Source organism: Colius striatus, chromosome 25 (genome assembly GCF_028858725.1).
Source record: "Colius striatus isolate bColStr4 chromosome 25, bColStr4.1.hap1, whole genome shotgun sequence".
NCBI classification, from domain to species: Eukaryota; Metazoa; Chordata; class Aves; order Coliiformes; family Coliidae; genus Colius; species Colius striatus.
In genome coordinates this window covers 385,853-506,521 of record NC_084783.1, presented here as the reverse complement: position 1 = coordinate 506,521, position 120,669 = coordinate 385,853, and the positions used below count along the sequence as shown (strand labels likewise).

At 55.8% G+C, this 120,669-nt stretch overlaps 5 protein-coding genes across 13 annotated transcripts; 1 reads left to right on the top strand and 4 right to left on the bottom strand.

Moving 5' to 3' along the window:
- Nucleotides 1–11,291: 11,291 nt before the first annotated feature.
- On the bottom strand, nucleotides 11,292–19,894 carry ACER1 (alkaline ceramidase 1). The gene is made up of 6 exons (XM_010203518.1): nucleotides 19,802–19,894; nucleotides 14,640–14,754; nucleotides 14,144–14,282; nucleotides 12,917–13,054; nucleotides 12,264–12,401; nucleotides 11,292–11,460 (listed from the first exon to the last, which is right to left on the bottom strand). Exons 1-6 carry the CDS (start codon nucleotides 19,892–19,894, stop codon nucleotides 11,292–11,294), a joined length of 792 nt encoding a protein of 263 aa, XP_010201820.1.
- Nucleotides 19,895–30,316: 10,422 nt separating this feature from the next.
- Nucleotides 30,317–36,253, top strand: LOC104551938 (acidic leucine-rich nuclear phosphoprotein 32 family member B). 4 transcript variants are annotated; one of them, XM_062015261.1, is made up of 7 exons: nucleotides 30,317–30,424; nucleotides 32,542–32,691; nucleotides 33,175–33,297; nucleotides 34,241–34,439; nucleotides 34,728–34,846; nucleotides 35,239–35,293; nucleotides 36,006–36,253. In XM_062015261.1, the coding sequence occupies exons 1-7, from the start codon at nucleotides 30,371–30,373 to the stop codon at nucleotides 36,092–36,094; spliced, it is 789 nt and encodes a 262-aa protein (XP_061871245.1). In that variant the 5' UTR covers nucleotides 30,317–30,370; the 3' UTR covers nucleotides 36,095–36,253. The 4 variants fall into 4 exon arrangements, with proteins under 4 accessions (XP_061871245.1, XP_061871243.1, XP_061871246.1 ...); XM_062015259.1 differs by having other exon boundaries at nucleotides 34,725–34,846; XM_062015262.1 differs by lacking the exon at nucleotides 30,317–30,424 and adding an exon at nucleotides 31,262–31,803 and having other exon boundaries at nucleotides 34,725–34,846.
- A 3,716-nt stretch (nucleotides 36,254–39,969) lies between these two features.
- On the bottom strand, nucleotides 39,970–45,606 carry LOC133627852 (zinc finger protein 414-like). Of its 3 annotated transcripts, none has more exons than XM_062015249.1 (9): nucleotides 45,542–45,606; nucleotides 42,970–43,085; nucleotides 42,705–42,797; nucleotides 42,514–42,621; nucleotides 42,200–42,305; nucleotides 41,564–42,084; nucleotides 41,187–41,237; nucleotides 40,454–40,606; nucleotides 39,970–40,361 (listed from the first exon to the last, which is right to left on the bottom strand). In XM_062015249.1, exons 2-9 carry the CDS (start codon nucleotides 43,037–43,039, stop codon nucleotides 40,285–40,287), a joined length of 1,179 nt encoding a protein of 392 aa, XP_061871233.1. In that variant the 5' UTR covers nucleotides 43,040–43,085; nucleotides 45,542–45,606; the 3' UTR covers nucleotides 39,970–40,284. The 3 variants fall into 3 exon arrangements, with proteins under 3 accessions (XP_061871233.1, XP_061871234.1, XP_061871235.1); XM_062015250.1 differs by lacking the exon at nucleotides 45,542–45,606 and adding an exon at nucleotides 45,451–45,510; XM_062015251.1 differs by lacking the exon at nucleotides 40,454–40,606.
- Nucleotides 45,607–47,686: 2,080 nt separating this feature from the next.
- MYO1F (myosin IF) lies at nucleotides 47,687–63,356 on the bottom strand. Of its 3 annotated transcripts, none has more exons than XM_062015206.1 (28): nucleotides 63,265–63,356; nucleotides 59,948–60,085; nucleotides 58,026–58,115; nucleotides 57,504–57,598; nucleotides 56,491–56,578; nucleotides 56,224–56,313; nucleotides 55,976–56,107; nucleotides 55,765–55,899; nucleotides 55,539–55,671; nucleotides 55,046–55,242; nucleotides 54,843–54,923; nucleotides 54,542–54,628; nucleotides 54,303–54,389; nucleotides 53,904–54,071; nucleotides 53,733–53,818; nucleotides 52,943–53,024; nucleotides 52,732–52,838; nucleotides 52,263–52,361; nucleotides 52,024–52,168; nucleotides 51,289–51,403; nucleotides 50,510–50,679; nucleotides 50,245–50,390; nucleotides 49,951–50,097; nucleotides 49,722–49,870; nucleotides 49,395–49,478; nucleotides 49,102–49,294; nucleotides 48,112–48,278; nucleotides 47,687–48,024 (listed from the first exon to the last, which is right to left on the bottom strand). In XM_062015206.1, exons 1-28 carry the CDS (start codon nucleotides 63,265–63,267, stop codon nucleotides 47,948–47,950), a joined length of 3,291 nt encoding a protein of 1,096 aa, XP_061871190.1. In that variant the 5' UTR covers nucleotides 63,268–63,356; the 3' UTR covers nucleotides 47,687–47,947. The 3 variants fall into 3 exon arrangements, with proteins under 3 accessions (XP_061871190.1, XP_061871192.1, XP_061871193.1); XM_062015208.1 differs by having other exon boundaries at nucleotides 55,765–55,872; XM_062015209.1 differs by lacking the exon at nucleotides 56,224–56,313.
- Nucleotides 63,357–64,317: 961 nt separating this feature from the next.
- Nucleotides 64,318–106,899, bottom strand: ADAMTS10 (ADAM metallopeptidase with thrombospondin type 1 motif 10). 2 transcript variants are annotated; one of them, XM_062014867.1, is made up of 25 exons: nucleotides 106,671–106,899; nucleotides 95,605–95,915; nucleotides 91,122–91,486; nucleotides 87,526–87,685; nucleotides 86,716–86,933; nucleotides 85,464–85,547; nucleotides 84,729–84,874; nucleotides 82,973–83,016; nucleotides 81,750–81,855; nucleotides 81,452–81,598; nucleotides 79,661–79,802; nucleotides 78,527–78,634; nucleotides 76,808–76,953; nucleotides 76,384–76,447; nucleotides 75,805–75,907; nucleotides 73,377–73,510; nucleotides 72,520–72,643; nucleotides 71,970–72,050; nucleotides 70,387–70,550; nucleotides 69,609–69,735; nucleotides 68,976–69,105; nucleotides 68,022–68,226; nucleotides 67,726–67,902; nucleotides 66,433–66,589; nucleotides 64,318–66,057 (listed from the first exon to the last, which is right to left on the bottom strand). In XM_062014867.1, the coding sequence occupies exons 2-25, from the start codon at nucleotides 95,690–95,692 to the stop codon at nucleotides 65,948–65,950; spliced, it is 3,330 nt and encodes a 1,109-aa protein (XP_061870851.1). In that variant the 5' UTR covers nucleotides 95,693–95,915; nucleotides 106,671–106,899; the 3' UTR covers nucleotides 64,318–65,947. The 2 variants fall into 2 exon arrangements, with proteins under 2 accessions (XP_061870851.1, XP_061870852.1); XM_062014868.1 differs by lacking the exon at nucleotides 71,970–72,050.
- Nucleotides 106,900–120,669: the final 13,770 nt, after the last annotated feature.

Genomic DNA, 120,669 nt, shown 5'->3' with positions numbered 1-120,669 from the left:
TTTCTCCCTCCCCCGCCTCCCTCTTTCTTCCCCTCAGCCTCCCTCTTTCTTCCCCTCAGCCTCCCTCTTTCTTCCCCTCAGCCTCCCTCTTTCTTCCCCTCAGCCTCCCACATTTTCTCTCCGTTACAGTTCCCCTCCTCGGCCTCCCTCGTTTTTCCCCTCATTCCTCTTTGTCCCTCACGTTTCCCCCCTCAGCCTCCCGCAGTCTCCCCCTCACGTTCCCGCCTTTCCCCGCTCCCGCCGCCTCCCGCACCCGCGGCCGCGCCGCGATGGAGGCTGAGGGGTGGTCGATGAGGGGGAAACAATCTCTCGTTTTCTGCGCTGTGGCGGAGGGTATTTGCAATGCAAATGGAGCCGGGGATTCCTTCAGTGCAGCGGTGGTTTATCAGCCGCAGGCTCAGCTGGGTGACGAGCCCGGAGGTCACTGTCCTGGCTGAGAAAGGAGCCGCTGGCTGCTGCGGAGGCCTCATTAAAACCCGCCCGCCCTTGCAAAACGGCTTGGTTGGGGTTGGTTGGGTGTTTTTTTCTCCCCTCTCAGTACCGCTGCTGACTCCGAGCCTGACATTTGCATCTGAAAAGTGGGTTTTGTTTACCTTTTCTTAAGAGCTCTAAATGACACGTTATTGCGCTCAATTTCTCGAGCCTTAAATTACCGCGGCCCGGCGTTACCAGCTCGAGCTGTGACTTTCGGAGCAGATTTTCCTTTTGAGGAGCCTGGCAGAATTTTTTCTTCTTCTTCTTCTTGCAACTTTCTTGTTTGTCACGATAGTTTGTTGATCTCTGTGAGGCAGCAGCAAAAAAACCCACCCCAGCGTGTTAGCCAATATGGCTGTGTGTTGCTTAGCTGATAGCCACAGGCAAGGATTAATCGGTTCCCAAATGGTTCTAAAGAGCCAGTTTACCTCATCAACCTGATAGAGGATATTAGTAAAGCAAAATGCTTAATCGCTTCAGTTAGCAACAACAACAACAACAACAAAAAAGAGCCTGATTTGGATTCTTTTAAGTGTCCCGGTTTTCATTTTCCATGTTTCTGTCTGATGCTGTCCCAAGAGACACGTCCTCGGACAGTCTCTTTTCTTCTCCCTCGAGACAGGGCCTCTTTCTTTGGGAGTTCTCAATTAATATCTTTAATTGTGGACATTATTCCCATACACATGACTCTTAGGTCTAGAGCTTTTATTTCCCACCTCCCAATTGTGGCTATTCACAGCCCTTGGTGGTTACATGCTCCCAGGCCTGAATCTTCTGGAAATGTCTCAGTCTTTCCAAAGTTTCACTCCACTCTTGCTCTGCTGAATCTCTTCGTTGTGTGTGAGATGTTGTGCAGACACACAAGACCCTGAACTTTTCCCATTCCTGAAAAATCATCTGGTTCTTGCTCTGAAACATCACTACAGTTTGCTTTGTGTTTTAATTCCCATCAAATACTCGTTTTTTTCCCCCCCCCATGCCTTTGCCCAGCCCAGGGTTAGGGGTTATTTTCATGCCCTCCCACTTCAGCACACCAGTATTGTACTTCTGCTGGTTTGAACAGAAGTCACTGCTCCAGCTTTCAGCTTCTCTGTGGCCTGGGATGGGACTGGAGCAAGAAAACCCCACCTCAGCATCTCAGTCCCATATGTGCCCATTAAACTATGCTGAAGGAGTTGAGGTGCCCCTTTCAGAGTAAGCACATGATTCTGTTGGCATCTCTTCCAGGCCAGCACCCCAGGGCTCTGTGCTGGGACAAGTGCTGTGAGAGGATTCACTGAAAATGTTCAAAAATACTCAGGGAGAGATATTCCCACATCCAGGCTTTGCTCCACAAGCAATTCCCAGTTTTGAACGATTTCCAGCCCAGGACTGATCAAGCTTACCCCCTGGTTTCTTTTCAAGCTCCAAAAAAGAGCATAAAACACAGCCAAAGGGGAGAAAATCTGCCAGGCTCTGTGGGAGCACGTGGAGAGTTTCAGGTGGAACTGGGTGGTGCTGGGGAAGGTGAAGCCAGCAGCCATCCAGACACCTCCAAACTTCTGATTTTGCAGGGAAGTCTCAAGCTAACGAGCTGTCAGCCGAGTGCCTTCGCACCCAAGGCAGCCAGGGGCTGAGCTCCTGTTTCTTTATATCTCTTCCAGCAACTTCTGGGTTTTGCAATAAGCGTCTGCAAATCCAATTAGCGTCTTTCTTTGTGGCACTGTATGCTGGCAGAGATCTGCTCTGTTGCTGCCATCTACAGTAGGGCCAGTGCCAATGGATAAGAAACAGACCCTATTTGCATATTCAAATATGCAAATGAAACACGCCAGATCTCCCTAATTTTTTCCCCTTTTTTGGTTTTTTATTTGGGCTTTTTATTTTTCTTTCTAGGGCCTTACTTCAAAGATCCTTGTCTTGGGCTGAGAGGTGTGTGTTTATTCTGGCTTGGCCCATGGTAAGGGACTATGCCAAGGGCTGGTTCTGTCCCCTGAGAGCTGGGAATGGTGGAGAATCAAATGGAAAAAAACCACTTGGCACTGCACTTGTCTCTGCCTCGGCCAGGTAAACCTAGAGATGGGTAAAACTTCCTCCTGCACAGGCTAATCTCATTGGGAAGGTACAATACACCCTTTCCTGTCTGTACACACCGTGGCTGCTTTACGGGACAAGCCTGGCTGTTCTTGGGGAGCGTGAGTGAAGAGAGAAATCCTAGTGCTTGGGTGGGAAAGGTCCTGTCACTTGTGAGTTGGTTCAATGCTCAGGCATCCACAGACGACATCTGCAAGTGTTCAAGGGCAGGTTGGGTGGCACTTGGATCGACCTAGTCTGGTTGAAGGTGTCCCTGCCCATGGCAAGGGGTTTGAAAGGAACCTTAAAAACCATTTCATTCCAACCCAAACCAGTCTATGATTCTATGAATCATATACAACATGACTGAGTGGAAAGACCCCTAAGTTCTCTCCTGGGTGTGTGTAAGGCACTTCCTTGCTTTCTCTTACCAGCTGCAAAATGATTATAGTGATTTTCACCTGCTTCCACGAAGCACATCCGATGAGAAAAGTCATCTGTGGTGTTTCCAAAATGAACATACCCACAGTGAGAATGAACAACTGATGATATTTGAGGTCATAAAGGGCAGATATGGTACTTTGCCATGTCATGTCCTTACATACAGCCTCAGGAAACATCCCGAACCTGAAGTCAAGAAAGGATTCGATTTCTCTGGCGGCACTGAGGAGAGCTGGCTGTTGGTTTGATTTGTGTGTGTCTGGCTCTGGCCTTTGTTGTGTTTAGTTGATGGCACAGGCTCGCTGTGGGGCTTGACTGTGCTGGCTGCCAGGGAGAAAACAGAACAGGTAGTGACAGAGACAAGCTGTGAGTGAGAAGGACTGAGTTAGCTCTGCAGCAACACTCTTCCCAGTGTTGCAGGGTTTGCTAATCAGCATTGGGATCCCTGCAGGGAAGAAGGCTTGTTCAAATCAGCTGTTAATCCCAGCAATATTTATTCTTCTAAAAGTGATTTTGCTTTGCCTGTTCTCTGCCTTATGTTCCTCCTCCAATTCCCTCCCCACACTACAGAATTCACAGCACATATTTAACGCTGGGGTACTGTACCAAAAGTCCAGATTGTTAATAGCTAAAATCTCTGATTGCCAAAAAGATACTCCTAGCAACTACTAGCTGCATCTGGGAAAAATTACAGACAGCTTGGAAATTCTTCAGTTCCCTTATTAATGAAGGACTTGGTAAGAAAAAAAAGCCCCAAACCCGTGCTGTAACACCGTTTAGCTGAACTAAGTTCTTTTGTGCCTGGGGAAAATCTAGATTATAGCGTGCTATAGCTACTGAGAAATGGAAAAGGCTTTTAATGTACAATAACCCTCTAAACCAGAAGGAAGAGGGGTAAATTTTCTTAGTAAGTGGAAACACAATGAGAATTTATTTTATTCTTCCTGTGTGTTTAGTGCTGGTGAAAGGAGCCAGATGAATAGTCACCAATACGTCATGTCCCTTGCAGATGCAACATGGGCAGCACAAGTGTCCTCAAAGTGCCCCACCAACGTGCTTCAATTCTGAATGAGAAGGACCAGCTTTCTGGTTGAGAAAGGAGTCTGTCTCTATTCAGTCCCTGACCCCTCTGCTGGAGGCTGTTAATGAAGGGGCCTCATTAACATCAAAGGTGAGGTTGGCATTATAATGTAGCTACTGGTCCACAGCAGGCTGAATTGACACCTATCAATTCCTTTCTCCTGGCTGTTGAGAGGCCCTCGGATGAAGGTACTCGAGAGGTCAGGTTTGGCCAAGTGATGTAACAGTCTGTGTCGTGCCAAACCCACCAGCCTGCTGGACCTGCCATGGAGAGCATTTCACAAGCCACATTTGCCAACCCTGAACACCAGCTACTGGCAGAAGTATGGGCTGGAGAAGATTGGCCCTAAGCACTTGATGTGCCTACTGGGGCAAACACAATGATGGTACAATTGGAGGGAGTGAGATTCACTATCAAAGTTTGTGTCTGCTTCTCATGGGGCTCCTTTTGGTTGATGCCATAGTCATTGAAAGGTGCTCATCTGCATGCTCAGAGCGAACCACCTTCTGATTAGTGATTGTCACCCTAAATGGGATAACATTTAGGCCATTGAAAAATACCAGATGAGGGTAAAAATAGCCTGAAAAATAGGACATGACAGGAGAAGTGATATCAGTAGGGGTGTCTGATCAGCACCAAAAACCCTGACCTGAATTGTTTTCTAGATTGAAGAGTCCAAAAAGCAGTTAGGAATTAACTGTCCCAAATACACTGCCTGAGCTATAACCTCTCCCAAGGCATTCCTAGTGTTGCAAGTTTCCTAGGGCTCTAATGTAGTGATCCAGTGGCTACACACACTTATGCTTGCCGTGTTTCTGAGCACCCTGAGCTCTGGCTCATATCGTGTGCTGCCTTTTGGGATTGGTGTTTCTGCAATTTCCAACCCCAATAAGTCATCTTGGTTTTCAGAGCAACGACCCTTTCCAACACCAGCAGACACCTATCCTGGATGTCCAGTCCTCTTTATGCTCAGAGCAGATTAAGAGACAGCCAAGAGCTGGTGAAGCAGCATTTCAGAGCCTGTAACATTCAAATTAGGATGGATTTCTGCTTTTTTAATCTATTCTGGGTCAGCTGCTCTCGTGACAGATTCCAGCAACACTGAGCTATTTTGCTGGAATGGTGTGAAAGGAGCTTTCACCTGTCTGCACTGCAACTGGAGGTGGGGTTGCCACATATGTAAATGTATGCAAACCACCTCTAATCTAGCTAGCTTAGGTACAGTAGTTCAGATAACCTCCCAGAGTGGAGTATGAGCTATTCAAACTTGCCCGTGACTCAGGGAATTTGGCTGGCCCTGCTGAAATTGATCCCAGTGAAACTTGAGTCGTTATCACTGATATCCCTGCCTGTGAGACAATAATCCACCTGATTGCAACAAAGTCATATCTTAGCAGCTTGGCCCATCTCAAACACCTTGGAGCTTGATTGTGTTGCATAAAGGGGGCAGTTTCAAGGTTGGATTCTATAAGTGACATACACATGTGATAAATCCCATTTCAGCCAACACAGGGAAAATGGAGAATTGTCTCTGCAGCTCTGCTGGGGAGTAACAAATCCTCTCCCTTTGTTACTCAAGCATGAAAATATGCCATGTAATACATGCTGGTGAGTGAGCCCTTTACACATACATTTTATATGCCATCAATATTTGAGACAGATGAAGAGCATAATCAATTTGGACACGTTTCGTGCCATTTTGCAATGCATTATGTAAACACTGCAGATGCAGGCCATGTTCTTCCATTGCCTGTGCATTTTTATATGCTTCAGAGTCTTCTCTCTTTTTTTTGGAAGTATATGCATGAAATGTGTCATGCAACATCTGACATCTGTGGAAAACATATCACTGCACCGTCTGGGCAGTGTGTAAGGTCGTTGTTGAACAGCTTGAAAGCAGCAATCATTTGCATATGGATATATAACTGTTTATATGATGCTGCCATCAGAGGGAAATAAGGAGTATGTCCCAGGTCCATGTGAGTCAGTGCTGTTGGACTTGTGATGAGTGAAGTTATGAGGACAAATAGCTGAAGTGTCTGATGCTTGAAAACCTTCATCCATTCCTCAGAACAGCTGAGAGAGTTGTGTGGAAGGTAAGGCACAGGAGAATAAAAGCATGGCTTTAGTGGCCCTTTGCTCTATAATGTCTTTACCATTAAGTGTCATCCTTGTTCAAGGCACTTCTCTGCTGGTACAGAGCAAATCCTATTCTCCCTTTGAAGCATCCATGTTGGTCTGGCCTGGCTGTCTGTGATGAGTAGAGTTAGTATGCACTGGGGATGGTCCAAATGGGGTCAAAGCCTGGCCTTAACCTGCGTGTGTGTCTTTCTGTAAGGATGGTGAACGGCACTCAGTGCTAGAGGAGTAAACCTTTAACTCTGATAGGATGATTCATGATGCAGAACAAATTCAACTTGTTGCTGGTTTTGCTCTGTTTCACAGATTTGGTTTTGATTTCTCTTGGCAGAGCCCTGGTGGATGTTAATACTTGGCACTAGCAGGACAGTAAACAGCGAAATCTCACGTATATGATGATATTTTATTGCATTTTCACATTACAGCTCTTCATTGATTAATCTTTAAATTGGTCCCAGAAAGCAGTTAGAGAAATATTGCAGTTTGCACTTTATTGGCATGACATGGCACTATTTCTGGCTCCAGCCCAGCAAAATATATTCTTAAGTGTAAGCGAGTGCCATTGATATCAATGGAATTATTCATATTCTTAAGATTAAACATATGCTTAAGCATTTTAGTGATCTGAGACAGCTGGTCTCTTATGGAAGGCCTATCCAAGTAAATGCAGCATTGATTGCAGATTGTGAATTGAATGTTGCTTTTGGTGAATTCTTCAGCATTGGAGATAAAGCTTTGCCTTTTGTTCAATATTTGTGGCAGTGGAACACAGTGTGTCATTTCAGAACAGCCCTGAGTCCTGAGCCCCTGAGCTGGGACTGAATGTTCATAGAAAGTGACTTAAAAACAAGTCCTAATTGAAACCATGTTTTGAGCTGGAATGTGAAGGCACAGAAAAATTAATCCTTCCATTTTAGGTATTTTGATAGCAGCCATTACTAGAGAATTGAAGTGATTTGACCACTTGGTCGGACAAACTGCTTGTTTTGCTTCTGAAGACAGCAGTGAGAGTGTTTTATTAAGAGAAACCAAATCACAGAGTTTTATAGAAACAGCTGAGGAGATCATTTGATCTTTTTGATTAAAAATCCCTCTTTCTTTTTTTGTCAGCTGCTTTGTTTGTCCATGTAATGGCCATGTTTCCCCTTCCTGAGCAGTGATTTTTACCTACATCTCCTCTATGGTCACTGGTCAAAACCAGCCCAGATTATGTGTGCAGCCACTGTGTGAGCTAAGACAAGAAAACACAGGCAGGGGACCTCAAGACCCTGACTGCTGCAAACACAGTGATGCAACACCCACTGAAAATACAGCTTCCTGAGGGCATTTGGTGACGTCCCTATGGCTAATTTTGTCTTATATGAGAAATGAATAGCAAGGATGGAGGTAAAATGGTTGGAAAAAATCACCAGAAACATCTTTCCTAGCAGCTGTGGGGTGGGTGTAGCAGGATTGCCACCCCCTGCATTGGAAATGCTGTGTCAAACCTCAAAAGGAACATTTTGAGTGGAAAGGACGAGACTCATAGAGGTAATAATTCTTGGGGCTTCTGTCTCTTTTCCTTCCTGGGTTTCTTAGCCTGTTGTGTTCATGGTTTCAAGCTTCTGATTGCAGGCTTAAGACATTAAAATGAAAAAACCCCAAAGGAGAATAAAATCCAATCTGAATCACTGTTGTTTTAACATGACTCCAGCAGAGGATCCTTTACATCAATCATAACGATTGCCAGGCAGGCCACAAAACCCCAGGACCTAGCAACATCTCTGCCAGGTTTCAAAACCCATTACTTCTCTTTGAGACAGTTAACAAATAAAGATCTTTTTGCAGTGAGGCAATTTCTTCTCCTGGCATTGCTAAGAGTGGGGACTGGTTTGTTATTAATTACTTTTGCATTATTTATACAGGTCCATGAATGTGCAATGTCCTGTACAGATAAATCACTCTGCCTGGAGAAGTTTCCAAGCCTGTGAGCCAAACCCTGCAGTATGGATCTGTAACAGCAGGAGGCAATTCAGTGCAGCAGCACAGGTAAGTGTTAATCCTGGATGCTGTAGGACTGGTGTGTTATCAGCATTATTATGATTTCACTTGTGTTGCAATTGCACCAAATAGACTCAACTGATGCCGTTGCTTCATAACCTCTTTCATCTGGCGTCAGTTGGAAGGAGCAGCCTCTGTCCTCTTCCTCATTCCTTCTCTTGCCTCTTTTCTTGTGGTTTAGGCAGCCACATGGGGAGTCAAATAAGGGACATGATCCTAGTTAAGGCTCATGTGGCAAAAGTAAGGAAAGGTTTGGTTCTGAACAGTCCTCTCACCCCCAGGAGTGTGGGTTTGTAGCTGTTCCTGCCCTGCCTGTGCTCCTGTGTTGCTCTGCTCAGCAAGTTGGCTGTGTACACCCTCAAGAGGCACTCACACAGCCAAGGGTCTCCGTGCAGAAGGTAACATCAGGACTCCTCACGGCCTGACGAAGTTGAGAAGGTGCCACACTGTTGCCTTTTGCCTTCTGAGGGCTCCCATTCAACATGCTGGTCATCCCTGCAGGACCCCTTTCAGCTCAAGGCAAAACTGCCCTGACTCATCCCTTTAACAGCCCCTCTCACTTTCATCAGCTCACTGGTGCAGGCTGAGCCCCACAAGCTGTGGCTCCCTGGCAGGAGGGACAGAGCATCCCCATCATCTCTGGGACCTTTTGGAGGTGTGATTCCAGCCTCACATAGCCCAGTGCAGCCCCAGGGACGCCTGGACCACAGCCACACACTAGTGGCAGGGCTGCTTTGCTTTCTCAGGCGACAGCCTTGCTCAGAGCAGGAGGCCCTGCCTCAGGCATTGCAGTCCTTTTAAAGCTGCTTTGTGGGTTTCTTTTCTTTTCCTTCTTTCTTCCCCCCCCTACTCCCTCCCCCCCCCAAAAAAGGTTCCCAGGGCTGGGGATTCAGCTTCTGGCTTCATCCAGAAATCCCTGAGGGTTTCAGATCCCCAAGAGGCCTCTCAATGTCTTGATCTGCTTGAATAGGCATTTTTAACGCGGCCCCGGCTGTCATCAGGCCCTGTTACAGTCACTCAACTGCAGCAACATTGTTCTCCAGGCAGCAGCTCCCGGGACACCTCCCTTATTACCATACTGCACGGGGGAATTTTGCCCTTGGGTTTCTGTCCCTGAGCATCTCACCGGCCCGAAGCAGCCAATTAGCCCTCCTGGCCCCTGCCCCAGCCTCCAGCCCTCCGTGGCTCTCAGCATCTCTGCCCGCGGGGCTGCTGGCGCCTGTCCATCTCCAGCAGTCCTGTCAGGAGGTGAAGGTGACCCCCTTTTCCTGTGCCAGGCTCCCTGGCAACCAGCCTTTTCTTTTCCAGCGGCCTCCTCCACCCCCTGACGAGGAGAGGGGCTGTGAAAGCCCCGCTGCACTTTTGAACTTGCTGCCGGCGCGCTCAGTGGCAGCGGCGGCCGAGGGGCTGAGCCCAGCGGGGACCCGGTGCAATTGCCCAGAAGTTATTAATAGCCTGGAGAAAGAATGTGCCTGGGGCTGGGGAAGGGCTGAGGCAGGGAGGGGGGAGAGCAAGAGGGAGCAAAATGGGGAGGGTCAGCAAAAGGGAGGTGATGAGGGGAGAGGCAAGAGTGATGGCATGCAGGAGAGACAAAGAGGCAAAGGGAGGAGGAGATGGGCACCTGCACAGGGGTCAAGGGCATATGAAGGCAGGAACTCCGAGATCCTTTTGTCCTACAGCTTGTGCAGGTGTCTCATCAGTGCCTATACTGGTGCAGAGGTGTCTGACCCAATTTCTGGGGCTAATGGGGAGGACAGAGGGACCAAGTTTGAGGGTTCAGTCCTTTCTTCAAGATGAAATATTGGGTCCATGAGCCAAATTTGCCATCTAGTGGCTCTGGGGACCATTGCAGAGGGACCCATGAGGCTGCAGCAGCCACGGCAGGGCCATGGCACAGGCCTGACCCCCTGCACAGCACCTTTTCCCTCAGAGGTTAAGGCAAAGTGCTTCTGCTTTTGCTTTCCTCACAGGGCCCCAAAAAGCCTGTGGGCTCTGGAGTGACATTATGTTGTTCTGGCTGCATTACAGTCACTCTGCCAGCCTCTTGGTGCTCTCCAGGGACAGTCCCCACCAGCTGTGCGAGGACCCAGAGCCATGACATGGTTGAGCCTGTCACCATGATGCAGCAAGGCTCAGACAACAGGACTATGGCCCGGGGCTGCCAGAGCAACAGGGTTTTTTTGCTGTTACACTGTGGAGAGCCCTTGGAAAGCATCACTTTATATCTGTGGCACAGCAGTGGTCTTTCTCTGAGTCTTTACATCTTTGTTCTTGCAAAGGTACCAAGATGTTTGTCTAATGTACTGTCTCCTTACCACTCTGTCTGCCACCAGCCAGCCCTTCCAGCAAGTGGAGCAGTCTCCAGGTTACATATGGCCATTGGAGACTGTCAGAGCTGAGGAGGAACAAGGGCCACTGTGAGGGAAGAAGGGGTAGAGCATGGGTTAGAGCACTGCAGGACCTGGGCCAGCAAAACTTCTTTTGGGCTGTCACCCAGGAGGATTTCTTTTCATCGACAGCTCTCCCTAGGTAGAGAGAGCTTTGGCCACCCTGTCTGGGGGAGTGACTGGCAGGTAACAGGGGATGTGGTGCAGTCAGGGGAAGGAGGCTCAATGCCAAGGCAGTGTCCATAGCTTTAATGCACAGCTCTCCTGAGCAAGACCACACGTATCAATAAATAAAATTAATAATAATAATTAGAGCAGCCCCAATAAACCCAGCAGTCAGCAATTTGGCTTCTGTGCTCTTCACTGTGCCCTTGTCAGCAAGGGGTGCTGCTGCTTGGCTAATGCAGAAGACACAGAAGCAGCACCATCCCCCTCCCCTTCTCACTGAGGGTCTGACAGAGGAGGAGATATTTGGTTCCCCAGACACCAGCCTGGGCAGAGTCTTCTAAGGCACTTGTGAGCTCCCACCCTGTTCATGGCTGGCATCACGAGGCCTCAGCTGCACCCTGCCCCATCTGCCATCCACACTGCCCCTGTGCAAGGAGCAGGCTCACAGCCGAGGTGTCCCCCATGCAGACACACGTGTGTGCATCAGGGATGCCTGAGGGCAACCAGCTCTAGCACTGCTTGTGGAGTTGCTCCAGGACAACATAAGGCACCACCACAGGCCAAGACTCGCTGGGCCAGTAGCTGAGCTTTGGCTTGAACGACGGCATCTCGTAGATGACGTAGAAGTACATGGTCAAGGGGAAGCAGTACAGGAGGGAGATGGCTATCAGCACATGCCTGGCAAGGAAACCAAAACAGGTATTTATTGGACAGGGGTAACTCCACCTGCTGCTCCTGCACCTGTACAGGTGTGTGGGTGCTGTTGTCACCATGAGGCTACAGCCAAGGGTAACAACAACAGCAGGCAAAGATCCCAACCCTGTGATACTCAGGGGCTGCAGGGAGTGGGAGTCCTGCAGGGTTTCTGCCTATAGGGAAATCCTATGAGAGCTCTGTGAACTGGGGCAGATAGGACAGGGTGATATAAGGGACTTAAGCCTCAAACCAACCCACTCATTCCACTGTGCCTGGCCTAGCCCAGCAATGCTGGGGATCTGTCCCAGTCACCCCAGGGATTAGTGAGGATGAATCTGAGAGAACGTGCTGTGTGCAGCACTTGCAGCCACACTTGGCCAGGCAGTGAAATGTCTTGCCCAAGCAAATCACTGTCTTTCAGTCTGGCTGTTAAAATAACTCCAAGAACATTGCAGTTCACGCAGCTTCCTGGCAGCAGATGCAGCCCTTTGAGAGCAATCTGCTTACCTGTAGGGACTTTCAGAACAATTTAACTTGCAAAACACCATTTGGCTGGTGTGGAGGAAGTAAAGGATATTAAGCAGTGATCAGGACAAATCCTTGGGCTGGGGCCAGGGTGAGGAGCAGCATCAATAGTGAGAGAGGAAAGGGAGAGAAGGCTGGGCAGGGATGCAGCTGCTCTCCGATCGAGTGTCATATCCCTGCTACCATTTTTCCCTAGCTGTGGCACTTCAGCCCCTGAAATGTTTGGGTTGGGGTTCCTGCCTCTACATTGGAGCCCTTACCAGAAGCTGTGTAAGTAGGGGAAGTTGATGGCTTGCCAGAACCCACAGAGCCACCTGTCACTTATCCAGCTGGTGATGGCCAGGACCCACCACATCACCATGACGGCAGCCATCCGGTGAACCTTCTTGTCGTTGCATCTGGAAGACACAGCAAGGGAGAGGAAACAAGGTGATGGTGTGAGTTTGAAAGAGAGCTGGTCCCTGTCTGCAAATACTAATGCAACTGGGCAAAAGAGCCAGTTTCATCAGATCACAAGAACTGGAGAAACGTGGCTGTGTAGAAAGGGTTTCTGACTGTCTGTCAGGCTGAGGATTATCCTGGGAGCCATCTTCTGTCTTTCTCCCCTGATCCTGGTGGGTTCTTCCAGCCCCACACTGGGTTCCAAATCCCCCACAAAAGGGAAAGAGCTGCAGAGATGGCAGCTGGGAAGGGGGAGAAGACACATTCCATGGATTGTCCCCACTCTGCGTGGCACTTGGGCCAGATGGCCTTGTATCCCACTGCCCACAGTCCTGCTTCATCCCTGATTGTCCAGCACATGGCTGATGGTGACTTGGTCTCGATTCACTGTTGTGCAGAGTTACTGCCATGTGTGAGCCTGCCAGAAGCATGCAATGGACCTACAGATAACTCCTCTCAGCCACCTCCTTACTTTTTCAGCTCACGCCGTGTCATGTACAGCAGGTGGAAGGCGATGCAGTTGAGCATATAGGCATTGAGGGCTGGTTTGATGAAGGACATCAATGTACAGATCACAGTGATGACACCACTCAACCAGTAGAATTGCTTCCTAAAGGGAGTAGGAAATGAGTGTCAGTGCCCCCAGGATTCACAATATGGAAGGCAACACTTCCAATCTCTTTGCACAAGGCTGCCCCTCAGCCTCTGCAGTAGTCCTGGCTGAGGGATCTCTTTACATCTGTGATTTGCCCAAAGTCTGCCAGTTAGTCCATGGCAGGGTGAGAAACACAGCCTGGAAGGGAGCTGGTGATGCCAGGGATGAGTGGCAAAGGCATCCAGAGCTTTGCAAAGGGAAGGGCTGCAAAACAGGAGTCCCAGCAGTGGCAGGCAGGGGCTTGAGCCCTGCAAACATGCAGATTTGGGATGACTGAACAACAATAGGGCTCAGAGGGGCCTTTGACATGCAAATCCCTTCCCAAGTCCCTTCCCCTCTCCCCCAGCCAAGTCTCCACAGTGAACTCCTGGTGACCTCCTCTCTGGCATGGAAGAGCAGACTTGGAGCAAACTTTTGCAAGGCTTCTATTTGGTCTCAGAGGGCTCCAGCAAGCCTGCCAGGATGGGACTATCCTCTGAGCAAAGCCTTGCTAGGTTCCTGTTCCTTGCTAGGAACCTGCTGACCCCTGTTCACCCAGTATCCCCATCCTTTCTGCCCAGCTCCTCCAGCCCCGCCAGCCCTCCTGCAAACAGCCTTTCGAATGTAGGGTGTTAACTTGGGTCAGCTTGTCCTACAAGAAACCCCACCAGCCTTCAGGGACAGCTCTCTCTGGCAGGGGATGCTGTAATGATTTGACAGCGTGGGTAACTGAATGTCAGTGCTCAGGAATATTTCATTTCCTAATTCATTCTGAACTGCTCCATGCAGTTTCCTCAGCAGCTTTCAAAGACAAACAGCTCTAGCTGACAGGAGCCCAGAGCCCAGCCCTTCCCCGTGGGAGGGTTTCTAACTCTTCCTCTGTCAGCACACACACCACTGAGTGATGTGCTGAGTCTGATCCCAAAGCAAGCCTCAGTAAGCTCAATGCTGGCTCTTTGCAGGGGAGTTGGCTGGGGCCTGAGGGGGCAGGTCACACACACCACACACATGTCAGTGTCCCAGCACTCCCATCAGAACCTGCAGCCCCACGTCTCTGAGTCCTACCTGGTCTTGATGAACCTGGGGAAGTAAATCTTTGGGTACAAAAAGGCATATGCTGCAGCCAGTGCCCAGAGGATGGAGAGCTCATCCAAAAGTTGTCCCACATAGCTCAGGGTCATGTGAAAGTACGTGGAAGAGATGCCTGCAAGGAGCAAGGACAGCTTGAGTCAGCAAAGCTCCGTCCTCACAGAAACCTGCCTGGCTTCGGCAGCTCTCGGGGCCATTCTTAAACACACGCTGTTCCTGAAGAGCAACACGTGGAGCTTGGTGCTAGTGGAGGCCTGAGTGAGTCAGTCCCCACAGCAGCACTGGGATTCACTGGGCTGGAAGCCTTGCATCCACAGCCAGCAGGAACCATCAGCTTCAAACGTGGCTGTTTTGTTTCCCACCCCACCTTGCCCCTGTGCTTGGGCTACTAAGAACCGGCCCCCAAAGGTCTCATGAATTAAGTCAGGTGCTCTGGCAACCTGCCTGGTCTTCTTACAACCTTGGCACCCACCTACACAGAAGAGCAGGCCAGAGAGTAAATACGAGGGCAGGGCATGCTGCTGACAGTACTGTCGGTTCAGGTAGAGCACGGTAGGAGAAAGGATAAAGAAGCTTATATTGCTGATCTGAAAAACAAGAGAAACATTCAGCTTATTGCATGATCTTGGGCAAGTCCCATCCTACCACGTGCCTCTGTCTCCATGTGTGAAGAGGATACTGATCTGTAGTGGAAAGCATTGTGTGGAAGCAGGTATTGCTCTTGGCACAGGGAGAGAAAAGAAGCATTTCTCAAGAAGGGAGGCTGGAACTGGAAGGACAGCTATTGCTGTGACAGCTGCAGACATCTGTGCTCTCCCTCCAGGCACCAGCAAGCCCAGGATAAGCTGGTGTGCTCCTTTTTGTGTGATGGTTTAGTTTCAGATACCCAGCGAGCTGCCAAAGATCTTCTCTTTGCAGCCATCTCCTGTCAACACAGACCTGCCAGAAACTCCCTGCATGGCTTCTGCCCCTTTCAGCCAGCAGACAGCCCCCTGCCAGGGGCTGGGTGGGGGTGAGAGGCTGGGCCACCACAGCAAACCAGTCAGGAAACCCATGATTTACTGGGAGAGGCTGTGGTGGAGAGCAGCAGGACAGGCAGGATGATGGTAGGTGGCAACAGTGTTGAGGTGACGTCCTGTAGTGTCATGTGCAAAGCCACCTGCCCTGGAGGGGGGGAGGTATTCTGCACACTAGTGATTACATGAAGTCATAAACCTCCTTTAAACATACAAATGGAAGCAGTGGGATTATTCTGCCCTGGTTTCCAACTCTGCAAAAAAATGCTGCATTGACAGACTTTGGTTTATCTGGGGAGGAAGAGAAGCTGCTGGGGCTGGGCCCTTTGCTGCTGCCCGGGCTGGTCGGAGGTGCTGGTGCTTCAGGGAACAGCAGATGCTGCTGGGCAAAATGTGGGAGCTGGGGAGGAGCAGCTGGTGCCCAAAGTCTGGCCCTGTCTGCTGCATCAGGCTCACTCCACCCTGCAGCTGCAGGGGAAAGAAGCTTGAAACAATCCTTACCCTCTGTGGGTTCTTGCTGTGACTTTCTCACCTGATTTTGCAGGCTCAGTTAAGGGGTCTCATGGGGAAACACATCCTCCCCAGGGAAAATCTTTTTTGTTCATGAAAGGTTGGGACCATGGTGCCACATTTCACCTGCCAAACAGCTCTTTGGGGTTTTGGAAGAGCAGAGCAGAGCCATCTGCTAAAATGCCATTTGCCAGGCCACCAGGGTGGCTTTAATCTTTTTGCTTTCATCTTCCAGCTAGATGCTGACCCAGACCCCCAGCCTGGAATCTGACCTCCCCAGCCAGAGTCTCACCCCTCAGCAGCCCTTACATCTGCCAGGTAAACTTCAAAATCAACACTTGGCTCCTGCTGTCCCATGGGATCTCAATTTATGGCACCAGGGCTGTAAATCACAGCGATGTTGTCATAGATGTGAAACACACCCTCTCATATTCCAGAGGGAAGCACAATTCACACTTCCCACCAGCTCTCTAGTCCTTCTGACACCTGGGGATTAATCTTGAGTTTCACTAAGGCTTTCATGCAACAAATTGATGCTCCTGTTAACAGCCATTCTCAGGCCAAGTGTATCAGTTTTCTATGGGTGCTTAGAGCCAAATCCAGACCTTTCCCTGTTCCAGCTGGGACAAGAGGAGTGCTGGTCCTGCTTGCACAGGTCCAACTGCTCAGAAATGGTCAGGAAACCAAATCACATGTCATGAGTAACAACTGTGCTGCCAACATTTCTTTTCCTGTGAGATGGTTTAAGAGGCTTTTGGAGGACAAGCAGGGAGAGCAAGAAGAGAGAAAACGCTTGCAGAGGAGGCAGCAGTGTGCGAGTGGCAGCATGCACAGCAGCAGGAGGAAACGTGGGAGGTTGGGGTTGCGTATGGAGAGGGCTCAGTCCCTGCTGCACTGCCACTAATGACATGATAGCGAAGTTATCACATCATTAATTCACTGTGAGGTGTGCAAGATCTGATATCAGAGGGGAGGGATCATCAGGGGAACCTTGCCAATAGAGGGGGGGAAAGATAAAGTGATTCCTTGCAAAGCAGCCAAACTCAGAACTTAGGGGAGAGCTGCTACAAAACTACATCTGTGGGGGACACAGAGTCTTCAGCACTTGTCAGATCCAAGCCCTGGATCCAAGTGCTGTCTTATATCCTCCCTCTAGGATGTGGCAAGCTCCATCTCCAGCGTGCTTAGGAGGGTTTTGCTCCCAGTACTCCCACTGGGAGGTATTTTCAGAGTCTCTGCTCGCACTGAGGCCCCGCAGCACAGCTCCTACTTATACTTAGCTGGGTCATGCTGGCCAGGAGGCACCAGCTCTCTCTGCCTGGGATGTCAGGGAGGTAAGAGAGTGGTGGTGGAGCCAGGGTGTGATTTGACCTGTGAGAGTGACTCAGCCCTGTGGTTTTCCTCTGTCTGAGCTCACAGTGATGCCCCACTTCCTAACAAGTGTGAGTTATTGCTCCAGCTGCCTAAGCCAAGCCTGCCTGTGCTGGCATTTTCTGATTTCCTAGGTGAAAAATGAGCCTGGGATCAGTGACATGACTCTGATCTTGGTGCATTAGCAGGATCATGGGAAAGGCCCCAGGGCTTGTGCAACTGAGCACTTTGCAGCCTAAGATAGAGGGAGAGACCTGCAGAGAACCTGTTTGCATCTCTATCCACGACAGGGTGAGAACAAGCCTCTGATAGGGATTGGGACAAGAGGTGTTGGCTTGCAGAGCTCTGCCTGGCTCTGTGAGCACAGCAACAGCAGCCAAGGCATGTGCTTACTCAAGGTCCTTACTCAAGGCAGATGTGTTCTGCAGTGAAGGGAGATTTCTGCAGGACTCACTCGAGTGCATTCATTCACCTAAAGCCCACACAGCCAAAGACAGAAGTGGATTCCTCAGAGGCTCTCCAGACCCCTATGGCAAGCTCCTAAAGCCAGACTTGTGTAGCAGAAGATGAGATTTTTGAGGCAGGAAAAGGCTGTTTGTCTGGTGTTTGCAGAGTGCAAGGCAAGGAGCTGCTCTACTCCTGCACTCCACTTTCTGGCGAGACAATGCAGCACTGTGTCTGGGGGGCTGGGGGTTCCTGAGCCCGTGCAAGGGACTGAGGCACAGGCCACAGCTCTGGCACTCTGAAATCAGCCCCTCTCTGAGCCTATGTAGGTAATTTGCCCTTGCAGATCGGTTTCTCTCCACCAATCGATGATGCTCTGGATGCTCAGCACTGTCAGAGCTCCCACTGCTCTGCCAGAGAGGCTGCAGAGGATGCAGAGGGCATTACCAGCATCCTGCATCAGTCATTGCAGGGAAGAGATGAGGGTAGAAAGACAAGTCCCTGAGTGATGATCTTCATGTAGCACAAAACTGTTCTCCTAGGAGCAGCCAGGAGACAATACATTTCTGGGTCACTGAGTCACTATAAATAGTCAGTGCTTTGCTGCTGAAGTGCATCCAATCACGAGCCACTGTGTATGATTAGGTACTTAAAGATACTGTTTACATGCTTTGCTCATACCCTTGGTGCTTATTTCTAATTAAAAAAGCATCCAACCCAAGAAGACCTGAGAGAGAGAGAGAGTGTGGCTGGCACAGGGCAATTCTAGCAGCACGTTGCTGCTGGTGGCACAACACTACCCTGCTTGAGCCTCGGGCACTGTTGGGAACAAGGTGCTGAAGAGGGTGTTCATTAGGAAGCCCTGCTGATTTAGTGGTGCAGCAGACCTGGGTAGGAGCTGGCTGGATTCCCAGCCAGGCTAAAACTCTGGCAAGCTGGTGCTGAAGTCAATATTGGTATCAGTGCTCGGGGAAGGCCAGTGAGATAAAGCCCATAAAGCCTGCAGCTGGGAGCAAGCAGCCTGAATGTGGGGAACAACTGAATGGAGGAGAGAAGAGAAGGACAGCCAGGCTGTTTGGATCACAGCTGGGACAGTGCCCTGCGTCCCTGAGGAGTCTGCAACATGCTGCCAGCCAGCAGGGATAGCTGGGGATCTCTGGTTCAGTTGCTGTCATCCCCTCTTTAGCACACATCACAAGGAGCCTGATCCTGCAAGAGAGCCCAGAGTATGAAGAGAACTCTCGTGGTGCTTGCTGTAAGGGGTGAGTGCCAGGCAATGCCAGCCAGCACAGGCAGGGTGAAGGGGTGATGCTCATATATGCTCCATTCCACTGGATGCCAGAGGGAAGCAGGATTTGGGCTGCACTGGCAGATCTTTACTTGTTAACTGTCTCAAAAGAGAAGCAGCTATTAACAGCCCCAGCACCCCTCCTCTGGGACCCTGGCTGAGCGGTTAGAGCTGGGGAGCTGCAGGACTTGGGGGGCAGGGGGGGAATTACTGTTATTATAGGCAATTATTGAAGAGCAGGAAATGCTTTAAAAAAAAGAGGAAGAGACATTTCCATGAGAACAAGAACTTCTGGTGTTAGACAGTAATTGCTAAAAGTTGTAAACAAGGCCTTTGGAAGGTTGTAAATCCACGTGCCGCACGCCCCTGCCAGCCTGTAATTGCACTGAGGTAGAAGGACGTGCTGCCAGAGCCTGGTCACCTACTGAATCCTCTGCAGACAGATCTGGGATGCTTCTAGCCATGCTTAAGCCAGAAGGCTACATTCGAGGGACTGGCATTGGATAGAGCCTGAATTCTAAAGGATGGTGTGAGGTGAAACTGGCTCATTCATCACCTTCCTCTGAGCTCTGGATTCCCAACCTGCCTGACAACGATTCATGCAAGTGCTGCCTCTCATTTTGCCACTCCTGTACTTTTAGCTGGAATATATGAGCCCTGTGTGGGACTTACCCCAGCTGGCAGGAGAGCTGCAGGACTGGTATAACAGGATCTCACAAATCTGGGCTAAGGAGCACTGCCAGAGTTTCTTTACTGGGAATTCAGCCCCACACGTGCCAGAAGTGCCCCTGACCCCAGCTGCTTTCACAAGCTCCTGGCTGTTGTAAGTGAGAAAAGCCCCACAATTTACCCAAAGCGCAGGAAAACAATTCCTATACCAGCACCCTCCAACAGCAAGAAGTTCAAAGGAGAGATCAGGAGGAGAGAAAACAAGGTTGTCACATCTTATCTCCCACAAGCAGCTCCCGCAGCCTCCCGCCAGCCCTCGGGCCGCGCCGCACTCACGGTGTTGTAGTACTCTGCGATGACTTTCGAGCGCTGAAAGTTGCTTTCACACCAGTCCACTTCAGCACTCTGGTAGGAAAAGATGCTTGGCATTGTTGGGCCACCTTTGCAGAAGGGAGAGGAGAAGGTTAGTTTTGCATATGGGGAAAGGAGGGGAATACATGCCTGCCCCTTGCACAGCCTGCTCAAGCACAGCATCCTTACCCTGCTATGAAAGACCCATCCTCTTCCCAGCACACCTCACACTGCAGAGTATTTCCTTCTCTCTCCTCACGAGGCAGGAGTTGACAAATCACCCTAGGAAACGTTCTGGAACTCTGGACCTGGGAACAGTTGCCACAGCCCCATCCATGGCACTAACACATCTCCTCAAGAGTCACTGCTGCCACACGATGCTTCTCCAGCTCAGCCCTGTCCCTGTCAGCCTGTCTTCTCCCTTCACTTTCTTGATGACTCAGATCTTTTTGCCAAGAAGGCTTCCCTGTACTCTGTGGGCTGGGAGCTACCTTTTGGGAGTGGACAACTCCACGGGGTTTATTGCTCATTGGCTCTGTTCTCCTTAGTTGTTTCTCAGCATCTTGCTGAGGGCTGGAGCTCACCTTGTGAGAGCTCAGCCCAGGAGCACCAGCACAGCCCCTGGGTATTACCAGAGTCCTGAGGACACAGAGCGAAGGCACTGGGAGGTGTCTCTTTGCTGGCAGTGATTTCACTTTGAATGCACTCCCATGCAAAACCTGTCTTGGTATCCCAGCAAAAGGCATCAGAGCTTCACACGTCGAGTGGCTTTCCCCTGCCAGCTCCCTCAGCCTGGCTTGCAGAAGCTGCAGGGATCCTGAAGTGGGATTCTAAAATGAAATCTAAACTTGTGGCAGTTTTTCCTGCCCATGCTAAAGACCTTCCCATCCTCAGCCTGAGGGTCGTTTCTCAGCCCTCTCTTATTTGTTTGCAAATGTTTTGATCAGGTTTCATATTCAACATGTTTTGTGTCAAATCCTTGAGGCTTCAGAGGTCTTTTAGGAGCTGATAGCTGGGTGCTGACCTCAGAGGTGTTTGGAAGCACCATCCAAACCCTGGCAGCTGGGTACTTGGTGCACAAGAGCCACAGAAGTTCCCTGGAGTTGTGCAACTGGGTGTAGCATTGAACTAACCCATCCGGCTGCGCTTCTCCAGCTCTGCAAAAGGAGCAGCTAGCAGGGTGACACCGAGCACTTCCAGGAGCACCTCTGAGCTCCCGAGGCACTGCTGGAAACCAGAGCTTCCTTTTCTCTGACTTTTGAGTCTAAGGCAGGGAAGCAAAGTTTGTCTTGCAACTGCTCATCAGTCGATCGTGCTCTTGTGGAGAAACAGCCAAGTCCCTTTTCACACCAACGTCGTCTGAGCAACAGCCCCGAGCTCAGCAGTTACTGTAGGTGTGCAGTGTGGGAAGCCACCACAGCTTCCTCTGCTTCTCTTCTCAAGAAGTTCAAAGGGAGAAAACACAGGAGTGTAACTCTAATGCAAACGAGCTCTTCTGTAACCTCCTGCTCCAACCAGATCAACTGACTTGTGGATAAACCTCCACTGTCCTTTTACAATTGCAAATGAATGATGCTCTCTCTCTCTCTCTCATCCAGGTTTGCTGGTTCCCCAGAGCAGGTGAGATCACAGCTACAGAAGAAAAATGAAGATAGATGGCAGGCAGATTGGTTTGAGGTCTGTCTCTTCGTGAGCTCGGGTTTCCACCTGCTTATTCCAACCACAGCGACTCTCCTGATCCCCGCTGCTCTGCATCACACTTTTGCAGTGAGGCAAATGGTTGCACAGGGGAAAAGAGCCCAGACCCAAGATGGTAAATCCCATCTCCCAGCTGAACAGATGTACCTGAGAGATGGTGAAGGGATGGAGGAGACAGGAGACAGAAGAAGGGAACAGAAGAATGGAAGCAACGACCAGAGTGCCTCTCGTCTCTCAGCCCAGCCTGGCTTACCTGTGTTCCCTTGGGATGGACCAGCACTGCTCGAGGCAAGGCGTGAGGAGCTCCGAGGGTTCCAGCAGAGCTGGAGCAGTAAGCTGCTGTGCCTCTGTGGCTCTGAAGGAGTGCCCACGGTGTGAGCTCAGCCGGGAGCAGGCGCCAGGAAATGCCCTCGCTCCGGCTCTATGGAACACGCCGGGATGAGGCACGAGCCACGCGCACCCTCCAGGCAAAGCTGCCAGCCCCTCCAAGGAAACATATTGGCTGGAGGGTTTATATCTGTGCACCCAAAATGGGCAGGGGCAGAGAGGGAGGGCAGAGGAGCGTGAGCTGGGAAGGTTGGAAGAGTGGGTAGAAATGCAGTCTGAAGTCATCAGCGTGCCCCTGGGCAGGTTCCCTGCGCACGCGCACACGGCCCAGCCCCAGCACGGGCCTTTTCTCTTTCCCAGGGCAGGGACTGATGCACACACACACCCCCCTGCACAGCTGCTTAAAAAACCCCACAGGCTTTCATCAAACAGCACAAGATGAGCTGATGCTGCCTCCTTCTCAGGGGTTATGTTTGAGCCACTTCTCAACTTTCCCCCAGCTACTGTGTTATTACCACACAAGCTTTGGGCAGCTTGCTGTGTTCTTTAGATAAGGAATGGGCTCAACAGGACACTTCTGGCTGACTGCTTTGTAGACATTTGCCTCCTCTATCCCATTCAGGAGATAAAGAATATTGGCAGTGATTAAACTGTTCCTCAAAATCACCATTTTTTGGAGTGGGGTGTGTGGAAAGTCATCTTTGGGAAGAGAAGGAATATGTTGCTTTCTTCAACTTAAAGGCTTATTATTTGGTCAGGTCTTCCCACTGGAGAGAGAGAGAGAATAGAGCATCCCAGGGCAGGGTCAGACCAGCATCAAAGTGTCCCTGTCCATATCCTCCTTGGAAAACAAGCATCAAACAGTAGGCTTTGCTGTGGCACTTGGGATTTGCCCTGGGGACTGGCTCTTTGGGAAGCTTAACCATTTACTCTCCTGCTTCTATGAAAAGGAGACCTGGTACAACACTCCCTAAAGCTGCCAAGGCTTCCCAAAGCCTCACAAATTCACATGCATTTTGAAATGAGAAGGAAATTAACCACTGAGGCAGCTGATATCACTACACACTGGAGCCTCTGTTACGGGTAATGTCTTTCTAGGACAGGCAATGCAGCTGGAAGGAGAAGCTTTGGAGCTGCCCACACCCCCTGTGTGTCTGCAACTGCAGTGTCCACACTGAGGAAGTTTGGGATGAACTTCCTCCTTATTGACTTCTAACTCCTGAATTGGTTGTGAGAGTAGGAGCCTGAGTTGGGGCGCTGAAAGGGGGTACCCACATTCCCAGGGGGCCTCGGTGACAAGCAAGTGGTGACTTTCCCATCCCACTGTGAAGGGAAGCAGATGAGGTGCAGTGGCAGCCAAGAAAGGTGGCAGAGGTGGATTTGAAAATCAGACAGACACATGATGTCTGGCCTATGTGAAGATCTCTGAAAAGAATGAGTTTTCCCACTCTAAGACCTCTGGCATCCTTGGTATGAGCAAGGCATCCAAGCATCACTGATATGTCCTGTGCCACACAAGGAATAAATAACTGCTGAGGATGTCACAGGTTGGCATGGTCCTTGATTCATTAATAAGTAGCATTTGGGTCATAAAGAGAGGCTGATTTCCTGGTGAGTCCTTCCCAGCTCCTCCTAATTGTTACATCCTCCTGCCTGTGGTCAAAAGGGCTTGGGATGAGGATGCTGAGGATGCTGATATGGGAATGGGCTGGGGAGATGGGAGTGCCCAGGAAGCAAAGATGTGAAGCTTTCTGTGCCTCTTGTGGGCGTTAGACAGAGACTCCCCTAAAATCCTCCCTGTAACTGAGACTCCTTTTTCTCAAATCTTCACCCAAAGTCCTCAGCTCCTTGCTGAGTCTTGCTGCCTCCTCTGCACATTTCTTCTAACTTGTGTCTCTTCTGCACCAGGATCTGACAGGAAACCTCATGGATGAGCTTTGTTCCACATCCCATCCCTTTAGTCACTCTCTTTCCACTCCCTGATGCCGTCTTGCAAGACCACACATCCCAGGCAGCGTCCCAGGCTTTGTGACACGGAACATGCTTTAATCTGGAGAGCCTTGTCCTGACTCCTCTGTCTCTCTGTCATCTCTTAGGCAGGCATTGAGGTCTGAGGGTACTCAGACAGCTGAGAGAGGCCGTGGAAGGGGCAGAGCTGAGCTTGCAGCCTCAGGGCCCACGTCCAAGCGTTTCATAGCTGTGCTCACAAACCGTGGTGAGGAAGCAGTTCTGCTGCTGCTGCCACGAAAACAGAGAAGTGAGGGCCCTGGCAGGCAAGTCTGGGAGAATGCAGTTGCTTAACTTGAGGCTGGTCCTACCTGCCTTCTTGTCCCATGGCCACTCAGATGGAGGCTTCCACCTGAACTGCTGATAAGGAGGGATTTTTCTTAAAGGGCCTATTTGGAGAAGCTGTGGCTCAGAGGCACGTGCCTTTATTTACTGCCTGGGCTGGTGTGGGGCTGGGACTGCTGGCAGAGGGGCCCTGACACACAGCCTGGGCAGGCAGCCTGAGGTGGGAGGACTGGCATCCCACATCCCTGCTGCTGTTTGCTCAGCCAGCGTGAGTCAGAGCCCTGGGGTGGAAGGAGAAGAACTGCCTCAGCTCCATTCTCACAGCCAGGTAGTTGGGAAGGGATGTCAGACGTTCTGGCTCACTGCTGCCCTGCTGCATCACCCTGCCCATGGCCAGGAAGGCCCTGAGGCAGCCTGGACAGGCACCGTCCTGCTGTGGGCTCCTTTGCTCTTTGCACCTGAGCTTAAGTTCCAGGGCTGCAATTTCATGCTTCCAGGTATAAAAAAACCCCACACAGGCAGGTGACCTGGGAGCCTTACTAAAGCTGAACAATTACATAATCCCTATCATTCATGGCTCCATGGGGCAGGAATCATGTCCTCTGCTTGCTTTGGAAGCTCTTTAGCAATTTGTGGTCTGGAAGAAATAATAACAGCAGCAGGAGCCACGCTGGAGCTGGATGTGCCTCACACAGCCAAATGAAAGCATTCATCTCCATTGCTGCTGTATAGCCCACTGGGAGCAATGTACCCACTCCTAGCCACGTCTGCAGAGCTGTACATGGCTGTATTTCATCTCACCAGGCAGGGCAGGGGCTGCAGGCAACCAAAAAGCATCAGCAGCAACAGCAAAGGCGGATTGCACCCCACACGAGGCGCGGCTTCCCAACCTCCAGCGGCTGAAACGTCTGCTCTTGACGACATGGTGTCCCCAGCCCTTGTGCAAGGCAGCCTGCAGCTCAGGAGCAGAGCACAAGCCTTGTCAGGCCCCAGAGAGCTGCTCTCAGGGTCCAAGAGAAGTTCCATCACTGTTGAGCAACCAGCCAGGGGCTCTGTTCTCATTCCTCCAGGCAGGATGCCGTACCAGTTAACCCAGAGTCTGTGCCAAAACCTTACCCAGACCAGTTAACCCGAGAGTCTTTGCCAACCTGACCACCCCTGTCCTTGTTTTGAAACGCAGACAGGTCTAAAACTAATGTGTTAATCCTTGGTAGGAACAGCAACAGCAGAGCTAATGAAGGGAAGTGCTCTCAGAGCTGTCATCTGTCATGTGCCCTTCTCAGGATCCGCTGCAGGGACCTGGGCTTGTGTAACTCAGCGGGAGCTGCTGGAGGTGCAGGGGCTAAGCAGAGACTTTACTCATTCCCCTCGTCTTGTAGAGGAAAACACGAGCTATTAAATCAGGCAATGAAAAGAATAATCACCTAATTGTTATGTAACAGCACAGCCAGGGCTCTGCCACTTCAGCTCAGGCCACAGACACAGCCAGAGCCGCCTCCAGCCCTGGGAGGTTTTGGGTTTTGGCTCTGAAATTAGCTCTGAGGTGTGAAATCGCTCCTGCCTGCCCCCAGCCCAGTCTGTCTGCCCTGGCCCATCTCCGAGGGCACTGGGGCACGGAGGGGCTGAGGTGTGGTGGCAGCTGGGCTGAGTGAGGCTGGAGTGAAGGACCCCAGTGCTTGGATCCTTGGGGAGATGTTTACCAGCCCAGCAGCACCCACCTGCCAGGCTTTCTGCCCACACCCTCTGCAGCGAGGGTTGCACAAGGGCTGGTGATGAAGGAGGAGGCTGCTCTGGGAACTCAGCCTCCAGGCCATCCTTGCCTATCTCCCCAGCACAACCTCAGTGTTGAGACTGGGAAACTGGGGTGGGAACTGATACAGAGCCATCCCACCTGCTTCTCCCTGTGGCACCCATGGGACTATTTCCCAAAGAACAGTTTCACGTCTGGTGCCTCCTTCTCCCTGATGCCTTTTGGGAGCTCCCAGACAACAACTCCTGTTTCAGGCCCTTCTGCCAAGTGCCTGGAGGGAGGCTAGTGGCATCCAAACCCTTCAGAGTCCCTCTGTCCTGCCTCAAATTAATGCAAAGCTGCCCTGTGGTCATTTGTGCCGTGGACATGGGTTGCAGGACTCAGCACTGGCTTTACCCTAAGGCAAGACCCCTTTGCACCACTGCACCCCAGGGACTCCAGCCACTCGCAGGAGCTTTGCTCCCACTCCACCATCACATGGGGCTGCCCCAGGACCCTTCGGGGCCGGGCTGCGGGCTCCGCTCCCCGCACAGCCGGGACGAGGCTCCCCTCTGCCGGCACCGGGCAGCTCTGCACCGGGAGAGCAGCGGCGCAGCGGCCCCGGCGCTTCGGCACGTCGGGCCCCGAAAGCTTGGGATCCCCGATTTCGACCCGTGAAACTAACGAAATTCGAGGGGATTTCTCCTAAAGGCTGCCCATGAGTTCACCGTTTGCATCCTGCACGGGGGGGGTCGCAGGGTGCACGTCGGCGGGTCTTTTTAGTCACCCAGACGATGCCCTATCGGCCAGTGCAACTGTCTGATCACATCTTCCAGCCAGGGGAGGTCACTCGGTATCCTCAAACCATCCCGAAGGCTGCAGCAAGTCGCCTTGGTGGAACAGCTCAGCCGTGCAGGGACCTTGGGGACCCCTCCTCGGGGGCTTGTGAACAGCTCAGCCATGCAGGGACCTTGGGGACCCCTTCTCAGAGGCTTGTGAACAGCTCAGCCATGCAGGGACCTTGGGGACCCTTCCTCGGGGGCTTGTGAGCAGCTCAGCCATGCAGGGACCTTGGGGACCCTTCCTCGGGGGCTTGTGAACAGCTCAGCCATGCAGGGACCTTGGGGACCCTTCCTCGGGGGCTTGTGAGCAGCTCAGCCATGCAGGGACCTTGGGGACCCCTCCTTGGGGGCTTGTGAGCAGCTCAGCCATGCAGGGACCTTGGGGACCCCTCCTCGGGGGCTTTTGAACAGCTCAGCCATGCAGGGACCTTGGGGACCCCTCCTTGGGGTCTTGTGAGCAGCTCAGCCGTGCAGGGACCTTGGGGACCCCTCCTCGGGGGCTTTTGAACAGCTCAGCCATGCAGGGACCTTGGGGACCCCTCCTTGGGGGCTTGTGCAGCTGCCCAGGGAGCTGCTGCAGCTGGTTTGAGCTACTCTTGCAGCTGATTTGAGGTACTCAGCAGTCTCCTGTGGCTGCATCCCAGTATGTCCCAGCAGGATCTGCATCCACCAGGAGATCTGAGGGAATCTTCTCTCCATTTTGGGGACAGGCATGGACAGTGTGATGAGAGGATGCTCGTGGTGCAGAGGGCAGTGAGGGCTTGTTTATACAGGTTTCCCTACAGGAGGCACTAGGCTGGGGAAGAGGCAGTTAAAGCAGTGCAAAACACAAGCAGATAATATTGTGGTGTATAATAGACACATAATATGTTATTCCAAGCAGCTGTGCTCCAGCTTGCATGAAAAGCTCCAGCCCTGGATTTCACTCCATGTCAGCATTTCCAAGCCAGCCTCCCAGTTGCTGCCACTTGCTCAGTAAATCACCAGCTTCACCTTAATCTGCCCAAACATAGAAAACCGAGCTGGGTTTAAATGCATCTACCAGACATCAAATACCAGACCCAGCTTTAAAATCAATTCCCTTCAATCAGAGCAGGGTTTGGCCTTTTAAGACAAACATCAAGCCGGGCTGCTGAAGGAGCGCAGCCAGGGAGGGGAGATAAAGCCACCCCGGGAAGAGGCAGGGGGAGAGGAGCATTGTTTTCTACAAAGAACAGGAAACGAGCCTCAGAGAGTACATGAAAGAGACCTTAAAACAAATGCAGATCAGCAAAGGGGGAACCTCTGCGCTCATCTCCCAGCTGCTCTGCCCAGGGAAGGGCTGAAACTGCTGCCGCAGCCAGTGGGGTGAGCGGGAGGGGGGAGAGCCGGGACCCCTCGGGGCCTGGGACCTGGCCCTTCCTTCTCTGGGAAGCCAAACAGAGCCCGGGGACATCCTGCAAAGGAGAGACCCGGCTACAGATGGACTCGAGGACCTTAAAGATCTTTTCCAGTGACTCTCTGACCCGCTTGCTCCTGTGCTCATGGGGATGTGATTAACGGGCCAGGGCAGTAAGAGGGTGCCAGGAGTGTCCCAGCCATGGGCTGCTTTCCCTGCTCCCTTAGAGCCCCCCACCACACACATCTCACCCTGCACAGCAGCTGCCCAGCTCCAGGCAGCCTGGGCACATCAGGCAGAGCTCCTTAAGGGCACCAGGAAAGAGGTGAATGGTGTTGATGCCTCAAAGGGAGCTCTCTGGCATGCAGATGGGCTGGAGAAACTGAGTGGTGGTCAGCAAGAGAGAGGGAGAGACCACAGAGATGCAAAAAATGCAGCAACATCAACATTAACAGCAGTTTCTCCTCATGGAGACGTCTCTTCTCTGTTGTTCTTTAGAAGCCACCCTGGTTGTGTCCCCTTTGGACCTCTCCCCTCTGTGCTGAATGTCACTGCTTCATTTGGATACTCCTAATGAAATAAGGCTCCTGTCAGAGCCAAGTGGCAGAAATGAGCTGCAATGTCCCAGAAAGCCATTTCCTGCCATACAAGGCAAGGCAGTGGCCTGCTGCCAGCAGGGACAACGAGGGACCCTGGGGCAGGTCCTGCCAGCCCCCATGTTCCTGTTTACTTGGAGCTTTGGTTGTCCATTGGAGAGATTTCTCTGGCTGGTTCTTTTAAGTCATCCTCCTCCTGCTGATCTCCCTGGAAGTTTTGGCACAGTGTCACCAGGAGGGAGCTGCCCAGGTTCCCTCCAGCATGTCCCACCCCTTCCACTGCACCCTCTAAGCAGCATCATGAGCCCACAGGCTGAGGCTGCCCTGCTGCCCCTCACCTCACCTCACCCAGCTCAGGACAGCAGCGTTTCCAGCTCAGCCCCAGCCAGGGCAAGCCACAGAGGAGGGAAAAACATCCCTGTCAGCCTGGGGGCAACAAGGGAGTTCAGCTGCTATCTCATCCTTCCCTTAGCAGGAAGCCTGAGCAACACCCTGCCTTTATCAGCTCCCCAGCTGCAGTGCTGCTGGCTGGAAGGAGACGTGGCATGGGGGTGGAGTGGTGCTGGGCTTGTGAAGGTGGTACTGGGCACAGAAATGTGGTGCCAGGGGTGGGAAAGCAGTGCTGGGGATGAGAATGTGGTGCTGGGCATGGGAATGTGGTGCTGGGGATGGGAACATGGTTCTGGGCACGGGAAGGTGATGCTGGGGATGGGAATGTGGTGCTGGGGATGGGAAGGAAGGTCATGCCAGGGGTGGGAATGCAGTGCCAGGGATAGGAACATGGTGCTGATTGTAGGAATATGGTATTGGTCATGGGGACGTGGTGCCAGGGATGGGAAGGTGGTTCTGGGCATGGGAAGGTGATGCTGGGGGTGCAAATGTGATGCTGGAGATGGGAAGGAAGGTCATGCCAGGAGTGGGAACATGGTGCTGGGCATAGGAAGGTGGTGCCAGGTATGGGAACAAGGTGCTGGTCGTAGGAACGTGGTGCTGGTGATGGGAACGTGGTGCCGGGGATGGGAAGGTGGTTCTGGACATGGGAAGGTGATGCTGGGGATGGGAAGGTGATGGTGGGGATGGGAAGGTGATGCTGGGGGTGCAAATGTGATGCTGGGGATGGGAAGGAAGGTCGTGCTAGGGGTGGGAATGAGGTGCCAGGGATGGGTGAGAACGTGGGATGGAGATGGGAAGGAAGGTCATGCCAGGGGTGGGAACATGGTGCTGGGCATAGGAACATGGTGCTGGGCATAGGAAGGTGGTGCTGGTCGTAGGAATGTGGTGCTGGGGATGGGAATCTGGTGCCGGGGATGGGAAGGAAGGTCATGCCAGGGGTGGGAACAAGGTGCTGGTCGTAGGAACGTGGTGCCGGGGATGGGAACATGTTTCTAGGCGCGGGGCCGTGTTTCTGGGCACGGGAAGGTGCTGCCGGGGTCGGGATTGTGCTGCCGGTGCGGCGGCGGGGAATGCCCGGCAGGGGGCGCGCTGTCGGGGCTGGGGGGGGGGGGTGTGGGGGGGTGTGTGCTGCGCGCGGCCGGCAGGGGGCGCGCTGTGGGCGCGCGCCGCCGCCTTTGTTGCCGTTGGCGCCTTCCTGTGCCCGGGCGGCGGCGGCGGCGGGAGCGCGCGCGGGGCGCGGGAGCGAGCGGCGGGAGCGGGAGCTCGAGGGCGGGCGGCGGCGGCGGCGGCGGCGGGAGGATGGAGATGAAGAAGCGGCTGACGCTGGAGCTGCGCAACAAGAAACCCAGCGAGGTAACGGCGGTGTCGGGGTGCAGGGGACGGGCTGGGACGGGGGACGTTTGGGGGGGGCAGAGCGAGCGGACCCGCACGTGGTGCGGCGGCGGCGGAGCGGCTGTGGCGGGGCAAGGGGAGAGCGAGCGAGCGCGGAGGTTGCGGCGCGGGCAGCGGGGGTGGTGCGGGCTGGGGGAGCGGCGGGGAGCGTCCGTCGGTCCGTCCGTGTGTCCGTGTGTCCCCCCCCAGCATGGCGGCGCGCACGTGCGCGGCGGGCCCGGCCCGGCCCGGGCTGAGGCGGCGGCGGCGGCTGGGCCCGGCTCGGCCCGCGGCGGGACGCGCTGTGCGGCGCGGGGAGAAGCGGCCGCACGGCGCCGGCTCCCGGCGCTCCGGAGCCGCCCAGCGAGGCCGGTGCGGCCCTGCGCAGCCATGGCGGCTCGGCCATGTTAGCGACCGCCCGGGCCCGCGCCGCCCGCCCCGCCGGGCCCGGGGCTCCCCGCAACCCCGGCCCGCGCTGTCGGAGCTCCGCCGCCGCCTCGGCACCGGAGGAGCCGGAGCCGCCGTCGCCCCTCGCCCCGCAGCCCCGGGGAAGGGGTTGAGGCGCAGCCCGGGCCGCGATTTGCCGTCGAGGGCCGCGGAGCTGGGCCGGCGGCCATCGGTGGGGCCCGGCCCGGCGTTTCGCGCCCTCCCGAAGCGTTTTGGCCTCGTCCTTCGGCTTCTCCTTATCAGCGGGCGCCCGGCAGCGAGATAGCCGGGGCTGTCAGCCGGGCCGGGCGCTGCTGGCGGGCTCGGGCCCGGCGCGGGGGCTGCGGGGGGCTGCGGGTGGGCTGAGGCTGGCAAAGGGCGCTGCGGGACGGGAACCGGCCGAGTGGGAGCCTCGGGGCTGGGCTGAGCCGCGGTGCGGGGCCTGGCCGCTCGCCTCCGCTTGTGCCGTGTCCCGGCAGGGCTACAGCAGCTCCGGGCAGGGTTAGGCCGTCACCCGCTGACGTTCAGGCTCTGCTCGGTGCCAGCACCAACAAAGCCGTGTCGGTGCCGGGCTGGCTTTGGCCACTTCACACCCACTGCGGTGACACAGCCTCGGTTCACTTGGAGGCTTTTGTAGGGGTGTGGAAGCAAATCAGCTGAGCTGCAAAACTCTTGGCTGAGCTTGTTTGCTGCTCGACTCAGAGCCCTGAGCAGCAATACTGACTCTGGGGTTTAAAGCATTAATTGTGCTGCCAAGGTGGCACTGCAGCTCCGCTGCCAGCAAGGCAAGGTGCCTTCAGAGTGAGTCCCTACCAGCTGGCTGCTCTGAGCCAGAGAGGTGAAACGAGGGCACTGTGAAGGAGGAATTTGGAGAGCATCACGAGCCTTCTGGCCAAGGCTGATCTCTGCATCTTGCTGGGAAGAATGTCGTTGGGGTAAAAGCGAGTTTTGGAAGTGGCCTGTGAGAGCTGGGGCTGGAGCACTGGCCTGTGCCTTGGGGGAGAGGGGGATGTTTGGGGAGGGGAGATGGTTCTGTGGTGGTGCTTCGTGGTCCTCGTGCCACAGAGGGGCTGATGTGGGGGTTGGACTCCTGGGTAGTGATGGCTTCTGTGTGTGTAGTCTGTGCTGGGCAGAAATATTAGGTGTCATCAGTGGTCCAGCAGTACAATCCTGAGTGTGAGCTCTCTGAGATGTGTCACCTCTGGGGACTCTCACAGGGAAACAAATCCTCTGGAGCCAGGTTTTCCAGCACCCCAGGGCCATGGGAGAGAAAGCTGAAGTGGACAAAACCAGATGACCTTGTTTGGCTCATGGTAGTGAAGCCTGAAGTGTGACTCTGAAAGCTTTTTGCTGCCCTGTGCTGGTTTTGCCGCAGCCTCACGGTTCAGTCCCTTCACGCTTCGTAGCAGAGAAGGTGAACCTTGGCCAGAGCACAGGGTGTGGGGTGGTGTGTGTTCCGTGGCTCGTGCCTCAGGGGTGAAGTCCTTCCTTCCCACCCTGAGGGATTCTCTCCTTGTGCCCTCACAGGAGTTATGTTTGGCTTTGAGATCTCATGTGTGTGTGTGAGGGAGGAGGATTTTCAGCCCCACGTGCTGCTGTGAAGTGTGGGTCCCTCAGCCCCACGGCAGCTTGAGAGGCTGGAGGTGACGGCTGCTGGGGGTCTGTGTTGGCAGGTGAAGGAGCTGGTGCTTGACAACTGCCGTTCAGATGATGGGAAGATCATTGGGCTCTCTTCAGACTTTGAGAACCTGGAGTTCCTCAGCATGATCAACGTGAGCTTGCTGTCTGTGTCCAACCTCCCCAAACTCAACAAACTCCGCAAGGTGAGTCAGAGCTCTCGTCCCACCTCCAGCACTCCTTGCTCTGAGGCTTCAGCTGCCCTGGCCTGCCCTTGGGGACGCTTGTTTTCCCTGTGTTTGCCAGGGAAAAAAGAGGCTATTTGATCTTTTTCCTCTGCCTACAGTCTGAGCAAGGAAGGTTTTGGTGTGCAGCAGAATGCTTCTGAGCTCATTATCTGTTTCACATCCTTTGTCTCTTGCTGTTCTGCTGCTGTCAGAAGCATCAGCAGCGTCAAGAGTTTGGGGTTTAGAGCATGTGCTCAGTGTCCTGGTCTATGGGGGTGGCTGGGAGTGCTCTGATACCATGGGAGAGGCCTTTCAGGTGAAAGCTTGAGCTGCTGCTCTGTGCTGTGCCCTAACAAACGGGGTCTGGAACTTGGGGTGCTCATCATCCGCTTTCAGGGCAATTCTGTTCCCTGTGTTGCAAGCCAAGACACTTTGTGACTCTGTGATATTCCCTCCTGACAGCTGGAGCTGAGTGATAACAGGGTTTCTGGTGGCCTTGAAGTTCTAGCAGAGAGAACTCCTAACCTGACACACTTGAATCTAAGTGGCAACAAGATCAAAGACATCAACACCCTGGAGCCCTTGGTGAGTGGAAAAGCTGTGCTGGAGCCTCAGGGCTGCCGTTTCCTTTGGGGAGTGTGGCTGTGCAGCACGAGTCCAACGTCTTGGTAACTGTTCCAACAGCACTTCGTGGTTCTGATGGGAACACATGAGTGGGTCCAGTTTGAGGCTGGGCTAATAGTTAATGGCTCCTCTGTCTGGAAAACCAGCAGCCAGTTGCTAAAAGAAGCGTGAGATTGGGCTGGATGAGTAAAACTGTGGATGCAAAGCTCAGTGTCCCAGCTGAGAAAGGAGCGTTAATGGGTCGGATGCAGTTGGAGGTAGGTGGCACCTGGGGTGTCATGGAGATGAGTTGCTTGGACACCACTGAGGGTGTCCATCAGTCCCAGAGGCTCTCTCAGGAGAGGACCCTGTCCCAGGACCCTCTCAGCCCAGGTGCTGTGGCAGCATTCATTGCAGAGGCTTCTGTTACAGCCCCAAGGAAAGGCTCTTGCTCTGGAGCAGAAAGTTGTGAGCTGGGGCATTTTCCTCAATAGCTTCTGATCCCTCCAGAAAGAGCTTGAAACTGTTTCACTCCTCCTTCCCCTGGCCTGGTGCTTGGTGGGACAGCCTGTGTGGGGCAGCTGCCCTGGCTGTGCCCAGTCTGCAGCTCTCCCTGTTTTGTGCCCTCTGGTGTTTTGGGCAGGATGAGCCCAGCTCAGTGGTTCCTCCCACTTCAGAAAGGAGTAAGATTTGCAAAGGGTTTCACAGGGAGCTGGCTTCAAGAAGGGGAAGCCAGGACAGAGGACTTGAAATCTTCTTTGCCTGCAGTTAGCAGGAGCAGTCGTTGCTCTGCATCTGAGGAGCACATGGTGCAAATAATGCATGCAGAGGCACTTTGTAGTAGCAAAGCAGCTGTCCCCTGATGGCTGCCTGATCTTCAGACAGCGTCAGCTTGTCAATAACCTGAACAAATTGATCTTTGCAGAAAAAGCTGCCAAACCTCCGCAGTCTGGATCTCTTCAACTGCGAGGTGACCATGCTCATCAACTACCGGGAGAGCGTGTTCACCCTCCTGCCCCAGCTCACCTACCTGGATGGCTTTGATGCTGATGACCAGGAAGCCCCTGACTCAGACCCTGAAGCAGATGGGGATGGAGTGGAAGATGAATATGAGAATGGGGAAGGTGAGGATTTTCTCCTCTTTGGGTTTGTTTTTTTGTCTTGATGGGGAACAACCTCTGTCCATGTTTCTAAGGAAATGGTGATTACAACTTGCCACCCAAGTCAGGGGTGTCTGGGGATCCCCCACTCCCTCCTTGGGCAGGCTGTGTGAGGAAGGAGCCCTGCTGCAGGTGGAGAGGGCTGGCTCCTGGCAGCCCTGGTGCAGGGGGTCCCTGCCTGTTGCTCACACAGCACTGGGAGCAGCCAATGCTCTGCAGACCTTCATACCTCCCTCTTCTTTCTGATAGAAGGTGAGGAAGAGGATGATAACGATGAGGAAGATGATTTGGATGAAGAAGTCATTGATGATGAAGATGATGAAGATGATGATCTGGAAGGAGAAGAGGAGGAGGATGGGGTAGATGATGAGGTGAGGCTTCCTGTCATCGGTACGATCTGCAGGATCATGTTGCTGGGTCTGCCAGTGCTTTTGCCACTTCATCTGGTGCCCCCTGTGACCAGCTGGCACCTGCCTCAGGGGGCAAATCCAAGGAGTTCTGCCCACACACCTTGTCCACAGAGTCTGCCAAGTTCAGGCTTATTTATTGCTCAGCCTGGTATTTCTTTGGCTTCAAGTGCTAAAGCCCTTAGTAGGGATGCAGGAAACCCCTTGGGAAGGGCAACTTGTCCCTGCTCAGCCTGTGCCTGGCAGCCTGAGGCTGGGGTGGGGGTGAGCAGAGGAGGAGGAGGAGGGGGATGTGGAAACACACCTTGCCCGTGAGATTGTGGTTCTTGCAACAAAGCATCTTGTTTTGACTCCAGGAGGAAGATGAGGAGGAAGAGGGTGAGGATGATGAAGAGGATGAAGCTGATGATGGTGAGTTGAATCCTAACAGACTCTGTGCTTGCAAAGCTGCCTCAACAGTCTCACACATTTGCTGCAGCCTGGCTTTCCCCTGGTGCTGAAGCTGTTGCTTGTCAGAGGGTCACACCCTGGGGATGGGGAAGCAGGTTTCAGTACTTCCCTGATCCCAACCAGACTGGGTAAATCTGCCCAAAGTGCCTAAAAAGCAGTTCCAAGTAGCTTGATCTGATGGGCTGTGCAGGAGCTGGGCTCCCATCACAGCAACTCATGGGAGCAGTGTGTGAGGAGCTGCTGCTGGAGACACCTTCCTGTCTTCTCTGAGCTGGAGGGAGGAGGGGAGGCTGGAGCTGAGCTGGGGTGCAGACCCCCTGGTGAGAGCAAACTGTTGTGTGAGCTGTTTTGTGGCTGATGTGACTTGGAGTGATGTTGGATGAGCTCTGTCAGAAGTAGCTGAATTCTGCAGCTGCTGCATTTTTGGGTGTGCTCAGCAGAACAAAGCCCATGAAATGTGAGATGCTTGGAGGGCACAGAAAATAGTTGATGGCTCATGTTAGCCCAGGTTTCTGCAAGTGCCACGAGGAGCTGGGTGGGTGTCACTCCATGCTGCTGCCAGCCTGCTCTGTGCTGGTTCCCCACAGGCTGTGGCTGACTCTGGAAGCCCCAGTTGAGCTGCTTGTCCCCTCCCAAGGCTGAGCAGAGCTTCACCCTTCCCCTCTCTTTGCAGACCTCCCACGAGGGGAAAAGAGAAAACGAAATCTAGAGGATGAAGGAGAGGAAGATCCAGAAGATGAAGAGGATGATGAGGATGACTGAGCCGAGCGAGCCAATCAGTTTTACAGACTCATGACTGTGCTTGTCTTAAACCTCCCCGTTGTGTCTATGTGAGACTGTCCATCCCCCACCATCCCACTCCTCTCCCTTCCCCTTTGTATGGCTGCAGCATCCACAATATATTTTTTTAAGATGGTAGAATACTGTAGGCATTCAGGGGAATCTTCCATACAAGGCTCACTTGCTCTCACAAGTATCTCATGACCAAAGGCTTTTTCCTCCGTGCTGTGCTTTGTGCAGCAGTTTGCAGAAAAAAACCCCAAGAAAACACACAAAAAAAGAAAAAAACAAACAAAAAAAGACAAAAAAAAAAGCCACCCCCTCATTTCCTCCTCCTTAGGGGCATCTTTGTGTCTGAATTCAGCCTTTGCCACACTGGACCCAGAGCTCCAGCTCCCCTCTGCCGCTGCCTGAGGGCTGAGGAGGGGGGGGGTGCTGTGCACTGCCCTCAGAGCTGCTGCTGTCTGGAGACACTCGAGCAGTGGGTGCAAAAGTAACCTGGTTCATCTCGAATGGCCTGGAAGGTGAAAGGTCACTGAGGTGTCTGTGATCACAAACCATGGTGATGGGATCTCTGGAGATGCTTGAAGAGACTTTTAGCGCTTGGGGTGTGTGTGGAGGGGGGGTGCCTGGGGTCTTGGGGAGGGGCTGTGGGGGGAGAGGGGTGGTTGCTTGCCAGACCTGGCACCTCTGATGATGCACCTTGCAGTAACCCTGCTCTTGCTTTCCTATTTTTATATAAACTGGAATATTCTTACCCAATAACCACCTGGTAACTTTCCCTTGGATGTCCAAGTAAGGCTGGTGTTGAGGGGCTTTTGCTGTGAGGAGGCTCCTCCTCACCCTGCAGCAGCCTGTGCCTTGGGGAAGGGATAGGAAAGGGCAGGGGCAGGGCTACTGCACTCCCCTCCCGCTGGGCTCTGTACAGAACACGTTCAGCCACTATCACTGTGATGCACCTAACTCGGCGTTCCCCAGGAGACCGTGTTAGCCTCTATATTCTCAGGGTCCTTCTGCTAGCCAGTCCCAGCTCTGGACAGTTGCCTTGGCTCTAGCCTGGCACACACATCCTCCTCCTCCTCCCTTTTCAGCATGAAGAGAAATGCATTGGTCAGAAACCCATCAGTCCCACTCGTGTTTGCGCTCTGCGGTGCCACGGCACGTGTGTGTGAGTGTGAGTGTGAGTGTGTGCTCACCCTGCAGGGGCTGAGAGGAGGAAGGGGCCACGCAGCCACCCCCCCACTCCCTGCCCCTGAGGCTTTCTGACCCTTTTGCCCAGCTTTGCTCTTGCCTGGATGTGTTCAGCTGGCACAGCCCATGGTCTCTGGGAAGAACTGGCTCCACGGTGGCACCCGAGTGGGTGGCTGCTGGGGCAGAGGTGGCTGCAGGGGTGGCTGCTGTCTGCTGTCCCCTCTGCTGCCAGGGCTGTCCCCTCTGCTGTCAGGGCTGCCCCCTCTGCTGCCAGGGCTGTCCCCTCTGCTGTCCCCTCTGCTGTCCCTTCCTGCTGTCAGGCTCTCCACGGGTGCAGAGGCACTGGCACTTTGTGGTGTTGCCTCGGTGTCTCTGGGTGATGTGTGAGCCCCCCGGGCTGGGGGTGGGTTCCTCCAGGAGCAGGGGGGGTGTGTGTGAGTGTCTCTGTGTGTTTGTGTGTTGCAGCACACCCGAGTTCCTGTTGCTTTTGTTCTGCTCTTTGCTGTTGGCTCTGGCCTTTGTACAGTAGCTGTAACCATTGGGATGAGAACTAGTCCTGTAAAGTGCAAACTGAGTAACTTATAAATGTTAAAGGAGTTTTTAAAAGAGATTTCAGAGCAGCAGTTTAATTTGTTTTCCCTGCATTTTTAGCAGACTGGATGGATTTTATATTAGCCTAGAACCTGTCAGGTTTCCCTTGGTCACCCTCGTCCCAGGAGTCAGGATTCCAGCCCTTTTGTATCTTTTGTTACAAAAATTTGGATAAAACTTTTAATAAAGACTTCCATTTTTAAAAACCCATTGCCATGAAGCTTTGCCTCTGCTGCTGCTGCTCTGGGAAGGGTTCAGCCTCCAGGAACACTCAGAGGGGAAGGTTTGGGGCACTTGAGCCTCTTTAGGCAGCAGGGGCTGTGGTGGGGCTCAGAGCCCCAGCCCGGGGGGATGCTCAGGAGTTGGCAGCTCAGCTCCTGAGGCTGGTTTGGGACAGGGGAGGGTGCCACAGAGCCTGATGCAGAGGAATGACCCCAGTGCAGCTGCAGGGGCCGGTGCAACCGCTGCTGTGCTGAGCTCTGCCTGTGAGGGGGCTGCAGCCACTCAGTGAGAGGCTGGGGAAGGGTCCTGCCCGGCTGGGTGGGCACTGGGCTGCCCTGGTAAGGGGAAAGGTGGGTGTTGAGGGTGGGCGGTGAGGAGGAGAAGGGGAGCCAAGCCATGCCCGATGTCACCGGGCTCAGCCGTGCTGGGGGGGGTCTGCAGGGGTCCCCTCACCTTGCTGGGGCTGCGTGGTCCTGCTCTGGCTCCTCACAACGAGCTCCATCAGGCCTCAGCTGCTGGAGGCTTCAGCTCAGGCTTCTCCTTCAGTGCACCCATCCTCCTGCTCTGGGCTGGGGTCGAGGAGGGGTCTGGGGGCAGCCCTGGGCCCTGCATGGATCAGGAGGCAGAGCAGCCCCAGCCCTCCCAAATCACTGCCCAGCCCTTGCCCCACAGCTAAGCCCCCTCCCCATGAGCAGGGACTGCAGCTGGGGGAGGGCACATCCAGCCCCCTCCTGAGCCCCCAGCCTGGGGCAGAGCTGTGGGGGGCTGCAGCTCTGTGCCTCCCCAGGCTGGGGATGCTGCAGGCAGGGGAGACAGAGCCCCACATTCAGCCCTGGATGTGTCTGGGAAAGGGGCAGCTCCACAACTGAGAGCTGGGACTGAGCTTGGGCTTAAACAATAACCCCCCCCCCACATACCCCAGGGTCTGTGTCCTGTTCTGGGGCAGAGGGCAGCAGCTTCCCCAGGGTGCAGAGCAGGAAAGGGGTAGGGGGGGGTTCCAGGGGATGCTTCAGCTCCTGCTCCAGCAGGTTCCCCTGGCTCAGGGGGCACAGGAAAGTGTTCAGGTGGGTTTGGAAACCTCCCAAGAAGGAGCCTCCACACCCTCCCTGGGCAGCCTGGGCCAGGGCTCCCTCACCCCAGCACCAAAGAAGCTTTTTGTGTCCCACTAGAACCTCCTCTGCTTCTGCTTGTCCCCATTACCTCGTGTCCTGGTACCAGAGACCACAGGAAAAGCTGCTGCCTCATTCTCCTGCCACCCACCTCTTAAATACTTGCAAGTGTTGATGAGTTTCCCCCTCCCAGCCTTCTCCAGGCTGACCAGCCCCAGGTCCCACAGCCTTTCCTCATCAGAGAGATGCTCCAGCCCCCTGATCACCAGGGAAAACTTTTCACCTGGCAGGGATGAGGCACCTGTGTGGGCAAAAAGCACAACCCAGGGAGTCCTGGGGTGAGAACATGGAGCTGCTCAGCTGCCACAGAGCCTGGGGGGACACAGGGGGTTGTGCAGCCCCCAGGGCTGGGGAGCAGGGCACGGATGAGCTTTTGGGGTGCAGCAGGGGCCCTGCCTGGTGCTGAGTGACCTCTGGCACCTCTGCAGTGGGGCTGGGGAGAGGCACAGACACCGGCTGGGTGCTGCAGGAGGAGGCTCAGACCCTCTCTGGTTTGGGTGCCCAGCCTGGGTGCTGGGATGCAGCTGCCAGAGGCTTCAACTCTGCTTCCCCTGAGCCCTTCGCGCTTTGGAATGTGGTGACACAGCCCCTGCCCCCCTCATCTGCCCCCTCCTTTGGGTGAGGGGGTGTCTTTAGGGGCAGCACCCCTCCCTCCCACCCACCCTGGGGACAGACAGACGCTGCTCCTGGATCATTCCCATTTATTATGTGACACCTTGTTCCAGAGAAGTCCCCAAACTCCTGAGCAACCTCCCCCAGAGCCCTGGGGCCGAAGCAACAAACCCTTCAGGGGAGGGAGCCGCAGGGTTCCAGGTGCTCCAGACTTTGCAAACACCAAAGAGAGGGCAGAAATCAAAGGGCAAAACATCCACCCTCCCCCTGCTCCCCTGTGCTGGGCCGGGGGGATGCTGCTGGGACCTGGGGAAGGGACCCCTGTCCCCGCGCTGCGCTGTGCCCCCCGTGCCCGGCGCAGGATGAGTCCCGCGGGCGCTGCGGCCGTCAGAGCTGCGAGTACAGCGAGTTCTCCATCTCCGGCGGCAGCTTGGCGTGGAAAGAGCCGAGACCCACCCCGAAATCTGCAGGGGGAGGGCGAAGAAGCGTCAGCGGCACAGCCAGCGAAGCCGCTGCCCCTGCGCGGGTGGCTGGGCTGGGGGCGCCGCGGCCGTACCCCCGTCCGCGCCCAGGCGGGCGGCGGCGCTCCTGCGATGCTCCTCCACGTGCAGCGTCATCTCCTGGCGCGAGGCGCTGCGGAACGGGCACTGCAGGCAGGAGTAGCGGCCCCGCGTGTGCTCCCACACGATGCGGCTGCCGGACGAGTGGCCTGCGAGGGACGCGGCGAGGAGGGAGGCAGCGGGCTCCGAGGGGGCCGTGCCCCGGAGCCCCCCTTGTGCTGCGGCCACGGCGCTGGGTGTGTGGGGCTCGGATGGGATGGGGTTATATGGGGTGGGGGTAAAGGAGCCCCCCAGCTCTCAGCTGGATATCCATGGAGGCCCCTTCCTGAGGCAGTGACCCCCCCAAGCACCGAGCTCCCTTTGCCTCTGTGTGTCCCTGGAGCAAAGGGCAGCAGCTTCCTGGGGTTGTGGCGATGGGGGGAGGTGAGGGCTGAGCCCAAGCAGCTCCTGCAGCTCCTTCTCCTGCTGCTTCTGCCCACAGGCACCAGAAGAACCAGGCTGGGCAGTTGCTGGGGGGCACAGTGGCCATCCCCCCACCATCTCTGAGCCAAGCCGGGCAGCATCCCCTCTGCACAGGGCTCCTGGATCCGAGGGAGCCCACCTTCCCTCTCTGCTCTCAGGGAGCATCACAGTGCCCCGGGGGGAGGCTTCTCCCATCCCCTGTGCCTCCACCCCCTCCCAACCCCTCCCCAGTGACAGCAGCCCCCAACCAGTAGGTGCCAAACTAACCTGGAGTCACTCCTGAGCCAAAGCATGGGAGGAGTGGGCTGACACTCACACCTGCGGAGGGAATCGAGGGGCAAGACAAGCATTAGGTGTTCCCCTGCCTGGGGTGGGGATGGCAGACGGGAGGGCCCAGGCCTCCACCTCACACCCCCAGCACGCCAGGAGCTGGCAGGATTTGGAGGCTTGTTTTTGGTGGCTGCTGGTGCTTCCTCCAACCAAACATCCCCTTCTGGCTGGGATGGCAGAGGGAGGGGGAGCAGCAGGGGCAGGGGGTGGGAGCAGAGGGGGCTCCTCGACTGTCGCGTTCCTCTGGTGAAAGGTGGGAGCACAACAAGGTTTCTTCCCCCCTCCCCACCCCAGGAGCAGCCCCCTGCGCTCACCTTGGCTCTTCTTCCACACGGCGTTGGAGCCGGGGGGCCCGTGCGCCGGCACCAGGGGCCGCAGGCGATGCTGCGGGGGCTGCGCCAGCCCGAACGGAGGCGGCTGCGCCAGGGGCAGGAACGGCCCCGGCACCGAGGAAGGGGCTGGCCCAGGGAAGCGGCTCAAGGACGACCCGAACAGGGGCGGCTCCAGCAGCGGGAAGGGGTGAGCGGCGGCCGGGGGCAGCAGGGGCAGAGGCTCCAGCGAGCCGGGCAGCTCGGGGAGGCCGGCGGGCAGCGCGCCGGGGGCAGCGTCCGAGCCGGGCGCTTCTCTCTCGGGGGCTCTGAGGACGCCGGGGAGCTGGGGCGGCCCCTCGGCCGCTTTGGCCGGGGGCTCTTGGTCCTGGGCAGAGCGAGCGGGCGGCGGCGGGGGCCTGTCGGGCCGGGCGGGCGGCGGGGGGCCGCTGGAGCTGTCGGAGCAGACGTGCAGGTGCTTGAAGAGGGAGCGGTGGGTCCGGAACCGCAGCATGCAGTTCTCACACCTGTGGGCACAGGCGGGAGGAGCAGAGTCAGAGCTGCCCCTGCCCCACACACACCCCTGCCCCGGCCCCCTGGGCCACGCGGAGCTGCGCCGCCAGGGCGCGGGCGGGGGCTCACTTGAAGTAGCGGTTTGGCTTGTAGTGAACCTTCATGTGGGTCATGAGGTCTTGCATGCTGGGGAAGGTCTCTGTGCAGCCCAGAGTGGGGCACTGGAAAGTTTTGCCTAGGCAAAGAAACGAGATTGAGCATCAGCCCAGCTGAGCTGCACCCCCTGAGCCGGGGCAGCCCCAGCCGTGCGGCTCCAGCACCTCCCACGGGTGCTGTTGAGCATCCCCCAGAGGCACAGGCACCAACCACGGCTGCTGCAGCCTCCAGCCTTGCTTTGCCACCTCCCAGGCAAAGGAAAGGCAGCCTGTGTGCCCTGGGCTTACCCTCGAGGGACTGCGTGGGTCTGTAGTGGACCTTCAGGTGGTCCATCAGCTCCTGCATGCTGGGGAAGGCCAGTTTGCAGCCGTAACTGGAGCACTGGTAATGCTTCCCTGGAAGGAGACGGACGTGTTGGCCTCATCCCTGCCCCGTGGTCATTGTCACCTCCCCGGGGCAGGGCTGGGGCTCAGCTCACCTGGGACAGCTCTGCGCTTCAGCGGCCGCTGCTCCTGGGCTGAGCTCCCTCCGCTCCCCGCCGGGCCCCCGGGCAGAGCTGCCTCACTGCAGCCTGTGGGGAGAGGGCAAAGCCTCAGCTCCTGCAAAACACCTCCCACTGTGCCCTCCCCCCTGCCCCCTACAAACAGTGGGGCCAGTGGGGTCTGGCTTGGAAGGAGCTGGAGATGCTGGAGCCATCCAGGGGCTTAGAGGCAGGAGGGGATTTGTTCTAGAAAAGGACTCACCTGCCCCCTCTCCTGCATATTTACCCCCCAGGGAGAAGGTGGGCACAGCCTCGTCCTTCTCTGTCTTCATGGCCTGGCTGGTGGTGGGCACAAGGTGAGGCACCTGACAGCGACTCCTGCACCGAGCACAAGGAGAGAGGTTAAAGCACCATCCCATCCCATCCCATCCCATCCCATCCCATCCCATCCCATCCCATCCCATCCCATCATATCCCATCCCATCCCATCCCATCCCATCATCATATCCCATCCCATCCCATCCTATCCCATCCCATCCCATCCCATCCCATCCCATCCCATCCCATCCCATCATCATATCCCATCCCATCCCATCCCATCCCATCCCATCCCATCCCATCCCATCATCATATCCCATCCCATCCCATCCCATCCCATCCCATCATATCCCATCCCATCCCATCCCATCCCATCCCATCCCATCCCATCCTGAGATGTGCTGGTGCAAACCCTGCCCTGCAAACCCGGATCCTGCAGCCCCCACAAACTCAGCATCACTTCTCATGGTGTTTCCCTGCTTCAGCTTCAGTCTCCCCAAAACCATCCTGGTGCTACCAAACCCCTTTGCTCTGGCCCCTGCTGTGAATGAGGACCCCACACAAAGCCTTTTGGGGGACTGATGGTGACGAGGGTGAGCAGCTACTGGTCACCCAGAGGAGGTTTTGGTGCTGGTTCAGCTACTAATTAACGCAGCTCATCTCCCTCTAACGAACCAGGGAGGTTACACATATCACCAAGCACAGGAGACTTCTACAAAACCCACCCCAGAAGCATAAAGGGGACAAAGAATCCTGTTTGAGCATCTCTGTGGTGACAGAGGCTTCCCAAAAACACGGCTCCTCAGTGCAGGAGACAGACAAAGGCTCCAAACAAGGGGCTCATGTGATCGCTCCGGCGGGGAGGGAGGGAGCAGGGGCTGTGACAGCAGCACTGGGAAGGCTGCTGCTGCCTCACAGGGTCACAGCACGGCTCCTAAACTAAAATGCACTGTAAAACTCTCCTGTTGCTTTAAGACATCCCAGGGAGCTCTGTGAGAGTTGTTGTTTGGGAGGGAGAAGATGCTCTGGCTGTCCCTGCCTCACAGCCACGAGCTTTGCGATGTCCACCCCCAACTTGGGGGTCCTAATCCCGCCTTGGGCTGGAGCAGAGCTGTTGCCTTGATGCTTTCGCCCTCTGCCTTGCTCTGAGGGCAAGCTCCCTGCTTTCCAACTTCAAAAATCCGCCTGTAGAGCCTCCCAGAGCCCAACCAAAGCTCACTGCAGCTGCTGGCAGCGTGGGCATCCCAGGGGTGAGCCGCTGGGCCACGTCCCCACCATGGACCCGGTGGCAGCTCAGCTGAGGCCCTTCAGTGCTTCCTTGGGAAGCATCTTTCAGCCTTTTCCCTGCAGAGCTGCCCTGCACAGCCTGGGGGTCCCTGTCAGCCCCCTGCTCCAAGCCATCAGTGACCTGGGTGGTGTGTGAAGGGGGAAGAGCCGTGCTGCCGTGTCACCACGTGCCCTCAGCATCTCAGTGCCCACCTTCACCTGCCTGCCTGTGGCTGGCTGGTCCAATGGGCTACATCAGCAGGAAAAACCTCCCCTTTCCTTTCAGGAGCCATGTGAGGAGGACAAACCTTCCTCCCTCCCTGAGCACACAGACCAAGCTGCTCCCTGAGTGGGCAGCTCTGGCCTGGGGTCAGGTTCCCAGCGTGGCTGAGGCACTGGCACTGGCACAAGCTCAGGCTCAGGCACAGGCACAGGCACTGGCATAAGGACAGGCACAGGCACTGGCATAAGGACAGGCTCAGGCACAGGCTCAGGCTCAGGCACAGGCTCAGGCTCAGGCACAGGCACAGGCTCAGGCTCAGGCACAGGCTCAGGCACAGGCTCAGGCTCAGGCACAGGCACAGGCTCAGGCTCAGGCACAGGCTCAGGCACAGGCTCAGGCACAGGCTCAGGCTCCCGCACAGGCTCAGGCTCAGGCACAGGCTCAGGCTCAGGCACAGGCTCAGGCACAGGCTCAGGCTCCCGCACAGGCTCAGGCTCCCGCACAGGCTCAGGCTCAGGCACAGGCACAGGCTCAGGCATAGGCTCAGGCACAGGCTCAGGCACAGGCTCAGGCTCCCGCACAGGCTCAGGCACAGGCTCAGGCTCAGGCTCAGGCTCAGGCACAGGCTCAGGCTCAGGCTCAGGCTCCCGCAGCCGCATCCCGCAGCCCCTGACAGCAACAAAGCATCTCCCACGTGTGTGGGAAGATGGAGAGACCCTGGGGACACCCCCGCTGGGCGCAGCCCCGGGATGCTCAGGGGAGCAAAACGACCCCCGCTGCTCCCCGGGTTCACACCCCCCCTTCCCCTTGCAAAGACCCCCGGGCTGACATCCCCGGTGGCCACCAGCCCCCCGCAGCCAGCATCCCCCTGCCCCGGGGCAGCACCTCCCACGGCCGCCGTTTGCCGCGGCTAATCGCCCTGGCTGACGAACACACCGTGTGCGCAGCCACCCAGCGGCGGCAGCACCCCGTCCCGCGGCTCCTCGCGCCCGCAGCCCGCTGCGCTCCGCTGGCCCCGCGCACGTACCGGGGCCGTGGCCGTGGGGGGCCGGCGCCGCCCGCATCAGCAGCTCCGCGGCCGCGGGGCCATCTTCTGCGCGGAGCTGTCGCGAGAGCGGCGCGGGCGGGGGCCGGGAGGGGGCGGTGCGGAAAGCAGAGCGGGGGCTGCGGGGGGGCCGGCTCCGCCCCGGTGTCCCCCCCCCCACGGATGGTTTGCCGAGGGGGGTTTGCTGCTTCTTGTCCTCGCCGCATCCCCGCCCTTCCCACCCGCGAGCGTCCCGGAGCCTGCGGCGGTTGGAGCATCCCCGGGCTTGGGGCAGCCTGAGACCCTCGGAGCAACCCCGGGGGGCTTGGGGCATGCTGAGACCCTCGGAGCAACCCCGGGGGGCTTGGGGCATCCTGAGACCCTCAGAGCAAGCTGGTGGTCTTGGAGCAGCCTGAGACCCTCAGAGCAACCCCGGGCTGGGAGCATCCTGAGACCCTCGGAGCAACCCCGGGGGGCTTGGGGCATCCTGAGACCCTCGGAGCAACCCCGGGGGGCTTGGGGCATCCTGAGACCCTCGGAGCAACCCCGGGGGCCTTGGGGCATCCTGAGACCCTCAGAGCAAGCTGGTGGTCTTGGAGCAGCCTGAGACCCTCAGAGCAACCCCGGGGGGCTTGGAGCATCCTGAGACCCTTGGAGCATCCTGAGACCCTCGGAGCAAACCAGGGGTCTTGGAGCATCTTGAGACCCTCAGAGCAAGCTGGGGGCCTTGGAGCATCCTGAGACCCTCAGAGCAACCCCGGGGGTCTTGGAGCATCCCCGGGCCTCGGAGCATCCTGAGACCCTTGGAGCAACCCCGGGGGGCTTAGGATGCTCCAAGGCCTGGAGATGCTCTGAGACTCTTGCAATATCCTGAGACCCTCGGAGCAAACTGGGGGTCTTGGAGCATCCTGAGACCCTTGGAGCATCCTGAGACCCTCGGAGCAAGCCGGGGGTCTTGGAACAAACTGAGACCTTGGAGCATCCCAAGGCCCTTGAAGCATCATCCCGGGGTCCTCAGAACCCCTTGAGGAGTTTCAGAAGCCCTTGGGGAGCCTTGGACCTCTTAGAGCATCCCAGGACTCTCTGATTTGGATCATCGGATCATTCCTTGGAGCACCCTGCACTCCTGTCACGGGTGGCCCTCAGAAGCAGCCCAAGCCCCTTCAAGCTTTCCAGGAGCTCTCAGAGTAACTGGAGCCCCTGTGAGCCCCCCCTGAGTGCCCGGGCCAGCCCAGCTCCAGCCTGCCAGCGGGGCTGAAGGGAACATCCCACTCCCACTGCACCCACCCCCGGGTGCTGCCCCCGGCCCGGCCCCGGGGGGCACGGGAGGTGCGGGAAGGAGTTTCCTAAATCCCCTGAGTTTCCAAAGCTTCCTTTTTCCCATTAAACCCCCGCAGAGGTTCCGCCTGCTCCTGCCCTCCCTCCCCCAGCCTGCAGCTCAAGAACCCCCGAAACCTTGTGATTTACAGCAAAAAAACATCACCCCGAGAAGCGCGGGGGGTATGAACCGCTCAGGCTGGGGGGGAGGAGGAGGAGGAGGAGGAGGGTGGGACGAAGGGCTGAGGCTGCCGTCACTTCCTCCGGAGGGAGAGGCGGGGACGAGCCCGACGTGGCTGCAGCGTCCGTCCGTGTCGAGCTGTAAAGCGCCCGGAGCGAGCCCGGAGCGTTGCGAGCCCCTGTTCCCAGCCCCCGCTCCAAACCCAGCTCCCCCGCTCCAAACCCAGCTCCCCCAGTCCCGTGTGCATCGCTGTGCAGGGGCTCAGGGCAGAGGGGAGCCCCTAAAGCCCGGACCCCTTGGTCCTTGGTGGCTGAGCCCACCCGTCCCTGCCCTGCAAACGGGGGGAGCCCAGCAGCCGTCTGACCAGCAGCACAAAAGCTCAGCGGTTCCTGGAGCTTCTGCTCCTCAGCACAGGAGCAGCGTTGGCAGCCTGGTGCTGCCCTGACCCGTCCCTGCTGCCCTGGCAGCTCGCAGCGCCGAGCCCAGCGCCCTGGGACGTGGAGACATCTGAGACAGGTTCCTGGGGGAGCTGGTTTCTGTATTCAGCATCTCCTGGAGGGCTCAGCATGGGGGTGATGGGTGTGATTCACATCCCAGTCTGCATGGGTGCAGGGGCAGTGAGAGCCACAGCTGAAACACAAACTCCAGGCTCCACTTTCGCTGACTATTTACCATCATTATTAACAATAATCCCATTTATCCCCCCGGATCATGGGGGCAGATCCACTCCCAAGGTAGGAACAAGCAGCAGAGAGCCAGTCCTTGCTGCAGAGGGGCCACCATCAAAAGCAGCCGCAGGGCTCAGGGGTTGGCACCGGCCAGGGGGGCTCGTGAGGAAGCGCTTGCTCCGTGCCCCCAGCCCCTTCAGCACGTCCTCAGGGGAGGTGGGAAGGTGGTGACCACCCCCTTCCTCAGATCTTCTGCACGTAGTTGCCAGGGAAAAGCCCCTCCCTGCCGTGCAAACGGCCCTTCCACCAGCCTGAGGTGTCTGAGAAGGTGAAAAAGAGCCAGGTCAGGCGTGGTGCTGGCGGCGGGCACAGCGGGACAAGCAGGGCAGGGAGGAACCCGACCCTACCCTCCAGCAGGATGTCAATGATGTCTCCCACGTTGAAGCTGAGCTCGTCCACGTCCTGCCCAATGTACTGGTAGAGGGCCTGGCAGCGTGGCACAGCCACCTTGGGCTGGGGCTTGGGCCGCCTGGCCGGGGGGGGCCGCTGGCTCAGGCTCCGGCGCCGCTGCATCCTGTGGCACAGAGGGATGGGGTCACACACCCCCTGCCCACCCTGTGCTCCCCACCAGCTCGGGGGGTGCAGCCCAAGTGGGGCTTTCCCAGTGCAGGGACTGGGGGGAACTGGGTGTGCAAGAGGCTGGGAGATGCTGTGCTGGCAGGGAGGGGAGAAGGGCTGGAGCAGGGTGGGCTCTTGCAGCCAAAGTGCTCAGAGCTGAAAGGAGCTGGCAAAGTGTGCTGGGGAGCAGCTGAGGGAATGGGGGTGTTTAGCCAAGAGAAAAGCAGTCTGAGGGGAGACAGGATTGCTCTCTACAGCTCCCTGACAGGAGGTTGTAAGAGGTGGGGGTCGGTCTCTTCTCCCCAGTAACGGGTGACAGGACAAGGAGAAATGGGCTCAGGTTGCACAAGGGGAGGTTGAGATTAGAGATGGGGAAGAGATTTTTCCCTGAGAGGGGTGTCAGCCCCTGTGCCAGGGAGCTGGGGGTCAGTCTGTTCTGTCTAGTAATGACTGATGGGACAAGAGAAAAGGGGCTGGAGTTGCCCCAGGGGAGGTTGAGGTTGGAGCTGAGGCAGAACTGTTTCCCTGAGAGGGGTGTCAGCCCCTGTGCCAGGCTGCCCAGGGAGCTGGGGGAGTGCCCAGCCCTGGAGGGATCCCAAAGCCCTGGAGCTGAGGTGCTGAGGGCTGTGGGTCAGTGCTGGGCTGGGCAGGGTGAGGGCAGGGCTGGGACTGCAGCAGTTTCAGGGGCTTTGCCAACCCAGAGCATCTCCCAGGGCTGGCAGCAGCGGGAGGGGAGGTTGGGGCAGGGAGGGGAACAGGGGTGCCAGGACAAGACCTACCCAGCCACCCCCTGGTCAGGCACGTTGAGGAAGTCCATGTTGTGCTGGGAGGGGGGCCGTGCCCTGGGCTGCCGCGCGGTGCCACGGGCAGGGGGGGCTGCGGCCGGGGGTCCCCGCGGCTGCTGCTGTGGCACCGGGTACGTGTCACGCTGGGGCCCGCGAGGGAACTGGGCTGCTCCGTTCCTGCAGGTGTCTGGAAGGGACCCCACGCTCAGCCTGCACCCCTGTTCCCATCCCCTGTCAGCTTGGCTCCAGGCTGGGAGCCCCCTCCCCGTGGGCACTGCCCTGCTCACCTCTGGGTGCGGGGGGAGCGTTTCGGGAGGGTGCCGGGTACCTGCTGCCGCCTCTGCTCTGCATCGCTCCCTTCTTCGTGGGCTCTGGGGGAGGGGGCACGAGCCCCTCGTTAGTTGATGGTCCTCAGACCCCCCACAGATTGTACCCAGTTGCCCTTTTCCCCCCAACCCCCTCCCGTGCTGCCACATCCCCTGGGCAGAAGCAGGTCCCTCCTGGGTGAACCTTCAGCCCCTCGGTGCCGGGGCACGTGCTGGCTCACCCCCACATTCCCAGCCCTGCAGCTGTGCCCCCTTCCCCCCTCCCCGCCCGGGTGCCCTGGCACTCACTGGCATTCCTGGGGAGCCCGTCCCCGATGCTGACTGTGAGGGTTTTGCCTCCAGCTTTGAGAGCAGCCGCATCCCCCTCTCCTCTGATGAAGGTGACGTTGCGGGTACCACCCCCGCCCCAGCCTTCCTTCTTCACCCGAAACTGTAGTCTAGGAGAGAGAGGAGGCCATGAGGCCACGGTGACAGCACCCTGTCCTGCTCTGTCACCCCTCCTGGCCCCCATCCTTACGTGTCCTTGAAGGAGAGGCGCAGCTTGGTGCGGGTGAGCTCCTCGTAGCGTTTGCACATCAGGCTGATCAGCTCCGTCTTGAAGATGGACTCCAAGAAATTGTCGGCATCGTTCTCGTGGAGGATGAAGAAATCATCCTGCCTGGTGCTGGGGGAGCAACCCCGGTGTGGGGGCATCAGTGTGGGGCAAGGCTGGTGTCAGATGGTGCTGGGGGGGGGAGCTGGGAAAGGTTGGTGGAGCTGGTGGGTGAAGCCAGCCTGCAGGGACCCGCTCGTGCAGAGCTGAGGGACGAACCTCAGCGAGATGCTGCTCACTGCCTGGAGCTCCACCTTCTTCTTGAGCACCTCCTTGATCTGCCCCTTCTCAGGACCTTTCTTCACCTTTTCCCTCCCGATCAGGTAGAAGTACTTGGGGGTGAGGATGAAGTCCCTCCTGATGGGCTGGCAAAGGGCAGAAGCAGGAGGGGTGAGGGTGTGTTTTCAGGGGAGGCACAAGCCCTGCACACACATCCCAGCCCAGGGCAGCCACCAGGAGCCACAGCTCGGCCCTGAGCACGTACCTTGAACCTCCGGTCGTACTTGGTGATGGAGTCGGCGAAGTCCACGCGCTCGCGCTTGGCCAGGAACTGCCGCAGCTCCGGCCGCTCCTCCAGCCCCAGGTAATCACCCACGAAGTTCCTGTTGATGCTGTTCCTCCTCCGCTCTTTGAAGTTGTAGAGGATGTTGGAGGCTGTGAGAGAGCGCAGAAGCAAGCTGGTCTCAGCCCTTGGTGTTTGGTCCTTAGCTCCTGCCCACCCAGTGCCTGCCCTCCCAAACTGGGAGCTGTGGGAGCTGTGACACGGCTCCTGGCAGCAAGAAGTGGGGCTTGTTTTATGCTACAGGAGGAATCCCAACTGCTTGAGCTTGGCTGGCTTTGAAACTCATCAGCTGCCTTCAGAAGAACCCCTTGGGCTGTGGGAGGGAGGGAGGGAAGTGCTTTCTGGGGTTTTTGCTGCCTTGGTTTCTCGCTGCACACTTGGGAGGGTGGGAAACACCCGTGGTGGGGTCAGGCCTTTCCCATCCCCCTGCAAGTGCTGACTCCTTCCCTTTGCAGGCACAGTGACACAGCATCAGGGTCTGCTTTCAGTCCTACAGCCCCTCCCAGGGCTGGGAACAGGAGCAAGAGATCCGTTCCCTGCTTTAGGAAGAGACCTCAGGCGTCCTGGTCCGCTCCCTCTCCACCCCCCATCCCTGTTAGTGCCTCAGGGAGGAGCTGGGCTGCTGCTCTGCTGCTGTCCCCACTGAAGGGCACCCTCAGGGGCTGTGGGGTGCCAGTGGCCCCGTCCCTGCCCGGCCTTACCCTCCTCCCGCAGCTGCTCGTACTTGCGCACGGCGACGTGCCGGCGCCAGGCCGTCTGGATCACCCGCGCAAAGGCGTCAAACTTGCGCTCCCGCATCTCCTCCAGCAGGAAAAGCTGCGAGGGACACGGGGTGCTGAGCACAGCCAGCCAGGGGCCCCTGGGCTGCAGCTGCACCTCGGCAGATCACAGCATCACAGAGCGCTGTGGGCTGGGAGAGCCCTGCAGAGCTGCTCCTGTCCTTGCTCCAGCAGCTTCCCCTGGCTCGGGGGGCACAGGAATGTGTCCAGGTGGGGTTGGAAACCTCCTGAGCAGGAGCCTCCACACCCTCCCTGGGCAGCCTGTGCTCACCTCAACCTGCTGCCCACACTATTCTCAATGCCCCCCAGGCTGCCATTGGCTCTTCCCCTCGAGGGCACGTTGCTGCTCATGGTCAGTTTATTATCACCCAGCACTGCCAGGTCTCTCTCTGCAGAGCTGCTCTCCAGCAGGTCTCCCCCAGCCTGTGCTGGTGCATTAGGTTGTTCCTCCCCAGCTGCAGGACTCTGCCCGTGCCCTCATTGAACCTCAGGAGGTTCCCAACTCTCAGCCTGTCCTGGCCTGAATCAGCCAGTCTCACACCAGCAGCCCAATCCCCCCTCCTCCAGCGCTGCCCCAAGCGATGCTCAGCTGAGTGAGGGGCTCAGCTGAGTGAGGGGCTCAGCTGAGTGAGTGAGGGGCAGAGCTCAGCCACCTACCGACTCGGGGTTCTTGACAAACACTTTGCTCCTCCCCATCTGATACTGGTCTGGCTCCATGTTGACAGAACGCAGCAAGTGCTGCACCCCTTGGCGCTCGTCCCCACGCCAGGACGGCCACGTCTCAGGGGTGAGGATGGCATAGCTGTGGAGAGAGGTGCCATGAGGCTGTGCCAGGCTGCAGGGACCCCCAGCCCCAGCCTGCCCCCCTCCCTCAGCCCCATCCCACGGCCACTCACCGCTGCAGGAACTTGTGGAAGAGGCGGCGATAGGCGAATCCCGCCCGGCGCACGCGGATGTTCTCCTTCAGCCCCAGGTACTCCACCTGGTGCTTCACCCTGCAGGGCCAGGGCATGAGCTCAGTGTGGGGTGGTGGATGCCAGGGTGGTGGGGGACCAGGGGGAAATAGCAGGTCAGTGGGGGATCAGAGTGGGATGACAGGTCAGAGAGGGGCCAGAGTGGGATGGTAGATCAGAGAGAGACCAAAGTAGCATGGCAGATCAATGAGGGACCAAAGTGGGATGGCAGGTCAGTAGGAGATGGCAGATCAGTGGGGGATGGCAGGTCCCTGTATCTGTGAGCAGCACAGAGGGACCAGCCCAGGGGTGCAGTTATAGGATAAAAGCCCATCCTGGCCACATCTCCCTGTCTGGTCCCATTCTGTGGTCTCTGTGGCCTCCCTGCTGCACCAGGAGGGGTCTCTGTTACCTGCTCTCCTCCCAGTCCCGGGGTTTCTTGGTCTCGTTGGGTTTGATGCAGCGGATGTAGTGTGGGGTGCACTTCATTAGCGTGTTCACCAGGTCGTTGGCCTGTCTCTGTTGCAAGGATCGACCTCTGTAGCATTAAAGGTGCTGGTGGGAGCCCATCACCCTGCCACTGCCCCAGAGGCACCCACTGTCCTGCAGCCTCTGGGATGTACCTTGATTTTGGAGCCTGCAGTGGTTGGTCGTCCCTTTTTGTCAGAATCCAACTTTTCTGGGAAAAGCATCCGGATGAAAGCGCTGAAAGGCAGGTGACAGCCCCTGGGTGAGAGCTGCTGGGCTCCTCAGGCTCAGCACCCACTGAGCTGGAACCAGCTCCTGCTCTGCTGGGAAATCCTGCACTGTGCCTGCCCCTGGGTCAAGCAGGATGGGTTCTGCTTGGTGAGCACCCCTCTACCTGGCCCTGCAGCCCCCTGGGTGCAGAGCAGGATGGGTGCTGTTGATTGAGCATCCCCCTGGGTGCACAGCAGGATGGGTGCTGGTGGGTGAGCATCCCTCCGCCCGGCTCTGCATCCCCCTGGGTGCACAGCAGGATGGGTGCTGGTGGGTGAGCACCCCTCTGGCCAGCTCTGCATCCCCCTGAGTGCAGAGCAGGATGGGTGCTGTTGATTGAGCATCCCTCTGGGTGCAGAGCAGGATGGGTGCTGTTGGTTGAGCATCCCTCCGCCCGGCTCTGCATCCCCCTGGGTGCAGAGCAGGATGGGTGCTGTTGGTTGAGCATCCCTCTGCCCAGCTCTGCATCCCCCTGGGTGCAGAGCAGGATGGGTGCTGTTGGTTGAGCATCCCTCTGGCCGGCTCTGCATCCCCCTGGGTGCAGAGCAGGATGCTGCCGGCGCTGTGCAGGATGCTGAGCGCCCTGCCCCGCGGCTCCGGCAGAGGCAGGAGCAGCAAAGCTTTGTGTGGGGATGCCGAAGGTGCCGCCCATTGCCCCGGCCCCGCCGCGCTCACTGTTGGCTGCTCTGCATCAGCTCGATCAGGTCCGTGAACAGCACGTCGCGGTTGCGCTCGCAGAAGCCGCTCACGTCGTAAGAGACCTGTGGACGGGCGGGGGGAGCTCAGTCCCGCCCCGCCGCGGCTGGGGCGTGGGGAGGGGGTCGCGGCGGTGAGGAGGGGCCGTACTTTGCCCGCATAGTGGTGGATGACGAAGCCCGAGCTCCAGCTGTTGAAGTGCTCGTGGGTGCCCACGGCCGCCTGCAGCTTCTGCAGCAGCGTCTGGTCCGCGCCGTCGCCGGTGGCGTGCATGGTGGCACACACATCATCCAGCACGCTCATGATCCCCGGCGGGTTCTGCGGGAGGGAGGGTGAAGCCGTGAGCGCCCCGTCTGCGGGCAGGGCCCGATCCTGCACCAGCTGTGCTCAGCACCCCTCCCCGTGCTGGTTCAAGCGGCTTCACGCTGGGCTGCAGCTGAGGGTGAGGATGCAGAGCTGTGGCTGTCTCCCAGAGATGCTCCTCAGCAGGACAGATCCTGCCACCCCTCCTCGACAGCACCCAGCCCAGTGGACAGGACCCCCACTCACCAGCTTGTTCTCTATCAGGTCACACACCACTTTGTTGTTGAAGTACTGGATCTGGGTCCACTTGATCCCCTCCTGCACATACTCCTCCTGGGGAAGAGCAGGGAGAGCTGGCTGGGTGCTCAACCCATGGGACGTGCTGCAGCCCCCCTGCTCCAGCCAAGGTGCTGGCACTGGCAGGGGACATGGTGCAGGAACTGGGGTGCAGCCCTGCAGCCTCCCCAGCCCAGCACCCCCTGTACCTGCTCTGCTTTCAGGGTCAGCTCTATGAAGATCTGCTGCAGCTTCTCGTTCACAAAGTTAATGCAGAATTGCTCAAAGCCATTTTTCTGCAAAAGGTGCCAGAGAAGATGGATCTGAGTTGGCTTCTGCTGCTCTCACCACACTGGGGGCACCTCGAACAGCAAAGCTTTTGGGTGCTGCTCCAGGGACCCTCCTCGGGGCCATTGACCGCTACCAGCTCCCCACTCCAGCCCTTCTCCTCGCCATGGGAGCAAGGAAAGGACATTCCTGAGCTGTTCTCCATGGCAAAGCAGCACATGCCTGGAATATTTCGAAGCCATAGATGTCCAGCACCCCGATGCTGTACTCCTCATACGGCTTCTGCATGGCCCGGTTGACAGACTGCAGGGAGAGACGTGCTGAGTCCCTGGGGGTGCAGGGCAGTGGGGCTGCTGCCCGTGGCAGTGGGTGCTGAGCAGCCCCCTCCATGCCCTGGCCCTGCCCTGCCCTGCCCAGCCACACACCTCCACCAGAAAGTCAAAGACACGTGCGTAGAGCCCCTTGGCCAGAGCATCCCGGGTGTAAGCCGCCTGCTCCACGTTGAGCGTGACGGTGATGGACTCGGAGCGGCCGCCCCACTTGCTGTCCATCTTCCTGCTCGTCACCTTCTCGTTGAGCCTCTCCTGGTCGATGCCCAGCAGGTAGGCAGGGAAAGCCAGGGCTGGGCAGAGTGGGGAGCAAATCAGGGCTGTGGGAGCCTGCAGCTGCTGCTGGATTCACCCCCAGCCCCACACAGCACACAGCAGGGCTGCAGCGTCTGGGGACGTGGGGTTCCCTCCTCCCTCTGCAGCCTTTGCTAACGACCCACCAGCCTCAGTTTCCCCATTGCACAACACAGGGGAGATGCTGACGCTGCCTCTCTCCTCTGCCAGGGCGTTTGTGCCACAGAGAGTTTGCCAAGGGGCTCTGCCTGCACCCCCACTTGCCCCCCTGCAGCAGGAGGAGGGGGCTACTCACAGTCAGCGTTCTCCACCCGAGCATAGTTGCCTTCCTCCCGAAAGCTGATGTTGCCCAGGTGAAGGATCCCTGCCACGATCTGCAGCACCAGCTGCTGGTCTCCTCCCCGGATGCCGATGACCTGCATGGCGTTCTGGGGATGTGGAGGGGGCACATCAGCGGCTTGGGAGGGAGAGGGATGTCCATTCAAAGCTGGCTTTGGGGGTTCCCCCTGCCAGGCACTCACCATGGTCTCGTGGAAGTCGCTGCGGTCGTCTGTGCCCTCCACTTGGTACGTGTCTGACTGGTTCAGGTAATAGTAATAGTCTGGGCTCATGATGCCCAGGTTCTGCCGCTGCTCTTGGGAAGCCCCTTCGATGAGCTGGCACAGAAACGGGAGCTGTGGCTCCCTCTGGCCCCTGTGCCACGGCAGCCCAGGCGGCTCTGTGCCCCTGTACCTGGTAGTAGACGTGGAAGTTCCTCTCACACTCGTTCTGGCTCACCACCCGCGACTTCTCCAGCAGGAAGTTGGAGATCTTCCCCCCGTCGGGTTCACCACCACGGCTGAACTGGATCTCAAAGTACTTGCCCTGTCCCAGCAGAGACGCTGCTCAGAGCCCTGACCGCGGCTGCTGGGACTCCCCAGAGCCTCCCTTCCTCCTCCTGCCTCTGGCACCGTCCCTCTGCCCCCTCCCTGCCGACTTACGAAGCGGCTGGAGTTGTTGTTGCGGACGGTTTTGGCATTGCCAAAGGCTTCCAGCAGCGGGTTGGACTGCAGGATGATGTCCTTCACGTGCTGGGGGCAGAGGAGGGACAGGGCAGAGTGGGGGAGGCTGCACTGCAGAGCAGGGCTTTGCTCTGAAGCTGGGGCTGCTCCATGTGTCCCCACCAGACTTGGGCAGTGGGGGGCTGAGGAGGTTGGGAGAGGTTGGGAGAGACATGTGGTGCAGCTGAGGGGGGGGATGAGACATACCTGCACTTTCTCCCCTCCTCCAGACACTTTGGAGATGTAGCCCATGATGTATTTCGCTGCCACCGTTTTCCCAGCCCCGCTTTCTCCACTGTGCAAATGTCAAAGCAGAGAGAGAGACGTGAAACTGCCCCATCAGAGCCACAGAATCCCTGAATGGAAGGGCCCTGCAGAGTTGCTCCAGCCCCAGCCCCTACTCCAGCAGCTTCCCCTGGCTCAGGGGGCACAGGAACGTGTCCAGCTGGGGTTGGGAACCTCCTGAGGAGCCTCCACACCCTCCCTGGGCAGCCTGGGCCAGGGCTCCCTCACCTCAGCACCAAAGGACTTTCTTCTTGTGTTTTAAGTGGAACTGTTCGTGTTCCAGCTTATGTCCATCACCCCTTGTCCTGCAACTTGAACCAACAGGAAAAAGTGTCCCCCCATCCCCCTGACACCCACCCTTTGGGTATTGCTCAGCACTGCTGAGGTGCCCCTGAGCTCAGGCTTCTCTTCTCCAGGCTGAGCAGCCCCAGGTCTCAGCCTTTCCTCCTCACACACATGTTCCATCCCGTCAGCATCTCGGTGTCCCTGCACTGGCCTCTCTGCAGCAGTTCCCTGTCCCTCTGGAGCTGGGGAGCCCAGAACTGGCCACAGGGCTCCAGGTGACGGTGGGTGTTGGTGGGTGCTGGGGGCTGTGGCTTCTCTGTACACAGAGCATGTGGCAGTGCTAATGCTGGGGCCAGAGCAAGGCTGGGGGAGGAGCTGCTCTGGAATGAGATGCTGGATTTCTTGTGTCTGGATTTTGTGTGGGAGGAGGGAGTCATGGGAGCCTCAGGAGGAAGTTTCTGGCCTTGCCCCACAGCCTGACCATTTCCCTTATGACACTCAGCCGGAAAGGGACCTTGCACAAGTCACAGCCCAGCACTCTGGGGTCCCTTCAGCCAGCCCCAGGTCCCAGCACAGCTTCAGCTGCACCTCACACTACCCAGAGGCTGCCAGGGTGGGGAGGGGCTGATGGGACCCCCCTGCTCCCCTACCTGATGATGACACACTGGTTCTCCCCATCGATCAGCATGTTGCGGAACATGTTGTCAGTCAGGGCGTAGATGTGGGGGGGATTCTCATACTGAGCCTATAAAGGGGGGGCAGACAAGGGCAGAAGTGCTGAGCATAGGGCAGGCACCAGCCCCCCACCCTCAGCCCCTCCACAAACGCCCCCAGCTCTGCCCGTGCTCCACACAGGGCAACGACACGCAGCAGGGATGGGGAATTAGTCTCTTGCCACAACCATGAGCTCATCAGCAGCGTGTCAGAGGCTTTTTTTGCACTCTCCCTTCTTCCTTGGGGCTGGATTTGACCATGTTTGGGTTGCTCTGGTGGGGTTCAGAGCCCAGTTCTCCAGGAACATGGATTTGCTCCAGAGTCTCGTTACTGACTCTGCATCAACGTGTTTGACAGCAGCCAAAGGGCTGGGGAGGGGCAGGATCCTCCTGGGACACCCCCACCCAGATGTTTTGCACCCAAAGAGCCTTTGGCCAAGCCCCCAGCAGCAGCCTCACCGCTCCCTGGTACAGCTCAATCTCCCTCTCTGTGAAGTAGGGCATCTGCTTGAAGGGGTTGACAGAGATGAGCACGGGCCCAATGTAGGTCTGAGCAGCAGGTTAAGGTCTGTGTGTCCTTCCCCACGTCCCCTTTCCTGCCCCAGAAGCAGCATCAGGGAGAGCAAAAGTGGTTTTGGGGGTCCCCTGCCTCACCCTGCAGGTGGGTTTTCCTCTTGGGTGCAGAACCTTTGTGCTCTCAGGGTGGCCCCACTGCTTTGCTCTCTCAGCCCCAGGGTGTCCCTCAGGCCCAGGGTGCAGCAGGAGCATCCTCAGCACTGCACATCCTCAGCTACTGGGCAGCTCCCCAGCCCCTGCCTGAGGATTGGCTCCAAAAGTGCCATTCCCAGCACTTCCCACAGCCTCCCAGAATTCACCTTCCACTCTCAGCTGCTCCATCTGTGGCTTTGCACCAGCAAACCATCCCCATCTCACAACCAGGGAAACTGAGGCACGGAGAGGAGAGAAACTGCCAGCTTCTGCCTTTCCCTGCCCACCCAGGCACTCCACCTCCCTCAGCCCCTGTCTGCAGCATCCCTGAGTCACCCTGGGCTGGGGAATGAAGGAGTGGGGCACTGCAGCTGGAGATGGCAGGATGGGGATGGAGCTGTGCCAGTGGGGTCACCCCGAGCCCTCAATGCCCTGGTTTTGCCTCACCTGGCAGTGGGGTGGGGGAAGAGCAGCTGGAAAGCGAGAGAGAGGGGCTGTTGTGGGAAATGCAGAAGCGTGGGGGGTTGAGTCACGGCCAGAGCAGGGGCTCTGCAGCAGCCCCGAGAAAAAGGAAGAAAGAGGGTGCATGAGGTAGCTCTTTCCTCTGAAAAAAAAAGAGAAACAACCAATAAAGCCAATCCCCCAAAGCCCCGGGGCTGCTGCAAGAGCCCGGGGCGCAGCATCGCCTTGTAAGGACAGAGCCGCATCTCCGGGGAAACCGCAGCCGCTGCCGGCGACAGGCGCAGCCCCCGCGGCCACCTCAGCCCATCCGTGCACCGACTGTGCCCTTCCCTCCCGACCTGGCACCCCCCGGCGCTGGGATGGGCTGGGATGGGGCTGGGATGAGCTGGGATGGGGCTGGGATGGGCTGTGCTGGGATGCAGGAGGTGCCCGTGTGATGATGCTGCAGCAGCATCCCCAAGCAGGAGCGGGGGGAGCAGCTGGAATCGTGGGCATGGGGACATCTCCTCACCCCCACTGCAGCTGCAGAGCCACCAAAGCCTTGTGCATGATGCTCAACACTCAGCTCTGAGATGGGAGCCAGCAGCTGCTGGGGGACGGCTCGGTGAGGGCAACACTGGGCATGGGGGGAGTTTTCACCCTGTGCTGGGTTCATGGTGTCCCCTGTGGGCTGACACCAGTGGGGAGTGAGTGGTGGCACCTCCTGCCCCTGGCTGCAGGAATGCTGCAGGTCCTGCCCCATCCAGGGTTTGCTGTGGGTGCAGAGCAGCCAGGATGTGCTGTGGGCACCAGTGGAGCTGGGCAACAGCAACAGGGGATGATGAACACTAAAGCCATTGATGTCTGGCCCCTTTGGCACAGGCAGGTGGGTCACCAGTGTGCAGGAGCACTGGGAGACAGTAGACAAGGGACTCCCCTCACCCTGCCCAGCCCAGCTCCAGGGCTTTGGGATCCCTCCAGGGCTGGGCACTCCCCCAGCTCCCTGGGCAGCCTGGCACAGGGGCTGACACCCCTCTCAGGGAAACAGTTCTGCCTCAGCTCCAGCCTCAACCTCCCCTGGGGCAACTCCAGCCCCTTTCCTTTTGTCCTGGCATTCATTCCTGGAGAGAAGCGACCACAAAGAGACCAAATCCCCCCATTCCACTGGGGCAGCCCCAGTTTGGAGCTTTGGAGCCCAGCCCTGCCCTGTGCTGCTGCCCTGGGAAGGATACAAAGATGTAATCATCCATAAAACGCTTCCTGAGGTTCTCCACAATGGCTTCCTCAGAGATCTTGGACAGCAGCACCATGTCGTCCACGCCGCTCTGCTTCACGTTGTGGCTCTGCCAGTGGAATCTCTCCTTGCTGCCCTGTGAGGAGATGCCCACAGCCACTGCCCCGGGGCCACCAGCCCCATGGCCCCAGCTGGGGCTTGTCCCATCCCTCTGGGAGTCTGGCTCCTGGCACCCTGCAGAGGTTCAGCCTCTCCCTGGGTAGCATCAGCCCTGCTTGTTATGGGGGTACCGAAGGACTAAGGAGCAGTTGCTGCACAGGCTGTGCTAATGAGGCAAAGGGGCAGCAGAATTAACCCAGGGCAAGGGTGGCAATTGCAGGTGGTGGCACTCTGCATGCTCTGTGCCCCTGCATCTCCTTTGCACCAGGGCAGAGGTGTGACTGTGCCCACCACACCAGTGACCGCCTGCTGCCACCCCCAGGTCACCCACCTCAGCCCTCCGGGAGCTGTGGGGCAGCAGGAGAACTGGGGTTGTGATTTAAGCCCTTGTGGGGGACAGCACAGGTCTGTGCTGGGAGGGGAGGGTGAGGTTTCACTGTGCCCTTGTCGTGGGGGGCACTGGCTGGGCAGGGAGGGGACCCCCCGTGTGGTCCCTGCTCTGTGCCCACCTCTGGCACCGTGGTTCTGCTTTCACCCCAGTGCTCCCAGCACCAATTTCACTTCTCCTCCTCCCCCTGAAGCCCCTGGCCTTTTACTCCTTCCATTTCCTTTTTCTTCTCTTCCCCTTTTGCTTCATTTTCCTGCTGGTTTTGGAGCTTTCAGGCCTCCCAGCCCCGATGGCTTCACACCCTCCCACCCACACCTGAGCCTCGTGTCACCCTTTGCCCCCTGCACCCACCCACAGAGGCTGGACACAACCTGCCACTGTCATGACGAGAGAGAGGAGCTTGTGGTGAGCTCCATCCAGTGCCTCTATTGCCCTGAGCCCTCTGGCACAGGCACCCTGTGGCTGCTGATGGCACCAAACTGAGGCAAATACAGAATCACAGAGTCATTTGGGCTGGCAAAGCCCCTGAAGCTGCTGCAGCCGCAGCCCTGCCCTCACCCTGCCCAGCCCAGCACTGACCCCTCAGCACCTCAGCTCCACGGCTTTGGGATCCCTCCAGGGCTGGGCACTGCCCCAGCTCCCTGGGCAGCCTGGCACAGGGGCTGACACCCCTCTCAGGGACACAGTTCTGCCTCAGCTCCAGCCTCAACCTCCCCTGGGGCAACTCCAGCCCCTTTCCTCTTGTCCTGTCATTCATTCCTGGAGAGCCTGACCCCCAGCTCCCTGCAGCCTCCTGTCAGGGGGTTGCAGAGTCACAGGCACTGAGCACAGCCCCTGAGCTGCAGCCTCAGCAGTGCCCAGCTCAGGGCACCGTCCCTGCCCTGCAGCCTCAGTAGTGCCCAGCTCAGGGCACCGTCCCTGCGCTGCAGCCTCAGCAGTGCCCAGCTCAGGGCACTGTCCCTGCCCTGCTCCTGCTGTCACACCGTTTCCTGTGCTGCAATCTCGGTGCTTTTGAGCTGACACCCAGAGTTCCTCCTGTCAGTGACAGCTCAGAGCTGTCAGTGCTGAAGGTGCCTCTTGCTCTGGGTGCCCCGTTGGGTGCTTTCCTGGGCTGGGGCACGGTGCACACAGCTGCAGGGGAAGCACCAGCTGCCTGGGGTGGGGGGGGGGAAGGTTCTGTCCCCAGTATCTGCAGGGCCGTGGTTATTTCTGCTCTGTTGCTGAGAGCACAAAGGCTGCCTGGCTCTGCTCTGCAGGTCCCCAGAGGTGGCAGAGAGGGGGTGTGAGAGCAGGGCTGACTGCACTGGGGAAAGGTCTCGTGCATCCCTGCAGGGAGATGGGGGCACAGGCTGAATCTGCCGTCAGAGCTTTGGGACAGTGGCTCCTCAGTCCCTTCCCTCTGTGCCAAAGCAAGGGATGAGCTCAACAGCTGCTGGGGGTCCCCAGGGCAGGGGACTGATGGCTGTCCTGGACCAAATGCCACCCTCCAGCTGAGCAGGGAGCAGCTCTGGCAGCCCTTGGCCTGGGCTTCTGGGTGCAGTTGGCACCAGGGACCGTGCCAGGGGCTGTGGCTGAGCCTGGGACAGGATGGCTGAGGCAGGGAGGAGACCAACCCTGTGGCAGCAATTGCAAAACATCATCTGTTTTTGTTCAAATCTCAGTTCTGAGCCACCAAAACAACAAAAAAAACCCCCAACCCCATGCAAGACAGCCCAAGGTGGCAGCTGCTGTGTGCAGACAGGGCAAGCCCAGATGCAGCCAGCACCTCAAACCCACAGGAAGCCTTGAGAGGAGCAGCAGGGCTGTGGCATCACTGTCACAGCTCCAGGCACAGGCAGGGGCTGGGATGGGACCTTCCCCACAGCATGTTGGGGATGGGCTCTGGAAGGGGTCAGGGTGATGGCTCTGCAGCCCCGTGGCCCTTTGTGAAGCCAGAAAGCCTCATGTGTGGGGAGGGGACGGTGTGTGCAGGGTGGGGACAGCGTGTGAGCAGGGGCAGCCCTGGCTGGGGGTGGCTGAGGGCTCTGTTTCAGTTCCTGCCTGGGGAACAGCGTCACTGAGAGAGACACAGAGGGAGCAGAGCTGTGGGCTGGAAGCTGTGGCTGTGCCCATGCTGTGCAGACCCTTCCCCCAGCCCTGAGCATCTCATTTTGAGACCCTTTTTCTTGCTCTTCTGCCTCTGGATCTTCTTCCACCAGCCCTTTGAGCAGCTGTGTGCTGCCCACAGCCCCTGCACGTGCCAAGGTGCAAGGTCTGACCCTGGGCACCAACATGCTGGCTTGAGCTGGCCTGAGGGCTCCAGCCTCTGACACCCCCCTGCACGCTGCCTGCACCACACTTTGCCCACAAACCCTGTCAGCAGCACGAGCCCTGCAACCAGAAGCGCTGCTGGGAAGTTGAGCCACGGGGAACACCAAGGTTCTGCTGTGGGTACCACACCAGTGACAGCAAAATCAAAGCCACTTGTTGGCAGCCCAGCCCTGCTGCCTCCTGCCCTCCATCCCCCTCGGGTCAGGCTCCTGGGGCACTGGCCCAGCACCCAGCACCCAGCACCCAGCACCCATCCCTGGCTGCTCCCCACCACGGTGCCCCTCACCAGCATGGCAGCACCATTCCCTCTCCAGAGAGCTCCTGGCACCCCCCAGAGAGCAGCCCAGGACCATGATGGGTGCAGAAGGCTGAGACAGCCCAGAGCTGGCACCCAGAGAGTGTGACAAGCCCAGGGTGCCAGAGGGGGATGGGGTGGGGGGAGCCCTGCTTGCACTCACCATGGTGTGGCTGTGCCTTGCCCCTGGGGTTGGCTGCTGGGGGCTCCTGTCACCGAGGTCCTGGGGCCATCTCGAACCACTTTGCTTTTGTGTTTGTGCTGCAGTTACAAATTGCAACTCTCCCCCCTCCCCCTCCTCCCACTTCCTCAATCCGTTGGGGGTGGGGAGGATGAGGGTGGCTCTTTGCTGCTGGGGGTGGCTCTGGGGTGGCCCTGCCCAGGGTCACCTCAGCTCTGCTGCAGGTGGGTGCTGCTGGGGGTCACCAGCCTGGGGATGTGTGGGGGAGCCAGGGACAGATGCTCAGCCTCCACAGGACCATTCCTTCTGCCCTGAGAGGAGTTTGGTGTGCTCCCTCTCCAGGAGCAGCCAGGCAGTGCTGGGGGATGCTCAGCTTTAAGGGGTTTGTAGGAGGAAGATGCTTTGGGTTGCTGCTTCGTTTTACTTGTCTTTTGAATGCAAAAGGCCACACTTGAAGCATTTTGGCTACAAAGGGGCCAAAAACCATTTCACAGGATCAGAATCCTGGGAGATCAGAGGTTCCACTGGCACAGGAGGAGCAGCTCCTTCGGTGCTGAGGGGAGGGAGCCCTGGCCCAGGCTGCCCAGGGAGGCTGTGGAGGCTCCTTTGCAGGTTTCCAACCCCAGCTGGACACGTTCCTGTGTGACTGTGAATGTCCCCAGGGGCACAGCATCAACCATCTCTCTGCACAATCAGTGTCCCAGTGTTTCAGCACCTTCATGGTAACAGAAGTGCCTTCCTTCTCTGCTGAATGTCCCTGAGCCCTGGGCTGTTGCTGCAGGTCCAGCCACGCTCTGGGCTCTGTTTCTCCAGAGCCACGGTGCAAACCTCTGTGCCAGTCCCCACGGGACACCACCCCAAGGGATTCAGGAGCTCTGAGGCAACCTCAACCCCTCCAAAGGTGGAAACCCCTCCCCTGCTGCTGCCTCAGCCCCCTCCTGCAGTGTGAGCATCGTGTGGGGCTGCCCAGAGCCCAGGCTTGGCCCTGCTACAAACAAGAGTGGGAGCAGAAGCTGTGCCTGGGATCGTAGCTACTCCTTTATTAGAAATCATGTCAGTCCTCCTCAGAGTTAGTATGTGAAGCTATTCTCATTAGGTATCTATCTATAGGAAAAAGGGGAAAACACTCCCTCTCCTCCCCTGCCTCCCCTCCCAGAATGGCAGAAGGGAGCGTGGCACCAGGAAGGGAGAGACGTGAAGGTCCCTGCAGCAGCCAAATGGCATTTGCTGAGCAGCAGAGAAGCTGCCATCAGCTGCTGAGAGGGCACAAAGCCCCCAGATGGCAGAGGAGCAGGAGAGGGCTGGCAGGGCAGAGAGGGTGGCTGTGGGGAACCAGGGCTGCCCAGCTCCCCACAGCACACAGGTGACCCCCCCAGGGGAACACAATGTTGCTTTGGACAAGATTTCCCACCTTGGTGATGCAGAAAGGGCCTGAAAAGGATAATAATGGTAATAATGATGATGATAAAACACAAAGCACAGGCTTGGTGGGTTGGAAGGTGAGGAGTCCTGCACGGGCTGTGGCCCATGGAGGAGCCCGAGTCAGCCCAGACCTGGCCAGGAGCTGAGCTGGAGGAACTTCAAGCCTTCACTTTTCCCATCACTGGAGGTCTCCTGGGGGCAGTGGGACAGGCACCCTGAGGCCACAGCAGTGGCCTTTGGAGGCAAAGCACCTTTCAGAGGCAAAGCACCTTTGGAAAGAAAGCACCTTTGGAGGCAAAGCAGCCATGAGGGCCGTGGCAACTGCTGGGGAAGGGCCCTGCCAGGACTGAGAGGGCAAGGCTGGTCCTGTCACAGCTTGGCAATGGGACACTGTGACCAGGACAGTTGTCATTTTGCATCCTCCTCGGCTCTGCTTCCCGCAGCCCAGCAGGTCCCGGCCGTCCTGCCGTGGAGCGGCTGCAGCCCTGAGCACACCTCAGCTCTGCCCTCAGCACGTGCTTCGAGGTGTTTCTGGAATCAGAAATGGTCCTAACAGGGACGAGGGCTTTATGTTCAGCGAGTCTGAAGAACCCCCCTCTCCCAGTGAAAGCTCACTGAGTGACCAGCTTTCCCCCCCGCCGAGGTGAGAGGATGCACACGAAGACAGCAACGTCCTTCCTCCCCCTCCACACGCAGCTCACGGCCATCCATCGCCCAGGAGCCACAAGCCACGCTGCTCACCCACCTGTGGCACCTGCAACCTCCTCCCTGTCTGCCCTGGGATCCCTGAGGGCAAGGCAGCAGCCCCCAGGCTCAGCCCCCGATGCCCTCGGGAAGGGACCGGGGTCGGTGACGCAGCTTCCGTGTCCATCTCGGTGCCCACAGGACTCTGGGTCCTCTACTAATAAATAACAAGGTCAGGATTCCCAGCAGGGTCCCTGCTGCTGTGCTCTGCTCAGCTTCTCCCTCTCCCAGCGCTCAGCCACCGGCTCCTGGCCGCCCTGGGAACGCAGCAGGGGCTGAGCCGGGAACCTGCCAGCGTGAGGCTCTGGGGGCGAAGGGCGAGAGTCCCTGGGGAGGGGGGTGAGAAGGGTGTTTATGTGGTGCCAAGTCCCAGCAGCAGCACGAGCAGTGTCTGTGTTGGAGCCAGGGGGAGGTTCCTGGGGCAGAGAGGAAGGGCAGTGCCTGGCCAGGCTCCGGAGCAGCTTCTCCCCTCCAGCTTGCTGAGCGCCGTGCCGTGTCCTCAGTGGCCCTGGCAGGTTTTACAGCACATCTGTCGGAAGTAGGTCCGGCTGCAGAACTTGAACTTGAGGACGAGTGGACAGTAGGCCACCTTGTTCACATCCTTGCACTCTGGGTGGGTGACAGAGGGAAGGAAGGTTACAGCTGCCTCGGGGCTGAGGAGCCCCAAGGGTGGGTTTCTAACACAGGCTCCGTTTTGCACCCGGATCCCTGGGGGCTTTTTGCCAGGAACCAGCGTCAGCCACGCTGAAGAAGCCACTGAGAACCTCCCTTCTGCAAGCTTCCCTTTCCCAAGGGGCAGCTACTTCCTTTACCAGCATCACAGCATGCCAGCCTGGCCTGGGACCACAGGGAACAGCATCATGTCTCCCCAGGAAAGCCTCACCCCACCTGGAGCCCAACCCAGGCTGAGCTCTGGTGTCTCCGTGCCAGCCTCGGGGCTGGCAGAGTTGTGCTTCCCTCCCCAGTCCCTCCTGTCTCCCTCACCTTCAGGGTTGTCTGTAGGTCCTGACCCACACTTGGTCTCGCACTGCTGCATGCTGGGGGGCTGCAGGCTCTCCAGGCAGTCGCTGGATGGCTGCCCAGTGTGAGCCAGGCACTGGACGGATCTTCTTTGCTGGCCAAGGCCACACTGTGAGGAGCACTGGCAGGAGACAGCACAGCACAGAGCTGTCAGCAGCCCCCCTCTGGCTTGCAGAATGTGGGGGAAGGGGACACAGGCAGGGTTCAGGAGGTGCAAAGGGTGCTGGATCTGCCCTTCCCTCAGCAGCAGCTGCAGGGAGCTCACTGGCACAGGCTTGGTCCAAACCCCCAGGACTCAGGCAGTGTCTCTGCAGCCAGCCCTACACCACCAGCCTTTCCCAGGCCTCCTGCACTCTGATGTCACCCTGCAGCTCCAGGGGTGTTAGAGGGAAGGGAGGACTGTCAGCAGTGGGCCCCACTTGCAGCCATCCCAGCCCACCTCTGCAGCCCACTGCTCCCACTGCACTGCACTGCTCCTCATCCTCACTGCCTCGCTTCCCCAGATACCCCTGGGAACCCTCCAACAACTCCTGTGGGACCTTGCTAGGTCCAGGAGACTCCCTGGCTCAGCTGTGTGTTTGGGCAGCCATCACAACAGCCTCCTGAGCCAAGATGGGGACAAAGGACACTGCCATTGAGTCCTGCCGCTGCTCCCCAGAGTCATGGTGGCCACATGGGGTTCTGCTGGCAGGCAAAAGCCTCAGGCACAGCTGGGTCATCTGGGATAGTGTGTCCAGTTCTGGGCCCCTCAGTTCAAGGACAGGGAGCTGCTGGAGAGAGTTCAGTGCAGGGCCACAGAGACAATGGAGTGGAACATCTGCCTTGTGATGAAAGGCTGAGGGAGCTGGGGCTCTGCAGCTTGGAGGGGTGAGCTCACTGATGGTTATAGATCCATCAAGGGTGGGTGTGAGGAGGCTGGAGCCAGGCTGTGCTCAGGGATGGCCAGTGACAGGACAAGGGGCAACAGGCACAAGCTGGAACAGAAGAGGTTCCAAAGCAACACAAGGAAGAATTTGTTCCCTACTGAGGTGAGGGAGCACTGGCAGGGGCTGCCCAGATGGGCTGTGGAGTCTCCTGCTCTGGGGACATTCCAAACCCAGCTGGATGAGTCCCTGTGTGCCCTGCTCTGGGTGTCCTGCTCTGGCAGGGGGGTTGCACTGGATGAGCTTCCCAGGTCCCTTCCAACCCTTCAGATGCTGTGACTCCGTTTGAGGGGCCGTGGAGGCAGCGCCTTCCCTCCCCCAGGCCCGTCCCTACCTCTCCCCAGTCGCCAGTGACCCAGCGTGGCGGGGGGCAGCGCCGCAGGTTGCACCTCACGCTGCTGGGTGGCCGCGCCACCTCGGGGCACCGCGAGCTGGGCAGCGGCACGCCGTGGTCGCCGCTCTTGCACAGGACGACGCGGTGGCGGAAGCCGGGCCCACAGCTGGGGGTGCACTGCGGAGACAGACGGGCTCAGGGCGGGCGGCAGAGGGCAGGGCCGGGCGGCCAGCGGCTCTCCACGCCAGCCCTTCCCCACGTCACCACAGAGCTCGGCGCCGCCGCCAAGCGCTTACCTCAGACCAGTCCAGGGCCACCCACTCCGGAGGACACGTCTGGTTATTGCAGGGCTCCAGCATCTTTGGCCGTGGGTGAGGGCAAGAGGCGTCGTCCAAGCTCTTCTCCTCGGTGGCGGAGACCCTGCGCCGGCAGGACACGCCGCGGGTGCGGACGCCCTCGCTGCAGCTCCGGCTGCATTCAGACCAGTTGCCGATCACCCAGCTGCAGGCAGGTGGAACAGCAAAGCTTGCAAAGGGCACGCTGCTGCACCCATCCCCATGCTCCTGGGACACAGCCCTACTCCCATCCCGGCCACAGTCTCCCAGGCGGCTCTGGTTGAACCTCCACATCTCCCTTTCCCCTTCAAGAGAGGGGCTTGGGGAAGCCGGGGAGGGGCTGGGACAGTTCCTGAGGGACTGTGAATCAGAATCACAGAATCATTTCAGCTGGAAGAGACCTTTAAGCTCATCAAGTCCAGCCTGTGATCAACCACCAGCCCATTTCCCTCAGTGCAACATCCACCCATCTCTGAAAGCCCTCCAGGGACCGTGACTCCGGCACCTCCCTGGGCAGCCCCTGCCAATGCATCTGCCCTGCACCACAGGCCCAGGTGGGGAGGGCTCCTTTCTGCTCCTTTCACAGCAGCACAGGGTGGTCTGAGACAGCCAACACTCCATGTGCTCAGCACATCTGTCCCTGAGGAAGGCACAGTGTGTCCTCGTGGGCAGAGCACTGTGCTGGGCACAGGCTTCTGCTCTCCCCCACAGCCATGCACCTCACACACTGCACTGTGCAGGAGGAAACTGCTCCCACTCCCCAGCAGAGCTGCTCCAGCCAGGCAGTGTCCACCCCCCAGGTACTGGGGTAGGGGACTGTGACTTGAGAATGGCAGAGAAAGGGCAGTTTCAGCCTCTTCCACTACAGCTTTCCCAGCCCTGCTCCCTGCCTCTGCTCCACGCTGTGATACTCACGCCGGGGGACACGGCTCAGTGTTGCACAGCCTCTGCCTCTCTGGCATCTTGGTCTCAGGGCTACAGAAATGGTTGAAGACAGTTGAGCCATCAGAGAGTTTCTTGCATACCACAGACTGGGTCTGGCTGCCTGCCAACAGAGAGGAGAGGGGGAAAGTCCTGTCACTTGTTCCTTGGGAGCAGAGCCCGACCCCCAGCTCCTTGCAGCCTCCTGTCAGGGAGTGTCAGAGAGTGCTGCTGTCTCTCCTCAGCCTCCTCTTCTCCAGGCTCAACATCCCCATTCCCTCAGCCCCTCCCCAGCACCCCTGTGCTCCAGCCCCTTCCCCAGCTCTGGCTGCAGCCCCTCAGTGTCCCTGTGGCAGTGAGTGAGGGGCCCAGCACTGAACACAGCTCTGGAGCTGTAGCCTCCCCAGTGCCCAGCACAGGGGACAATCCCTGTCCTGCTCCTGCTGCCACCCCACTGCTGAGCCCAGCCAGGCTGCCTTTGGCCTTCTTGGCCCCCTGGGCACGCTGCTGGCTTATGTTCAGCCTGTCACTTGCCTCCCCAGGGTCTTTTCCCCTGGGCATGTGGCCCCACAGGAGTGCAGACATGTGCTTCTCAGCCACCCCGAGCCAACACAGGCTCAAACTCACCCCCTGCACACAGCACAGAGCACTTGGTCCAGGGGGTGTAGTGCCAGGAGTACTGGTTCAGCCCGTCCCTGCCCACGGGCGCGTTGAACTTGTAGCGGATGCCCTGCAGCTCTGTCCTCACCAGCACCTGCCGAGAAACACAGCCCAGGGCCATCAGTGCCCCCAGATCCAGCGTGGGCCTGACCCTCCAGATGCCTCCCACACCCACAGTGTGCCAGGACAGCTGAAATCACTCCCACTGCCCATCCCAGCAGTGACATGGAAGCCCTCAGTGATGTGAGTGGTGCAGCCACGGCGGTGACACGAGCAGGGAACAAGCTCCCACGTAACAGGCTGAACCTTCCCAAGGTCTGACAGACTGGGGAGGGAGAGGTGGGGATTCAGCCCAATTTACCTCTGATCTCTGTGCCTCCATGACTCCAGACAGAAAGGGCAGGAGCTGATTAGCTGCAACTCCCATGTAGTCAGGGTGAGGTCTCCTTAGAATCATGGACTTGTTTGGGTTGGCAAAGCCCCTGAAGCTGCTGCAGTCCCAGCACTGACCCACAGCCCTCAGCACCTCAGCCCCACGGCTTTGGGATCCCTCCAGGGCTGGGCACTCCCCCAGCTCCCTGGGCAGCCTGGCAGAGGGCTGACACCCCTCTCAGGGAAACAGTTCTGCCTCAGCTCCAGCCTCAACCTCCCCTGGGGCAACTCCAGCCCATTTCCTCTTGTCCTATTACCAGGGCCCAGCACAGCCCCATGACCAGGCGGGGTAGGAAGGATTCCTGTCACCAACCATGACAATGAGGGTGATGTTGGTGGGTCCCAAGGCCTCCAGGGACTCAGGCTCCTCTGGGGATCTCCTGTAGTGGAAGGTGGTGCCTGCGATGTCGAAGCGCCGGGGCGGGTCGATGGAGAGCTTCCCGTTGATGTAGTACTCACCACTGTCCCCCCTCAGAGCTGTGAGGGGGGGAGAGGAAGGGGCAGGTCAGCAGAAAGGCTCAACACACCCCTAAGCAGCTTTGGGCAGGAGCATCTGATCTGCCAGGCTCAGAGGACAAGTACCACCAGCCTTGTTTTGCAGGGAAGGAATCAGTGGGGCAAAGAAAGTAGGTGCTGGGTCAGGGCCATGGAGAAAGCCACTGGCAGAGGCAGGACTGATGTCCCCATCACCTCGTCTCAGCCTGTCCCCAGCCCTGCTGTGAAAGGATGGGGGTGCAGGGGGCTCAGTCAGTGTCAGGGTGGTGATGGGGCCCTGGGCAGGGTGACAAGCTGTGGCTGTGAAGCCAGGCTCAACCCCAGCTGTGCAAACCGGCTCTTGGCCGCAGTGGCTCCCGGTGGCCGCTGCCCAGGCTGCGCTTGCCCCAGCGTGTCACTAGAGGGGGATGGCTCGCTGGCTCCTCGCTCCATTCCCACGCTCTCCCAGCCTCCAGCACCCACCCCAGCTCAGCTCAGCGTCATTCCTGCCCTGGCTGCAGCCAGCAACCTCCCTGCCGTGGTGCCTTGGGGCAGGGAGGATGCTCCCTCTGCTCATGCTGGGCTGAAGGGACAGATCCTGGAGTGGGAGAGACTGGTGGCAGCAGCTGATGGGGATGTGAGCTTGGGCTGTGCCTCCAGCGCACACAAATGCAGCCTGGGTGGACGTGAGGAGTCCCCAGTGCCCCTGGGCCAGGCAGAGAGGGGTGTCAGCAACTGCAAACCCAGCCAAAACCTCCCTTTGGGGCTGGGCTGGAAGGATGTTGCCAAGGCAGCCCCACTGCCACCCCCAGGGCCAGCACCCTGCCAGGTTCCTGCTGCTCAAGAGCTGCTGCTTTGGCAGCTGGCAGCATCCCCAACCAGCCCTGCACCGGCACTGTCCATCACCTGGGGAACAGGCAGAGAGGACAAGGGGAAAGAAAAAGCCCACTGTGAAAACAAGCCAGAGTCTGCCTGGAAAACTGAGCCCAAGGAAAATGTGAGCAGGTCTATTTTTAATCCCCAGCCCAAGATGCTGGTGCAGGGGGGAAATGCCCAGGAGCCACAGGCAGAGCCAGGAGCAGCAGGGTGTGGGGCTGGCTCGGGGTTGTGCTGCTCAGCAGTGAGCAGAGGGCAGAGGCAGTGCCACAGCCACACTGACATGGCCCTGCTCACCCAGGACACACTGCCCTGCCCTCAGGCCTTGCTGCCTTCCTCTGCCTCAAGCTGGGACCTTCAGCCCCAGTCCTGTCCTTGCTGGACCTTTCCTGTCACAGGATCACGGGATGGTGGGGGCTGGAAGGGACCTCTAGAGCTCATCCAGCCCAAACCCTGCTACAGCAGCTGTCCCTTGGTCAGCTGTTAGCTGCAGGGAAATGGCAGACCCAGTGGCTGGGGTTTCAGCATCCCCCAGCCCCATCTCACCGAGGTAGTTGATGGAGAGGTTCAGCTCCCGGATGTCGATGTGGACAGAGCCCTTGGGGATCTGGATCACCTCCTCATAACCTGTGGGACAAGGCAGGGCTGCTGAGCAGTGGTGCAGAGCCACCGAGCCCTGGGCTGGGTGGGAGTGTGTGTGTGCCATGGGTTAACCACTGAGCAAGGTGCTGGCAGTGCAGAGGGGTTGGTTCAGCCACACACTGCAATGAAATGGCAAAACCACCCTGCAGAGCCCCCAGGACAGGGCCCTTGTTTGCTCTGCAGGGTGGGCTGCTCTGATGGGGAAGTGCTGTGGAGCTGGGATCTCCATGAGCATCTCCACAGCCAGGTGGAGCTGGGGAGGAGGGAAGGAGCTGGGTGCTGGGTGAGTGAAAAGGAGCCATTTGCCCCCTGCTTGCAGCCCAGTGCTACCCTTTGGAGTGTTGTCCCTCTGGGATATGGCCCTGCCTGTCCTGTGTGTCCCCAGGGGCAGGGGAAGCCGAGCAGGGAGGTGAGGGTGGGTGACACCAGCTGTGCTGGCCAGGCTGCTCCCTACCTCCCTCTGGCAGGGACTGGTTGAAGATGCCCTCAATGGTCTCACAGGAGCTGCCATCTCCCCCACACACACGACACTTGTCCTCCTTGGAATCAGAGCCCAGGACACGGTCACAGCCCACGTGCTGTGGAGGAAGCAGCAGGGAATTAACCATCCTGGTGAGGCCTCATCCTCCCCACACCCAACATGCAACACCCATCCCTGGGCTCCACCTCACTCCCCGTCATTGCACTGGGCAGTGCTCAGCAACATCTCCTCTGCTCAGAACCATCTTTCTGCCACTCCTCTCTCCAGGGACAGCCCTGGCAGGTCTTTCTCCAAGGCTGAGGAGGCCACAGGCAGAAATGCTGTGACTGTGGGATAAGGCAGGGGTTGAGGTGCCTGTGCTGAGCTGGAGGAGCTGCAGCAGCCCAGAGACAGACACATCCCTGCAGCATCAGCCCTGCAGCAGTGAGCCCCTGTGAAGCCCCTGTTTCTTCTGACCACAGCAGGGTCCCTGGTGACAGCAGCATGGCCGTGGCCATGGTGAAATCCCCCTTTGCATTCAGCCCCATGGAAACCAAAACAGATCCCAGACACACAGGAAGGGATAGAGGCAACAGACAGAGAGGGAGCCTGTCTGCCTGCCTGCTGGGGCACATTCACCACTCCCACAGCACTCTCTTATGATTAAACCTTTACAGCCCTGCAGATCCCATTTCAAGGGAAACACCGAGTGCCTGGAGCCACAGGGGCTGTAGATCCAGAGACTCATCACAGAGGCAGCCAGAGGGGGATGTGCTCCTGCTCCTGCTGCCCAAGGTGCCTGTGCTGGGCTGGGGGCTCTGCCCTCTCCTCCCCAGCCCCAGCCTGAGCACCTTGCACTCCCCGTTGACGCAGATGTCGTTGGAGTCCTGCCGACACGGGGTCCCGTCCACCACCGCCGCCGCCCGCTCCGTGTAGAAGTTGAAGCCCTCGGCCAGGCAGTTGAGGGAACAGGCCTTCACACCCCCTGGCACAGAAGCAGAAGTTCAGCTGATGCCACCAAGGGGAGATGTGGCAAGATGCAGAGAGCCAGACCTGGGTAAGGGCTGCCTGACCCTCAGCATCCCCACATCACCCAGGGCCGGACCCTCCAGCTGCCTTCCACAAGCTCTGAGCTTCCCAAGGACACCCAAACTGCTTGCATGACTCTGGCAGAGAGCAAAGCAGCTTCTCCTTGTCTTCAAATGGAACTGTTTGTGTTCCAGCTTGTGCCTGTTACCCCTTGTCCCGTTACTGGACACTAAAGTGTCACCCCATCCTCCTGAGAGCCACCCTGCAGGTACTTGTTGATGCTCGTGAGGTCTCCTCTCAGCCTTCTCCAGGCTGAACAGCCCCAGGTCTCAGCCTTTCCTCCTCACACATATGTTCCACCCCCTCAGCACCTTGGCAGCCCTGTCCTGGACTGTGTCTAGCAGTTCTCTGTCTCTCTTGAACTGGGGAGCCCAGCACTGGACACTGTGAGTCTTTACTAGAGCTATTAAAACAGAATGGGAGCTTTTCATCTGGCCATGCAGTGCCTCAGAGGATGTTCTGTTCCTCCTGCCTGCCCTGGCCCATAGAGGAATTCAACCCCATCACAATTTCTGATGAGCAATCTTCTGTTTTCTGAGAGCCCCTGCTCCTCCCCACCCCTCTCCCAGCCCCCTCCTTGGCTCTCCCATCTGCCAAGAGCCAAAGGAATAACTAAGGCAAGAAAGGAAAATAAACAAACAATTAAAGCTGCATTCCATGAGGTATCTGCTGACTGCTGAGCTCTGAAAGGCTGAGCTCAGCACTTCTCCTGGCTGGGACTGTGTCCTGCAGCACCAGGCTCAAGTCTCAGGACTGTTTAGAAATCACCAACAGCAGTGCAAAGCCCCACCTCAGCCTCCAGAGACCCTGTCAGAGGGTGGCTCCTGCCCACATTCCCTGCAGGACCAGTGTCCTCCCCCATCCACGCCAGTGAGGTACCCCCTGTCTGTAGGGTTGGGGTGCTCCATGCCCAGGAAGTTTACCCAAACTGATGTGAGGCCAATGTCTGTTGGGCAGAGGGCACACACACCCCCTGTGCCACCATCAAGGCTGAACAAGGCAGGGGAAGAGGCTCAGCAGAGGGCCAGGCTGGGGAATGGCTCCCACAGCTGAGACACGTGCCCCAAAGCAACCTGGAGAGCAGATATGGTACCAGCTGAAGGGCAGAAGGCTTGAGGGTGAGGCTGCCAACAAGGGCTGCTTGTGCCAGCAGGGAGTGAGGGACTGACACCCACCAGCACCCCAGAGCAATCCAGGCACCACTAGAGAAGCTCAGGAGGGAGTGAGGGCAGTGATGGCCAGCCTTCATCACTGGAGGAAGAGGAAGGAGAGGGAGCTGAAGAAGAAAGGTGCAGGGTGGGGGTATTTCTGAAGGTCAAAGCAAAGATCCATGTGAGAGCCAGATGACAGATTAAGGGCTGACTTTCAACTGGCCAACTGTGCCCTGGGCTCAACCCACTGGGCCATGCCTGGGGAGGAGAGGGGTGTGAGACAGGGCAGGTCCAGCTGAGGGGTTATCTGCCACCTTGGCTCCCTTTGGGCTCTTTGTGGGACTTACTGCTTTGCCATTTTATTACATTTTTATTGATCCATCCCCTGCAGGCTCAGCACATCTGCTCCAGCTGCAGCCCCTCTGGGAGGTGTGCTTTATTTACACAGCTGCAAAGGATTTCCCCAGTCAAGTTCATTAACTACATGAAGGAGACGTGCTGTTCTGCCACAGAGGCCTCCTCCTGCCCCTCCTCCTCACTGGACACCTCTGCAGGACACAGCACTGACCTGCAGGAGAGGGGAGCATTGCTCTTTGGAGGCTCCACCAGTTCAAATCCCTTCCACTTGTGCAGGAGCTGGGACCTTTACCTGTCTCTGCAGGGAAGGTTGCTCTGGTTTCTCCCCATCAGTTACCAGACACCACCAACTCCCTTCCTGACTGTCTTCCTCTTTGCTCCCTCAGCAATAAAGGGAAAAGACTTGAGGAAAGAAGTTATAACAGCTCAGATGCTGCTGGAATAGCTTCTGGCAGAGCAATGAAGCTGAAGGGCAATTGCACAGAGGGAAGGGACCCAGGCTGGGGAGCACAGCAGGACGGGCACTGGGGCACGTTCATCTGCAGCCACGCAGGAACACAGCCTGGGAGGCTGTGGGACCTGGGCTAGCAGGTATGGAGACTAAACTACCCACCAGACCTCTTGGACCATGAAACCTGTCCCTGCAGAGAGCAGGGATGCTCAGCCCCAGCCCCACACTCACCCCCACGGTAGGTTTTCCAGGTGTAGTACTTCCCTCGGAACGGGACGTTGTCGAACTCGGCGCACTGCAGCTCGCGGAAGTCCTGGGAGCCCGGGGGACAGTCCTGCAGCCACACAGGCACAGAGCAGGGGCTGGGGGGAGCGCTGCCTCAGCTCTGCAGGGCCCCCAGCTCTGGCTAACCCCAAAAGATGGGCAGAGAATCACAGAATCCCTGAGTGGTGGGGATGGAAGGGTCCTGCAGAGCTGCTGCAGCCCCAGCCCCTGCTCCAGCAGGTTCCCCTGGCTCAGGGGGCACAGGAACATGTCCAGGTGGGGTTGGAAACCTCCTGAGGAGCCTCCACACCCTCCCTGGGCAGCCTGGGCCAGGGCTCCCTCACCTCAGCACCAAAGGACTTGCTCCTCCTGTGCCAGGGGCACTGTTTGTGTCCCAGCCTGTCACCCCTTGTCCTGTCACTGGCCACCACACAACAAACCCTGGCCCCATCCCCACCTCCTTGCTGTCACACAGCAGTGCCTGCCCCCCCAGCAAAGCCCCCTCAGCCCCCCAGCAAAGCCCCCTCTGAGGCTGTGAGGACTCACGTCAGTGTTGCAGGACCGGTACCGCTTCCGCTCGCCCAGGCAGTACTTCCCTCCGATGGTGGGGCTGTGAGAGCGGGGGGAACACGAGAAGCAGCTCAGGGCAGTGACCTGTGGCTGTGGCAGGCAGCTGCCCCAGGCCTGCAGGAGCACCACAGATGGCTTTTCCCAACCCTGGTTTTTGCTGCAGGGACAGCTCCTGCCTGGATGGGCCGTGGCAGAGGTGCAGCCCCCTCAGCAGAGCTGCTGCAACCCCACCGTGGAGCTGTACCCGCAGACCCAAAGCAAGAGCCGTGAAAGCAGGCTGTGGGGTTTGATGCAGGAGCCAAGACCCTCCCCAGGAATTAAGCACAGAGCTGCTGCCTTCTCCACTGCCCCAAACAGTGAGCAGGGCCGTGCTGACCCAGCCCCTCACACGTGCACCTACCGCGGGCTGTCGCAGTGGCGCACGGACGAGGAGACGCCGCCGCCACACGTCCTGCTGCACTCTCCCCAGGATGACCAGGCTCCCCAGGCACCATCCACACCCTCTGGCCGGGTCCCAAAAGGCACACACTCCCTCTTGTAGCACCACTGTGGAGAGACAGAGCTTCAAACAGCCTGAGCACACATCTCCCCCTCCTCCCAGGGTGCTCCGCAAGCTCCGTTGGATGTAGCAGCCAGTTTGGGGCTGGGAGTTTTGGAACTTGTTTAGAACTGGGACCTCTAGAACTTTTTCACTGGTTATTAAATGTTAGAACAGGCTGCCCAGGGAACTGGGGGAGTGCCCAGCCCTGGAGGGATCCCAAAGCCGTGGGGCTGAGGTGCTGAGGGCTGTGGGTCAGTGCTGGGCTGGGCAGGGTGAGGGGTCAGGGCTGGGACTGCAGCAGCTTCAGGGGCTTTGCCAGCCCAAATGATTCTGTGATTCTACTTTGATCCTGTGAAATCTGAGCTCACAGCTGTGCTGCCCTTAGAGCCAAGTTCTCCATTGCAGGGGTCTCTCTCATCTCCCCAGACACCTCTCCTCTGAGACACAGTCACCATCTGCACACGCTGCGTGCTCAGGGTTTGCAGGGGACCAGCACCCCACTCCCAACCCCCAGCACATCATCCTGTGGGGCAGAACAGCCACAGGCAAGTGGGTCACATCCCCATTTCTCCTCTAAAGAGGTTCTGGGCATCTGGATCAATCAGGGTGACACACAGTGTGAGCAGGGACACGTAAGAGCACGTCCCTCACTGCCTGTTAAGGCACCTGGCAGAGAGTCCCAAGTGGGACTTGGACCAGAGCTGCTGCTGCAGTGCCAGGACTCCTGGGGGCATGGGCACCTCCACCACCAGCTGCTCCCACCCAGGCCAGAGTGAACTTTGAGTGTCTGCTGGCAGCTCAACTTGTGGTTAATGTGTTTAAATGACCCAATCTGCAAAGGGTCCAGCTTAAAATACAGCTTTGACTGTGATAACGTTGTGTGGCTCTGCTGAGGCTCCTGAAAGAGTCCGTCTGTCCCCGTCCTGTTGGGTGACACATGCTCACAGAAACTTGTCTATAAATATTTCCCTTGGACCTGGAAATCTTCCCACAACCCCCTGGAGTCAACAGTGATGTGAGGAGTGGGACAGTGCCAGAGCTGTTCCTGGGCACGGTGCCGGACACCGGTCTCGGGGCTGAGATAATCCCAGGAAGGAAGAAACCACTGTGTGCTCCTTCCAGGCACTGATAACCCACCCTGGAGCTGCTGGCACAGCTTCTCCTGCTCCTTCTGAGCCAGGGCCTCCATGGGTAGTACAGCTGTCAGGGGAGAAATGAGCCACAGCCTCCTGGGACACTCAGCCAGTGAGCTCCTTGTACACCAGCCCAGCACTAACCCCTGGCCCTCAGCACCTTGGCTTTGGGATCTCTCCAGGGCTGGGCACTCCCCCAGCTCCCTGGGCAGCCTGGCACAGGGGCTGACACCCCTCTCAGGGCACAAGACACATCCCAGGCTCCCTCCACGCTGCTGGGGAGGGTGGAGGTGGCTCCAGGCTGTGGGAGGCAGGGGAGGACAGGCTGGTGGGTGCTCCTAAATCAACTTTGTGCTCACCAACACAAAGAATAATCCTGGTTATCCCTGGCAGAAGGATTCAGCCACTCAGTGCCAAGTTGTGATGGTGCCCTGGGCTTCCTTACCCCTTTGTCAATGGTGTTGGTTTGGCATATGGTCCCCTCAGCTGCAGGGATGCTGTTGGTTATGCAGCGGTTGCTTTTACTCAGACACCATAACTCACTGCAGACCTCCTGCAAAGAGAGGGATTTGGGGGGAGAGAGGGGAAGGGAGAAAGAAAGAGACCATCATCACCCATCATCCTGCTCCTCTTCCTACTGAAACTGCTGCTCTGAGGTGCAAAGGCATCTCAGTGCTGGCTCCTTTTCTCAAGAGGAAAGTGGATGTGTTAAGGAGTTTAATTAACACTTCCATGCAGACACCTCCCCCTCACCACTTCTACTCAAGACAGTTGGTAACCTCCAGGATGTTCAGAGCAGCACAATGTCAGGCTGAGCTCCAGGAAGGCTCTTTTCTCCTGAAACTCTTTCAGTGGTTTCCTGGATGGAAAGATGAGGGGCTGGCAGTGTGATGGCAGGGCTGGCTTAGGTGGGCAGCTGTCCCTCAGACATACCTAATGCACATCCACCCACCTCACCTGCAAGAGAGATGTTTCTCCTCTAACTTGTGAGGAGCATAATGACTCCTAGGAAGGATTATGAAAACTGTCTGTGTGCAAAGCCCTGCTGAGAGGGGAGTCTGGATGAGGGGACTGGAGCTTGGCTCTCAGCCACAACCCTTGGGGACCAACAGCAGCCAAGGTATCAGGCAGAGGTGTGACATTTCATCCCCTGGGACTGACCTGAGCTGGGGGTAACCTTCCTGTGGATGGCAAAAAGCCTCCTCTGTCCTCTCACAGGGAAATAAGGCAAAGAGCTCAGAATCCCAGCATGGTGGGGGCTGGAAGGGCCCTGCAGAGCTGCTGCAGCCCCAGCCCCTGCTCAAGCAGGTTCCCCTGGCTCAGGGGGCACAGGAATGTGTCCAGGTGGGGTTGGAAACCTCCTGAGCAGGAGCCTCCTCCCTGGGCAGCCTGGGCCAGGGCTCCCTCACCCCACAGCAAAGCTCCCACAGAACACACCAGTGCCCTCCACCTGAAGCAGGACAGCAAAGCAATGTGGGCAGCAGAGGAACAGCCCCACAGCCCTTTGCCCTTGTATCCTCCCCCACTCCCTCCACCCTCCAGCCCCTGGGAACAGATATAAAGCAGGAAGGCTCTCTACCCCGTATTTACACTGGCGGGATTTGACTCCGTACTGGAAGCGACACTGCTCGTCAGCATCGTAGGCCTGGCCCGGGGCCACCGTGGGGTAGATAAAGTCTTGCTTGGGAGGAGCGTTGTTGAGGCACAATCCCATCCCTGAGCTGGAAAGGAGAGATGAGAAGCCAGAGCTCAGGAAGGATTGCTGGGGGAGCATGGCAGAGGATGCAGCACGGGGCTGGGGGAGTCACAGAGGTTCTCCTCTGGGCAAAACCACGGCTGAGAAAGTGCTCTGAAGGCTGTCTGTGCCCTCAGGGCTGGGAAGCTGATGCCCAGGTAACTCTAGAAGTTCAAACCTGAGTGTTCTGCAGGCTGTGGCCAGCCTCTGGCTGCCCTGAAGGGTTGCAGGGCTGGCAGGCAGTGTGGGAGGTGGAAGAGCTGCCCTCCTGCCCTCCCACCCCCAACCTGCAGAGCAGCCCCTGGTACTGAGCACAGCCAGCCCCTGCAGCCCCTGGTGCTGAGCACAGCCAGCCCCTGCTCTCCCAGCCCTTGGTACTGAGCACAGCCAGCCCCTGCTCTCCCAGCCCCTGGTGCTGAGCACAGCCAGCCCCTGCAGCCCCTGGTGCTGAGCACAGCCAGCCCCTGCTCTCCCAGCTCTTGGTGCTTCTGTGAGCCAGAGCTTTGTAGCAGTGTCCAAATTTCGCAAGAAGAACTCCTTTTCCTTTCCCTCCCCCTTCCTTGCTGCTGTCTCAGCTCTCCCTAAATCAAGGCCCCTGTCACCACTCCCCCAGCCTCAGACCTGGGGCCTCGCACACCCACCCCAGGGCCCGTCCTGCGGGGTCAGCCCAGGCCACGGCGGCCGCTGCACGTCCAAGGGCCAGGGCTGAAGGAAGGATGAGGGGGCAGGTTTGGCTGTGGCCAAAGCACCAGCTGCCAGATGTGGGATTTGGTGATGAGCCACATGGTTTGGTTCAGCTGTGAGGGACCATGGAGCAGGCGACAGCATCCCCCGCGGAGATTTGCCTTTGCTGCTCCTCCGGCAGCGTTACAGCAGCAGCACAGGTCTGGGACTCAGGGTCTCCCTGCACACTGACCCCACACACTCGCTTCTTCCACTCCTGATGGAAGTCCCACACAGTCCTTTTATTGGGTAGTGCCCATATCCTGCCAGAAACCCCACCAAAGCTGAGCCTCACTGCTTGTTTTGTGACAGAAACCCCTGGGGACTGCCTGGACCCTGGACAAGCTCTTCCAGGCTGCAAAGGCATGACTCAGGCAAGGTGATGACGTTGAAATTCTGGGACTTAGGAGCCTAAATCCCTTCTCTTGAATCCTAAAGGTGCTTTGGAAAGGAAAATCTTTCTCCTACAGTGCTTGTTCACAGCTGAAAACCATCCTCAGTGCCTGGAGAAGCTGCCTACAGATGCAGACCCCATCCTGTCTCCACATCTTCCTTCCTCACCACACCAACCCCACTCTGTGATTTCTGGCTGAACTTTAGAAACTTCCAGATGCCTCCAGAAGCTTTTTCACTTAGTTGTGAAGTCTCTGGAAGTGGGGAACTTAAACCAAGGTCTCACAGCTGCAAGGTAAATGGGGTTGGTACGTTCAGCAGGCAAGGCACGGGAAAGGCTGGAGGAAGGAAGGAGAGCACGTGCCTCTTGTGCTGGGAGAAGACAGAAGGTGCGTGGGCTGTGTGCTCTGGGGGCTTTTCTTTGGCTCTGAGCACTCCTCACAGGCGACTGTGAGAGGCTGGAGGTGTGGGCTGGTTTGCAAGGTAGAATAGAAGGGCAAGGTGAGATGGGTTCCTTACTCCAGGAAGCTGGTGATGTAATCCCTGCTGCACGTGGACCACACAAACGGGTTGGTCTTCATGGTGATGTGAGCAGCCATGAGCTTGGCTGTCTCTTGCCCACGGGAGCCACAGCTGTTGCCAACCCCGTCATGGTTCATCCCAAACCTAGAGAGCACCGCCAAGGCAATAAAGAGATGATCAGCTGCTGCGACCCCAACGCGCCTGGAGCACCCACAGGGAAGGATTTTTGAGCTCCTGTTGGCAGGAACAAAGCAGCAGTGACCCTTGCCAGGGCCTGCTGTGGCCCAGGACTCACGTGTGGCCGATCTCGTGGGCGATGGTGAAGGCTGTGGCCAGGCCAATGTCCTCGTTGATGCTGCAGCTTCGCTCTCGCTCGCACATCCCACCCACGGGGGCCAGGCCTGGGGAAGCCAGACAGAGCTGTCACACAGGGTCAGCACAAAGCATCTGTAGGGGACAGGGTGAGGATTTGGGGACTACCTGGTGTGCTGCACACACACTCACACCCAGCATGGCCTGCTCCCAATTAACTAGTTTCTTCCCACCGGTTGCACCGGGCTTTGGGATGGACCCGTGGCTGCTATGGGCTGTGGGCACATGGTCACCCAGCACTGCCAACTAAACAATGACAGGCTCAGATGGGCACTCCCCCAGCTCCCTGGGCAGCCTGGCACAGGGGCTGACAACCCTGTCAGGGAAACAGTTCTGCCTCAGCTCCAGGCTCAACCTCCCCTGGGGCAACTTGAGGTGTCCTGTCATTCATTACTTGGGAGCAGAGCCCGACCCCCAGCTCCCTGCAGCCTCCTGTCAGGGAGTGTCAGAGAGGGCTCCTGTCTCCCCTCAGCCTCCTCTTCTCCAGGCTCAACACCCTCAGCCCCTCCCCAGCACCCTCGTGCTCCAGTCCCTTCCCCAGCTCTGTGCCCAGCTCCAGCCATGCTGCAGCCCCTCAGTGTCCCTCTGGCAGCGAGATGCCCAAACCTCCCTCACACCTCAACCTCTCCCCCAGCCACTGTCTGCAGCCACATCAGGTCAGCAATCCACTGCCTTTTCCTCTTTAACTGCAGTGATTCAGAGCTGTAATCCTTCCCTGACTGCTTAGTCTAGACCAGGGCAAGACAAATTAGGAGCTTCAGCCAGAGTGAGCTGCAGGGTCTGTCTGTGTCTAGCAGTTTAAATAAAGAACTCCCTTTATAGTCATCACAAAAAAGGCTTATTTCTCTCTGCTAAGCCAGGAATACTCCACTAGGCTATGGACCAGCCCTAGATGCAAGTGGTTCTTAATCATCAGGCTGGACTTGACCCAGGGATATAGCAGAGAAGTGTTCCAGAGCCCATCAGTCCTCTGGGTTGCTGCTTTTAGTGTTTACAGAACTCAGGAGGCTACACGTCGAGCGCTGGCCTGGTCCTGGCCCAGCTTTCCCTTTCCCTGCTCACTGTGCAAGGAGGATGGGCCAGCTCCTGGAGGTGTGTGTGCTGGGGGTAGAAGTGCTGACAAAGGGGCAGCAAAGTCTGACCTACCCAGGGTGCCACAGGGTTTGTTCTTGTAGATGCAGATGTCGTATCTGCAAAGAAGAGAAGGTGTTGTGAAGAACAAACGGTCTGGGGGTCTCCAGAACAGCACAGCTCCACTTTACTGCTGTGTCTGCACCAAACTTCAGAACAGCCCATGGCTCATGCAGCACTTAAGGAATGGAAAGTACCAGCTGTAACAGGTAAGAGGCCTCCTGCTCCATATTGTACAACACACTCTCCCCTGGCTGAGACTCCCTCTGGGTTGATATCAACAGCTCCTGTTCCTTAACCATGGGGCAGCGCTGAGAGGGGTGAGAGGTTTGGTTTTGATGTGGTAAATCAGCAGGGACCACACTATTCCAGCCTTGAAGCTCCTTGGGTTTGGGTTGGGTACTCCCAGGAGATGGCCAGTTCTCTCCTGGGAGGCACTGGGCTCAGGGATCTGCCCCAGCAGCACAGGGGGAAGAGGACAGGGCCAGCCTCAGGTCTCTTGCAGCAAATCCCATCAATCCAACATGGGAATCTGAAGTTGTTTTTTCAAAAGGAAAACACTTCCACTTGAAAACCTGTTCCACTTCAAACCCAACCCCTTCCACGTGGCTTCATGACCCTGCTAAAGAGATTTTTGGTAGTTTTGGTTTCAGTTTAGTTCTTCACTGAGAGTTTCCCAAACAAATTCAATCTGGGTTGATTGGAGATGACTCTTCCCTCTGTCCCTGGCCTGGACTTCCAGCCATTGCACAGGGATCCACTGTTTGCACATCCTTAGCTGCATGGGAGGAAAAGCTAAATGAGGACAGCAAAGTACAATCTCCTCCACATTGAAATGCAGCACCCTCACAAAGGGACATGGCAGCAGCTCCCAAAGAGATCACTGTGGCACAGAGAGGGATTGTTATCATTTAAATGCAGAGCCAGCAGCCTGTCCTCCCTGCCTCTGTTCAAAGGCCTTTTCCAGAAGGTGAGATCTCCCCCGAGGGCATTTGGGTCTTTGCAAAACCCGGGCTGAAAGAGGCAAAGAGACACTGAAACCTGCAAGGAGACACTGCAATGTGAGTAGGGCCCCCAGAGCTGGGTTGGAGTGTCACTCCTTCGCCCTGGGGTGCATTTCAACCCCTGCAAGTTGGGCTGGGAGCAGGGAGGGGGAGGAATCAAGCTGACAGCACACAACGGGTTAAGTGGAACGTTCCTGGTGATGGATCCTGGCCCTTTGGCCCCTGGTGCTCTCTGGAAGTGTCCAAACCTCTCACCCCCAGCAGGAAACCAAGCAGAGTGAAAAGCATTTGTTGCTTTGTTTAGATGGAACAGGGTTAAAGCCTTCAGAGGCTCTCCTTTGACACGTCCCTGCAAGAGAAAAACTGCCCCAAGCTCAGCAAGGTGTTATCAGGAGACAGGGAACTTCCCAGGGAGCTGGTGATGTGCTGGTGCTGTCCAAGGCTGGCTGGGCTGCCCAGCCTGGCCTCAGAAGAGCTCCAGCAGCTGAGGAGAGGCCAAAGGACTCAGAGCCTCTGTTTGTGTCCCACAAGTGTGGCAGGAGGGAAGGAAAAGCAGATGCTGCAGCCCCAGGAGGATGAAAAGATGGGGCCGAGGAGCCCTTTGCTGGCTATCTAAAGTGCAATCATCTCCATCCCTGCAAGGGAACTGGGAAGTGGTCAGTCTGAGGGTCAGCCCTGGCAGCAGCTTGTGAGGAAGCCTCAGATGAATGATCTGGGCAGAGGACACCCTGTGAGGACAGAGCTGCCCAGGCTGGGCTCAGCATTACCTGGTGATCAGCACTGCAGTGTCGTGGTTGGCTATGCCATTCTCAGGGATGGCATTCCCATTGCCATTCCTGTTCACAATGGATTTCTGCCACTTGCAGAAGCTGTCCAGGGATTTCCCAGCGTGGTGGTTAATCTCCAGTGTGGGCTGGAATGGAAGCAAGATGATGGTGTGTTACCAGGAAAGCTCTGACACGAAGGCACTGCCTCTTCCCCTGCCAGCACAGCACTGACACCAGTCCTGATGCCCCCACAGGGGTCTCCTCAGCACACAGTCTGAACCCAGGAGCCAGCTGCCATCCAGAGGATGTTGGTGCATCCATCAGACTGCACTGGGGGGACCTCCCAGGGGTGACACCTGGGGGAACACACAGACCCACACAGGAAGCAGGAGAGATGTGATCACTCTGCAACTCCCTGATAGGAGGCTGGAGTGAGGTGGGGGTTGGTCTCTGCTCCCCAAGACATGAGGAAATGGGTTCAAGTTGCCCCAGGGGAGGTTGAGGCTGGAGCTGAGGCAGAACTGTTTCCCTGAGAGGGGTGTCAGCCCCTGTGCCAGGCTGCCCAGGGAGCTGGGGGAGTGCCCAGCCCTGGAGGGATCCCAAAGCTGCTGGGCTGGGCACGGTGAGGGGAGGGCTGGGACTGCAGGAGCTTCAAGGTTTATGCCAGCCCAAACCATTCTGTGGTTCTCTAAGCACAGCCCCATGATGGAGGCAGCTCAGCACAGCCCCACTTACCTGATCCTCGGTGAGGAGAATCAGCCGGGTCACCAAGATATTGACAATATTGCCCAGACTCGAGTCCTGGAAAAGTTTGGCAACCTGACCTCCAAGAAACAAGAAAAGACGAGTCTTAAAAATGAGCTCCCTGGCTTGGTGACAGTGCTGAGGGAGCTGAGATGTGCTGCAGAGAAACAGGGCTGCTTCATCAGAGGGGGCTGCAGGGTCTGAACACGACCCCACGTTAGTCCCGGGATGGCAGAGTCAACCAATTCACGTGCAGACCTCGATGTCTCACCAGCAGTGAAGCCCATAACCCACAGCACCTGCTCCCTGAGGCTCAGGTGGGGAAGCCCCCCAAGCCTGGCATTACCCAGGCACAGGGATGAAGCTTTGCTGGCTGCCCATCAGCAGGGAACACACAGCATCTCTCAGAAACCCACTGCCACACGGTGGGTGTTTCACAGCAGATGAAACAGTTTGAAACAGTATTGTTTTAAAATCTGACATCTGCTTTAGAAATGCAAACAGAGCAGGCCATGAAAAGAGATCCTGCAGAGGACAGGACAAAGAACCATCACAGAGGGGCTTTCAGTGGTTTGATGGATGACTTCCAAGCCTATCTCACCTCACAGGAGGATTCAGCTCGGCCAATTCAGGCTGTTAATGCAACCAGCCTGGTATCCTGCTGCCAGCAATGACCCAAACCTGATGGTGCAGAGGAAGCTCCTTGGCAGACACAGGCAGCACGGTATGGAAGCACAGGGGTATTTCTCCAGACCCTTCTCACTGATCAGCCCCCCCAAGCGTGAGAGCTGACTGTCCTTATGCCTTCCCATGTGCTTCTCAGCTTGGCTGGCCCCATTTGCAATGCTAATTTGAGATGAGAGATGCTGTTCAAAGAAAGGGCTTTGTTCTCCCAGTGCAGATCTGGCCTGTAGCATGGTCAGATGGGCCAGAGTTTACCTCTCCTACAGTGCCTCCTCTATAGAGCAGAGAGGCCCTGCAGGCTCCAGGGTATCACTGCTCATGAGCAGCAGTGTGGCAAGATTTTTGCCCCAAACCTCTTGCTGTGGTGCTAAGGAGAAGCCACTGCCACCCTGTCACAGGTCTGATTTCCCTCACCGAGTTCCCACCTTGCAGCAAAAGCACACGACACCCTCTGCCAAACCCAGCCATCTGGGGCAATAAACAGCAGCTACTGCTGCTTGCTCTCCCCTGCTGAGCCCCTGGGGTCCCCCAAGGCTCCTGATGTGGTTATAACACTTACAATATTCATGATGGCCAGGATGTACTGCTCGATGTCCCTCCGCCCGTGGTACCCCACCATCATCTTGTCAGCCACCACCAGCGTCTCCACGTAGCGCTCGGTGCTCACGGATCTCTTCAGGGGCAGTTGGCCTCGCTGGCTGTGGTTGCCTGATGGCTTCAGAGGGGAGGGCTTCAGTGTCCTCAGCCACCAGTGTCTTCCCTTCCAGGGCTTCTCATCTGAGGAAAGAAAAACCACTTTTCTATCACCCTCCAGCAGCGATGGAGCAGCACACGGCACTAGGAGCTTGCTTTCAGGGAAGGGAAGGCCCTTGTGAGGCTCTTTATGCACCATGCATGGACCTGCTGAATGCCCCAGATCCACTGAGCTCTCCCCACTGCAGCCACTGAGCTCTCCCTGCCAGCCCTGCTGCCCTCCTGCCCTCCTCCTGCTCAGGCAGAGGCCTGTGCCTGTCCACTGCAGCAGCTTCACACACTTCACTTGCACGCCCAGGCTGCAGTTTCCCAACACCTTGTAAACAGGCCAAATCTGGGAGGATTTTTCTTGAGAACAATAAGAGGCAGGGTTTTTTTCCTCTTCTAGTCCATGCTCTATTTACAAGTGTCAAAGCCCTGCTGTGAAGAGCTTTCCAAAGAGCAGGGCACCACAAATCCTTAAGGTGGGTAAAAGTAAACACGGGAAACCTTCTCGACTGCAGGAGATGCATTTGGTTCTTTGCCATCTGGAGCAGTGTGGGCCATCAAAGCCTGGTGCAGCAAGCCTCTGCCAGCCTGCACTGGGCCTGAGGCTGTGTGGGTGGGTTACAGGTACCTAGCACGCCGCAGGCTGCGTCCATGTGTGGGTACTGCAGAGACGAGCGCTTGTACACGACGTGGGGGCTGCCTTTGCCCTCGCTCCCTGCGCTGACGTTGGCTCCTGGGCTCAGTGGCTCGATGAAATACTCCTCCTCATCAGCAACAATCACTCCATGCTGCAAGGAAAGAGACAGGAGGCAATGGAAAAGGTGGAGAGAGAAGTGGGTGACAGGGTGGTGGCTTCTCGTGGGGATCATGAACCACTGAACCTCTGGGGGCTGCCGAACGGGTTTGAGCAGGGAAGGAATCCTTCATTTACACCCAAACCCTGAGCCATGTGAACCTACAGACCAGGGAAAGCGAAGCCAGATGGTTGTGGATGCCTTGGGACATCTGTGTTCACTAAAGTCCTCTGGAAATCACAGTCTTTCCTTGCAGAATTATGAATGAGTTGTTTCCTATTCCACCCACTCAGTCTAGCTGGGAGCTGTCTGTGGGATCCTAAACACCTTCAAACTGCTGCCCTCTGGGTGTCACAGCCCTTTACCAGCCCTTCTCCATGCAATGGGGACAGGAGCCCTGACCTGCCAGGACACAGAGTGAGGAAGTAGGTCTCTGTAAAGCATCTTGGGGTCCTTGCATAGAAGGTACCACCTGTGTGAGAGCATTTTTGTTGGGAGAGCCTCTGCGAGGTGGACGCTGCAATAGGTCTCTCCCCCTCTCTCTCTCCTCTCCATGAAAGCTGAATCGGGGCAGTGTGTGCACAGAGAAGTCCCCAGCTCCAGAGTGCCGGGGGATTTCCTCCTCCAGCAGGCTCTGTTGCCCTTGGCTCAGCTCCACCTTCTCAAACACAAGTGAGGTACTGTGAGGTGAGCCTGGCGAGGGCTGCGGCGGAAAGCCGAGTGTCGGCCCCGGGGGCCGGCTGGCTGCTGGCTCTGTGGGGCAGGCAGAAGGAAGTCACCATGGGCCTGGGACAGAGCAGCAGGAGGAGAGGACCAAGTCCTGCCCCAAAACCATGTACTGCTAGAAAGGAGTTGCCCTTACTTAAATAAGGAGCCTCTGCAGAGTGCCAGAGGCAGGAGGCTCCACTGCCTGCCTGGCATCCTTTGGCAGAGCAGCTCAGCCATCACAAGTCTGACAGCTGGCCCATCATTGACCCTGAAAAGCCCAAGCTCTGAGGTCCAGCCCTGGACGTGACAGAATCCTGCTGAAAGGGGGCAGTGGGAAGCCCTTAGAGAGATCCCTGTGGTTTGTGGGGGAGCTAAACTGGATATCCTGTCTATGATTCACCCAGGTCATCTGCAGAGCAAGGATGGTTTATGCTATTAGCTTATAACCACACTTAGGAAAAGCACAGCCACACACTGCAACTCAGCTCCTCCACCTCCTCACACACAAGCAGCCCAATGTGAGCCTCTGCAGTGGGGCCATCTGCCTTGCTCCAAGCATTTAATGTCCAAGCTGACTTCAGGAGGGCTTTTTGGGTGAAAGCACAACTTCAGCACAGACACACAGGGTCCAAAGCTTGGCCTTTAAGCTGTCCTGTGATGAACTCTGACACAAGAGGTAAGATAGTGGCATCTCTCTCCTAAAGTTGCTTTCTCCTCACTGTGCCTTGGAGCCTGTACCCATTTGTATTGGATGCTTCTGAGGGCACAGTCACCCCTTTCCCTCCTCCTCACGCACAGCTCACTGAATCAGCACCTGGTCCCTGCCTGTGCCTGTTCAACAACACAACACAACTCCCTCTGCATCACCAGTGAGTCAAGTCAGTGCAAATGTGTGCAGCCTCCCCTTAGCACACATCAGCATGAACCTGAACCCTGAGACCTCAGCTACTGGAGACCTTCTTCTGTCCCTGCCTTGGCCTGCTGCCTGCCTGGAGGGGAGAACGCTGGGGCTGAGGGATGGCACGAGTCCATCAGCTGTTACTGATCAACCACAGCTCTGCAGCAGGTCTTCTCCTGTGGCAAGTTCTGTCTCCACTCTGACAGCTAAAAAGATGCCAAATTCCTGACCCTATCATCCTCTCTAACCCAGAAGACCTCCTCCCTTCTCCTTGCTGATGTTTGTAGCTCTTGAGGACAGAAGGACAGAGTTCAGGAAAAGGAGAGGTTGTTGGATGACCCTCTGTCCCTCTTTCTGCCTGGCTGCATTTTCCTCCAGACAACCTCTGGTATCTCTCCAGAGCTAAACACAGCCTGTGGACTGAATTACCCCAGTACAAGTGCTGCTGGGCCATTGCTTGTCCTGGGACTTGCTGCCCTCTGAAGTGATAAGGCAGGCTAAAGCCAGGTCCCTTCTGAGCCAGCAGCATCCAGCTCACCCTTTTGTGAACACCAGTCAGTTTTCTAGGACTTCAGCAGCACTCCCATACCTAAACAAAGGGCCAACTAGGGAACCAAGAGCTTATGTAGCTCTGCTTCCTGGCTGTGAGATAGAAACATTAGACTCTATGATATAATGAGTCAGATTCTCATTTCTGTTAATAACCCACAGCACTGTTCTGGCAGTGCACTTAGCAATAAATCAAATGTGAATGCATTCCCATTTGGAAGCTCTTCCACACTGCCAGAATGCTGCTCAGAGGTGGGGCCACAGCATAAATATTAATCTGGCCTACAGAGTCTTTTTCTGCACGTTACTCCTCCAAGGGAGCCATCATCCTTGGGATCCACTAACAGGGTATGGTTTGCTCCATCCCTCCCTCTGGCAGGTCATGAAATGTGCTTTGTGAGCCAGAAATATCAGAAAATCACAGAAAAATGAGGATGGAAGTCCTTAGTCTATTCCCAATGCTGGAAGAGCAAATGAATCATACCTGGAGTATTCTTGAGAGGCATTTGTCTGGCCTCCTTTTAAAGATCTCCAATGCTGTAGAGGCCACGTACTCCCCAAGCAATCCAGCCCAGAGCTCAGGATCCTTACCACTAATGTCTACCATTAGGTTTTCTTGCTAATATTTAAGACCATGATGTCTAGTCCTAGCCATGAGCACATGCAAAGTGAACCAGTCCCACCCTCTTTGCAGCAGGCTGGTTCCTTGAGGAATACCACCTTGTGCCCTCTTGATGTTCTCTATTTCACCATGAAAAACTGAGTGCTTCGGGTACTTTTTTTCCTCAGGAGTCACGTTTTTAGCTCCTCAAATCTGGACAGAAGGGGCTGGGAACTCCAGGAATGTACCTGCAGTTGTAAGGATTTGAATGCACTTTGGACAGCTGCAGTTGTGCTGTGAAACTCCTGCCCTCCTGCACCTCTTCCTCACCACCACATGTGAAATGTTCTCTTCTGCTGCTGCTGATGGAAGTGGAGGGGAGGGTTCTGTGAGAGCCAGAACAATGGTCTAGAGCCTGGATTATGCCATTCCAATGAAAATAAATGGGAAAATGCCTCCTGAGTTTGGTAGAAGCTGGGCTACAAGTGGAAACACGCATCAGGAAGCCTTCCAGATGTAATGAAGAGATGTGGCCTCCTTACCCACTACCACAGACCCACCTGCTGGGACCCAAACCAGCTCGCACTTGTAGAGCAAAGATCACAGAGGCTGCACTCAGCTCTTGCTCCATGGGGTTAGTATTGCCCTTGGCTGGGCAAAATGCAGAGACTCACCAGTCCATTGCAGTTGCTGATGGCAACCTTTGAGCTGAGGTACTGGTCCTGCAGGTGACCTGCGTAGTGACAGTCCTCGTGGAAGTCGTGTTGCCAGTCCACACCATCTCGCTTCCAGTACTCCACAGTGAAGTGCTCAGCCAGCAGGTTGGAGTGCAGTGTCAGGTTGAGGAGGAACTGGGTTCGGTGGGCAGAGACTTTGTAGAAGACCTGCTGCTCAGCTGGCTCATAGGCCAAGGAGCCCAGGCTGCGCCGGGGCCGCTGCTTCAGCTGGCTCCTCACGTCGAAGGTGAGGAAATCCCCATTTCGATCTACTTGGATGGGGAAAGCGATCTCATAGTGATCGAGGCTGGAGAGGAACTCCTCTGGGGAGGGAAAGCAAACACAAGGAATCACATTCTGCAAAGAGAGTCCAAAACCCAGAGACTTCAGTGTGGAGGTGGCTGTGCCTGTGCATGAGCCACAGCCGGAGCGAGGCAGAGGGACAAGGTCCTGACAAGGAGGGTCTGCCCTGCCCTGTCCTGGCTGCAGGATCCTTGGGGTATTCCCAAAGGCCTTCAGCCTACACAGCCTTGGTATCAGTAGGCCTTGAACCCACAGAGTGTAATCTTCCTCTGCAGGTGATAGAGAGAAACTGTTTGGCCCCAGGGGCTACTGAGGACACCCAAATCCATAGAATCACGGGATGATTTCAGTTGGAAAAGCCCTTGAAGCTGTTGCAGTCCCAGCCCTCCCCTCACCCTGCCACAGCCACCACTAACCCCTGGCCCTCAGCACCTCAGCTATCACATCAGCCTGGTTTAGCACCTTCTCTTGGGGCACTTGAGGTTTTGAGCTTGTCTCATAGCACTTAGGAGATGTGCTGTCACGAGGTCACTGTCCAACATGTCTGCCTGCACTCACACAGAATACACTTCTGGCTGACAAAGAGATTGGCACTCTGCAACTCCAACAGAAATCCCTCACCTTCCAAGCAAAATGTCCCAGGGACTGCCAGGCTGGATCTGACCAGAGGTCCAGCTGTCTCTGACAGCCCTCAGTACCAGAGGCTCCACCAGAAGATGTAAAGAATCGTGTACTGGACAGGAAAGCTGCCCCCATCACAGTGTGTTCCTCTGAACCCATCATGGGTGGAGGTTTGCTCATGGAATGAGAGGATTTGCCCTCTTTTCACTCTGGAAGATTCTTCCTTGCTTTCTGCATCCTATTTGTAGGTGTTTCCTAAGCAAAGAGGAGAGGCCAGGCTGCTCCAGGGTGGCTGCATTCCTCCTGGCTCCACAGCACCCATCTTCAAAGCCTTCCCAGCCATCATAAATTTGGACTCCAAATGACACTCTTACCACATGGCAGCACTGGAAAGTTTCCTTTTCCTCTAGTGTGTTTTCCAGTGTGGGAGCCTGACAGAGTGGTTTCCTTGGCCACTGGTAATGGGACAGTCCTTCCTACCAGCTGGGTTTAGGGGTTAGCTCCCATCCTTCCAAACCATAAGCACTTCTGGCACCTCTCCCCTGCCTTGACAGGCCAGAAATAATTATTAGGTTTTGAACTTGCTGTGCTGCAGCTTGTCCTGCATCACTGTGCCTCGTGTGAGATGCAGCCAGGCAAACAACAGTGACTATTTGCACTTAATGACCTCAGGCCTGGAAAAAGCTGCTGTGGGAAGTGTCTTGTTTTTCTTTTTCCCTCTCTGCAGTGTCCATGGGCTTGCAAAAGAGTGGATCAGAAGGAGGCTTGTGCAGACAGTGGCTAGAAAAGGCCTGGAACTCTGGGCTGCAGTCTCTGTACCTGCAAGGTAAACCCAGGGGGAAAGAAAGTGTCCAGGGCCTGGGGGTGAGGTTGTGCCTGAGAACCTGCTTTTGCTGTAGTGCCAGTCACTGTGCACCCTCTCAGGGACGTCACTCTGGAAACTGAGGCACGGGAAGAAAGACCTAAGAGCAGTGGCTTGGATGTTCGTGGGGGTGATGCCGCAGAGTAGGGATGCCACAAACAGAAAAAGCAACACAGAGTGACTTGGAACATAAGGAAGAAGTCAGTGTCCTTGTCCAGTGTTTTAACTGGCTCCTTCCTCTCCTCTAAAAACATAAAAGGTTAGGCTGCAAAAGAGTAAGATCTCTTTGATTCCCTAATCCTGTGTACTTCACCCTGGGCCACAGATGTTCCCCAGCTCCCTCATTTGCTCATCTTTGCCTTGGTCATGTTCTCCATATCACAGACCACACCAGGGCCCCCAAAAGGAGAGTGGCACACTTTGTTCTTTCCTTCCTTCCTTCCTGCCTTTCAGAAAAGCCATCATGTGCCCTCTGACCCCTCAGCCACTTCATGCTGTATTAATAGATCTTGGCCTGAAATGTGCAGGACTGCACCCACTCTATCAGAAGGGTTTGCACTGTTGATAAGAAGCCTGGTGTTCCCAGAGACCTGTCAAACTGCTCTGGAAGCAATGCTATAAAAAGCCTTTCCCCAGAAAAAAACTCCCTGCCTATGGCTGTGCAGGACACTGGGCAGCCCTGAAGGACCACAAACCTCCCAGGAGAGGGCAAGGAAGAAAGCTGGGGAGCACAAGAGGTGGGTTGTGGGGAGAGGTATCTCACCACCTCATTTTTGGTGGAGAGGGAGCACATCTCTGCAGGAACAGCAGAGGAAAGGGCACAGAGGCAGAGAAGTAAGCTGAATAACAAGGAGAAGAGAGGGAAGGTGAAAGTAGAGAAGGGAGGATTTTGTTCCCTCTGTGTATGCTCACCATTGCCTCTCCCATTACAGAGCTGCTTAAAGGACACAAAGGAAGCAGATGTTTGCTCTGGTCTTGTCATCAAAGCAAAAAGGAGCCCCAGCTGCAGCCCAGACACGATTCCTAAGGGATGGCTGTGGAAAACACTACAGGATCCCATGGCTTCAGGCTGCCCTGGCAGTGTGGCAGTCTCACTACATCCTCCAAGGGCCTGTTGGGTCACACATGAGCTGGGAGCAGCGAGATGAGCCTGTTCTATAAAACAGATAATGTCTGATCTATCACTGCTAGCAGCAAACTTCCTCATGGTTACAACCCCCTCAGCAATGCTGAGCATGTGCTGAATCCTGGGTCAATGGCTTCTGCTGCTGTTCCTGCACTGTTAAAACCTGCAGCCCCTGTGCATATGTTACATCTGAACCTCGTTACATCTCTGCTGGCTTGGAGAGGCCTTCAGCACTGGGCTGCTGTTTCCCACTGCAGCCTATGGCTATGGCAGCTTAATCTTTTCCCTGCACAGAACAAATGGACTGATGTGGAGTCGTGGGGCACGTGGATCCTGGAGCAAGTCACTTGGTCAAAACCAGTGGCCTGTTGAAAAGACTGGCCTTTATTCTCCATGCCTCCAACTGCTAAGAGGAGATAACAGTGTTTCACCCTCTTGAAAGGGTGTTGGGAGGATTATGCACATACTCTCTGAGCAGAGTGGTGTTGAGTAACATCAGTAGTGTGACGCCAACGGCTCTGATGCAGGAAGCCACTTCTGTAGTGCTCTGACAGCAAGAGGGGCCCATGGGACTGCCTGACCCTTGGGACTGGACAGGGACAAGGCTGGGAACAAGCTGCAGTCCCTAGCTTGGTGCTCCCATGGCACCACGCTCCCAGCAACACCACAGGCTGAGACTCATCCCTTGGCCTTGCTCAGAAACCAGCATCTAGGAGAGCACAAGGGCATTAACTATCATTTTGGTGAGCCCTTTGGTGTACAGCAAACAGTGTGAGGACTCCTGAGCGAGGGAAGGTTTGAGCTGCTGAGGCAGGATGGAGGCGATCTGGCAGCAGAGGCCTCGCCTGAGCATCGCTGTGCTGTGAACATGGGGCTGCAGATGGAGGGAGGTGTGAAGTGACAGATGCAGGAGGCCCAGAACAGCCACCCCAGGCACTGCCAGAGCCTTTGGCAAAAAGGACCAGAAACCACGTTTGTTTCAGACTCAAGAAAACCTGCGTGAGCTGCACAGCACCCAGCCCTGTGCCCCACTGCTGCTCATTCCACACACTGACACCCACCTCACTACAGCTCCCTTCCAGAGAGCTGCAGAGTGCTCCTGTCTCCCCTCAGCCTCCTCTTCTCCAGGCTCAACACCCCCATTCCCCCATTCCCTCCCCAGCACCCTTGTGCTCCAGCCCCTTCCCCAGCTCTGGCCACGCTGCAGCCCCTCAGTGTCCCTGTGGCAGTGAGTGAGGGGCCAGCCCTGAACACAGCCCTGGAGCTGCAGCCTCCCCAGGGCCCAGCACAGGGGCACAATCCCTGCTCCTGCTGCCACACTGTTTCTGGTGCAAGCCTTGCAGGTGAATGGCAAACCCCTGCTGCCAGCTCAGGAGGTAGAGCTCTGCCACAGCACAGCTCTGCTCAAGGTGTTTCCACCTACTTCTCACCACAACATTACCCTAATACCTCCCTCAGGGCCAGGATTAGGGTTCCTGCCAGCAGAGGTGGGTGGCTGGAGCTCCCCTCCCCAGGGCAATCCCTCCTACCTTGTGACTGGAAGGTGTAGCCGGGGAAGTTGCACACGAGGGCGGTGAAGACGACAGTCCCCGTGAGAAGCCTCCAAGCGACTGCCATGGTGAGCGATGCCTGTCTCAGCGCAGGGAGTGTTGTGCCAGCTCAAAGGGCACTGTCCCAACATGTCTCTCCCTTGGCCACTGCTTATGTAGAGACAGGAGTCCTGGGTCCCTCCGCAGGCATCCTCGAGCTCTCCCCAGGGCAGCAAGGCCGACGGCGTGTGCCGGGCACGGGGGGCTCAGCGTGGGCTACTTCCAACTGCAGGCTCTGGGTGGCATTGCCCCTGAGAAGGAGAAGGTGGGGATGAGTGATCTGGGCAGAAGGGGAAACAACACAGGGGAGAAAACAGTGTGCAGGGTGAATGAGGAAAGCCCATTCTTAGAGAAGAGTGAGATGGAAAGAAGGAAAAATCGGAGAAAAGGGTGTGAAGGGAAGGTAAATGCAATGAAACATCAGCTCATGCTCTGGAAAGCCAAGTATCCTGCTCCAGGGGTGAGCTCTGCTCCCAGTCCAAACCCCACACCACTGACTTGAAAAGCTTATACCTGAGGAAAAGAGCTCAAAGCAAATGGGAACCCTTTGTCCTGTGGCAACACCATGAGGAAGCGTAAACCTACGAGTGACCTGGTGACAGTTACCTGATCCCTTAAAGGACAGCATGAAATAAAAGCCTGAGCAGGGTGGTAGCGAGCAGCAACCTACAAATCCTCCCCAGTCCAGTTTCCCTGGCTTTAAAAAGCACTTTAAGGACTGTCACTGCACTCAGAGAAGGGCTCTTGCTCTCAGTGTCTCAGCTAAACCTAAAAAAGTGATTGAAAACAAAGGACCCATTCAGCGACCTCACCCTTACCCTCAGCTCTATCCACAAGTGGACCATGAGATCCCAATTGTATTTGTTATTTAGAATTATTTGCTAATTGCTTCAGTGAAAGATTTTTGGCTGGCAGATAATTTCCACTCAGTCTGAGGCAATTACACAAAGCTCACAGAGCGCTGGAGAGCTGCACAAAAGCCTGTGGGGTTCTGTTTCTATCCAGTGATTACATGAGGCCTGCAAGGACTATGGCACATACCTAACTGCTGCCCAGAGAATCCCAAATATCTGAGCAGCTCAAGAGCAGCTCCACAACAAAATGCAAACGTTCCTGCAAGGGAGACAGGGAAATACCTGCTGAAGTCTCACTGCAGCTGCTTGGAGCACAGCAGGGACAGGCAGGGCAGATGCTCCAGAGATGCTTGGGAAGGGGAGGCTCAGCTGGAGATGGTGATCTTTGCAAAGGTGTCAATAGCCACCATGTGTGTGGTTCTCAGCCCAGAGAAACACTTGGAATGGCCTCATTAACCCTCACCTCGCTCTGCTGTGTTGTGTTTTAAATAGCAAAGACTAAGTCCTGGCTGGAGCACAGGGCAGGAGAGCCTGTTTCCTCCTTGGCTCTGCCACGCTCTTTACTGTTCAGTTAATGTCATTTGTACTGCAGGGGCTTGGAAGAACACCCATCACAGGCCAGAGGTTATGTAGGTGAGGTACAAGAAGAAATCAGAGAGATGGCCCCAGCAGTTAACCAAAAGAAGGTAACAATTTTCCCCTATGAGACAGAAATACCAGGAGGATTGACCATGCAGCTTTAAATCACGACTGAGACTTCCATGTTTTACATGTTAAGACTTTTAACTGTTTCTTTACAGTTAAAAATGGCCAAACCCCACCAGGCAGGCCTCAGGCTGCTCTCCCCAGTCATATCTGATGCCATTTGCCACGGTAGTTTCTGCAAAGCCTGGACACAACACCCGTGGCTGAGGCCTCAACGACTGCACAAGCGATCAACAACCATGAGAATCAAGTGCTCAGTGGGGCAAAAACTGTCTAAATCTCATTTCAGGCTGCTCTCTTGATCCATGACAGGTGAAGGGAAGCAGGCAGTGGAGGCAACAGGGCTGGGCAGGAATTGTTCTGCTCTCTTCCACCACAACATGCCAGCACAGTGGGTCCAGGAGGCCACGTCCAGCCGGTGCCAGCAGAGCCAGGGCACGGCAATGCACAGCCAAGTGCCAGGGATGCTGAAGCCACTCTGTGCCTGCTCTCCACAGGGCTGTGGGGACCGAAGGAGAGAAGGCGAAGCAAACCCCTGGTGTGCTGTGGCCCTCTCCTAAGTCAGCATTTTTCAGCATCTATTAAAGCACAAGATTCCAGCTTTTCACTCCTGTCACGGCTCCAAGGTCTGTGGACAGAGAGCTGCTCTGCTGGAGTATATTTTCTCCTGGGCTTCACACTACTCATTTTTCTTGTTTTCCAGCTGTTGAACTCGCTTCCTCCAGGCTGTCATTATTTCCCATCCTTCCTCCTCCTCTCCATGACCCTGAGCTGTGGCAGTTGTGACTGGAGCCCTTGTCTCCCCTCTGCCCTTCCCCTTCGCTCCCGGTTCCTCAGCATCCCCCGCAAGGGAGGCCAGGAGGGAGCCGCAGGCGCCACGACCCCACAGTCCCGACCCTGGGGGAAGGAGGCATGTTTGGAGCAGCACAAGTCAGGAATTACAGCTGCAAAATTCCTGTCAGGCAGGCTGGGGGAAGGGCCAGGCTCCGATTCCTCCCTGCACACAGCAAGGAAAACAACGGCCCCTCCCCAGCGGCGCTTCATTTCCGAGCCCCCGACCCAGGCTGTGAGAGCAGGACCCGAGGGGAGGAGCTGGAGGAGCCTGGGCTCTGCAGCAGCTTCAGTAGCAAGTTTTCCATCACCTCACTGCCCAGTGTTCGGTCTCTGAGCGGCGAGCGGGCGGCGGGCAGAGACCGGCCCGCGCGTGGGGCAGCAGGGACGGCAGAGGGGCCATGGGGGAGGCCCTGGGGCACGGGGTGACCTTTCTGCTCTCGTGCCTCCTTCGCTTGGGCCAGTTCTGGGTTTGCTCCTTCCCCAGGAATTCGCTGTCCTTGGCAAAAGCCCCGTGAGCGAGCGGCCGACGCTCCCCGCGCCAAGGTGGCTTCAACCCGCAGGCCGGGCCGGGCCTGGGACGATGCTGCTGGAGCCGGTGGCGGCTTCAAAGTCGCCTCATCCCACACCAAAAAACACATGAACAAGGAGGTGTGTGGGGGGGGAAAATGGCTGGGGAAGGGGGTTTAAAATTCAATCTGGAATGAAGCAAAAAGAGGAGAGAAAAAAAAGAGGAGAAACCAGATGACAACTGTTACTAATTTCAACATCGGGGCTGCAGACAGAATTCCCTGAAAGCCTGGCGCTTTGGACGGGAGGCAGCTTTATGGGAAGGTAATAGGAAGCAGATGGGCTCTGCTCGGGGCCAAGAGGAAGGTTCAAGGTGCCTCCTAGTGCAGAGAAGAGGAATTTAACTGCTTTTAAAGATGCAGGACCCAGTGGCTTCCAGGTTTCTCATCCAACTTTTGCAAATTACGAGCTCAGGTGTCCTTTTTCCCTCTGTTTTTTTGAGAGAGAAATAAATACAAACACAGGTTTCCACTTCCAGCTTTCCCCAAAGGGAGGAAATACTTGCAGTGCAACCCTGCCCACCCCCCCAGCCCCTTGCCCTTCCACCGACATCTTCCCAACGTGCAGTGCCTGTGAGCAGGGAGAGGAAGGCCCTGCGGCCACAGCTTCACCTCAGCAGCACTTCTGGGCTGTGGTGGCAGCAACCTCATTAATGGATGAATCACAGCCACCATCTCTCACAGATTCATCTTCTTTCTTCTGTAAAGCAGGGTACCAGCACTTCCCAACCACACCAGGATTATCACCACGGCCAGCTTCAGCCCCAGCTCCCTCCTGACCCTGCCAACAGGCTAAGCAGTGCTTCAGACCTGCAGGAGGGCAGCGACATGGCCACTGCATGCAGCAAATACAGCACCATAGAGATTTCTTCCTCTCCATCCACTCCAGCTTGAGGTTGTCCTACTCATTCTAAAGTTATCAGCGGGAGGAAGAGCTGCAAACACACACATCTTGCTTCACAGGCCTGACTTTCCTTGGAAACCAAGCTAAATGCAGCAGGGACTGCAGGGTGCTGAGCTGTGTGGCTCAGCCTCCTTCTCACTTGCTGTCACTGCTCGTGGAGGTCCCACAAGTTTGGGTTGTAAAGCCTTGACTGAAATTTATGTCCCAAATCCAGCTGCAAGGCAGATGGATAACTCCTCTGCGTGATCTCCAGGGTCTGTGAGGGTTTCAGCTCATGCTGGGCAGCCCTGCCCAGGTCTCCAGAGGCAAACTCAACAGCACCTCTGTGTCCTCAGGCTCACAGAGAGCTGCACGTGCAAGTGGCTACTGCCAGCACCAAAGCCTCCAGCCTGCATCCCAAGGCAGCTAGCAGAGAGCCACCCCTGGTGACCCAAGCCAGCTCTTTCAACATGAAAAACACACACAGCCAGATGGCTCCAGATATCAAAAACCCCTCACACACCAAAACCAGAGTCTTCAAGCAGAATGAGCTGTTTTCTTGCACTCTCAACCAAGCTCATCAAACATCAACTTCCACGCAGCCATCGGCATGGCTCCTTGTTCCAGGTCAGAGGAGCAGGCAGTGTCAGCCACTCACTACCACAGCAAGAAATCAGAGCTCAGCCCTTAAAACTGGGCAAAGATGGGACCTGTTTGCAGCTCATGGCCAAAGGGGCCACCTCCTTCCTCTCCCACTGCTGCTCCTGGCTGCTGTCTGTACCACCAGCCTCTCTCTGCCAGCTGCAGCGTGAGGAGGTGAAGGGAAGGGCAACAGGTGAAAAACAAAAGCCACTGATGACATGCCTGCCTCCTCTCCTTGAAAATGCCCCCAGATCACTTCTCACCATTTCTACATGCCTCCTTCTCACCAGCCCAGGGGGAGGCAAGAGGCAGGTTTCTCCCCCAAGCGCTGGGCTGCCAGTGCAGCCGTGTGCTGCTGGCCCTCTGCACTCCCCTGAGGTTTCATGAGGGCACACTCACCACTCCAGCTCCTGGCAGGTTCTGGCACGTTCCTGAGCACCAAGTCAACAGTGCTGCACCCCCTTTGTTGGGGGCTGTGAGGCTGGGTGGGTGGTGAGCATGTGAGTGGATGCAAAGCTTCCTGAGACCTCCCTGGCTTTCAGCAAGACACCATCCTGATACTCCCAACAAAATCCTTGGCTGGACTGCTAGGTTGAAAACATGCCAAGTCACAGATGGCAGAAGTGTTTTCGCAGTCATCCTGCCAACATGACAGGACTTCCCCTGGGAAGTCATTTCTCAGTCCTGCTGTAGCATTATGGGTTAAACCCAGAATAAAACCCAGCATTAAGTACTCAGCAGCTCGCTGGCTGCAGAATGCAAGAAATGGGTTAAAGTCACAGGTCTGCAGAACTGAAAACAAGAGTTTGAACCTTAATCTGTTTTGCTGCTCCAAGCTTGGCCTCTCTGGGGGCACAGCAAGCAAAGAATTACAAACATGTAGTTATCACTGTTCAGCAGAAAACAGCAGCCTCCAGCCTGGGGATGCTGACTGCCTGCATGGTGCTGCAGCAACCCTTTAGGATCCCCTCACCGTTCCTCTGGTCATTCCTGTTACCAGCCCACGCTGCTGTAAGGACCTTCTTGCTTCTTCCTTTCCCTTTCTCACTGGCATCAGGCTGGGAGGGGACCTCCAACACTCACTGCAGCCCACCTCACTTGTAAGGGCTGTTTTATCTCTCCCCAAGAGAGGTTCTTTGCAGACACCCATCCCAGAGACTGCAAGGTCACATTTAGAGTTTGGCCAGAGGAGAGATGTTGCTTTCACACTGTTAAAATACCTCACCTAAAGACACTAACCAGCAACATGGGAAAGCCAGCCTGGTGCTGCCAGTCTGAATCCCAGAGGTAAAAAAGGTCTGAGCCTGGGTCTCTGTCCCCCTGCCAGCACCCTGGTACCAGCCTGGGCGAGCAGGGGAACACCCTGGCTGCCTTCAGACCACCAGCTCCCTCTCAGAGGCTCAGTGCTGCTCTCCACACCGGGCCCTGCTGTGCTCCAGCCAGGCACACCCTCCATCCCTTTGTACAAGCTTCAGAGGGCTTTGGGCTCACTCCAGTACTGTGTGGGAGGACTCTTTCTTTTTAAAACAGAGAATTGTTTTACAGTCAAGTCTATTCAGTGCAATATTCATGAGGAAAGGACTGAATTCCCCCCTTGGTCCTCTCCAACAATCCAGCAGGATCTCTTAACTTCACCAGCAAAGGGGCAATAGAAGCCCATGACAAAGCGAGGGCTGACTGGAGAGCTGCGAGCATCGAGCATCGACCTCTCTCTGACACTGGCTGCTCTGCTTTCTGGAAATACTATCTCTCTGTTACATAAAGATCTGGCCCTATCTGGAAAGCTGGGGTCACTGCATCTCTCCAAGTGTGGTAAAATGCTTGGAGGTCCTCAACAGGAAAGCACGAGAGAAGTGCCAGCTCATATCATCATCAGGGAGGGCTGTTGTGCATGGGGCAGCACGAGCCCCAGGGCTGAGCCCAGATCTAGCTGCCAGTCCAGCCAACTTCAGCCAGATGGAAAGTGACTACAGAGCAACCCAGTGCTCCCAGCCTTGGGCTTCTTTTGCTTTAAGATTGACTCCACCAAGCAGGTCCACTTTCAGACGGGACTTATGCAATAGTTTGGAGCTGCTCCATGTGACCCAGACTTGCTGGCCCCCTGCCACTGCTCTCCTTGCTGGCTTCAGCCATGCACAAACCAGCAGAAGCAAAAAAGACGACCAAGCAGTCATTAAAAGAACGTGCACCTCGCCTGCCATGCAGTGCCCTGGCAACTACACATGTGCACCATGCATGTATGCATGCATGTCTCACCTGCATGCACGCCCAGCACAGCTGCATGTGGCTGTGCACAGGGATACACACATACTGCAGGCACCTCTGTGTCTGGTACCCACGTGCTCCTCTGCATGCCATCATCCACTGCTGATAGCTCTGGGTATGCCATGCAAAAGTGCTGGTTTCACATCCATCATCAGCAACTGCCTTCTGCCTTGATAAAAACAATGCTTCTCTCTGTGGGCCTCAGCACAGCTGGGAGAGAACCCAGATCTCCTGGGCCTGCACACAAGCAGCTCCCTCCCTGTGCTCCTGCTGCTCCCTGCCCAGGCCCTCAGAAAGGCCTGGAGCACTCACCTCTCTGAGCAGGCAGGGAAGCAGACCCAGACACTGCAGCAGCCCAGCACAGCCATCTGCATCCCAGCAGAGCTCAAAGCACAAACCTGCATCCTAGCAGGGCTGCCCATGCAGGGCTTTGTGCTTACACAACACAGCAACACACAGCCCTAAGCCCCGAGGTTGAATGAAGACAAACACCCTCCTGTGCCAACACTGAGCTCCACTCACCTGCAGGACCAGCACCATCTCTCTCTGGGAGGGATCTGGGCTGAGAAAGCGATGTGCTGTTTGTCCTGTTCCAAGCAGTAGCATGTTCTACACACTTATTCCTTTCAAAGACCTGTCACAGCTCACATACCAAGCATGGCACACCTAAATCTGACTCCTCAGCATGGTTTTAGGGCACAGCCATCTGCACCCACACATCTGCAGTGCTGTCCCTGTGCTGGGATCCTCCAACAAAGATGTGTCTGGTCATCAGAGTGGAAGTGAGAGCAGAACCCCACTACAGCCCCTCTCATCACCTACCATACCAGCTGTATCCATAGTACAGCACTGTTATAAGCTGAAGCTGGAGAGTCAAGAGTCCCACTGATCTTCTCAAGAAAAGCAGAAGGGATCACAGCATTGCCTGCCTCCAGCACTCATTGCTGATCTGCTCCTGCCAGACTGAAGAATAACTGAGGTTGGAAGAGACTCAAAGGGGATTTCTGGTCCCACCTTACTCTCAGAACAAGGTTAACTTTGACATTAGACCAGGCCTGGATCACATCTCAGGGGTTATGTACAGAAGTGGCTTGGAGGCAACACAGTGACCTGTGAAGCAAGATCCTAAAGCAGTGAAGTCAGTTTGGGCCACACTGTCCTTAAAGGAAATCAGAAGCATGTCCTTTCAGAGAAGAGGCTGCATTGTGGCAACACAGAGAAAGGGAGAGGAGCCCTGGCTGACACGAGAGAGGTGGCAGCACCCTCCCTCCCACAGCACTGACAGCACAGTAACACACAGAGACCAGCTCTTGTCACCATCCCTGTAGTCTCTCCACCTTTCAGAGTCTCCCTGCAAGCAGGTGAATGCTACTGGCCTCCTTTCACAAGGCAAGCAGAGAAGTGATTTGGTGCCAGGCAGGCAGGCAGCCTGTGCCCTCTTCATGCAATGCAGCATGTCCCTGACAGCGAGCACCCGCAGACCCCAAGACGTGTTACCACAGAGGAACATGACAAGGGAGCTCTGCAGAGGGATGAAGGCTTTTTCCAGACTACATGGGGCTATGGACTCCCTCCAGCCCTTAGAGATCTGGAAGATCTGCAGATCGTTTCCAGGCTCTGTCTCCCTTAAGTGATTCCATGAGATCTGCTGTGCACAGAGTTTATGGGCCCTTTTTTCCCTCCCCTCAGGTTCTCTGTTCAGGGAAACATATGGCCCAGATGGTTTGGATTTGATGGGGTATGGCAGGGTGCAAGAGAAAATATGCCAAGTCACAAGCACGTGTGGCTTCCTCACTACATTTCATGGCTGGAGGACGAAGAGCCCTTAACCCCAACAGCACTGAACTCATCATTTACACTGTGGTTTTGACCAAAACTACCTCAAGGTGAAGCCTTGGTCTTGTTGAGGTTCAAATCTCACAGCAAGAGACCAGGATTTCACCTGTAAGATCAGCTCAGCTGTAAGCAACACTTACAGATGTCTGAGTTGCAGAAGTGCACAGGAAGAGATTCATTTAAACTCATTTTCCCTTCACAAATTCAGCTACGATGGAAAAGAAGGAAACACAAAAGCAGTAACAGTGGGCTGGGATGATAAATGAGTGTAAGGATGCTGAACACTCAGCCATGGCATACCACAAGCGTTTTCTCAGGCTGGGAGAACACTGAAGTTGACCAGTTTGGTCCAAATTCTGTTCTAAGTTCATTCGTGTTAACTTGAGCTCCAGGCAGGACAGGACGTGACAAACACATCCTGCAGTGCTTCTGGCTTTGAATGAACTAATTGCTGGAAACTTGGCAAGAAAAGCAGGTTTAGGAGTTGGGGGTTTCAGATAAACTATAGATAAGTGCTTGAATGGAATCATCCCCTGGGAGGGCCTGATGCAACCTGTGCTGAAATGCCCTCTGAGGAGCTGCTCCTCTGGGCAGCTGAGCCCACGCTCTCTAGACCAGGGCTTCATGTGATAAGCACACTTACACCTCCCCTGTAAGTCTCTGGGTGGCCTTGAGCCATCAGCAATGGCTCATGTTACAGGTTTGCATGTTGGTACTTAAAAGGCCTCTCTCAAGACTAGCAGACACTGTTTATGTTGAACAGGCAATACCTTCCCTTCGGGCTACGCTTCACATGCAGCTTATCAGGGTCTTCCTCTGCCAAACGAAACAGCTCAGCCCCTGACTCTTATCTGAGGAAAGCATGATTTAGAGGAGATGACAGGACCTTTCCCATTCCACCCAACAAGCAGCTGCTTGGGGAATGCAGCTGGAGTCGCACCTATGAGCACTGGAGACTTCAGGGATGTGAGGAGGGGAAGGACAGGAGAGGGTGCTGCTGTGGGGCGAAGCAGGAACAAGGGGAAGCTGAGGATGGAGCAACTGGAGCACTCGGCACGTTCCATATATGGAGAAACTTTGTGACACTGGAACAACCTCCCAAGAACTGGAGGAAGCCTTCTTGACAGAGGCATTTCAGACGAGTCTGGGCAAGGCTGTGGCGAGCAGAGCAGAGGGAACACCCCTGCAACCGTCTGGGGAATCACCTGGGTGCCTGGCAAAGCATTTCCCCTTCTCCCATCTGCAGGGAGGCCACAAATGAACAAAGACTTCCAAAACCCTTCCAGCTATCACCCATCACACACTAGATTGCACGCTGTCACCACGTGAGCTCTGCTAACAGCGAGATTAATGAGCAGGGGAAGAAACAGATCTGTGGTGTGGCTGACCTCTCTCCAGCCAATATGGGCATCGGCATCCACTCAACAGGAGAACAAACGCCCCTGAGCTTTAGATCCCTGTGTGTGCTTGGCCAGAAAAGACTCTAAAAATGAGCCTCTGTTTGCAAGCTGAAGTTTTGGCACAGCTGGAGCAGGGTACCTGCCCTGGGCACGGCTCAGGCCAGCCTCCCTCTTGCTTTGAGTCTTCCCCTCTGGAAGATATTTGCCAAGGTTCTTCTATAAACTCCTTTCTATTTATAGCCCAGCTCCCTCAGCTCTAATGAGATAATCTTCTGGCATTTCACCATCCCTAATATTTACTTTGATGTTTAAAATAACATGTTCTGAGGGATTGATCTTTTTAAGAAAACCTTTAAAACATAATCAGAGAAATGGATGAGTAGTGACACGGGGCCAAGCGCCTGCTGAGGCACACAAAGTTAATGACACTGCAACTTCTTCAGGGCAGACAGTTTATAATCCCTCTGACCACATCGTACAGGAGGGGAAAGAGGCATTGGCAGCTCCTGAAGATGGAGAGAGACAGCGAGAGAGGGAGCACAATCTGTGTTGATTCTCAGGAACGAAGACAGCGAGGAATGTGTAATTCTGCAACGGGCATTATGTAGCTGTTGCTTTCTGTAACTGGGAGTTTCAGCCACGGCAGCTCTGGGTTAAGACAACGCGATTTTAAAGCAGCAAACACACAAGCAGACAGCTTAATGCAATAAAAGCGGTGGCACGGTGTGGGGATGGAGGGAGGCGAGCGAGACAGCGCGAGTGCAGATGCCTGAGCCCCACTGTCTGCAGCCACTCTGAAACACAACCCGGAGTTTTCATGGAAACTCTGAATGTTGCAGAAGGGTGAACATGGTTTTCATTCTCATAAATGTTTTTCCAGCGTGCAATGCTCTTCAGGCTCGTTCCTTCTCCAGGGAGACGGTTCTGATTTCAAAGAACATTCGCGTTCCCTCCACCCCAGACCACCCCACTCCAACCTCCAAGAGCCTGCCCTGGAAAAAGATTTTAAAGAGTGTTTTACCTTTTTCTGGTGTTTTCCTTTCTTTCTTCTTTTTCCCCTTTTAATTCCTTGAACTTCTGGGGTTTTTTTTTTCTTCTTCTTCCTTTTTTTTTCCCTTCCCCAGCAGCAGCCAAAAGCTTCTCTCTCCCTCTCAGTCCTGCGCGTGTCAGAAAGTTTCCAGGCTCAGGGTTTATGTCGCTTTTCTCAATAACCTTCTTCTGTCAACTGGAGCTAGAGGCTTTGCTAAAAAGTCTCCTTTCAGGAAGTGAGCAGCAATCAGAGAGCGGCTGGGAGGCAGCATGTATAGGGGCTGCTCAAAAAAAAAGGAAAAGAAAGAGAGAGGAAAAAAAACCCGCTGAGGAATTTTGCCAGGAGTGTCCAAAAAAAAAGGAGAGAAAAAGAAAAAAATCCCTAAAGCCACAAGGCTGTAAAAGTCCCGCCCTGACTGCTGACATCAGTGCAGAAGGCAGGTCTTGCCTGCAACGCTATAAAACTAATCAGCGGAGGGTTTTTGCAGGGGAATGGTGCTGGCTGCAGCCAGCCCTGGGCCGTGGGGCGAGGAAACATCCCAGGCAAAGCGATAAAGCAAACAAGTCCTGCTGCTGGTGGCAGGCAGGAGCCAAAACGCAGCGAGTGGGCCGGGATTTGGGGCTCGGTTGGTTGGTTGGGGATTTTTTGGAACCTCCAAAAACGAGCAACACTCCCATCCTTCATTTTAACGGCGGCTTTCAAATCGCTTTTACAAAGCCGGTGTGGGTCTGATGAGATGGCCCTAACAAAGGCAGCTGTGCCACACGGCAGCCTTAGGTACTGCCTTTACGTTTCAACCAGCCCTTGAGATTTTGCTAATGTTTTAAGAAGTCCCTTCCCTCCCGAGTTACATCATTCCTTCTTCGCCTTGCTGGCTCCTTGTGATGCCATAATTCCTCTTGTTCCGCTGCCACCGTGGAGTATCCCACAGAGGACAATCCATTGCTAAAGTAAAGAATAAACATTGCAGAGAATAAAATACTGCTCGTTTCAAAGCAGCCCTCTCGGGACACATAAAACAATAAGCAACAAGAAAGGGCAGGAGCTCATTTCCTTCTTCCTTCTAAAGTAGTGTTTGAGATTAGAAAGCTGAATATGTAAACTCTGGTGAGGAGAGAATTACCTGGCAATTGTGCAGCTATCAAAAGGGGGCTCCCAAATTGCCATGTGCTGCCCTGCTTTTCTGTGGAAAAGGGAAGCTTTTCTCTGCCTTCCCTGGGGAAGGACACAGGGAAAGGATGGCAGCACCAGGCAGCAGACCTCTGGAAACAGAGGAACCCCAAAACCATCCTCCAGGAGCCTTTTAGGTGTAAGGTGATTTGAATGAAGATTAAAGGAGTGAAAAGTTGACAGGGAAAGATGTAAAGCAAATCTTAGGCCAAGCTCCTTGAACATGAGACCCTCCTCACTTTCTGGCCAGGACAAGATTGCAAGGGGGGGATGCTCTGGGTGAGTGATGGAGGGTTTGTTCCAGCCCTGTGAAGCGTGGTGTGGTTGCCAAGTCTGCAGGACAGCCATCCCATCCAGACTGTGTGTCCTGCCGTGGCCTTTCTGGGTACAGACACTGCCAAACCCACAGGATCCAGCCCTGGGGCAGGCCCGGGCAGCCAGGGCTCCTGGCCATGGGCCTGGGTGCCACCCAGGCTGACCCAGAACTGCTCTGTAACTGTCTGACCGTTAAATGGGAGAAAGAAAAAGCCACAAAGGGCTGGCCAGCTCTACATCTCAATCAGATGCTGGCCATGGCATGCCTAAGAAAAGGGATTAAGTAAAAAAGCAAGAAGCTGTCGTACTTTTTGTGGTAGATCCTCCTACATCCCCTGCTATCAGTAGCTAAGTGCAGGGCTGAACCTCAGCCAGATGCTGCATCTTTGCATTAACAGCCATAATTATTTTCTTCCCTGTGTAAACCCTTTTTGAAGCCCTCTGAACAATACTCCTGGGATGGAGCAGCAGCACAAAACGAGCAGGGAGGGACCTCCTGAGCCAAAGGATTTGGTATCACTTGGTAGGCCCTGCTTGTTTTCCCTTGGCAAAGGAAAACATCCTTCACTCCCAGATGCCTGACAGTGGGAGTTCACAGCCCCAAACCCCACTCCTCGTGCTGCCTCAGCCCCCAGGACATCCCAGTGCCAACCCGAGGGCTACTCTTTCTTACAGGCATTGGGCCTGGAAAGGCTGAGTTCAAAGGGACTGCAATTGCTGGGCTGGATTTTTGGCCAGTTCTCTGGCTGGGTGGAAAGAGTGGTTTCCTTCCTCCCCAAGCCACGCTAGACATTGTCTGAGCCCCCAAAGCACGTACTTGAAAGAGCAACTAAACAAAGTATTTGGGGTTTAATTGAATGGTGCTGCCTCTGGCTAGGGAAAATCTACTTGCTCAAAGCATGGCCCAGTGCCATACCAGGGGCTTTCTGTCTGCTGAAGCTTGTCTCCAAACACACACACAATTATAGTGTGTAATGAAGAGGGACTGAGGTGCAGATGCTCATCTTCCCTGCTCAGCAGTGAGCAGCTTAGTGTTGCCTGTCTCTCTCCTTGCTTTTCCCTGATTTGCAGGGAGTCCATTCCCTCCTGGGTGGTAAATATAGTGTTAGAGACTCCTGATATCAGGGACACACAGTCTGTGCGCTAAGGGCCAAACCTCCCAGCCCTGTACCCAAAGCTCCCACAGCCTTGTGTTTTCAAACTAGTACTGCGTTCTCAACTTGTCTCTGAAGGGATGATGAAGCCACCTCAGAGCTGCTCACACCCTCCCAAGCCAAGGCTTCCATCCCCTGCACAAGAGCCTAGGAAGTGTGTAAAGAGATCAGACAGAGAAAAGTGGCAGAAGGTATTGAACTCTGCCTGAAAAAAAGGGTTTCAGAGGCAACCAACAGACACCACACTTCAACATAGAGAGAGAGTCTTCTGTCTGCAACAGAGACATACTTCAGGATTCCCCATCCATCTTGTTTGGGCACCATTTTGTGTTCAGCAGAAAGGTCACAGTGCTGTAGCCTTTCTCCCCAGTGATGAAGAGAGCATCCTTTACCCATCTCCTCCAAGCTAATGAGCTGTCAGGTGGCAGTAGGCCATTTGCCATGGCTGGTGATGAAACACAGAAACTCTTCCCTTCTGGAAAAGGAGACACGGCCCTGAGGAGCAGCTGGAAACTCTGCCCCAAAAGAAACTCAGCTCTCCTTTCCCCTTTGTGACTTCAAGGGAAAGATCCTGGGTAGCCAGAGAGACTTGTGCAAAAGGCCTCACTTCCCCATAAGCAAGAAGGGAGCTTCTGCTCTCAAGGCAGTGTTTCCCCCCAACACGTTTAACGCCAGCTCTTCACCATCTTCACCACCAGCTCTTCACCACCTTCCTCTGATTTATTCTCTTCTGTAGAAGACCCATACGCTGGCACTGAGGTGGTCTGGGAGCTTCTTTCACTCCTCAGAGCTACACAGTTTGCTTTGCTCTTCTTTCCTTTCCGGTGCAACAAGGAAATAGGTCACATTTCAAAGAAACCAGCGAGCGGAGGTTGGTGAATGCCAGACAGCTCACTGCATGGTGTGGCCTGTTCCCCTCCCGTCTTACCAAAGCGACACGTTCCCGACTCCCCAAAGAACATTTTCCCCTCTTCCCTTTATTCTTCCTTCAAACCTGCCGTAACAAAGGCCTGACAAGACCTCCTGCCCGGCTGCAAACCAGGTAAGACGCATTTGTTTGTGCTCTTGGTCTCTTCGGTAGCTGCTCCACGACATGGCTGCTTTGTTCCTGCCTCATGCCTTTCTCCCAGCAGCATCAGGAGTTTAGTGGTGGGAGGAGAGATCCTGTGAAACACCCCTGAGAACTGGCCCATATTAACTCATTGTATGTCCAGCTCCAGCTTTCTACCCATTTTTCCTGAACCAATGGAGTAAAACTGGTGCAAGTTAGGGGGCATCATATGATTTTTTAAGTTAGGAGGGGATTTAGGTAGGTCAGAAGGTGCTGAAATGATGGTTCATAGTCCAATATTTAGGGCCAGCAATTCCCTTTACATTTGGACATGACATCAGAACTTGTCTCCTCTGAAGTTTCTCTTTAAAATGCCTTGCAAGCCGTAGTGGCAATGTGGGAAGACTCAGGATACCTGCTCCTACTCAGTAATGCTCCAAATACTTGAGAAGGACTTCAGAGGTTTCCTACAGACAAATATAAGAGCAAGCAGACTCGCTCAGAGGCCTCTGGCAAACCCACATTTTCTTTCTTTAATTTCTCTGTCATCTCATCTGTTACTGCTCTGCACTTTTGTGTGAAAACAGGCACAGTTCCAAGTCCCATCAATTCAAGCACAGCCTGTGGTGTTATGGAATAAACTAGAACAAAGGAAAGTTGAGATTAAACCTCAGAAAACATTTCCTAACGGGCAGATCGATTAGACTGTGGAATAAACGCCGCAGGGACGCAAAGGAAACCCATCACATGGGCAGAACTGGAGAGTGGACTGGAGAAGGGATCAGGCAGAAGGCTCCTTTGCTGGCAAGGGGGTAAACAAACTGATCTACAAGGTTTATGCTTTCTGAGATACTCGGGGCTTTTGTATTTTCAACCTTTCATCATGAAAGTAGAAGGAACCTGAGTCTTTGAAAAGCTTGTTGGTGCTCCCAGGAACAGGATTTGCTAAAGAATCGTGGATGATGCCACAGCAGTATTCAGACTCCACACATATGCATGTGGGTGTTTAATGACTTTAAAAGTAACTCTTGTTGAGACCTTAGAGATTGTTTCCTGAGAACTCTCAGATAGTGAGGATTAAGCCTCAGTTCTGGTACTGCCCTGTGAGGCAACTGGCTTCCCAAGAGCAGAAAACCTTTGAAGCACCAGGCTCTGGATGTAATCTAAGCCCACTCAACCAGCTACTTAAAACTTGGCTTAAGCAGAAAAAGTCTGAGAGCCGATGCCTCAGAAAGGACAACAGATGTGTCAGTTAAGCCGAGCTTTGACTCACACAAACCCCAAGCAGCTGGGGCCACAGCACACAAGCAGAGATGCCAATGGCAAAGGATGCCACTGAGGTGGTAATTTTTTTCCACCTCTAACAATTGTGCAGGTCTGAGTCTGCCTGGGGACAGAAATATGCATGAAGCAGCTGTTAGTGGGGCAAGCACTATGGAGGGGCAATGCAGAACATGCATCTGGAGGGTTGGAAAGACACAAAAGCAGGAATAGCCAAGTAATTTAAAGCCCCTTATACTCTGTTTAGCAATTGCTTTCCCAGGAATCTCTGTGAACTCAGGGTAGCATTAAATGAGCTACATCAAACGCACCAGGTTAGGAATGAAAGCAGAATACTTGTTGAATCCTTTCCTCACTAGTGCAGCAACGTGCAATTTTAGACAGGGTTTTGATCACTGCATGTGCCTAGTCTTGCAATATGCCCAGAGGTGCCAGGAAAAGCCCTGGTATGGAACTGAATGGGCAGAGCAGAGACCATGGCCAGGCTGGAGAGAGCTGAGCACATAAGACAGATACCAAGGGCTGTCATGGGCAGCTTTCTACAAACTCCATACAGAGCCAGCAACCAAAGTTATAGCCACTGTGAGGGAGATTGTAAGGATAAAGCATGAACTAACTGGATAACTCTTCTTCCCCAAATTCTAATCAAATAATTGGAACAAAAAGCCCATTATTAGTTAAAATAAACAAAGAGCCCTGTGCTGGTCTAGCCCAGCATTTCTCTGAGCCCCAGTTTTATACTTGGAAAATAAAGATAGCAAGTTGTCCCTTCGTGGAGATTTTCACCACTCAGAACAGACCTTTTCACATAGGAAATGACTGATTGTGAATGCAAACTCCCACTGGTAAGTCACAGGCTTTGTTTGCCCAAAGCAGGCTGGTCACAGGCACACACACACTTACCCTTCAGAGGTAATCAGCTTCTGCAGGAAGAGCAGAGCTGCTCCAAGCCTTTAAAGCTTTCCTGCCTCCAGTTGTATTGCTTTTCCTCTTCAGGAGCATCCTACAACCACCCTGTATTCCTGCTCAGGTTGTGAGATGGGAGGGAACATGGCCAGGAGAGCTGATCCCAACTAGCCCAAGGACTGTTGCATGCCACAGGAGTCATGCCCAGTATGGAAACTGGGGGGGTTGGCTGGGGCTGCTTGGGCATCGCTCAGCGGGTGGGGAGGGACTGCATTGGGCAACACTTGGCTTCTTGGCTTTTGTTTCTCTTAATTACTATTATTACACTTTATTCTTCTTCCTATTATTATGTTTTAATTTGGTTATTGTACTTGTCCTTATCTCAATCCACAAGTCTTGATGTTCTTTCCTGCTTCCCCTCCCACCCTACGGGAGGTCTGAGGAGGGGCAGTGGCTGAGTGGCTGCCTGGGGCTTCACTGCCAGCTTGGCTTGCACCATGCCATGAGGTTACAAAGCAGACAAACAGTTTTAAACCTTCCTGGACACATACTGAGAAAATTAGTTGCAAGAGTTAAAAGCCCAAAGCAGAACACTGAGTCTTCCCCATTCATCTGCCAGCAGTGTTGGCAGCACTGCCCAGATCTCCAGTAGTGCTGCAGCAGGAGGGAGCTGATGGGACACACTGCATTCTGCCTGGGGCTGCTGGAAGGGTCCTGGGTCAGGCAGCACTGGGATGAGCTGCAAAACTGCAAAGCAGAACAACTGAGCAGCAAAAACTACTGAGCTGCTGTTTCTGGGGTTGCATTATCCCCTAACTATGAGTGCTCAGCACCTGGATACTGTTAGTGAACACAGTCTCAAACCTATTTGTGAGGATCTGACCAAAAAAAGTCACTCTCCTCAAGCACTTGGAGTTGTTGCTGCTTGACAACAATTATCAGGACAGAAAAGCAGATGACAAAGCTGGAAGAGACACCAAACCCATCATTTAGCAGTCACTGACTCAAATCCCAAGCTCAAATCTCCTCTGCATGGGAGATGCCCAACACAACTGCATTTTGCCCAGGTTCTCTCTCCTTTGGGCCAAAAGGAACAGGAGCCTCTGAAGTAACAAAGTTATGATGGGTTGGGCCACTGAAGAACAGACTCTTCCATTTTCTCTTGGCCCATCTGCTGTCCTGCTCCTACCTGCTGCTTCTCCATCTCATTAGAACATTCCCAGCGTGCAGGTCTGGAGCAGATCACCCTGGAATCTAAAAAGCTGTTGAGATGTGCAGGGCAGGTGGAAAGTTAGCAAAAGGGTTTTTTATCTTCTTCTTTTTTGGAGTGAGGAGCATGTCCCTTATTCTGTGAGATGTTTGTGCAGATGCTGAAGATTACTTGTGAAGACATACAGTAGGGTTTGCCCCTCAGTTCTTATCTGAGGAGATTATAATGTCTCACACAGTGCTAGGAAGGCAAAGGTGGGAGTACCCGGTATAAATAGTATATGACAACTACAGCCTTACTTGAAGTTAAAACAGCTCTAGGGAGGAAGGTGATTCTATGCACAATTCTACAAACCAGTGGAAGAACCATCCTCCCCCAATCCTACAGCAGATGGTCAAAGTCCTGTAGCCATTGCCACGGCAAGTGATAAAGGACAGAGGGCTCAGTCCCACCAGAGCCAGACTGCAGATGGGTGCTCAGCACAGACTCCAGCGCTGTGGCTGAGCCGGGAAAGGAGCCAGCAAATACTGCCCTGAGGAACAGAATTTTGTTGCAGGAACAAACAATAGTCTAGAGAAAATCCCTATAACCCCAGCAGAATGTGGCAATAGGTGCCAGAGGCACAGGCTGCATTTTCAGGGGTGTCCCTGCTGCCTGTATCTCTCCAAAGCCACATTCCAAGGGCAGCATTAAACAGCACAAGGCACTTCCAAGAAGTGTGCCCTGCACAGCTGCCTGTGCCCTCCTTGCCCTGGCATCTGGAAGGATTTCCACTCAGTCTCTGCTGAGAGTGCTGAAGAAAAGCCTATTTGCAGCTCATTGTTGCTGCTGAGACACAGCCCGTGATGAGGCTGCGAGAGCAGCGGCTGTTGTGCCAGCGGAGCCCGAAGGAACCAGTGCCAGGAGGGAAGAACCAGCCTGTCCCAGCACTGCAGCACACAGCCACACTGTTCTCCTTGCACTGTCTGTTTCGATGGGTTCCTGGCAGCCCACGTGTCCAGCTGACAAGGGGAGGCTGCAGGAGGGTAGTGCAGGAGGAAAGTCAGGAGGTGGTTTTCTGTGAGGCAGCGTTAACCTGCTGCTGCTCATCTCAGTGTCCCGTGTCCAAGAGGGAAAGAGGATGAGTGCTTGCAACAGGATGATTTGCTGGAAAAGTTCAGGGAGATGGAGCCTTTTGCCCATGTAAGGAGAACAGCCTGAGCACGGGTCCACACTGATTGATGCAACCTCCTGTTGACAGCACAGAAAGGACAAAAGCTCAGAAGTTACCAGACCATGGAGAATGAGCTATTTTTTTCACCTTAGTCATCATGTAGCTGGTCACTGAGCCACAGCAGAAGAATATTGTGCAGAATATTTAACTGCTGCGCATGTAACCCACAGTCTGCAAGGAGAGGCCTTCACCCTCATCTCAGACACTGATGCTCAGCAAAAGACCACCAGAAATGTCAACAGCAGAAGCAAAATGCTCCTGCATTCAGGGTTTGTTTTCAGCTTTCCACAGAACATTGGCTGAACTGGAAATTACATCAGCCAGAGAAAGAAATTGAAAGTGTTATTTTCCCTAATGGAACTCAGAATTGCAGACATTAGATATGGGAAAGTCCTGTTAGCTCATCCCAATTTCTTCCTGCCTGTAGAGGATTGTTCCCTATGGTACATTTTCTGATTCAGTGTTAAATGACCAGCAATGGGACTTCCACTCCTTCCCCTGTTCCACACCCTGATGGCTCCTCTTGGTAGGAAATGTTTCTTGATAACCACAATTACTTTCCATTGATTAGCATCTTCTCCTTTATCTTCTATCATCTTATCAGCACATCCAAAACAGCTTTTCCTCTCTGAAAGATGATTGTGCTCTTTAGATACTTCTACCTTGCTCTCAAATTTTCCCCATCACTCTTGGTCAATGTGTGTGTTCCATCCCTAAGAGCTGGGCTCATGAATCAGCCCAGTCAGGCCCATCATTGCTTTCACTGCCCTCTCCTGAACTTGTGATGTTTCCAACACTCCCAGGATCGAATCACATACTGAAGCGTGTTCTCAGTAGCACCAAGGTGCCAGGCTCCTGTTTGCCACTGCTACTGAACCACAGGGGTAATAGTTATCTGCAGGAACTCTTTAGTTCAGTTCATATAAACAGAACTTGCCTTCGTCTGTCTGAGCAGCAGTGGGTGCACCTTGTGCTCTGCCAGCCTCTTCCCCACCTGGCAGCAGCTTTCACCCACTCAGAGTAATATTCTCTTGATAAAAGCCAGTGGTGGATACCAGATGCCCAACACATTCACTGTGTCATGTTTGGATCTGAGCCCTTCCCCGTGGCTTTCAAAGCAGGATTGAGAAAGCCTCTGACTCACCACCCTTAGAGCCCATGGCACGTACTGAAAGCACAGGGAAGTTGCTTTGGTCTCTCAGCCAGCTTCTCGGTTGGATATTTATACTCTGCCTGCCTAAACCTCCTCTAGCAGTGCTAGAGAAGGGTGTCTGTTACAGGCACTCTTGTGCCAGCCCTGCAGAACACAAAAGCTGCCCTGGCCCCAAGCAGAACCCCCTGGCCAGTGCTGTGGACAGTTTTGGGGCAGCTCCGGGCACATGGAAGCTGAGCTGAAGCTCAGGTGACCAACACATGGCACTGATGCAGCCTCAGTATGACCTAACTCAGTACTGGCCTGAATGGCAGCTGCCTGCTTCCCTGTACCCACCCTCCTCCTCTCAAAGAGGGACTTGCAGAGCTCCAGGGATGGCTCCAGAGGAGGTCTATAAAGTTATGAAGTGCCACATGTGCATAGAAGGGTTGTCCAGACGAGAACACCGTGTCTTGAGGACATCCAACCAAACAGTTGTATAATTCTACCTTAAAAACACATGTTGTGTAGTAGACAGAGGAGGAGCTTGATAGTTTTGGCCAGACCAATCAATGTCTGACAGTATCTACCATACGAACCAGCCCAGTGACCAAGGCAGAGGAGAGTTACTGCAGGTTTCTGTCGTTGGCTCCATGAAACCATTTTTCTCCACCCAAAAGCCAGAGGATGCTGCTGGAGTACTGAGTCCTGATCCACACCAGCACCACCTTGGTGGCTGGGATAAGCTCTGTGTTCACACAGCCCCCAGGACAAACATCTTGGCATCAATTGTTTAGACACAATGACCCACAGCTGAGTTATCAGACCACAAGTGCACTGGGGGAGAGCAGGCAGGAAGCTGCTCATACTGGGTTTAAGTATGTACATTAACCCTAATTAAAAGCTGTTCAGGATCAATGGGTCTGGGGCCTGGAGTGTTTTTAGTGGCTCTACAAAGGATCAGCAGGGTGCTTTCACAGCCTTCCAAACTAAACCCACATGCAACAGATGAGCACAAGCTTCCTTAGGACAACACAGTGACTTTGCTTTACCCCAGCACTCTCAGCAGTGTCACCCTGCTCATGGACCCCGGCATCCCACTGATTCCAGAGCTGCCCTGACAGGGAACCTGCTCACCAGGGAAGTTTGGCTTGTGAAAAGATACAACTACAGCCCAGTTGCAGAGGCATTCTGATTTTTCAGGGACTGACAGGCTCCTAAACACTTGCTCAGAGATCTTTTCATGGCTGTTAAGTGCTAAATAAAGAGCCAGTACCCTGGAAAGAGCCAAGGATTTAGCCAAAACTGTAGCTGGTGGCAGAACTCGAGTCAGCTCTGTGGCCAGTGATGCAAAGCAGAGCAGGAGCAGCCACTTCCATCACTCTGTGCTGCACTCCGTGGGTGCTGAGGAGCCCATGTGCTTGGTTGGGTCTTTCCAGCCACACTCCCCGAGCAGAGTACAGCCAGACAAGAAGGTTTTAGTAAGAGACAGGTGCAGTCTACTAGAAAAAGCATGTGAAACACCATGGGCATCACCACATGTAAGTAGGAAACAAGTTCATGCATGCAACAGTTCACCTGCATTAATCCAGAGGCAGCAACGCACCATCTCCGTGTTTCAGAGGCCCATTGGTGCTTCCTGCTGCAATACTCTCTCTGGGCTTTGCTCAGGGGACTGCCTGCCTGCCTGTTGGGCTTAGAAATACTACAGAACTATCTGGCCCAGCCTGCTGGGGGCAGGCACCGAGCACCTCATGCAGCCCCTGAGGCAGCTGCAATGCAGGAAGCAAGGTACCAGCAGCAGCCTGCTTTCTGGGAACAAGGCAATCCCAGCCGTTACAACCAACAGCTTGAACAACAAAAAAGGGAGATAGTTCTACCCATCAGGCCCCCATGCAGGTGGCCTGCTCCCTCCCCAGCTCCCTCCCCAGCTCCTCTCTCAGAGCTGAAGGAGCAAATTGCTTCCGCTCATTAGCATTTGACAAATAACCACCGAAGGAAAACAAGTCCCCGGCAGGATACAAGAGCTGGGCCCTTTATTGCCATCTGACTGCACCAAACAGGCATGTCATCAATTTTCCATGCTCTGTTGCACTGTTTCTCTCTTTTAGAGAAGGATGAGCACCCTCTCTCTCTTGGGCAGGTTCTGAGAGGCCAAGTCACAGCAGAGCAGCAAGAAGGAGGGAACTGAGAACTGTGAGATGGGAGCAGAGGTGACACACGGCAACTTCTGAGCCCCTGGGTACAGATACCGTGTCAGCTTGGCTCTGCAGGAAGGACTGTGGGGAGAATGCTCATGCACTGGCCCCTCAGACACCAACTGCAAGCAAGAGCTTGCAAGCTCATGGCAAGAAATGTTTTAACAAAGCTGAGGGGACCCCAGGCAGCCTGCCTAGCTCAGATCCTGGGTGGAAGGAGCTGAGGGGACCCCAGGCAGCCTGCCTAGCTCAGATCCTGGGTGGAAGGAGCTGAGGGGACCCCAGGCAGCCTGCCTAGCTCAGATCCTGGGTGGAAGGAGCTGAGAGGGACCCAAGGCAGCCTGCCTAGCTCAGATCCTGGGTGGAAGGAGCTGAGGGGACCCCAGGCAGCCTGCCTAGCTCAGATCCTGGGTGGAAGGAGCTGAGAGGGACCCAAGGCAGCCTGCCTAGCTCAGATCCTGGGTGGAAGGAGCTGAGAGGGACCCAAGGCAGCCTGCCTAGCTCAGATCCTGGGTGGAATGAGGCAGAGGAAACCAGTGAACCATTAGCCCTGATGCTGGGTCAGCACTGGCTGCTTCTAACATACATGTACCATAAGACCAAGGCCACAAGCACTTGTGCAGAACCATCCCCTCTGTTTTTGGTCCAGTAACACTGTGGTGGGGTGACACTAGGTGTCTGGCCAAGGGTTTAGAAGGGGGAAGAGAGGGTACTGATCCCCATGGTACCAGTTTTTCTCAAAGCCTGTGTCTGGAACAGTCCTGTCACTATTAGGAACCTTCACATCAAGTGCATCCATAGAAGTGCCAGGTCCCTCCATGGGCCTTGCAAGTGTTGCTGTGGAATTTAACATGCTTCCCTTCAAAAAGGACTGTGTACAGTCCCTGGGGCTAAATGACTCCCATGTTCCACTTCAAACAGCGTTTCTGTACCTGGCCTGGGATGCACAGGCAGTGGAGGGGCACTTTGGACTTACCTGCTTCTTTCAAGGCCAACAAGAGCAGGCAAGGTCTGGAGTGGAACTCTGGCAGGTTTTCCTGGGTTATCTGTAAACACAACCATTTCAGACAGGACTGAGTCAGTAACACACAGCAAGGAGTAGAAAAGATGATTATCTTCACTTCTAAGCAGAAAACACACTGTTCATGAGTACAACTATAAATGGGCTCACACTCTCAGGAACTCCCACTCACACACAGCTCAAGTGCTAATAAATGGCTGAGCAGCTGAGGTTTTAATGAGCAGGGAGGTTAGGAGAGCAGTTAAGAGCCAGGAACTCATGAGGAGACCTTGAGAAGAGCTGCCACGAAGTGCATAAATAACAATTAAAGGTTAATCAAGAACAATTAGAAGAGTGTGGTCAGGCCCATTCAAAGTGAAGCTTTCCACATTGTTCTTTCAACTAAGCTGAATCAAAGTCATTTCAAGTCTTTTGTCATTTAAGGTTCTATAAGAACCCCGTGTGCCTGAGGCCCAGGATTCATCTCTGGGTTCATCCTCTTGCACAGTTCCAGCTGCCCATGGGAAGAATGACTGAGAAAGGGGATTGTACCTGTGAGCCCCTCACATCTTCAACCAGGCTCTCTACTGTAAATGTGGTTCTCAGATCAAATCAGGAACAGCTGAAAGGAATCTGTTACCCCTCCTTGTCCTGTCACTGGCCACCACAGAAAAAACACTGGCCCCATCCTCTCCACACCTGCCCTTTAGGTGTTTATTGAGGCATTTATAAGTGATGATAAACCTTTTAGAGAACAGTTAAAAACACTCCTTACAAACCTCAGCAACACCTCCCACCATCCCCTTTAGACCCTCCACACTGGTTCCTCATCACATAGTTCCTGCTCTCCATGATGCTCCAAGTCTCCCCATGGAAGATCCCTCCTCTACCCCAGGCTGACCCAGCCACCTTGAAGAGACAGCCCAGCCCAGCCCAGCCAGGGATGTGTTATCAAGGATTTTAGCTGCCAGGACAATGGTACAGTAAATGTCCTAACAGGATGCTGCAGTGTGCCAGTGCCTCTGCTTTCATCAGCACAGCCCAGTGCTCTGGGGGGCTGGCTCCTGTGGTTCTGCTCTTCTGAGAAATTACCAAATCAAACCAGTTCCTGACTGCTCTTGTCTGATGTGAGCAAAAAACAAGTGGCTGGGTATAAATAGATCTGATTGACTGACATCTCAATAGCTTCCTGCGTGTCCTGAGGCTACTTCTAACATGGGTGTTGTTTTTCTCAGTGCATCCTCACGTCATAGCTTGCAAATGTGGCCGTTATCACATGAACCCTGTTTGTAGGACCCTGAGTGGTGTTTCTATCCTGGAGGGGAGCACTTGAAGCCAGAAGAAACACCAGCATCTGGGG

Coding starts and splice junctions, on each gene's coding strand:
- ACER1 (XM_010203518.1), bottom strand. CDS start 19,894: ATGCCAAGCATCTTTTCCTACCAGAGTGCTGAAGTGGACTGGTGTGAA. Junction 14,283..14,639: donor TGGCCTGCTCTTCTGTGTAG/GTGGGTGCCAAG, acceptor TGCTCCTTGCAG/GCATCTCTTCCACGTACTTT. Junction 13,055..14,143: donor CCCAGGTTCATCAAGACCAG/GTAGGACTCAGA, acceptor TACTCCCTTTAG/GAAGCAATTCTACTGGTTGA.
- LOC104551938 (XM_062015259.1), top strand. CDS start 30,371: ATGGAGATGAAGAAGCGGCTGACGCTGGAGCTGCGCAACAAGAAACCC. Junction 32,692..33,174: donor AACTCAACAAACTCCGCAAG/GTGAGTCAGAGC, acceptor CCCTCCTGACAG/CTGGAGCTGAGTGATAACAG. Junction 34,847..35,238: donor AGGATGGGGTAGATGATGAG/GTGAGGCTTCCT, acceptor TTTTGACTCCAG/GAGGAAGATGAGGAGGAAGA.
- LOC133627852 (XM_062015249.1), bottom strand. CDS start 43,039: ATGAAGACAGAGAAGGACGAGGCTGTGCCCACCTTCTCCCTGGGGGGT. Junction 42,085..42,199: donor AAGCCAAACCGCTACTTCAA/GTGAGCCCCCGC, acceptor CTGTGCCCACAG/GTGTGAGAACTGCATGCTGC. Junction 40,607..41,186: donor TGGCTCAGGAGTGACTCCAG/GTTAGTTTGGCA, acceptor CGTCCCTCGCAG/GCCACTCGTCCGGCAGCCGC.
- MYO1F (XM_062015206.1), bottom strand. Junction 50,098..50,244: donor GTGAGCAGCATCTCGCTGAG/GTTCGTCCCTCA, acceptor TTGCTCCCCCAG/CACCAGGCAGGATGATTTCT. Junction 48,279..49,101: donor CCTGACCAGGGGGTGGCTGG/GTAGGTCTTGTC, acceptor TCTGTGCCACAG/GATGCAGCGGCGCCGGAGCC.
- ADAMTS10 (XM_062014867.1), bottom strand. CDS start 95,692: ATGGCAGTCGCTTGGAGGCTTCTCACGGGGACTGTCGTCTTCACCGCC. Junction 85,548..86,715: donor TCCTGGCCATCATGAATATT/GTAAGTGTTATA, acceptor CTTGGAGGTCAG/GTTGCCAAACTTTTCCAGGA. Junction 76,954..78,526: donor CCAACACCATTGACAAAGGG/GTAAGGAAGCCC, acceptor GTCTCTCCACAG/TGGTGCTACAAGAGGGAGTG.